The sequence below is a fragment of the Chenopodium album genome, chromosome 9 (assembly GCF_948465745.1).
Source record: "Chenopodium album chromosome 9, dcCheAlbu1.1, whole genome shotgun sequence".
Classification (NCBI taxonomy): domain Eukaryota; kingdom Viridiplantae; phylum Streptophyta; class Magnoliopsida; order Caryophyllales; family Amaranthaceae; genus Chenopodium; species Chenopodium album.
The window spans coordinates 23,796,480-23,913,411 of record NC_137842.1 but is presented as its reverse complement, the minus strand read 5'-3'; the positions used below and the strand labels follow the sequence as shown (position 1 = coordinate 23,913,411).

Genomic DNA, 116,932 nt, shown 5'->3' with positions numbered 1-116,932 from the left:
TTTGTATGGAATGTTCATACAAACATATTTTATTGGATTGGTTTGTTAACCACATTTGGATTATTAAAGGATTGGAATTGAATGGTTTAAGTGGAATGAATTTATTAATTATTCCACAAGGTTATTATTTATTTATTTATTACTCAATCATGATTTGTTAGTATGTTGAGTAAAGGTGGATTAAGCCGAAATGGCTAGGTGGGTTGACTATGTTCAACAATTTTGAATAATTTGGAAGTTTAATGGAATTAAAGGTCAACTTGTGATGTGATCACCATTGTCCTAAATAAGATTAAAAGTGAATTGATGTATGATTGTTATGTATGGTCTTCTTGATTGAGTCGGCTATTAATTAAAATTGTAATCACGTAAAGTGAAACATGGATGAGCAATAAAACTCTAGAAAGCGTGCACTTCTAGAGTATTGACAATTATGGGTTGGGGTACACGGTGGTAGCCCGTGGCTTTCCGAGGCTTGTTTGATCAACATGTCCTCTTTTCTTTTGGTATTTACATTTTATTTTATAATGAAAGTTAGATGGGATCCTAGACTAACTTTGTGAGAATGGAGTCGCGCCCATTCTTGCATCGCGCTAAACTTTTATTTTAAATGGTCATTTGGGACCAAAATGATTTGGTGGATTGGACAACCTTGTCTATTGCTTACTCCAACTAAATTAATTAAATTAAATATAAAGAGTCAAGTGTTTGGGATTGATTAGCAAGTATGTTGAGTCGATTGAATTGTTTAAGTGTGGAGTCTTGATTAATGAATTTGTGTTGTAGGTTTATTTACCTTAATTAGTTGAGCATGCTAGGCTTGGTACGTTGTAGCTTGTATGTACTCAGCTTTGCTGATTGCGTGCTTTTGTGTGTTTTCTTTTGGTCATGGCCTTCGCCTTTCAATGACCCTGTGATGATCCAATTATTACACTTGTATTATTGGGGAGCAGTATTGCACAGGTTAGCTTGATGATGTGAAGTTCGGGGATTTGACATACGCATTGTCAAGGGATTGGTGTGATTGAGAGTATTCGTTCTTTGTGTTGAACTTATTTATGTTTTACTATTTTAATTATGTTTTGGGATTTGAATATTGGTTTGGTTTTAAATAAGGGCCTTTATGGTTCCAATTTGTAAGCTTTGACTTATTGGTTTTCTAAATTATATTATTTTAATATTTAAGTTGGATTTCCGCTGCAATACTTTGATAAAGCCTTAACGTTTTAACACGTGGCGGTAACATGCCAATAGTTCTCCTCTATTTTTATTTAAAGTAAGTGGTTTGGAAAAGGGAGAATTATTGGGGTGTTACACTACCGGCTCTTTCAATTTTCTTTTTAATGTCGTCTAAGATAAGCTTGTTGAAGGCTTCAACTTGGTCGTTTGCTTGGGGTCGGCCGACTGATGCAAAACAATGTGAGATTCCCTGATCTCCTAACCAAGTCTTAAGGTGAGGCGTTTAAAACTGAGGGCCATTGTCGAACACCATAGACATAGGTACCCCAAACCGGGTGATGATGTTCTTCCAAATGAAGGAGATGACATCCTTTGTCTTGATGTTCTTGACAGGATTAGCATCTACTCATTTGGTGAAGTAATCCACAGCCACCAAAATATAACGCTTTTCGCCTGGTGCAGGCGTATAAGGACCTAAGATATCCATGCCCTACTTAGCAAACGGGACTGGGCTGTGGATTGTCGTCAAATCAGTAGCCGGACGGTGTATAAGCTTGCCAAACCTCTGGCATTTGTCACACCTCTTCACCAACTCTTTAGCATCTGCTTTAAAAGTAGGCCAAAAATAGTGCCGCCTGGCTCTGACGGCTAGGGACCTTCCGCCTATATGAGAGGCGCAGTATCCCGCATGCAATTCTTCGAGAACTTCTTTACCCTTTTCTGGGGTAACACACTTCAATAGAGGTTTAAGGAAACCCGCCTTGAAGAGCTCTCCATTTCTCATCTCAAAATTTGCTGCTTGTTTCTTCATAACGACTGCCTCCTGTGGTGAGTCAGGAAGCGTGCCGTCTGTTAAATATGCCCGGATGCCATCCATCCAGGTAGAGCTTCGGTACAGGATTCCAATGGGTTCTTCATATATACTTCTTTTTTCCAGAACTTCCCAAAAGACTGACCGAGGCGTATCACAACAGGCGGAGGATGCCAGTTTGGACAATGCATCCGCCTGGTTGTTATCTGACCTGGGCACTTGACTCAAACGAAATTCTTCAATTGCCCCAGCCTCTTCTTTGACTGCCTGAAGATACTTGATCATAGCCGGATGAGTTGCGTTATATTTTCCCTCATACTAGCTTACGACCAACTGTGAATCAGAGTAGGCGTCAATCTTTGTTTCCCCTGCTGCCTTACACATGCGAATTTCGGCTAGCAGGGCTTCGTATTCCGCCTCGTTATTCGAGGCCTGGAACTTAAACCGCAGTGCATATTCAAATCTGTCCCCCTTAGGGGACTCATATATAATTCCTGCATCGCAGCCGTTCTTCGTCGAGCTCCCGTCTACATACACTTTCCAAACCTGATCAATGTTATCCGGTGGTACCTGTCGTGTCATTTCAACAATGAAGTCGGCAAACGCCTGACCCTTCACTGCCTTTCTAGGTTCAAAAGTGATTTCAAGACTTTGCATTTCAATAGCCCATTTTAACATTCTGCCGGATGACTCCAAGGTAGACATTGGCCGCTTGAGGGGCTGATCGGTGTAAATTACAACCGGATGTGCCAGAAAGTACGGCTTCAATTTCTTGAATGTCGTATATAGAGCAAGGCCAAAATTTTCAACCATAGGGTACCGGAGTTTAGCATTTTTTAGCACATGGCTAATGAAATAGACCGGGAGCTGGATGCCGTCTCTCTCAGCAAGGAGAACAGCACTGAGGGCATGGTCTGAGATGGCTAGGTACATGTATAACGTCTCTTTGGGCAGAGGGCTAACAAGCCTTGGCAAAGAGTGCAAGTGTTCTTTCAGCTTTTGAAAGGCCGCCTCAACATCATCCCCCCATTCAAATCTGGTCTTCTTCCTGATTGCTTGGAAGAAGTAAAGGCATTTGTCACCTGACCGGTTGAGGAACCTCCCTAGTGCCGCCAGGCAACCAGTTAGTCTCTGTACTTCCTTAACAGTGCGGGGTGACTTCATGTCAATTACCGCTTGTATCTTCTTAGGGTTAGCCTATATCCCCCTTTGATCAATCAGGAATCCGAGAAACTTCCCAGACTCAACACCAAAGACGCATTTCTTAGGATTTAACATGACCTTATGCCACCTAAGTGTGGTGAAATTTTCTCAGAGATCAGCAAGGTGATCCGCCTGCTGCTTGGATTTGACTATCATGTCATCCATGTACGCCTCCACATTCCTCCCAATTTGATTAATGAAGACCGTATTAATCATCCGTTGGAATGTAGTCGACACATTTTTCAAGCCAAACGACATCACAGTGTAACAGAATAAACCCTGATCAGTGACGAAGGCCGTCTTCTCTTGATCTTTTTTCCACAGGGGTATCTGATGGAACTCGGAGTAGGCATCCATAAAACTCATCAATGCATGCCCGGCTGTAGAATCGACCAGAATGTCGATCTTTGGAAGCGGATAACTGTCCTTTGAACATGCCTTGTTGAGGTCTGTGTAATCAACACAGGTACGCCAGGTACCATTCGGCTTCTTTACAAGCACAACATTTGCCACCCAGTCGGGGAAATTACATGGCCGAATGAACCCAGCATCCAGCAGCTTTTTTACTTCTGCAGCTGCCGCCTGACTTCTTTCCTCGCCGTGATTTCTTTTCTTTTTCCAGATGGGATTCTTTTTTGGATCCATGGCGAGTTTATGGACAGTAAGATCCGGGCTAACGACTGACATCTCCTCCACTTCAAAGGCAAAAATGTCTTTGAATTCTTTTAGCAATAGGTGCAGGTTTGCACCCAGCTTAGCATAAGCAGCCGTCCCAACCTTAATAGTACGCTCTGGACGGCTGTCGTCCAGAGGTATACCAATGTGTTCTCCAGCCGGTTGGGGACGGAGCTCATCTGATCGTTCCCCAGTTAGTGATTGCTATTTTTTCTCTTTCTTCACCTCCACCAGCTGAGGAGCCGGTGCTTTTCTTTTTTTCCCGGCTGCGAGTGGAACTGGGCCGGCGTCCTTGACATTGTCAAGGTCTATTGGTTCCTGCCCTTGGCCATCTAGGGCCACAGTATCCTTAACGGCTGAGAGGTAGCACTCTCGGGCTGTCTTTTGGTCCTCATTCAAGGAACCAACAGAGTCATCATCTCTCTCATACTTAATGAGCATGAGAGAAGGGATGATTACAACCTTGGCTTCATTGAGGGTTGGACGGCCTAAGATGATGTTATAGGCGGTCAGTTCCTCAACGACCAAGAATTTGACGACCAGGTGTCGTCCTTTTCCTTTTTCACCCAGCCGGATAGGTAAGTCGATCCTACCGACTGGGTAAACCATTTCACCCCCAAAACCAACCAAGGGGTGGGTAACTGGATGCATGTTGCTGAGGTTGTATTTCAGCTTTTGCAGGCACCGGAGACTGATGATGTCCGACGAGCTGCCGATGGTTAATAAGGATTCGACCAACCAGCTGGTTAGCGACCTTACATTTAATGACGACCGGATCGTCATGCGGACAACGGACAGTGCCCCTGTCCTTCTCAGTGATCAGAACGTCTGGGAAGGAGGAGCTAGCTGCCGCCTAATCATCATCATCATTGGTGTAGACCGACTCCTTATCGATGTCCGAACTACTAGCAGGCTGGGGTGTCTTAGATGACTGCCCCGGGTTCTTCTTATTAGTCCCTTTGGACTTAGAAATGTAGGACTTTAACATCCCCTTGTCATCCAGACGGTCCAACGCACGTTGAAGGCTGAAGCAGTCATTGGTGTCATGGCCAACTTCCTCATGGTACTGACAAAATTTATTTTTGTTCCTTGATTGAATGGAACTTTTTATTGGATTCGGCTTCTCTAGAGACAGTCGGTCCTTGATCTCCATGAGGCCGGATGGAGTTGCATTCCTTGTTAAACTCGTACCTGGGGACGTACGGTTTAAATTATTTCTTTTTCTTCTGGGACGGTTAGTCAGAATCACTCACCGCCCATACTTCTTTTCTCTTTTTGCTCTCATCTTTTTTCTTGGCCGACTGTCTTTTTGCCTGTCAGACTTCTTGGAGTCCAACTGGCTACCAAGCGAGCAGAGGTTGGTTGCTTGAATATAGCTTTCCGCCTCCCTCAGGGCCGCCTGCAAAGTAAAAGCCCCTTTTCTGACAAGGTCGAACTTAAAGGTCAACCCGTCTCTTAGACCCTTAAAGAAGTCTGTAAAAGCTACCTCGTCAGACAGTCCTTAAATCTAAATTCTGGTCAGATTGAACCGTCTGACGTAGGAGCGCAATCCTTCTCTCCCTCCCTGCTTAATGGTGCTCAAGTCAAGACTTGTTTTCTTCGCAGGGATGTTCATTGAGAAGTTGGAAGCAAACAAGAAGGCAAGCTTCTTGAAACTATCGATGGAGTCGGCTGGCAGGTTGCCAAACCATTGTTGGGCAATGCCCTTCAAAGTAGCCAGAAAGCATCGACACCAAGTGTCATCATCCAACCCCTGTAAATACATGAGGTTGGTGTAAGCCATGAGGTAATCTTCCTGGTTAGAGAGACCATCATAAGTACCCACCAACACATTTTTAACCTTCGCCGGTTGTGCCGCCTCGGTTATTTCCCGGGTGAACGCAGAAGGTTGTTCACCCAGGAGGAGCAAACGAAGCTGCCAGTCCAGTGGCTGGACATTGCTGAATGCCACCTGACCTCCGAAGAGGGTCGGCTGCATGTAATGAGGAAAATACGGACCGTAGACAAAAGGTGGTACATACGGTGCATTCCCAATCATCTGAGGGCTAAAATGGACGATATTACCGCCTGTATGGCTCTCATGCAAGGATTGCACATTCCCTGCAGATGTATTCTTAAAGCTGTTTGGAAAGCTTGATGTAGAAGCTGACTCAGACAACTGTTGATTCCTCTTGCGGGTGATGATCTCCCGGGCATCAAGAGGTGATTTTTTGTTCCCCAGCGGCTGTTCACTCCGGCGGGTATTGTTGGTATTCCTCTTAGGCAGAAGAATCTTAGACCAATCAATGGTCCCGGCTGCCTTCTCCTTTGGATGCGGAGTTGGCTGCCTATCTCTGACTGACTTCCCCTTCTCCAGAGGAGTCTTCCTTGCCAACTGACCCCTGCTTGGGCCAGCCCGACTCTTGGTGATCAGATCCTTAATTTCACCCTTGAAACTAGTCATGAATTTCATGAGTTCGTCTCGAGTGACGGGAGCAAATCCACTGGCCGTATGGGTTTCCCCTTTCGGTTGTCCAGGGGGTCGGTTTGTACCTGCTTGGCTGGAAGCTCGCTCCAGAGTATCCCTGGGCCGGATGCTCTTGGTTATCAAAGAGCCATCACTGGCTATAATCATCGTCCTCTTGGTCAGTAAAGACTTTCGGTTGGTCTACCGGACGCTCAGGAGGTGGTACAGACTCTTGAACCATCCTTGAGGTACTCTCCCCACAGACGGCGCCAAATGTTTTGGGTGTTTTTGTCCCTCGGGAGAGTTACGTCACAAAGATTGGTCCAGCTGACTGTACCTGCAAAAACAACGGAGACTCCGGGTAGTGGGAGCTCCGCCTCCGAAGATCAAGTTAGTAACTTGAAAGAGAATAAAGAGTGCGGAAATTTAGGTGGGGATCTGCTTGGATTCCAATCTCAGGTGTTTCTCTGATGAGAGAGAAAGTAGGTGTAATAAATGATTAAATGTGTCCCCAAAATGGGGAAATATCTCCTATTTATAGGGTCATTTGGTAGGTGTGCCCCTATCTAGGTCACTTGACCTAGATTTTAGTGGGCTGCGCCGAATTATGGCATTTTCTTGGGATTTGGGCCCTTGAAGGCCGCAATTTCAGAATCTATTTGAAGGAGCCACGTGTCAGATGGCTAGGGTGCCACTTGGGTCAGCCTGGTCTTGACACGTGGCCTTATCTTATTGGGACACTTGTCTAGGGTAATTTTTACCCTAAACAATATGTGAAAATTTGAATTTGGTTGAGTATTATAATGATTATGAAACTATATTATGTATAAAAAATTTTCGAACTAAAATTATATATTTTACGGGATAGAGTTGGAATTACTCAATTTATCTGATTTTGGGAGTTCTCTCTCTTTTCTTGTTTCTGATTTATTTTGCAGGTTGGTAAGAGGGTACTCAGTTACGTGTGAGGAGACGTTAGAATAATCACGTAGCTAAGACAATCTAGTAATTTCTGAGTTCAATTATTTCCTTTTAACTATTGTTTTCAAATAATTGCAGTTTTGATGTAATGACTATTTTATTTTGCCACCACTTAGACCACGTAGTTTATTATTTATTATTTCATTTTTTTGCTTTGCATTTATTTTCTACGGAAAATAAGTGCAGCAGTAACACTCTCAGAGTTCGATGGTTGGATTTTTAAAGTGAAAAAGGTTACTCTCATTGTTTTAAAAGACTCGAATTTTGGGGGTGTTACATAACCCAACCCGAATTCAACCCGACCTGTTCCTAACCCGACCCGAATTTAACCTGATCTGCTACAAACCCGACCCGAATTTCAACTCGACCTGTTCCAAAGCCGACCCGAATCAACCCGACTTGTTATTGACCCGACCCAAATTCAACCCGACTTGTTATTGAATCAATATGTATAGGTCGTTATCTCATGTTGGTATTGGAACGGAAATTGAATCCTAACTCTATTCCTTCAATATTTCACTTTGAATTTTAAGAGGTTAGTTTCACAACATGTTTTTTGGGACGAATTTTAGGGACGAAACATGTTTTGCGCAAATTATTGACTTGAACCAAACCCGACTCGAAAACGAGAATGACCCGATTTGAAAAACCCGACTTGATTATAACCCGCAAATTATTGACTTGAATCGAACCCGAGTTGAACCCAAGTATGACCCGACCTGATTATAACCCGTAAATAAATGACTTGAACCGAGCCCGACTTGAACCCGAGAACGACCCTAACTTGTTTGAACCCGTAAAGACCCGAATTTAACCCGAACTATTTTTCACCTAACCGGACCCACACCCGATAAGATGTATGACCCGACGTGACCCGACTCAAGCATGACTTAAGCCGAACCCGACCCGCATATTTTATGACATTAACCCGTAATGACCCGACCCGAGGTGACCCGACTCACACTAACTCGACTCAAACCTGACCCGTTTACCCGAATTGACAGATTTAGTTAAAACTATCCATAACTTAAAGTTATTCAAAGATTATATTTCGTTCATGGGTAATTTTTAGTTTACTACGAGTGCATTAAGAAAAACGGAGAGAGTATTGTTGAATACTAGGTTAGTCTCGTGCGATGCACGATTTAATATTTGTTTTTCTTATTTATTTGTATGTAATACTGTAGGGAATATTTCAAGCATTATCCCTAGCTTGAACCCCACTGTGATCATATACTAAAGTACGGTGGCGTCCAAAGGGAAAGAAGATAGAGCAAAAGAGTCGCCAACAAGTTTTAGGAACTTGTAAACCGTTCACAGGGTGAAGGTTACACCCCTTAACGATCCAAGAGATCGTCAACTCCATAAGGTCTTGAACCATGACTGGTAGTTCGGGGATGAAGGTACAAATCCAACCTAAAAGAGATCGAACCTGCCCTAATAATAGGCCTCTACTTCATTATGATCGTATTCATGTGCGCTTTTTGACTAACATGCAATCAATAGGTTTAACCCTAAACCTGTTTATCTATGTTGGTTGAATATTAATGCACAAATAAATCTATTATTGGCGATCACTTGAATTATAATCAAATTAACCCTAAACAAGATTATTAATTATCTTATTAAGCGTGATTACAAGTACCAATTCCCTTTAAACATGCATAAAAGGCGTGATCAAGCAATAAAAATAATAAAATATATATCAAGCAACATAATAATAATCAAAATAATTATAAAAATAATTATAATAATTGAAATAAACATGTTCATGTTAAAGCATAATAATAGCAAGATCCTAGGCATGATACTAACAAGATTAATAACAAACCCTAGCATGTTACTAAATATCAAAGATCAAATATTTAACCCTAACATGATACTAACATGCTATTAGGAAAGAATATAGGAAGCATCACAAATGTCATATTTGATATTAAAGGTACCCTAAACATGATACTAGGAAGAACAAAACACCCTAACATGACGCTAGGAATCATAATAACAACCTAAGCATGATTTCTACATCATAATATTAATTAAAAACCATTAAATCACTTACTTGGATGCCTCGTACCTCTTTCTAATAACAAAATACACACGTTAGTAACTTCAAGGAAAATAATAAACTAACAATTAAATTAAACAATTGAAATAAAGATTAGGGACCCAACCCTCAGAAATTAAAACCTTTCACATCTAGGGCGAAGGCAACTTCGAATGATGCTAGGTGTTTCTTGGTTTTGTGAATGCGGAATTTTGTATAAAATTAGAGAGAAAAGAATTCTTAAAAACTAGAGAACAAGAAAACTAGAGAATATCAGAGAATTAGAGAGAATTGATGATTATTAATGATTGTAGATGATGAAAAACGGAGATTTTAGGAGGCTATTTATAGATAAAATCAGCCAAAAAGATAGAAAAACAAATCAGAGTTTCGACGAGGAAAAAACAAGTTAGCGCCAGGCGCTGACCATTAGCGCCAGGCGCCAGGTGCTAATGTCTGGCGTTAGGCGCTAATTAATTTTTTCACGCGTTTTCTAAATTCAGATAAAACTTGGCCGTACAGAAGGACAAAATCGTATTTTCCTTAAAAACACTTTTTTATTCTGATTAAAACTCCAAAAAGTCAACAAAAGTCAATTTATCAATGCTAATTGAATTAGGAATAACAAGAACCTTCTAGAAGAATCTAGAAGACTAAAACCATTCCTAATTGCATTAGGAAGGATAAATCCATATTAGGCCATCCTCTAGATTATTGGGCCGCATATAAGGCTCAAACCGGGCTCAGTTTAGTAATTTGGCCATAACTTCCTCATTATTCATTGGAATTAGGCTTATAATATATCATTGGAAAGCTCTTTTGAAGCCCCATCCAACTACACCATTATTGGACCCATACTATGGACCAAACAAACTGGATTGGCTGTTTTCTTAAAATAGGTTTTCAAAAACAGAGAGAAAAGAAAAGAAATTAAAACTATCCGCAACACTAGACTTTCCACACTTTCACTTCATTCGATTATGATTCGACGTGAAAGGTACTCATCAACGGGTTTGGTTTTGGGGAGACACAAATGGGTGTCTACAAATACATATTTAAGAAAAACACTCATGAATTGTGTGTCTTCTTATTAGATGAAATTGAGCTTTAACGAAAGATATGATCTTAAATATAGAGTATTATAATCACATATTATACTATATGCTTCGTAATTCAAATAAAATTTAAAACTTATTTATAAGATGTTAGCATTAATTCGTTGGTTTATCTTTCATTAACTTTTTATTTTTTTTAAGAACTAGTAAGGAATAGAAACACCAAAAATAACACTATAAATGTATAAAGTAGGAGGAGATAAAATGTTTCTAGAAAAATGAAATATTCCAGCCACTAACTTTTAATCTAATCCATGGAAAAATTGTGTAGTTATTCAATTTTAGCATAAAAAGTTTTAGGAAATGTGCAATTAATTTATTAATTCCAAAAAAAAAATTTATTTTGAAAAAAAAAAAGAAGATAATGTTACCAAAATTTTGGGGCAAAAATTTTGTATGAGAAGTTGACACTTGTAAATGATGATGTCAGCGGTTATTTCATTAGTTATATTTATTTACTAGTTTTGTGCCCGTGCGATGCCCGGGTATTTATTAAATTTTAAGATATATTTTAATCTATATGTCAAATTTTAAAATATATCATTGATATAAAATTAGTTAGCAATTGACGTATTTTTGTAACGATTTAAACTTGTAGACATGTAATGACTAATAATAATAATATTGGTGAAAAACATTTCTTGACCCTGTTTGAAATGACTCGTGACCCGACCTGATTAACAGGTCTACACACAATAAAAAAATTATATTAGATTGTGAAGTATATTATTTCAATTGATTAGAATATATTATAACCCATGGATGTGGTACATTTTGAACTAATTCCTTCGCTCTAAAAAAATATTATGATATAAAAAATAAATTTATATGATAATTTATGAGAGTTATAATCTAATTATTTTTTGAATAAAATTATAATTCAATTTGTACATATGAAATATTAGTACTTTATCAAAAATAAAACTCTAAATTAACAATTTTATCCTAAAATTATATCCAAAATTGATTGAAAATAAAATTCTAAACTAACTTTTTTATCATACAAATTGAATTTTATATAACTCTATCCTACGTGGCACGACACTGGACAAAAAGTTGGACACCAAATGTGGCTGTGTCGTCACCTGGCTAAAAGTTTAGCTTTATATTAGTTATATATGATTTATTTTTATTATTTTGATGTTCAATTTAAGCTTATACTGTCGAGTAAGACTTGTATAATCCAGTTGACCTCCTCCATTCTTTCCTCTTCTCTCTCCCATACTCTGGACACCTACACAAACAACAACCCAACGCAAACCAGGAACATCCACTCCCACCAGCTAAACAAAACATCACCTTGGTTTTAAGATTCTTCATAATTTCACCAAATTATCCCACACTTTAATCATTTTTCCTTTAGTTTACAGTTCACCCTCAACCTACCGGTGAAGTTTCCTCTTCTTGTCGGATCATTTGTTTAATAATCCTTTAATTAATATATTAAATTAATTCATAGCTGATTGCTGAAATTCGTTAGTTGAGCTCTCGAAATCGCACGTCTTTTTTCTATGGTTTCGGTTAGTTGACTCCATTTTTAAGCAATATTATTCATTTTGCTTTATGAGTTGTTCTCCGTTTTGCTTTATTTTTTGTAATCAGCAGCCGAGTTGGGGAGTCGGAATCGTTCCGATTTTCCGATTCTGAGGACCAATTTCATGGCGGAATGCTTGAATTTCGAATTGGGTATGTTGGGTTTTCGAAAAAAGTGGAAATTAGGGTTTGTTGCCAAAGTTTTATTGGGATTATTGGTGGTTTTTTCGCTTTTTGGACCGGCTACGAGTTTGAGACCCTTGAGAGAACGAGCCAGGTCTTGGGGAGATGAGGTTAGTCTTATATAGTTCAGTTTTTGAATTTCATAGAAGTACTTGTTTGAAATTATGTGAATGTTATTGTCATATCAAATATATCATATGTTATTTTCAGTGAAAGTAAGCAAATTTGCTTAAATTTTCATTGTGTTTATAACTTTATAAGCAAATTAGTATGTGTTATGGTGTTAAACCGACGCTTATTATGTTATGGACTAATGATGATTTAGTCTTACTTCCTGACTAAACTTCAAGTTGGTTGCCATTGCAATATACTTGTATGTTATGAATGGGGGTGTGTCTAAGTATATCTGAGGAAAACTTATTTTCGCATTTCTCTATTACATATACTAGTAATATGATGAATATGGTTTGTAGTAATCTGCATATTGTGTACAATGGATTACATACCATACACCCTCTGTTCTTTTCTATGTTCTACTTAATTATTGTATATGCACATTATATGAAAATATTGAAGAAAGAGTGAGTGAGTGTAAAATGAAGTAGGATAATGTGATAGAGAGAATGTAAAAGGTGGGGTGGGTGGGCGTAAGAAAAAGATGAATAAAGTAAGAGAGACTTTGTGAAAAAAAGTGATTATTGTGGGGCAATGGAGGTAAGATGGATAAGGGGTAAGTGGGTTGAACAAAATGAATAGAGACTACAATTCAAAGTGAGTAGAAACAACAATATAGGATGAGTATGTATCAAGATGAATATTGTATATTAAATAATTCGTGCATTGCTGTCAAAATCGCATCTTGACAAATCTTTTTCATTGAAATGTGTGTCATTCTAATGGCTGTTTTCCTTTTTTACTTTTTGATAAAAAATGATTTATTTTAAGTTTTGGAATTAGATGTATCTTAGTTATACATTAGAAATTTCCCACTATGAACAATCAAATTTTTTTGGTGGAAATTAAGCCTTTGAATGCACTTAAGGCATCTTCGATGGTTAGGTATAACCATGTGTAGCTTGACTTGTCACATCAACATTTCCAGTCACGCCATTTTTGGCCATCATATTCTCTAATGGTGAGTCACAAAACATGTAACATGAATGACTGCTTTTGTCAAACAAGCTCTTGCATTTACCTATATTTCTTAATTTGAGGTAAACCGAGAACTTCTATATTCTTTGATGTTCAGACAAGCTCTTCCATCTACTAAAGCCTTGGCGAAAAGCACTAGAGTGAGGTGCAGCGTGTTTGAAGTAAAGAGCACTTTCTAGAAAATAATAATAATAATAATTTGTGAGGTAAAACCTAGTTGCAGACATGAATCAAATGATATTAATGCGGTATGCAGCCACTCGTCTTCATGTGCCTCAGCTTGCCATACAGTGCCCATTGCACCATCAAATCTCAGTTCGCATCATTAAATATGTCTCACCTAAGACTTTCTAATGACTTTAGCAGCAGTGCCTTCACACATCTAAGCTTGACTTTCATAAGTCGGGTAAAGTGGATTACTAGTTCGTGTTATTTGGTTATATGAGGAATTATATGGCTTGCAAGTGTTAGAAAAATTGACAAACTTTGGCCAACTTAAAGTCTAAGAAGGTACTTTCATTCTGGAAGGGGTTTAGAGAGTAGAAATAGATATGATCTATTTAGGGAAGATAATACATTTGATTGGAGTTCCCATAATAATAACATGGTCTATTTATGTTAATCTTCAGGTGAGGAATCTGTGATATAGGGATGTTCCATTTGTTTGAATTGTGTTAGGGAGATAAAACACTTAATTAGAGTTCCTATGATAAATAAGTTGTCTATTATTGTAACTCTTCAGCGGGGGGATAATCCATTTGTTTGAGTGTGTACAATTTAATCTATCCAATAAATAAGGCGGGTTAGAGCTCAGGACACACAGTAAGATCATGCCTTGGGCAATAATTATTGACTATTAAGATACTTTGCTACATTTGATGCAATTGAGATTTGGATTTATCCAGAGGAATAAATGTTTAGTAACACTTAGTTTCAAATTGTACCAGGCGTAAAGGATTCTAGGAGCCTAGGGCCCTAGGTTTAAGGCGCAAGGTGACCTTTTGTATATGAGGTGCATTTTAATCTCCGTTAAAGAAACATCAAAATATTTTTGTAAAGATAGTAATATTAGAATAAATGTAAGTTTTAATAAGAAGGGCTTGGTTTTTGTATAGTTTTTAGAGATCAATTACTGGTATTGGCTATGCTGCCTTCGATTTTTAATCTGCTACTCTAGTAAAAGTTATAGAAAGCAAGCTAGCTAGCTTCTGTACACTTTATTGCTTACTGTAGTTTGCTTGTGTGCAGACAATTTATGCTTATGCGGCTTTATACCTTATCATTTCTGACTAGAAAGTTCTGCTGCACTACTCTAATTAAAATCTTAGAAAGTAGCTAATGCTTTTGTAAATTTTATTGGTTACTGTAGTTTGTTTACGTGCTGCCAATTTATGCTTATGCAGCCTCACACGGTCACACCTTTACATTCCTAATTAGAAAGTTCTGCTGTGCGTCTCTAATCATGTGTTTAACTATTGATTGTCGATGTTACTTTTTCAGTGGCTCTTTGTCAAAAAAGAAGACAGCAATAAGGCACCCTTTTCTAGCTGGAACATTAGTGGAACCTACAAAGGTTTGTAATATTCCACTCAAATACGAGTCAAGTGTTTTTTAATTGTATTCCCTTGTCTAATAAGCAATTTCCTCTTATGCATACTTGTATTTTTAGTACTTGTTTTATATATACCAACGTAACTTGGAATGTGGCTCAGATCCTTGAATTGCGACCCATTTCTTTCATCCCCATTTGTGGAATGTTTCCCTTTCCGATCGCTTCCTTTTTGTGAAAGCCCCACTTAGTTGGACTTAATTTCAAATTTAGTGTTTAGCAACATAAATTCATCATTAAGCTCCATCTTGCATATTCTGTCTTTGGTAGTCTTAGGCCCTTTTCACTTCACCTTAAAAAAATAATATTAACATAGTATTCACTAAAATTAATTTCAGTTCAGCAAAAATAATTTCAGTTCAGTAAAAATAATTTCAGTAAACTTAAAGAAGAAATATAATAGAAAATCAGTAAAATTAATTTCAATTTAGCAAAAATAATTTCAGTTCAGTAAAATTAATTTCACTTTAGCAAAAATAATTTCAGTTCAGCAAAAATAAGATGAAGTGAATAGGGCCTTATTTTCCAATGGTTAAGTTTTAGTATACTTGAATTTTTGGATATAAACTTTGTTTTGGAATTAAAAATTTTCAGATCTGAGCTATTCAATGCTTCAATTTAATTGTTTACATTTCAAATTACAATCATTAATGCTAGCCTCCCGCCTCCTTCCCCCAGTATATTCTACTGAATTCCCTAGAGACAGCGTTCTGCATGCTGCATTTTGTATCAGCTTTTTTATTGAAATAAATTGCCAACTGCTATGTTGTTTGAAATTACACATGGGGATTGGGACACTCGGTGGATTAGGTAGCTTGGAAATTAAATGTAAAGATAGAATTTATATATGTTCATTATTTTAATGTTGGGATTACAAGAAAGTAGTACAGTGTTTTCTGAAAAAAGCATATCGGACATTACTTTCTACAAGAGTATCAGTTATGATGTGACTAGCCCTTGTGCACACTAAACAATTGGATTTTTCATCATTCTTTTTCCTTCTTCCCCCTTTTTTTTTTAATTTTTTTTTTGAAAATAACACCACAAATTTTACAAAAAACGGATTATAACACCACAATTTTTCGAATTTGTATCATAACACCACAAAAAAAATCAAAAAAATGATTTCACCACCATCTAACTGATTTTTGGATGGAATCCGTTAAAGGGACCCACGATGGACACGTGTCGATAAGACATTGGTTTAAAAAAAAAAGAAATTTTTTTTTAAAAAAAATCCCTAAACTAAACCCAGCCAACCCCACCACCAGCACCACCTTCTCTAGCCGCGCCAACGCCAAACCCAAGCCGACGGCGTCACCTGTACCCCTGAAACCCGGCGAAATTCCCCTTCCCTTCTTCCCCCTCCCCGAAAACCACCCCAACCTGCTTAATCGCCACAAATCACCGCATACCCACCGCAATTAACCACGTACCAAAGCAAACACCAACCACGAAAACCCTTACCTTTCACCCTCAAAACGACCGAAATCTACCATGACAGCCCTCGATAGGTCGATTTCGGCCGCCGATTTCGCAAAACTAGGGAAATGGGTGTGGATTTTGCGGCAGATCGGGAAATGGGGGTGGATTTTGCGGCGGTTAGGGATGGTTTTTGCGGTGGTTTGGAGGGCTTAAGGTGGTTTTCGGGGAGGGAGAGGGGGCGAAGTGTTTGATCGGCGGTCAAAGGCTTCGGTTTTGTCGGATTTTGTTGGGGTAGTGGATACCGGCGGCGGTTGGCGGTTGAGGCAGGTGGTGCAGAGGTGGTGGGATGGCTAGGTTAGGTTTTTTTTTAATATTTATTTAAACCACTAGCCACTTGACACGTGTCTTGTACGGACCCCACTAACGGATTCCATCCAAGAATCCGTTACATGGTGGTGAAATCCAATTTTTGGATTTTTTTGTGGTGTTATGATACAAATTCGAAAAATTGTGGTGTTAAAATCCGTTTTTTGTAAAATTTGTGGTGTTATTTTCAAAAAAATCCTTTTTTTTTTGGTCTGTTTGACATATGTTATGCTCTTCTGGCATTCAGGTAGTTGGAATTTTTTGGAGTCTGCAAATTTCTCATCTAGATTTCCAGATTTTAAGAGATCGGATGGAAACTCTGTAATTGAATTGATGAGTACCCCAACAAAAATAACTGGTGTACATTATGTTCAGGTAAAAAATCTGACCATTTTTTTTAACTTCCCTGTGCTTTTAATCTTGTAACATGTTTCTTTTATAGAAGTCTAGTATTTGTTGCTAATATTTCTTTCTTTGTGTATGATTACCCTATACCTCTCTCTTACTTTCATTAGTGCAGGTTCATTTCTTTCTCTCTATCTCTTTCCTCATCACATGGATTCCTAAAATTCCGCGCATCCCCTAGGTGATGCACATGAGTAATAATTAAAAGAATTGAGGAAGTATTTGATGAGCAAGTTTAAAAGCTATATGGCTGTGGTCAAATTAACAACTCAAGTTTCCAAAACTACAATCAATGAAGCTTAGGACTCATTGCCCTATGACATCAGTCCTATCTACACTAAAAATTACATCGATGAAATAAACCACTCCTTTAACTGTAACTTTCCTTGGCATTATTAAGTTGTAACAAGTATAGTTGTATATTTTGTTCAATGTAGGTACTTTATGGCTCCAAAGACCACCATTACTTGCTTGCCATATGTAATCAGGTGTTGCAATTTGCAACTGAGAAGCTTCTTCTTTTACTTTCTTTTCATTGTTTCTGAATTTACCTCAAGATTCTAAGAAAAAGTGCTACAGCTTGAATAACTGTTCATGCCAATGTACAAATAGGCTTTCCTAGGCGCTAGACGGTCAAGGCTATGCACCTCTTCAAGTGTAGGTGTGGTGAATTTGATGAGGTGTGTCCGAGGCTTAGCTAGAGACGTGCAAATGATTTTCCATAATTACTTTAATTGATAATTAAGTGATCCTAGATTCAAGTGCATTAGGCACACTTAGGCACGCCAAGGGTGCAGGGAAATCCCTATTGCCTTTGATGCTCCTTAAGCCATTTTTTTGTTATATTGGTCCATCTTTCGACTTCGTATATTAAGCTTAAGTTTCTTTAAAGGCTTTAATGGCGAGACATTTTGTGTGAACACTCACTTTCAGAGGTAGGATCCACACGAATGATATACTGTATAAGTAGAGGCTAGGGTTGGTTTTCTTATACTTCCTCCGTTTCTGTATACTTGCAACACTTCCCTAAAATGGAAATGTCATAATGCTTGCAACACACTAAAATTAGAAAGTTGTTTTTGTTAAAAGTTGTACTATTTCCTTTATTTTAATCTCATGGCCCACTAAATTATTCTCATAACCATCTTTCACCCTCATTTTAATTGAATTAAATCATATGAGCCCCACTTTTCTTAAATACCATGAAAAAGTGTGTGTTGCAAGTATAAAGAAACAGAGGAAGTATTAGTTGGTTTGAGCAATCTTTGAAAGAAATCTCTTTTTTTTTGCATATGGAGAAATTGGATTTTTCTTATATTATTATAGAATGACCACAAGTTTTGTTTGTGGGAATTGGAACTTATAAGGGAGAAAGAGAACAAATTGCTATGGAGGTATGATGGCATTTCTGTGGAGTATTTGGCCGGAGAGGAATGGTCATAATTTTTTTAAGGGAGTAGCTGCATATCCTGAGATTTTGTGGTTAGGGTGATTTTGTTGGCATCTTTATGGGCTAAGAGGTGACAGGTGCTTTCCTTTTTAATCGATAGGAGAGATACAAAGGAATTGTTTACTCTAGAAAGATACAAAAAATTACCAGGCTGAAAGAATTAGAGTAGCATTCACAGAAATGATAGAACAAGTTATGGTGGCCTGATGGGTCTCCTCCACCCTTCCCTAAATTAGATATTTTCTCAGGACATATTCCATTTTGTGCAGTCTGACTGTAGGCAGCAAGGCCATTAACCAACCAGAAAAACCTGTTCTGGTACAAAAATTATACTACAAATTCATCTGCTCATGCAACTTTCTGCTTCTCGGTTCCTTCCCTATCATTTTCAGGTACCCTCTAAATGTCAATTGTTACCTTGTTATTGACTTATTGTCATAGAGTAACTTCAAGTTGAACGTGCCTTTAGTTATATGCAAATTCGTCTTGGATCAACAACTACTCCCTCCATCTGAATTTAATCTTTACACTAATCTCTGCGCGGTGTAATATTGTGAGATTTCGTGTACTGTCAAATCCAAGATCCATGGGGTGTGAGACCCTAACTTTTGGTAGTGGGTGCAAAGAGGTAATAAAATAGTAATTGGTATGAAATAAAATTGGGACAGATGTAACAGGGGAGGGTGAAGAAAGTAGGACTGAGGGAGTATCAGCTTTAGGTTGAAAGTTTGATACTTCCACTACTTCTCTTTAATGACACCTGTTTTGGGTGTTTTTTGTCCCTCGGGAGAGTTACAACACGAAGTCTGATCCGGCCGAGCTGTACCTGCAAAATAACGGAGACTCCGGGTGGTTGGAGCTCCGCCTCCGACGGTCAAGTTAGTAACTTGAAAAGGAATAAAGAGGACGGAAGTTTAGGTGGGTATCTGCTCGGATTCCAAGCTCGTGATGTGAGAGAATGCAAGTGTAATAAATGGTAAAACGTGTCCTCAGAATGAGGGACATCTCCCTATTTATAGGGTCTTTGGGATTTGTGCCCCTGATTAGGTCACTGAACCCTAATCATTGGTGGGCCGCGCCGTTTTGCGGCTTTCTCGGGATTTGGGCCTGAAGGCCGCCTTTTTCCCTTAATTTCTGGAGTGACACGTGTCAAGCAGGGATTGGTCCACTTTGGGCCATCCTGACCTCCGATTGGACCACGTGGCGGGGTAAAATTACCCTAAACATTTGTCCCTCACAGATGTGACGTGGCACGCCACGTGGCATCTGTGACACATGTCACGCTCCGGTGGGCGGTAATTTTACCGTTTAAAGAGTAACCGTTCACCTTCTGAGTAAATTACGGAAATGCCCCCGTATTTACCCTTTATATATAGCCATTTAACCTCATAATTTTGTACGTTTACAAAAACTTTCTAGAGAGAAAACTTTGAGAGAGCAGAAGTCATCCGTCTGAGTCAGGCGCAAGCAAGAGAGCTCGTTTAAGATTTCATTTCAAAAGGTACCGTCTCTGCCTCTCTCAGCTCTTTTTCTTTTTTCACCGCTTGTATGTATTTCTTGCAATAAATGGATGCATCACCAACACACACGGCACAGCCTAGGTTAGAATCCAGCCGGTCACCAGGGACGGCTGAGTCTAGGACTGGGAGTGCCGTCTCGGGGTGTTGGGACCACCCTTTGCCTTGGATTCCGACCAGTTATGTGTCTGTGCAGGACACCATGGCTCGGACAATGCAGACGGCGATTGATCCAAATTACAAGAGCGAAGGCTCAGGCGGCGAGGGAGAAACGTCCGGTCAGGGTGACCAGACGTCTCTGGAGAGATCCCCTCCGCGCGCCCCTTCAACCCCTGCTGACTCTTTTTTGGAAGAGTGCGACCAAGGCGGCGACGAGGTCGTCTCTGCCCCCTTGGGTCAAAGTGAGGAGGAGACGGAGAGCGACAGCTCCGCCTCTACCTCTAAGAGTAGTGACGATTTACCCCTGCTTCTGGATAGCGAGGAGGAAGAAAGGAAAAAGTGGAACGAGAAGGATGATCCCTTCAACATCCACGTCTCCTCCAAGGACCAGATCCAAATGGAGGAGAACTTGAAGAATTTCACTAAAATGCACCCGCTTGGAGACGGGTATAGGATCCGGGTGCCGCCTGAGAATGGCACCGTCGCCTGGTAGGACGATCAGGAGAACGCCAACAGCTATTTCGGCTGTTATGAGGCGGCGTTCAAGGCTGGTCTCCGCTTTCCCCTTCACCAGGCGGTGAAGGCAATTTTGAGAGGCTACGGCCTCAGAGTCTTGCAACTTACCCCCAACTCTTGGACAAACATTCTGGGGTATGTTGCCGCCTGCGAGTTTCAAGGGCTTAACCCCGGTTGGGAGGCTTTTGCTAGCATGCATTATCTTAGCAGAATCCCTGGCGGCTGGAGGGCGTGGTACACTCTAACCACGCAGCCCCAATATATGATGACCTTGGACAAGGTCTCGAAATTCGATGGCTGGAAGCACAGGTTCTACCTGATGTCAGCTCTCAACCAGACGGAAGAATTCCGTCTGTACAATAAGAAGCCCGACTTGCTGGCCGGAAGTGCGCTCTTCCTCGGATCCCAGAGAAAGACTTTGACAAGATTATTAAGGCAGACTTTTTTGGCCTCACAGACGCGACCTTGTCAACCGGGGAAACAATAAAGGTCCCCAAGAACTGGATCCCCAAGAGCGCCTGGTTTGGGGACGAGTGCTTCCTAGCCGCCTGCGGGCTAGGGCACATGTTTACCAAACGTATGCGCCTGAGTTTATATCCGTCTGTAGTATTTTTCTATCGAAATTGTTTTATGATATTGACCGACTTCCTTCTTTTTGCAGAGGAAGCATTAAACATGTTGCAGACAGAGAAAACCCCAAAGCGATCCTCTGCTGTCATCCGTAAGGCGCTTGCGGAAAAGGCTGCGGCTGAGGTCAAAGCCAAGGTAACAAACGCCTGACCCTTTCATAAGTTGATCTTTTAAAATCATTTTTCCCGGATGCTAACCTTAACTTTGGTTATTTTTGCTGGGAGGAGAGGTTGGAAAGTCGTTTGAGAAACAACTCAAACGGGCTAGGGAGGAGACCCCTGCCGTTCTCAACAAAATCAAAAAATCCACCTCTGCGTCAATTCCTGGCGCCTCAGCCGGTCATCAGCAGATGCGGATAGCGGGGCGTAACGAGAAGGTAGGCGGCAGCCTGGGCCTCAACCTCGTTAACCCCGTAACAGCGACCGGGGGGTTCTCCACGCCTGCAAGCGGTTCCCGCTTGGCCGAAGGTAAGAACCCTTTTGAATCCCCGCTTGAGCTGGGGTGGCCTTTGCGGGTGAAATCCCACTCTCAACAGACGTCATCTTCAGACGGCCGGCAACAAATAGGTGCTCAAAATGGTAAAACGTGTCCTCAAAATGAGGGACATCTCCCTATTTATAGGGTCTTTGGGATTTGTGCCCCTGATTAGGTCACTGAACCCTAATCATTGGTGGGCCGCGCCGTTTTGCGGCTTTCTCGGGATTTGGGCCTGAAGGCCGCCTTTTTCCCTTAATTTCTGGAGTGACACGTGTCAAGCAGGGATTGGTCCACTTTGGGCCATCTTGAGGCTGACACGTGTCATCCTCTGATTGGACCACGTGGCGGGGTAAAATTACCCTAAACAACACCATTGTCATCATCGATAAAATTGATGAATTTATGTATAAATTATTTTTTCAGTATCATGGTGAATTAAACCAGTAGATGGTACATTTTTCATGGTATAGCATGGCCATCCTCGAACTCGTCCTCAAATTGCGATGATCTTTACCAATTGCTTTATCACATACTTCAGCACTTGGATGCAGTTTTAGTATTCTTGCACTTATTTGTTGATAAAATCGAATGTTTTACCTAATGAAGCTGACATTTTTGTAAACGTGTTTGTAAATGTACACCTGATGAACACGTTTGATTCATCTAATGGACCTCATGAACATGTGAGCCTGTGAAATTGAAAAATTAAATCTGCATACTTCAATTAGTGATTATGTGCATATGGGATACAAATCTAAATAACTTTGTGAATAGTTAACAGGTGAATGATGACAGGAAAAATAATGATATTTTTTCCTCCTTGCTCTATATATCATTACAGTGTAACTGTTGTTGGGGTTTTTTAAAGAAATGTGCACAATTTTTGAAGTTCTGGCTCTTTCCTTGTGAAGTGAGAAATCGCTCTCGCTTTCATCTGTTATTCCTTTTCTGTTACTTATTCTGGAGACTTGTACAGGCAATAAACTACTGGATTTCATAGGCGCCAGCCATTTGTTATGGATTTAAGTGTGAGTTAGTGAAACTCAAAGCTTTAATGCTGATTTTAAACCCAGCTAACTTGTAATTTTTCTTACTTTGCTGATGTAATGCATAAATAGTAGATTGCTTGCTGATGCTTTAGGGTTTATGTGCCTATTCCAATGGTTGATTCCTTTATGCTAAAAGAAGGGGGGGGGGGGGGGACTTTTTTCTCAATCTTTCATTTTATTTATCTCTTTTTCCCACACCTACTATCATTAACTTTTATGACAAGATTGTTATATTTCTTGGCCATTATCAGGCATTTAGGAGGCAGGCATATGGTTGAGATAAAAAAAATTGGGCCCTAGTTGACAAATATAAAAAATTAAATTGCAATGAATATATGTATTTAAAGTAATTTTTCCGTTCTCTATTGTTCTACATTTCTACTCAATTTCCGTTTTGGTCCATTTCTTTTTTGCTCTAAACACTTTGCTTACTCTATTTAGGGTTATCCCTTTTATTGTTTTACTACTTTTACCCCTTACACCTCACAATAATTACACTTTTCCACACTCTTTATTATTTAGGGTTATCCTAATTTACGTTAAGTGAGTAGAACGTAAAAGGATGGAGTGATTATATTGTTTTCTTCAAAATGGTTCTTCTATTTATGTTTAACAAAAGATCAATTAAACGCATCAAGTTCCTCATTAACCAATTCACAAAGCTTCAAACCCTAAATCGAAATTCCGCCATTGTCAAGCTAAAAACAGAGAAAAAAAGAAAAAAAAAAAGAAACCTTATGGATTTGAATCAGCCCTAATGATGTCTTCAGTGCTCAAATTGGCTAATTGGTCCATCGACTCCTCCCGGAAGTTACTATCTTTCGACATCACCGCTGCTGACGTCAATGCCATTGAAGATAGGAGAAGTTACTGATGAGCAGTAGGAGAATGATGCAGCGGAGAGAGAGAGAGAGAGAGAGAGATTGGCTAGTGGAGAGAAGGGGCGACAGCAAGGGTGGAAAAGGGGTGTCGGCCGGCAAGGGAGGCTGGGTTAGGCGCCAACAAGGGTGGCTGGTTGGTGGGGGAGGGGGTTTAACGCAATGTTATTAACTCCTTGTTGTCAGAGGTTTTACTTCCTTGGTATGTTAACTGGGTACTTGATAGTGGCTGTTTTACTTGAATTGTTGGAGGTCTTGTTCCTTACTATTTCTACAAATTTTATTCACAATTTTTATTTGATGTTCAAAGAAAAATTATAACCTCTTCCTTGCACATTTAGCTACAACAGTGAAATAAAAAGCTCACGCACTTTTAGTCAAAATGTTGCAACAAAAAGTGAACGGAGGAAGTATATTAGTGCTGCACTTTTTTTTTTCTTTACATGTTTAGTTCCCCCTTACTGAAATGCATTTAACCATAAGCTATAGAAAACAGTAGGAGCTGATCAATCAAGTTCTGGATATGAAATGGTATAATGATTTTTTGTGAATGTTTTTACAGTCTTCTACTTGTCATCATTTTGCTGATTACTCAAGCGTTAACTCTATTTGCAGGGAGTTATTATATTTCATGATGCTTTTGATGATGATCATGAAGGAGGTGGTGCTCAAATTCGGGTAGAAGGTGTATATATCTGGCCATTTAGGCAACTAAGAATGGTGGAAAACAGGTATCTATCTATGCTGTTACTGGATCTGTATATTCTATGTGAATGGACTTCAGAGATCAATTTAGACATGCTTTTCTCTCAGCTCCACTACTGATATATGTTGTGGATGTATAACTGTAAAAAGAATAGAATCCCATGGGTAATATGTCTTGTAACCTTAAAAAAAATTCTAACGATTTCTTGTGCAGTGGAAAAGATGGTGAGTTTGGCCCAGAAGAAGACTACCTGTTATCTAATCCATATCATTTGGTACCTTCATATCCTTTCTCTAAATTTACAATCTCATTGTTTTTGTTTCATATTTTTATTTGGGATGAGTGGCTAGATGTTGATTGTCAGATATGGCCTTTTTAGGGATCTTGCCTTTATTTCCCTCAAAAAAATAATAAAAAAAAGGGATCTTGCCTTTGCTTTTGTCGGGAGTTTCATATTCTTAAAGCTGAAAGGTGGATCTAATCTAGGCTCATTTATCTTGTGGGAGTATTTATATGATGGAAGGGATAAATTTCTGATTCAGGAGTTTCTGAAATTTAAATTTGATGTACAAAATTCTTTGCAAACTTGAATATCTAAAAACTTTGCCATAAAGTGTGCAACTGTGTTTTTTGCTTGTGTATAAAAAATTATATTATTTTTTGTCCTCCTTGGTGGAGTTTTTAACTTAGGGCTAGTTCTCTCACCTCATTCAATATCATATTCTGTAAAAATAATTTAAGTTCAGTAAAAATAAATCAAATTCAGCAAAAGTAAGTTCAGTTTAGTAAAAATATGTTTTCATCTGTATAAATCAGTAACTTTAAAGAACAAATATAATCAAGAATCATTAAAAATAAGTTTTAATCAGTAAAAATAATATGAAATATAAATTCAGTAAAAGTAGTTTAATTTTAGTAAAAATAATTTTAGCTCAGCAATTATAAGGTGAAGTGAACAAAACCTTATTTTCCAAAGGGCTTTTAGATTTACCAAGTGAGAACCCTATGTTGGAGTTATTGCGTTTGGTAATGGATGACTAGAATTGTTAATAACATAATTAATGTTGAGTGGCAATTGTTGTTGTTGCCACTGCTGCTATTGATTGCTGTCTATTGGGGTAAGATTGTTTTTATCAGAACTGAAATTTTTTTTGTTTGTTTAAATGTTGAGCAGCTTGGAGTTTTCTCCTCACAAGTATTTCAAGATTCACCACGTGATAAAATTTGGAGAAGAAAAAAATGTAATTAGCCTTTCTCTTATTTATCACTTGTGTTGCGTATGGCTGTATGCATACTGACACTTGTTGATATTTTGATTGTGTATGTTCATTTCCTTTTTGCAGCTCAAGTTCATGACATAGAGAAACACTGCAACATTGAAATTGCAGCTCAAGTTTCACGTGTTGCTGCCTTGCAAAATGGTATCTGATTTATTTTAGACATCTTTCTTTTCAATATTTGTTTACCTTTCTTTATTCTTCTGCCCTTTTCCATTTAATGTGGAAATCACTTAGCTGTGTTCTTTCTCTTATAGGTTCACCAGTAGCGATTGTTTATTGTTATTGCTATTTCGCCAAATAATTAGATTTTTCAACCACCATAATTAAGATGACATGTACATATATTCCTCAGTATTGGAACCCTTGTAATACTCATGATAGTTTTTGTACGTGAATAAAGCAAAAACTATTAAGAAGTATCATATGAAATTAGGAGCTTTGGATCTAAACAACCTTAAGTTATTTAACATCATTTGACTTCATGTAAGATAATTCAGATGTAGGCTAAAATGTTGAGGCCATATAGTGAATTCTAAACGTATGAGCATTTATATTCAAGTTCTATTCGCATTGATGCCCTGATGTTTCATTAGTGTCACCAACTTCCTCTGTTTTCCTTTATTTGCAACAGTGCAACACACCTTCATTGCATGCACTTTGAGGAAGAGATTAGGTAATGTAAATAATTTATACACGTAGTTCCTAACCCTTCTCTATTCTCAATGTTAAAATATTATGATAAAGTCACTTATTTACATACTTTAATCATCTCCTAAAAAAGTATGCCCAATGGTTGTGTTGCAAATAAAAGAAACAAAGGAAGTAAATTTTTATGATTAATTAACCAAACAAAAAAGTTTTTTGTTTTTTTTTTCCTCTTTTGTTTAAATTTAAAAACTTTTGGTTCTAGGATTTTATTTTTATTTTCTATTTTTTAATAATATATAAGGATTTAAGTGATATCTTCTCTCTCTCCTCTCTCTCTAAGCTTTTTGTTGATTTTCCATTGGTGTTATGTTATGTGCTCTACTTTTGTCCGTTCCTTTTGCTGGTTACACTTTTGCTTTGTTTTGTTTAGGAAAACTTTTTCTTACACAAATCTCACATCCTACATGATTTCTTATAAAATCTTACTTAAAACACTCTTTCTTACTTTTTCTTTTCAAACCCTACTTTGGAACACTCTATTTTGGAGAAAGAAGCTATGTGGAACGAATATTGCCTTGCCCTAGATATGTTGTAACAGTGGCGGATCTAGGATCTGGGGAATGAGGGTACAAAATTAAGTTTGATAATAAAGAAATAATAAAATAAAATTACAAAATAAATTATGGAGTGCATACAATAATTTTTTCGTAACTAAATTTTGAGATAATATACCATTTCAATCTGCAATGCCTATAAATTATAATTGAGTACTAAATGTGTTCGTTGGTATAAAAAAAGAGACTACGTAAGAGACCAGTTATTTGTGAAAACAGCTGTCTTTGATCGAAAAGTACTAACCTGACGTGTAAAAATTAAAAATAAAACCTAAGAGATCATTTTCTTAAACATGCGGTCTCTTTGGATTAAACACAAATAAGGCAAGGTTGATTTGTTGCTTTAGCCAATTACTTAACAATACCTAAGAGACCCAATGTTGTAGACAGGCCGTCTCTTTTGTTATTAGTTTTTTTTTTTTTTTTTTTTTTTTTTTTTTCCGGAATGGGGGTACAACTGTACCTCTATGTATTCCCCGGATCCGCCAATGCCAAGTAATGTTTTCCTTTATTTTGTTTTGGGATGAATTTCAAGTTTGTGAAGGTGGACGACCATAAAAATATTTAGGCAATTTAGCAGTCCCCAATACGTCCTCACACTCGTTGCGTACACCCAATTTTTTGCAAGAAATGTTGGATAAAATTTTTTTTGGTTGTACTCATACCCACTTTCTCTCACAATCTGTTTCTGAATTTTTTGGGGACGGAGGGAGTTAGATGAAACCTGATTGATAATTACTTGAAAAAAAGATTTTGTGTTAGGTTGTGTGTAAGTGCGTAAGTCGTGGTAGGCTTGGGAATATATTTGTCAAAAAAAATTATAATAAAAAAAATAACATTTCCAAAATGTTTGGAATAAAATGCAAGTGTTAGAAACAACTCTATAAAATGGAAATTTTGTCTATAAAAACCTTTTAAAGCAATATTTTTATCAGAAAAAACTTTAATTTTTTTTGGCAAGGTAATTGCCGATTCAAAATTTATTTTGTTGAAGACAACCAACCCCAACTTTTCGACATTTACTTGCTTAAATCCTGCGATAACTCCCCATGTGCAGGACACATGCCATTTTTTCTTCTTATTCTCAACCCCCTTTTTTTTTTCCCTAATCCCCACCTTTTCCCTATTACTCTTTCTCATCTGCAGCCTACTCTACCATGGTGTATTACTCTTTCTCATCTGCAGCCTACTCTACCATGGTGCCATGGGTAGTCCTCTCAGGATCACCGCAACTCACATCTCAAATACTTAAATGGAACCACGATTGTTGCATGATTCACAAAATCAATTGTCATTATCGCATTTTTTTTTATTATTATAAAAAAAAAGGTGGTAAGAGACCCAAATTTTTGAAAACATTAAACTCAATGAACTATGCATATATTACACTAGACATTAACAATCACTTTGGTCGAATTCAATGATGAAAGACTTTAATTTTAAAAAAAATAAAATAAAGGAACTTAATTGCTCGAAATCAATGACACTTTGAATGAGAGATGATGGATATTTGATGAAATGGTGACGAGTTCAAATGAGTGGGAGGAATAGAGTAGAGAGGGGGGGGGGAATAAGAAACAAAAATTGGGGTTGGTTAACACCAGAAATGGTGAGTCAACGCAACAAAGACACAGTTAACGTTGGAAAGCTGGGGCTGGTGGTCTTTATCAAAAAAAAATTGGAATCAGGTTTTAGCTTGTCAAAAACATTTAAAAGGTTTTTTTGACAAAAAAGTTGCTTAAGGATTTTTCTGACAAAATTTCCTTAAGAAATAGACGAAAGTGGAGACCGGAGAGTGTTAACATCTTAATGAAATGGTGGTATTATTTGATTTATCTGATTCATTTATTGACGTTTTTTCACAATGTAAAGCTCAAAGTATGATGATGTCTGAAATATAAATCTAATAGTTTGAATCAAGATGTGCATCTTTGTAAAAATTCAAATTGGTGTTTCTTCCACTCTTCCTACTATTTGTTGTTAAACTTCTTCTACTCTAAATAATTGTATCACCATGTTGATTGTTTTTATTTTTATACCAGACGAATGAGCTTTCTACTGTCCTGCAAATGCATGTGTATTGGCCCTCATTATTATGATTTTGTTTTGCATGTCATCTTAACTTTCTTTCCCTCTCTAGTTCTTCAGTTGTTAACGGTGTCCACTAGGGGTTATTTATTTTCCTTCCTTCCTTCGAGGGTAAGGGCATGTCCAGGTGGATATGCGTACAGTTTAGATATTGTTGATGTCACTTTTATGGAGCTTCCGAATTGTTTGGTGTCTACTTGTAGATGGAGATCATGATCGGTATCATATAGAGGGATTAATGGAATCTCCATCAGCAGACGAAGATGGAGACTGCTTTTCTCCATTATTGCTGAATGCTACCTCTGTCAATATAGAGGTCTATTACAACAAAGCTGTCAACTATACACTGATGGTTACCTTTGTATCCTTGTTTAATTTGATTTTCTTGTCATCTGTCTGTGCCCTGCATCTATTATTTTCACTTGTATGGTTTGGTTCCCTTGACTATATCATGCGTCAGGTGTCTTTTCTCCAAGTTCTTTTACTGATTAGACAAATGGAGCATAGCAATACCCAATCTGTAAGATCAATTTATTTATTATTATTATTATTATTATTATTATTATTATTATTATTATTATTATTTTTTTTTTTTTTTTTATTTATTTATTTATTTTTTTTTTAATTTTACTTTCGCAACTGTGAGTTGATGTGTGCTAGCTCTTTGAGTATAATGTCATAATTGATCTTGTCAGGGAGCTGCCAAAGTTTCTATATTAATGATTGGTCAACAGGCTATTATGGATGCTTATTTCTGTCTTCTACATCTGACAGCTGGAATACTAGTAGGTAAGTTAATTTCCACTTAATCATAGCAGTGCTTAATGAGGTGCTTGTGATTTCTGGAATGTGGAGGACTGTAGAGTAAAAGGATTTTTTATTTATTCGTTTGAGTCATTTACCTGTTCTTATAAGCTTAAACAAATATGGAGCTGCAGTAGTCTGTTAGGTATTCTGAAAGTGTGTTATTTTCACCTTGAAAATAGCTCATCCGGGATTTCTGGAATGTGGAGGACTGTAGAGTAAAAGAATTTTTTTATTTATTTGTTTGATTCATTTTCCTGTTCTTCTAAGCTTAAACAAATAGGGAGCTGTAGTAGTGTGTTAGGTATTCTGAAAGTGTATTGTTTTCAACTTGAAAATAGCTCATCCGATAAAGAATCAGGTGCAGCCATGCTAAGTTTAGATTAGCTCAGGGTATGTGAAACTTATATCAACCAATAGGGGATACTGGGATAGTAGAGGCATGACATACAGATTATCATCTATTGTACAAACAACTAGAAGTCAAACAAATTATCTAATAATTATTCTAACAAGTTTAATACGGATTGAAAATGAAGACTATAGAGGAACTCACTAGATTTTATTTGAATTACGATTAAGAAATTGAAGGGGTGAAATTTTGTTTATATAAAAATTTCACCTCTTCCCCCATCCCACCACTCTTCCTCTATTTTTTTTTTTTTTTTTTGGGGGGGGGGGGGGGGATTTCACCTCCAATGAAGGTAATTTTGAGCTGTCCTTCCATTGATTGGCAGTGGGGTGGTTTCGGGGAGAAGGGACAAGGGAGGGGTGGTTTGAGGGGTGCCAGGGGGTGATGGAAATAAAGGGATGTGTTTTGTCGTTTTAGGGGTGGGGGAAAGGGTTTGGGGTGGTTTCTGGGTTGGGGAAGGGGGTAGTTTCTGGAGGGAAAGGGCTTTGGGGTGGTTTCGGGGGTGGCGGTAGGCAGCCATGACTGCCATGGAAGGGAAGGAGAGAGAGGTGACCATGGCTGCCATGAGGAAGGGGAGCAGAGGAAAAACAAACAATTAGACCAACTATAAAGCGACACGTGGCAAGGTAGCCCATTAAACCGACCATCAATTTGTCAAACCCCAAACAAAGCAAACCTTTAAATGTTTGCATTATTAGATAATAATGTAAAATTGGATTATTAAAAATAAATTGGGCAAAATTGGGATTTTTTGTAATAAATTTTTATAAAAATTTACTAGGTTTTCCTCGTGCGATTAGAATTAATATTTCTTGTTATATAAGTTATTTTGCATTACAATGTATATGAAGATTAGAATTGGATATAAAAATAATTTACACTAAAGAAAAAAAAAATTTGAATCCCGGTTGAAACATCAAACAAATTGATTATGTGAAACTATAATTTAGGAGAGAAACTTGGTTAATTATTTTTACATAGACACTTATGCATTGAAGTCAGAAGTGTAGATTAAAAATTAAATTAAAAAAAAGCATTAATTATTGATGACATCACACATAGAATTGGAGTGAATATTGTTAATGTGAGAATGACACGTAGGATAGTTTGAGGGTTATGATGTCAGCAATGTTTTGTTTTAGTTATAGTTGATAGGTATATTTGGAAATTAAAATTCAAGACAAATCTAAGTAGATCCCACGTGATTACTCTTTAAAGTATATGGAGTAGAAAAATCATTAAAATTATTTATTTCCATTTGCATTGTTAAGATTCTGAATGAGAAAAGAAAAAGGGGAGGGGGGATTACTAAAGAAGTTTTCATTAATCTTATGGTATTCAAAAGTAGCCTTATTTAATTTCGTTTCTCTAACTTCTCTTCTTTTTCTGATTGAAAGCATTAATCCCATAAGTGGGGTCGGGTACATGAGGTCTTTCAAGAGGTCATTTGATAGCAATAGAATAATCAAGTCTGATTTTGCACAGCAAAATGGAGACTTGGCAATTATACCAGAAAACCAGCCAAAAGAATCAGGGCGGTTTTGGTGGAAATAATTGATTGAACACCAATAGAGAGTTTTGAGAGAGAGTAGTCATAGAAAAGAGGAGAGGATTTCATTCATTCATTAAGCATGACTAATTCTTACAATAGTTTTGGCTTATATAGCCTTGAGGACTACTGCTGAGCACAGCTTACAAAAGACAAATTAACATAACGACTAGAAAATAGAATAATTTAGCTAAATTACAGCTTTCAATATTATCCTCAGGATTATTCTCCTCTATTTCAGTGCTTATCCCCTTCTCTTGGACAGCTGCCAGTCCTTTTCTTCCCTCTTTTTTAGCTGCTCCCTTGCCATTACTTTCCAGCTCATTCTGCTCCACCTCAGCTACTCTCTTGTTAACTTCTTGCAGCTCAGAATCAATGCCTGTAATTGCATCAATACTCCCCCCATCAAGAGATCCTTGACCCCAAGGATCAAAATCTGGATACTGCTCCTCTATCCAAGCAGCATCTTCTCAAGTAGCTTCTTCTATTGGCAGCTGATCCCACTAGATTAACCATTGAACTACTGCATGGTTGCGTTTCTTCACAGTGCGTTTGTCTAACATAGCAATAGGGACCTTTTTGGGGGGTTGTGTTTGTGGCAAATTGGGAATGGGTGGGTACATAGGGTTGTCCCATAGTGTTTCTTAAGCAGAGAGACATGGAAGGTTGGATGGATTCTGGAAGTAGGTGGTAGCTGTAAGGTGTAAGCAACCTGTCCTATCTTTTTAATGATTAGATAGGGACCATAGAACCTTGGAGGAGCTATTGCTCCTCTGTTGCACTGTAGTCTGTCTATAGGGTTGTAGCTTAAGATAGACCCAGTCTCCTACTTCAAAGCTCCTCTCTGTGCTTATCAGCTAACTGTTGTGCCTTGTGTAAGCTCTCTTTCAGCATTCTCAGAGTTGTATCCCTTTGTTGTAGACTTTTCCAGTGTCCACCATACATGACCCTGCAAGATATGGTCTATGCAAGGGTGGGGCAGTGTTGTACAGAATTTCAAAAGGGGTCTTCTTACTTGCAGTATGGTAATTAGTGTTGTACCAGAATTCAGCTAGGGACAACCACTTTGACCACTCATGAGGCTTTTCGAAGCACATGCATCTTAGATAGGTTTCCAGGCATCTATTAAGAACCTCATCTGTGGTTGACCTGTGCTGCACACCCTGTAACTGCATGAACTCAGACCAGAATAGGCTTATAAAAACTTTATCCCTGTCAGAAATGATGGATTTAGGGAACCCATGGAGCTTAAAAATGTTGTCTAGGTATGCTTGGGCTACTATCATGCCAGAAAAAGGGTGTGAAAGTGCCACAAAGTGAGCATATTTACTCAATCTATCAATGACAACCATAATCACTTCTTTGCCAAATGAATTGGCAGACCCTCTATGAAATCCATTGTTACATCCTCCCATATGGCCTCACTTGAGGATCATATTTACATCTTTGACACACTGCGCACCTTCTCACATAAGACCTGACATCTCCCTTCATACCGTTCCAGTAAAACAAGCTTTTGACCCTCTGATAGGTAGCTTCTATCCCAAAATGCCCACCTTGGGGTGAATCATGCAACCAGTTCTGGGGAGTCACCTTCCACCAGCTTGCCTTTTTTCCTAAGACATTGATTATCCCAAGAGAAGTGCTTGTGAGAATTAACATTTTGTTGCAATTCTAAAATGATTGTCTGTTAGCTCTCTTCCTTCTCCCAACATTGTCTTAACAGAGTGCACACTAGATACAACCACGACATTCGGTTGATACCTAGGGATCCTGGATAGAGCATCAGCTGCCTGTTCTCGGCACCGGATTTATACTCAACAGTGTAATCACAACAAATCTTGTGAGTTTAGACAACCACTTTTGTTGGAAAGGAGTTGCCAATTTGTGCTCTAGCAGATATTTAAGACTTTGTTGATCTGTTCTAGTTATGAAAGGTTGGGATAACAAATAATGTTGCCACTTCCTCACTGCAAACACCACACCCAGGAGCTCTCTCTTATATGCTGATAATTGCATATTTATCTGGCATTGCAAGGACTGGGGGGGGGGGGGTGGTGGTGATGACTGTCTTGAGCTGGTTGAAAGAGTTTTCAGCTTCTTCAGTCCAAGTGAAATTATCCTTTTCCAAGAGTAAAGTGAGAGGTCTACAAATTGTGCCATAATCTTTTATGATTGGCATGTAGGTGGTTGTCTCTCATTATTTCTAGGACAGCTTCCAAGTCCTTGAGATGATCATCCCAGGTTGGACTAAAGACCAAGATGTCATAAAAAAAACACAAGGACACACTTTCTTTAAAGTGGTTTAAAGAGCTGATTCATAGGTAGAGGGAGCATTGGTTAGGCCAAATGGCATTACCAAGTACTCAAAGTGACCAGAGTGAGTCTTAAAAGCAGTCTTTTGTATGTCACTTGGGTTCATTCTAATCTGATGATAACCAGACTTGAGATCAATTTTGGAGAATAATTTGGTGCCTTGCAATTCATCCAATAATTCCTCGATAAGAGGGATAGGGAATCTATCCTTTATAGTGGCCTTCTTGAGGTGTCTATAATCCACACACATCCTCCACTCTCCATCCTTCTTCACCAAAACTATTGGGGCAACAAATGGATTGTTGCTAGGTCTGATGACACCTTGCTCCAGTAGCTCCTGCACCATTTCCTCAATCACATTCTTTTGCATAGCTGGATACCTATAAGCTTTCAAGTTGATCTGTCCCCTCCTTCAATGGGATAACATGGTCAAATCCTTCTCTTGATGGTGGTAACCCCTCAAAGGGTTGAAAAACCACTCCTAACTGGTCCCAAAGAGATAGGAGCATGGGATCTAAATTGGTGCTCTGGCCATGAGCTTCTGCAGTTCTGATGCTGGACAATTTTCCAGCTTTTTGGGTGGTGATCCCCTGAGTTTCTCCTTCTTGCCACCATATTTAAACTCCATGGTGAGCTTACCAAAATCCTAGAGCACAGGGCCTAAATGAGAAAACCATTGAATGTCAAGCACGAAGTCACTACCACTTAAGGGTAGCAAGAAAACATAAGAATTCAATTCCTTGCATCCTCCATGTGAATCCATGAATTATCTGCTCACATTTGATTTGGTTGCCAGAGGGGTGTGATATTCTCCACCTTGCAGTCAAGTTTTAATGCTTTATTAGCATCTATAAAGTTGTGTGTGCTCCCACTGTCTAATAGAATTCACATCTTTTTTCCATGATGTCCCTCCATCCTCATAGTTTGGAAGGAGGTAACCCCATCCATAGCGTGGATAGAGATGCGAGCACACTTGTACCTCAACCACTTCATCATCTTCCTCCAACTCCTCTATTTCGATATGGTATGGCTGTGGCTTCTTGCCACTTCATCATCTTCCTCCAACTCCTCTACTTCAATATGGTATAGCTGTGGCTTCTTTCCCTTGCACTTGTGTCCTGGTTCATATTTCTCATCACACCAGAAACACTGGTTTTTGGCTCTCTTATCATTAAACTCTGGGTAAGGGTTCTCCTGTTTGTGTTTGGTGTTCTTGAAGTAGTGGCTGGGTTTGTGAAGGTTTTAGGTGTATAAGGGGGAATCTGGCTAAGTGGTTTGAATGCTGGTGTGGCTGATTTCAATGTGTAGGGTGGAGTTGGTAAGGAGGGGTGGTTGTTTTTGAGGTGGGGTAGGTAGTTTGGGTTTCTTAGCTTTACTAGCAGCCTCCTGCAACTTAGCCAAACATAGAGCTTGTTGAAGGGTGGTGGGGTTGAACATTCTTACAGCAAGTTGAATGTCATCTTCCAGCCTAGCTAGGTAACAACTAAGTAAATAAGGCTAAGATAACTCTATTCTACTAGCTAATAGGAATCATGATATTCATGTACACTGCCATATTGTTTTAGAGCCTTAAGGTCTGCCATAGGGTCATCAACTCATCATAGAGATCCCCAAACCTAGCTGTTATGTCCTTCACATAATCTTCCCATTTGAGCAAGATTTGGTTTTTTCTCTGGATGTAAGTTTGATGCCAGAGCAATGCTTTATCCTCAAGGTGAATAGCAGCAAGTTGGTTACACTTAAAAATCCATGACTTCAGATCTGAGCCATTGAACTTGGGAGACTCTACCTTAGTTAACAGAGTAATGAGAGTGTTTGGGAGGGGTTTCAGAATCCTGATCATTGATTAATATAGTTTCAGGGCCAGATTTATGAGTATTATCGGAGACTAATTTTGTTATTTTCACAGATAATCCCAACAGTAAGTCATTTAGCTCAGAAATAGACTTACAATTTTTATCAATATTTATACTGTTTTGTTTGCAGGCATTATCCAGTTTCTTACCCTGGTCCTGCAGCAGAGTCTTCATAGTCTGCTCTAGCTTCTTCATTTCAACATTTCCAGATTAGCAGAATCAGATGATGATCTTGTCATAGGCATAGTGAAGGATAGGCTGAGGAAAGGACTGCTCTGATACCAATGATAGCAATAGAATAATCAAGTCTGATTTTGCACAGCAAAGTGGAGACTTGGCAATGATACCAGAAAACCAGCCAAAAGAAAGCAGAGCGGTTTTGGTGGAAATAATTGATTGAACACCAATAGAGAGTTTTGAGAGAGAGAATAGTTAGAGAAAAGAGGAGAGGATTTCATTCATTCATTAAGCATGACTAACTCTTACAATAGTTTTGGCTTATATAGCCTTGAGGACTACTGCTGAGCTCAGCTTACAAAAGACAAATTAACATAACGACTAGAAAATAGAATAATTTAGCTAGCAAACAAATTACAGCTTTCAATATTATCCTTAGAATTATTCTTCAGTGCTTATCCCCTTCTCTCCGACAGCTGCCAGTCCTTTTCTTCTTTCTTTTTCAGCTGCTCCCTTGCCATTACTTTCCAGCTCATTCTGCTCCACCTCAGTTGCTCTCTTGTTAAATTCTTGCAGCTCAGAATCAATGCCTGTAATTGCATCATCACCAATCCTAGTAATACTCTCAATTATTGTGGCTCATGTCAAGCGATGTGGCAAAATTAATCTGACAAATAATAATGATCCAAAAAACTTTATGACAAGGGAAGTCATAAGGTTTAAGTAGTATCTTGTAAAGAAAGTTTGTATGAACAGAGGGTAGGTTTTACCGAATTTAGGGTTAAAATCTAGTGAACCATGGGTTTGTTCGTTCAAAAGTTTTTGTGTGTAATAGGTGTACAATAACTTTATTGTAGTGTACATTGAACAATTTTAAGGTAAAAGTTAAACAAACTTAGGGTAATGTTTATAAAAATTTAGGGTAACATTAATCGTGATAATTTAAATTTAAATAGACCGCGGGATAAGTATTACTCCCTCCGTTACGAATTACTCGCAACAATTATTAAAAATGGCCGGTACACATTACTTGCAACAAACTTTTTTCTTTCCTTTTTTGGTAAGTTGTTTTGTGTAAATTGACCAAATGTGCCTTAATTTTTTTTTTAAACATCCTAATTAAACTACTGATTTTATCTTATTACCTTAAACCTAATCATTGATTAACTTAATCATTTCCACCAAAATCATTCATCCTCCATCTATATTCATCATCATCCAAAGTTCCCAACCACCTTCATCGTTAAATTTCATCATCATCATCATTAAATTTATTCATCTTCTTCCTCATCCCCATTATTTTTTTCTCTCCTCCTCTAACTCTATTCTCCTAGTTTTCCGGGGGTTCGTTGGCTTCGTGGGTTCGCTGGTTCGTTGGTTAGGGTTAGGGTTTGTAGGTTGTGGGTTTTTGGTTATGGGTTTGTGGGTTTGAATCTGGGTTTGTGGGTGGTGGGTATTAGGTTATGGGTGTGTGGGCTTGAATCTGGGTTCGTGGGTTGTGGTTTGTAGTGTTTTGGGTTCGTGGGTGGTGGTTAGTGGGTTCGAATCTGGTGGTGGTGGTTAGTGGGTTCGAATCTGGTGGTGGTGGATTGTGGTTTGAATCTGGTGGTGGTGGATTGTGGTTCGAATCTTGTGGTGGTGGGTTCAAATCTATCTTGTGGTGGCTTCGAATCTTGTGATGGTGGGTTCGCGCTGCTGGGTGGTTTCGTGCTGCTAGGTGGTGGTGATAGGTGGTGGTAATAGTGGTGGTAGTTCGTGAATTCATGGTGCTTGACGGTTGTGGGGGTGTGAATTTTGAATTTTATTTTTATTTATATTTTTTTTTTTTTTTTTTTGGGTTGGATTAATGCTTAAGTATATCAAAAACTTTTGTATACATCCGGTTTACACTAATATTAGTGTACATCGAGCTGTATAAGGGTAACTTTTAGCTAATTTTAGGGTAACTTTTTGACTGTTTTTGGGTAACTTTAAACATAATACAATTTTTATATATATAGACAACAAGAAAAGTTTTATAAAGGTAATTTAATTACATTCAATCATTAATAATTGATTTTTAGTCATTTAAAATGTGATTCTTTACTAATAAAGTGTTGATAATTTTTATTTGAATTGGGTTACTTTTACGCATATTGGGGTAATTTTTATTCATTTCAGAGGTAACTTTTAATCACTTTAAGCTATCTTTATAATGGATGTACAATAATTATTGTACACCCGATTTTTTTTTAAAAGTTTAGCTAAGTATATGCCCTTATTTTTCATTAACTATGTTTAACATCTTTTGAATCGGGAACCGCAAAAGTGTCCTTTGTTGCGAGTAACTCATAACGGAGGGAGTATAAGGATGATATACTAACACTAACATTAACACACTCGGATTTATTTTTTCTCCTGTAAAGAGGGAAACTTGATCAATAAAAATTTAGGTATCTCTTATGAATATTTGGGTAACTTTTGATCATATTAGGGTAACTTTACAATTAATTGACAATAAAACATTGTACATCCGGCTAATTTTAAATTTTATTTGGGTTTGGTTGATTAGGCAAAACCCCCAAATTCCAAGGCTTTAAAGAAGTGTGCTTGAATCAAGGGCTGGTTTGGACGAATTTTTAACTAGTTTGGGCGAACCTAATTTGGGATCTGGCTCTTTGGTTCTTGTGAAATGAGTGTGGGAACATTTATGAGTGGTTTGGGCAAACTTTGTTACCCCCCCCCCCCAAAAAAAAAAAATATATATATAATAATTGATAAGGCGAATAAGTGTGAAGTCGACACAACTTTTCTTCCATGGCTACTAGTTACAGCTGCTGATTGTTGATCATTTGCATCTGATTTCCCAGTGTATAAAAAGGTGCGCCTAGGCACTGAGGAGCTAGGCGGTTAGGGTAGAGCGCCCTTTTTTGCTCTAGGCGAGGCACATATAAGGAGGTGCACCTGAGTCACACATATGCAAATTTCCTTAAATGTGTTACATGGTGCACCTCACTTCAAATAGGCGCATCAGGAGCTTCATCACCTCATTGCGCCTTGAGCCTTTTTAATTTTTTATACATTGGATTCCCATTGCTTTCCTTCCTCTACTTTCTTGGCTGCCCCAACTATTTTCATGTTGGAGTGGGATTCATGCTTGTGTTGGCTAGAAATTCAAATCATTATTTGACTACATTAAAAATCATGAAAAGTTAAAATACTTCATTTAATTATCTGGATGTATTATGCTGAACTGTGTCCCATGTCAGCAGGATGTTGTCAAAGCAGCTAACACTTTTCCAGTCATGGTTTTAGATTGCATTCTTTATGACATTGTTCTCTTTTCAAGAGGAGTATACAATGATGGAAGGCATAAATTGTGAATCATGTGATTGGTGTTAGTCTTTATATGCTTAATTCAATGTATGCTTTTCATATAACACTGAATTAAGCATATAAAGACTAACAGCAATCACATGATTCACGATTTATGCCTTCCAGTATACTGTTCTTGAAAAGAGGACAATGTCATAAATAATGCAATCTTTTGGTATGCTATCAACCTAAAATTCATGTGATGGAATCTCGTTGTATACTCCTCTTGTATGCTGTTAGTCTTTATATCTTAATTCAATGTTATAAAGCGATTGTGATTGTTATTTTGTATTTTATTCTTTTGCGATTTTGTGGTATGCTATCAACCTAAAATTCATCACGAGTGTTGTTAATATTTTTCGTTGTGTTTAAGATTTTAACTCTGTTTTCCTTGTGCACTCAGAATCCCTGTTTAATGCTTTTGCAACTGCTGCCTTCTTCAAGTTTGTTGTGTTCTCTATATTTGAGATGCGTTATCTCTTGGCAATATGGAAGGCAAGTAGACCGGCAAACAGTGGCGAAGGCTGGGAAGCCATGAGACGTGAGCTATCACTACTATACAGCCGATTTTGTGAGTGTCTTTTTTCATACTGTACATTGTTGAGTTTTTCCTTTTTTTTTAAAAATAATAAATATTTTTATTGTTATTTTATTTAAAAGAAACTTATTCTTGAGAAATAAGCTTAAAAAGGTTGATTTTTTGCATTGCTTTGCTTTTGACCCTGACCTTGTTCATCTTTGAAGTGTGAATACTATGTGCTATCTTGCTTTTTCTAATTTCCAGCAGCTTCTGTTGCTTTCTATCCTTTCCCTTAATTTGCTTCCACTTTTGGCAAATGATGTTCTCCAAGTTTCTGATATAGGGCTTTTACAGTTTCCCTTTAGTTGGTCTTGTATCTTTACCTTTATTCTGCCGTAGCTAGTACGGTGTTAACTATCTGTTCTATTTCTGTCAGGCATGCCTAAATTTGGCTTCAGATTGTCCTGAAGTATCTGTTTATCCTGCGTTTCTATTTGATCCAGACATAGGTTTTTTTTTGTGTGTGTGCTTGTATGTGTATTTTTATCCCCTTTTTTGCATGCCTGTAACTAGTATGGTGTTCACTTTCAGTTTTATTTCCAGAATTTATTTTGTAGTAGTTATTGTGGGGTATAGCTGTGTGTGTAATTCGTAATGGCTTGCACCCGAGAATGTTAATCTTCTAATTCCCTTTTATAGTTATACCTTGCATGTATCCTAATATTTACTCCCTCTGTCCCTTGTTTTTTGCCCCATATGACTCATAAAGCTCTCACAAACAAGTGGTCCATGGAGCAAACAAAAAGGGACTGAGGGAGTAATATTTTATTGCTACTACTACTACTATTCTCTCTCTCTCTCTCTCTCTTGGTGATAGGGAGAGGGGGAGGGGAATTGTATGAATATGTTGTCGATGTTGGTCAGCTTTTGATGGCTAATTCAACTTTCATACATTGTTTGCAGATGGTATATTGTTGGGAGGCATTCTGATTATGTACGAATTCCATAATTTTCTGCGAGTTATCCTTCTGCTTATGTATTCTTTTTGGATACCTCAAATTGTTACCAACGTCATTCGTGATTCAAGAAAACCACTTCACCCACATTACATCTTAGGCATGACCATTACTCGATTAGCAATTCCATTGTATGTATTTGGCTGCCCTAACAACTTTATGCGAATTGGGCCTGATAAGAACTGGTGTATATGCTTGTGCTCATTCATGGGGCTTCAGGCTCTGGTCCTTCTACTTCAACACTACCTTGGTTCACGATGTTTTATACCCCGTCAGGTTTGATACACATCTATTTTTTATGTGGTGATTTCTGCGAGTCCTTTTGTACATATATGTTAGGTGACATTCCTTTCTGTAGATCAAGATAGCCCAAAGAATACCTATCAATTTCAACTCTTCCCTTTCCCAATAGCAAAGGAGTATAATGAAAGAAAAACCAACTGTTAACAGGGAGCAGGCAGTATCTTAGGCTGCATTTCTGATTCAATTCAATGATAATTTCCATTTTTAAGCTGGATTAGTACTTATAGTAATTGGTTCTGCTGAATTCTGATTTAGCTTTGGCCTGGAAATTCCTACGTTTACAATCTCTGTGTCAAATTATTAGATATAAATAATATACTACCTAGTTGAGTCATTTGACTTCTATGTGCTCAAAAACTTGAAATATATATTGTTCTTTTGTTACAAAATTATTGTTTTTGATGAATTGTGCTAGCATATGTTTCCCTTTATCTTGATTAATCTAATAATAGACTAGGCCCAGAATATGTTGTGGTGCATTATGAACCATTTTATGCATTTGATCCGACTCTTGTTTTCGCTGTTTTTGTTGTGAATGAGGAGCAAAGCCTTCTTCAATAATCTTTGCTAGTTCAGGAGTAGAACCTCAGCACAAAAGTGTTTGCCGATGAGGATAGTGAATTCTCTGTTGCACAACTCTTTTTTTCTAGCCAACCAATCATCAGCTTTGTTGGCTTCTCAGAAAGATTGTTTTGTCAAGATAGTCCATTCTTCCCTTCTCAGCAATGGTTTTCCATGATTCATAATCTAATTGCATTGTCCCTATCCATCTTAACTATACCTATTTAAAACCAAGCTGCCACACTAGATCTAAAACTCTTGCAAGTGCAATTATCTCAAGGCAAAGAGCCAAACAAAAACCAAAATTTGATATGAATACTTTATCCGCCATCACCCTCTAGTCCTAGACTTTGCTTACCAGACTCTTTAGAGGTACAACCCTACAAACACATGTATGAAATTTTGTTCTGTTTGACTGATTTAGTGACTGCTGTAGAACCAAATTTTCCTTGCATTTCTGAATTGAATTGCAGAGATCCTATAACATATATTTTGGAATTTTAGCAGCTCTCTATAAGGCAACACGATAAGTCACCTCTAAAGCCACCATAGGTCAAGCAATAGAAAGATTATTACTTTCAGCAAAGTGCCAATCTACAATCTTCTGTTTGACGTTGGTAAATTAGAACTGATTCTTCAGTACATTGCAAATTAACCTGCCATGTTGTAAAGGGAAAGTTTCTGTGTTGTCTACCCAAAAGAATGCAATATTTCATTGGAGGTCATTTTTAGGACCATTGCAATAACAATTTTCTAGTTCAATTTTTATTTTTTTTTCTTACTTTAGAAACTGGACTATTTGTTTAGGTCCCTAAATTAAGAAATTAGCTTATTATTTTGGGAATAAATGTGGTTTTATTTACAAAAAAAAAAAAAAAAAAAAAAAAAACAGTGGAGTGTCAAATGTTCCACAAATAATTTTCATATAGCTCACATCTCCTACTTTCTGCAGCTCCATGGAGTGAACATGTCTTTGAAAATATTATCATAGTGAGGATGGAGATTGGTACTGGACATTTGATGATTTAGATTTTGTACATCTTGAAATTAGTTTCTAATTTGGGTTTTATTATTTTGTCTTTATAATTATTTGTAATTCATGCTTACTAGTTTGATCAGAATACTTTCTATGTGACGACAGATCCTACCTGAGAAGTACAGTTACTATAGACGGTTCAGTCAAGATACAAATCGTACCACTGATTGTGTCATTTGCATGACTGCCATTGATCTCTCTGAGCACTCTAATGACTGCATGGTAAAGTTTATGTTCAGTTGAGTCAAGGTGTTTACATATTTATGAATGGGCATAACAAAAGAAGGATTTTCGTTTTGCAGGTGACCCCTTGTGATCATTTCTTCCATTCTGGATGTTTACAGAGGTGGATGGACATAAAAATGGAATGTCCAACATGTCGTCGATCCTTACCGCCTGCTTAAAAACATAATTCCACTTAGTTGTAGAACAGACCCAAGTAATTTGCCATGGTAAGCTTGGTAAAATAATTTGTGTGCGAAATTTGTTATTTTTATTTCTCCAGATGTTTTGTGAACAAGACATGCATGTATGAAATGTTTGACATGAGTCTGTCCATATCAAGCAGCATCTTATGTCCACAAATACCACAATCTAGTATATTCATTAGTCTATACAGTCTTAACATTTCAACCTAGTCTGCATGGAGAATCTTGCACAGATACATTTCCTAGATTCGTTGACTGATAATATTATTATACTTATTTTTTTGTTTTTGTTTTTGTTGTTTGTTGTTTGTTTTTGTTTTTTTGTTTTTGTTTTTTTGTTTTGTTTTTTTTTTTTTTTTTTTTCGGGTATTACCTAGTGTCCTTGAGTGATAGGAAAATTCATTTGGTGACCCTACTGTTTTGGTAATCCAAAGTCCTATTATTATTTTTGCTGTGTTTAGGTCTGATAATTTACTAAGGTCCCTGTGGCTTCATGTGCCTCACCAGGTACCTTCAGCTTTCATTGGATTGAAAGAGCTTGTATATATTATTCCTTAGCTGTTGTGTACCTGGTGAAGTGTTAAATTGTACAAGTCCTTAAGGATACAAACTGTAAGTTAACCCAATTTGAGACTTACAGTGTACCCCAGTCATATTTCTGTGCTTAAAATTAGTAGCATACTAGTTGAATTTTGAATTATGCTTTGACTTCAAACATTTGCAAGTTAATTTTTTCCTTTAGGTCACTCAAAATGGCCTGTTGTCCATTTTTCAGCTATTTCCATTGTTTCTGTTCTTGCTGTTTCTGTATGTTGTATCCCGTATCTGTATCATTCCTACGTTACCTTGACTGACTAGGTATAAGACTACGTACATCTTCACGCCTCTCCTCGTCATCATGTTTATAATGTCTCGCTATTAACACATTTTTTTTGTGGAACTACAGGGCTTTACAGAAACAAAGCAATTCATGTTTCCAGATGTGTTGGGGGTGACAACTTTATTTTTTAAGTCGACCTGACAAAAGGATGGTGAGAGAAACAATTGTCATTTAACAGTAATAGAGCAGGGCTTATAGCCCAAGTATTATTCATGTATATTAATTTTTGTATATTATTTACACTACAGGTTTTCGGAAAAATAGAATACATGTTAAATGTAGTTTTGTTAATGAATGAAACTAATGATAGATGTGTATAAATTTTGCAAAATAATTTGCAGTATTATATTATTCTTGGTATCCCCTCAAATCCCAATGGTTATGAGTAGTCGACTACATTTAAGCTATAGTTGATTACCTTCACAAATAAAATCTTGATCGTTGATATGTGATTGATAAATCGAAGTCCTGGAACACATTTTAATTTGAAAAATACATTAAGGACTTGTTTGGTTGACTTTTTTAAAAAAACAAAAGAAAATTTAAACATTATAAAATTTAACTTTAATTAGCTACCATCTCCACATAATTATTCTTTAACATTCATAATTGTACAACCTAGCCACTGTTGTTAAACTTAACCTTTAAATTATACTTCCTTCGTGTTTAATATATGAAATGTTTTTCTTTTTGGTCGTGTTTAAATAAAGAAAATATTTTATTTTATTAACTTTTTACTATATTTTACTCTCTTTGTCCCTAAATAAGTTTTCGTTTGACTTTTCACATTCTCCAAGATGTGTCTTAAAATGTTTTTATCTCTATTTTTATACACGTAAATATTATAAAAACTTGATAATTAAATATACAATTTGATAAACACCAAAAACAAGATTGCATAGAAACATATATCTTTTATAAACTTACGAAAATTAATAATCAAAGTTTATAAAGTTTTACCCCCAAATAAGTCAAATAGGAACTATATTTAAGGACATACGAAGTAATATGATTTTCTCTATTTTTTTTTTCTTAATAATATCCTAATAACCAATGGTCCTAATCCCTTTACTCTATTTTGTTTCCTCAAACTAATTTCTAGGTTGTTAAAACTGAAACGACACACAATAACCCGACACGAAATAAGCGGGTTTGTGTAAAAAATTCTCGGACTCGTTTACATAATGGGATAGACACAAACTTGACATGACATTAAACGGGCAACCCGAAATTGACATGCTTAACCCGATTGTATTAATTGGTAGGACGACAACCCGTTAACCCGAACCTGATACGCTTAACCTATTAATAATTCAGCACAATATTTTTTTTTATGTGGCTGGCCACACCGTGTGTTGGGGTCACTTATTCAAAGGTTACTTGTTTGGTCAGGGTTACTTATTTTAAGGTTACTTATTCAAGAGTTACTCGGTCGATCAAGAGTTACTATCACACAAAAAACGCACTAATTGACTGAGTAAATTTGGAATAAGTAACCCCTGACCGACTAAGTAACCCTGGCAAAAACACATTAATCGACTGAGTAATGCTTGACCGAATGAGTAACCCCTAAATAACTCATGAATAGGTAACCCCTACCACACGGCGTGGCCAGCCATGCAGAAAAAGCATTGTTAATTAAGTAGTAAAAGATGAATATATTTATTAAAAACGTGTAATTTTGTAAATTGCCTTGGCACCATTAATACATAATGGTAATTTTTTGCGGTAACATTGGAGAAAAAATTAATATTTTTAATCTTTGTAAATTAAAAGTTGGCGGTTAATTTGGAACAATTCTCATGCATAGTTGTGTTGCTACAACTACTAGCTTTAAACTCTTGTAGTATCTTTTGCTAAACAAATAACTTTAAACTATTGTAGTGTTGATTTTAGTGAATTTATGATGTATGTCTTTTTAATTTTTAAACTGATTATTAATTAGTTTGTTAAGTACTATGTGGGTAAAAGGATAACTGGGTAACTGTAGACACCCAATTGTGTCTTCCCAAAAACCAAATCCAGTGATGAATAAGTTTCACGTCATTTGATTATCGAATGAGGTGAAGTGTGAAAAGTCTAGTGATGTGGCTGAATTTATTAAAGTATCTCTCTTTCGGTTTTCGAAAATATTTCTTTTCTTACTCTATTATGAAAACGTCTATTTCAGTTTAGTTCAGCCATGATAATAGTCCAATAATGGTGTAGTTGGATGGGGCTTGAAAAGACCTTCCCTACGATATATTATAAGCCCAATTCCAGTGAATAATGAGGAAGTTATGGCCAAAATACTAAACTGGCCCCAAACCGGATTTTACCTACGACCCAATGATCATGTGGAGGGTCCAAAAGTTTAATCTCATTCCTAACCTAATTAGGATTAATTCGAGTTTTATTTTTCATTTGGCGTTGGTTTCGTCCAAGTTGAAGTCACATATAAAAGGTTATGACTAAAATACTACAACATGTCTAGTTTAGTGCGCATACGTGAAGTGTTAACTGAGTCTTTGTTTCAGTTTAGTCACATAGTCTAGTCCCATGGTCATGACACGAGTCTTGAACATATCACCTACACTCACAAGTATTCACACACTTTGTACGTCTTAATTATGTCTTAGGTTCATGCATGATTCGTTCTTTCCGTCATTTGAATTAGGGGTGATAAAGGAATAATCGCGTCGTTAGACAACTACGCCTAAATCAAATAAAATTTATAACACTCGACTTATCCTAATACAAGTATATGGCAAGAAGAGGGGTCGAACCACAGGGAGAAGCACATAAACACCACATTCATCACTAGACTTTAAGCTATCTCAAGACAAAGGATAGGAATGACTAAGAGATTAAACTAAAGATAAAACGAGTTAAAATCAATATAACTAAACACCAAGGGAAATGGGTAGATGTAGGTGCCGCTTGATCATGCAATAACATAAAAGCAAATTAATAGTGAACTAAACATGCATGAATATCAAAATAAGGTCCAATCTAACCGCCTTCCGGGGTTAATCGGTTTCTCCTAACATAGCCTCTATGTTTCCACACTAGAACCATATATTGGGAGGTGCAATCAAAGAACAATCGATAGTGATGAACCTTAACTAAGTCAACTTCCGTTCCTTGTTAGCAAAGATTCACCTTTAATCAACCAACAATGTGCACTTGCAGGAAGATCAAAGAATATCAAGCATGCAAAGATTTTAATCACAATTAACTTAATCCCAATATTATAAGCATGAAAAATTAGCAACTACACCATCCCCACACCCTTGGCTAAGTGACTACTCACAAATCATGTTGAAAACAATATCAATCACCAAATCAATAAGCATCAACATGATTAATAAGCAAGAAGGAAAATCAAAGTAAACAAAAAAAATTAAATGCAAAAGTAAAGAGGAAGAGTAAGAGATTGCTCATTAATTGAAGTTGAAGATCTACAAAAGATTAAACAAACTTCTTCTTCAAAATCCAAGTTCATCAATGAAGAAATCCACACTTTCTCTCTCTACAAATGAAGACTAATAGTGTTTCTCTCTCTAGATTAAGCTAAAAAATGCAGAAAATTAAAACTAAGTTAATCTAATTACATCAAAACGTTCTAAAGTGGGACTTATATAGTCCGTACACAGCCAGCTGAAATAGAGGAGTGGTCCGACCGAACACTGGGAAGGTTCGACCGGACTACAGGGTAGGTTCGACCGAACTATGGGTAGGTTCGGTCAAACCTCCCTGATCCTGGTCTGGTCGAACTTTTGAGGTTCGGCCACTCCTGCAAATTCGCCAAAATGCCACTTGAAACTGCCAAAACTTTTCGGCCGGACCATTGAGCATGTTCGACCACACCTTTAGGGGGTTCGACCGAACCTCTCTTGAATCTTGCTTCCTTCAGCTTTCCTTGAGCTTAGCTTCCTCCTCTTGAAGACCTCGGTGGTTCCTACAAAGCATAAGCATGGAGATCAAAGTAAAGAGTAAGAAGAGGGGCAAAATCTAGGAAAGAAGATGCATAAAGGGAAAGGGAACTAAGTGCAAAGAAAAGGATGCAAACAAACCGCAAATATGGGAAAATGACCATCAAAATGAACCTTAATCGTGGCATAAATGCCACTCATCAACTTCCCCCACACTTGCCTCTTGCTAGTCCTCAAGTAAGGAATGCCAAAACAAAGAGAAAGTCACAACAAACATAACATGACAAGGGTTAAGGAAAACCACTTAAGCACTTAGGTAGAAAATTCTCCATTTGAACTCAAACGAAAAGACATGCACCAAAGAATACTCACCTTTCTCAATTTAATGAGGGACACACGTTATAAGATGCTCGTTGTTGAAAGAGACAAACCTAAGCTAAGCATAGAGAACTAATGATCTCACTCTCCGCCCTAGCCCCAACCAAGACGGTCCAAGTTCTCTCCACTAGTTTCAATTCATCCCCTAGTTAGCTCCTCATGATTCTTCGAGGGAACCGGAAAAAGATATTTCTATGTGGAATCATAAGGTCATCCCGACATCTCAACTATGCATACTCTCTCCATAGAGTTGAAATCTATCTCCCTCCAGCGTTCTTTGACCATGCTCCTCCAAGTCCAAGGGTCTTAACTAGGGTTGTAATGTCATGGCTAGGGGTTAAGGTTGGGAATCAATTTGAAAATTTTGGTGGCAAATCCTAAGTGAAGCAAAATTAAAGAGTGGCCATCTCTCAAGAACAACTTAAGAATGGAATCTAACCTCAAATTACAACCTTCAATACAAACCTCACAACATTGCTTCATCCCTTTTCATTTCTTTCATCTTTTTTTTTTCATCATTTTTTTCTTTTCATTTCATTTTTTCATCATTTTTTTCTTTTTCAACTTCACTTGGTTGTCATGTGTTGCAACCTTCTTCACAAACTTTTTTCATATTCTTTTCATAACCAACTTTCATAACCTTACTTGAACCGATTTACACAACTTTCTTGCTCAAAACCAACACTCTCAAACTCGAACCTCACAAGCCAATGCTTCACTAACTACAAGGGTCGGTAGAACATAGGCCGATAGGTTTTTAATATGGCTAAGTCAAGAAAGGGAAATAAGGCTCAAATTGGTTAGAAAGTAGGTGGATGCAAAAATGAAAACCAAATTTGTAACAAAACACAAAGAAAACAAAGAAAAATGAGAAATGCCCTTTTCCTCCTCTAGAGTTGTTTGTTCACGATCTCGGGAGCTAGATACCAACACTAAGATTAAGACATGCATAGTTAAGGATCCAAAATGCCGCTGACAAGAATGATGAAGGCTAGAACAAATGACGCTCACATGGGATAAGAAATAAGCAAATACTAACTAGAGGGAATCCTATCCACTATAGAGAGCAACTCCATCTTACCACTTTCCTGTGAACTAGGGGTTCAAATGTCCTCAAAAGTTCTAAAACGGGCTACCTTAGCTTACAATGTTTCTAACTCAACCCTAAGCATTCTCAAACCGTGTAAACCCTCATCAATTAGGAAGATAAGCATTCAAAGATGCAACATCATAAAAGGCATACACAACCAAATGAATGAGCAAATTCTACATCAAAAATCATTTCAACTTGTCATAGTCATGTTTGTCACAAAAAAGAAGAAAAACAAAACAAAAGAAAGAGGAAGAAATTAAAAAGATTCACAAACGAGGCATGTAATCCAAGTAGATCCCAATCGTTATACAAGTGATCGTTCGATAACAACATCAACGATCCCAGGTTCCATAGAACCAAAAGCAAACATCCTCGAACCATTTAACTTCTCCCTAAGCTAAACCTAGACTAAACACTCAAAGAAAGAGAAAATAAAAGAGAGGAAAGGTCTCACCAAACGCCGCTTGAAATGGAAGACAAGATAATTCATACAATCTCACTAAGGGAGCTCGTGTTGCTCCTTAACTTCCTTCGTCCCCGCTTTCAAGCTTCAAGAAAAGTGAGACAAAACAAAACAAACTATGACAAAACAAGAAAAATTTAGAAACCAAAGAAAAAGACTAAAGTTATAAATAAAAAGAAAAATAAATAAAAAGTTATCTACAAAGTTTGGATTAAGGGAATTTGGATTGTCGGGAATTTTGGATTTTTCTTTGGGCGCATCTTCACCTACACAAAACTCAAGAATCATAAAAAATCATCAAAAATCAACAAAAATCATCATACAAACATCATCAAAACATCACCATAATCACCATCACATCATCATCACAACATCATCAACTACAACAAGGCCACTATCCTCAATAGTCCTCCGCATGTACAAGCCACTACCCTACCACACTACCCTCCTATGTACATTTCAACCAACCAAGAGAAACATCCTCCCCCACACTAGTCTTTTGCACGTCTCGAGCAAAAGTTTAAAGTTAGAAGTTCCGGGGGTAGGAAGGGAACCCTCATCATGGGTTCCTATCTCCTTGCCCTCTAGGTTGAGGGGGGTTTTCAAAATCAAACCCGGGAGTATCCATAAATGGGTGGAAGGGTTGGTTGAAATGCTCATAGGGCCACCCATGGCCACCCCAACCACCATCGAAAGGATTTGGGGTTGATGTGGAAGCCAGATCATAAGCCGGATCACACCTACCCGAGCGATATGGGTTGTATGGTGGGGTTCCAATACGTTGGGTAGGGTCGATGTTATCCTCCCAATAGGGGTAGTCATTGGGGGTGGGGTTGTTGGGGTCATAGGGCCCCCAATGGTTTACCGGACCCTCTTGAGGAGGGTGGTAGGGATAGTTAACAAAAGGCGCTTGGATGCCGCTTGTACAAGATTATCATAATTTATCCTCCCGTAATACCCCCATTGTTCAATGGAAGCTTGGTTATCACGGCGAATATACTCGAGGGTACTACGAAGGGCATTCATATCAAAAGGGGGAAAGGAAAAAGAGGAAGATGCCTCACCTCCCCCGCTAAGGGAGGGGAACGGTTTGCTCCGGGCGGTGGACCGGTGGGGGATGAGGAACTGCACCCCGGGCTCGGGTTCTTCTCAATTCATTGGGGAAGTGCTGCTGGGGGATCTTCCATTTAAGAGGAGTGGAGTGGTCCACCGTAGTGAAAGAGGGGTCCGGAAGGACACACCATTCTACCTCTTTATCTACTAAGAGGATAAATTTGCGCTTGCTTGTGGAGTAGCTAATAAAGCGGTTGTGACGGAGAGCACTAAGGGAGAGAGAATAGGGAGGAAACTCGTCGGTGACTTCCTCTCGGGTTTGGTGCACAAAGGGGAGCATTTCTATTTGTTCCTTGTAAGCTCCATTCTTCAAGGAAAGGGCAATGATAGTAATCATGCCCCCCATAAAAATGTTGTCACTAAGACGGTTGTCCCGAGTATCCAAAAGCCTTTAGATGAAGGTGGAGGAGCATTGGAGCTTGAGGCGCTGAGGGTTGTCGGCCAAAAATAGGCAAGCTACCTCATCCTTAACCATTGAGCCGAAGTTTGCTTTGAAGAACACGGCATATTGGAGAAGCCGAGCAAAGTATCTCATGGCTATGTGGATGATGTTGTTGACCTTAGAGACGTTAGTTTGGAAACTATCCCTGGAGGATATGCTCCTCCACCACTCTTGCTCGTTGTAGGGGATGCGGTGAGTGGAAGTCATCTCGCAAGGATAATCTAGCCCGGTCGCATGCCAATGGAAGATCTCGTTTAGATCACTCCCGGTGAGGGAGTGATCCTCATTGAACATGCAAAAATGTATCACAAGTTGAGGTTCCCCATCGTTAAATTCCGGATCTATGACTTCCAATGTCACTCGCTCATAGGTGTGAGCGTGTAGATGAAGTCACCCCATCCAAAATTTTATGCTAGCCGGACTACCTCCTCCAAGATACCGAACTTTTGCAACGTTGTAGGACAAAAGAACCTTGTTGAACGGATGGGACGGTTGATGAGGGTTTTGTAGGCGTCCCAAAAGTGCTCATTCGGAGCAATTATGCTATGATCATTTATGCCGGGAGGGGGCGGGAAACTCGTTGATGAAGATTCACCCACTCTCTTCCTCTTTGACTTTCTCTTGCCAAATACCATGATTCTACAAAATTACCAAGAGCTATTATTAGGACGATTTGATAAGAGATGACATAAGAAGCTAGCCACGGTAAAAGTGTATGCATGAAAGTAGTTGCCTTGAGTTGTGAAATAGATGTAGAGGATAACAACGATACAATTCAAGGCATAAATGGACACATTTAAACCAAGGCATGGGCAAGAAATCCTATGACATTCATATGTAAATCCTAACAAAGTCTAGGTGAATTTTGGCATGATGTCCCCCTAATTACGTGATAATCATTCACCAAAACATCAAAATCAAACCAAAAACAACGAGAATCAATCTCCAACGACATCCAACTCATGAATTTCTCAATCATCAAATGGTAGCATGAACACCCTAGCATGAAATCAATATTTTTAAGCAAAGACATTGAGATCAAATAAAACCAAGGTATACATGCATAATCATGATAACAACATGTTCTACTATCAATTACCAATCAATTGCAACAAGTAAATCCAAAGAACCACAAGAATCAAATAAGCTATTACCAACAATTTCAAGAATACCACAATTCATATTTAAACATGAAAAACATGGTAAAACTATGAGAAATTGAAGAAATTAACTTGCAAAAGGTAGGAAAACCATACCACAATTGATTGTAAGTAAGTAGAGACCCAAAAACACCAAAGCACTCAAACCCTAGAAATTAGGGAAAAATGAAAAGATGGGATTTTTGTGTGGAATTTTTGGTGGAGATTGTAGAAATTGAGTAGAGGATGGAAAATAAGTGAGAAAAAGAGAAAATTGGAGTGATTTTGATGGAGGTTTGAGGTTGTAAGAGAGGATGACAATGGGGTTTAGATTGAGAAGGAGGAGAATAGAAAGAGGGAGTGTCGAAATGGGGTGAGCAAACTCGTGAAAATAGTAGCAATAACATAGCAGCAGCAATTCTTTTTTTTTTTTTTTTTAAAAAAAAAACGGCAAACGGTTCGGTCGAACCATGGGTAAGTTCGGTCGAACCATTTAAATAGTTCGGCCGAACTTGCTCAAGGTTCGGTCGAACCTGCTCTTTAACGCTGAATTCACAAAATGGGCAGAAACTTTCCAGCTTTTAATTTCAGAGGAGGTGTGACCGAACTCAACAATGTTTGGGCGAACTGAGGTTTGGTCGAACCCCCTATGTGTTCGGTCGAACCTACTCTGAATCCTTAATTTCTGCAATTTTAGCAGAAAGTTTTCAAATTTAGCTTCCAGAGGAGGTGCGACCGAACTCAAGAAAGTTCGGGTGGACCTTTCATAAAGTTCGACCGAACCTTCAAGGAGTTCGGCCGAACCACCTAATTTTTATAAAAAAGCTCATTTTGCAACAAAATATACACAAACACCCCTCTTCAAAACACACACTAAACACCATACCATCATGCTAAGGAAAAGCATACCAAAAATTCCAACACAATCAAAACTCAAAAATCCAACAATCCAAAATTGTAGATAGAAAAATAATAAAGCATCAAGAAAAGAAGAGAGTAGAAAAGGGTTAGAGACTCGGGTTGCCTCCCGGAAGTGCTTTTGGTTTACGTCGTTAGCTTGACATTCCTTGAACTAATCAAGGAGGGTCAAATTGATGATGCATATCAAGAAGAGTCACAGAAATTGGTTCATCACTTGGAAATCCTTCGTAGTAGGGCTTGAGCCGGTGACCGTTCACTTTGAATGGAGTATGCCCGTCTTGGGAAATCTCATAAGCGCCATATGGGAACACCTCTGTGATAATGTACAGCCCACTCCACCTTGACCTAAGCTTGCCCGGGAAAAGTTTCAAGCGGGAGTTGAATAGGAGGAATTTTTGGCCTTTGACCAATTCCTTCTTGACAATTTGAGCATCGTGCCAAGTGTAGGCGTCGTTCGAAGTGCGCCTACGTTAGAGCATGTTGTGAATATGATTGACACTCTTAGGAAGTGGGAATTGACATAATACGATTAGGGACAAATAAAGTAGGGAGCCGCCAACAAGTTTTTAAGGAACTTGTAAACCGTTCACGGATCATAAAAAGGCAACCACGAATAAGGGACAACAAAGGCAACAACGATTGACCCGTGAAGGTTACACCCCATTCATAATCCATGAGATTACTAACTTGCAACACCCTAGAAATTCCTTTCCTTTAAATACACACTTTACTCTTTTTAAAATACGTTTTAGGAATATCTAAGACATTACCGCCACCGTGAAAACGGCTAAGGCAACTATCAAAGATACACAGTGGAAGACTTGAAAACCAAAACTATTTAAATAACACAATTTAAAAGCCAAACCAACGAATGTAAAGTTGAAAATCAACAAAACCAAAGTCAAATAAAATCCACTACAACTTGGAACCATTTAAGGCCCTTATTCAAAACCGAAACAACCAAACTTTTGTGTTAGTCCATAAAGTAATATAATAAAATATTCAATGCATAAAACACATTATATCCTAATGGAATCTAGCATGATTCTCTCTTCACTCATGCCCAGTCATGAACATGCTTCAATACTTGAAAAGTGTATCTCTACTTGCCCCCACTACTCTCCATTAAAATGGATCATCGTAGGGCCAAGATAAAGACATGGCCAGACACAAACAACACACACAATCAGCAAAGCTGAGTACATAAGCGTAATTAAACACACTAACATGCATTCTCCTATCATCACACACACTTACCTCATTGCACCTGTTTATAAGCACACACAACAATAAACAAGACACTTTAACTAGACACTAAATAATTCATTTAGCGTTGATTACGCATCGAACGGGTTTCCAACTATACCTACCCCAATAAATTGAGGTTAACTGACACGGGAGCTAACCGTGCCAGCAACAAACCTGTGCCACACATAGGTGGCGGAATTCCAGCGCATAATAATAATAAAAAGGAATATACATCGTCCTGTACTCCGTTAGAAGTTATGATCAAATATAAAGTCACATAACTCCCCCCATATGTTCATACTCAAGGTATATACGTTCCAAGAGTTTTGGTGCGTAATCTCTTTCACTTTACGTTATTTACATATCATTAGACTTGGTGATGACCCTCAAAGCATAACAATTCAATCATCAATAATAATTCAATCACTCAAACATACCAATTTAATTATTGAATATTTAGTGACCACATAATATTTAATGTTGAATCCTTTTTAATTTTACCTCAGTGTCAAAGACACCTTAAACGCATAAAGCACCAAAAATCCTATCCCTCGGTGTTAAAAACACCTTAAGTGCACAAAGGCACCAACATACAATTTATTCCTTGTGTACATAGACACTTATATAGCTCCTTTCTCATGGTTAAAGCATCAATAAAAATTATTTGAACCATAATAAAATTCCTTTTCAATATTCCTAACATAATTAAACATGTAGTTTAATTAATCATGCATTCTAACATGTCATAAATAAAAGTGTGGTTCAAACACAACATGCCCAAAATAAAATTTTCCAATCCAAAAACCATCACAAATAATTCATGCTTCACAATTCAATCACCAACACCATTAATTCACAATTCCATACATAAACCTTTGCATGATACTAATTGTAATTGATTGAAATCAAGCCTAGCATGATTCTACATCATCAAAATATGCTAAGTACGCGAACGTACCTTGAATACGATCTTAAAATCGCCACGACTAGTAAAAATTGCTCACTTCGAAGTCTCCTACACATTAAAATTATAATAGAGCATTAAAACCCACTCTAAACAAATTTCCAGCAATATATACTATTCTAAAACCCCTCTTAAAATAATTAGAATAAGCTGAAATTATATTTAAAACACCATAATTAAGTCCCACTTAATGGGTAATTTAAATTTCCTTCAAAAACATAGTATTAAGTGCTCAACATAAAATTCCAGGACTTTATTTCTAATTAAAACTTGCTGTAATTTAGTCTTAAAACACTTAAATTGAAGATCTAAACATTAATACCTCATATACTTTCATAATTTTCATAAATCAAGAACCTAGGGTTTCAAAAATTGGGGCTTTTTAAGTTAAAACCAAAGCTGAAAATTTATTAGCATAATTACAACAATCAAACATCAAAATTAAATCCAAAAACTCATAAATTATAATTAGATCTAAGCATAGATTAAATTAAAATAAGAAAGCTAAGGTTTATATATATATATATATATATATATATATATATATATATATATATATATATATATATATATATATATATATATATATATATATATATATATATATATATATATATATATATATATATATATATATATATATATATATATATATATATATATATATATATATATATATATATATATATAGTTCGAAAAAGAAAGGGGGAAAAAGAGGAGGAAGAACGGCAGCCACCACCGGCTGCCGGCTGTTGGCGGCGGCGGCTTGCGCTGCTGGCAGGGGCGGCCACCAGCTGCCGGTGGCTGGCAGCGGTGGTGAGGGAGAAGGGCAGCCGAAAAAATAAGGGGAAGGGGAAAAAGATAAAGAAAGAAAAATAAGGAGAAGAGAGAGAGAAGTTTACCTTGGGTTTTCTCCACTCTGGGCAAAGTTTGATTTGCCTCATAAGTGGGATATTTATACCCCTTCTCTACTAACCCTCTTCCCTAAACTTTCCTCTTTTAGGTTTTCCTAATTCCTTCCCTAATAAAACTTGTTGAAAATTAAACTTTCCTAAAATAAAACCCCAACTTTTAAAAAAAATAATTAAATAAACTTTCCTTTAATAATAATATTAATTAAAATACTTTAATTAAAATAATTACAACTATTTAAATACTTTATAAAATACATACTTTAAATAAAATACGTATAAAAATACGGGGTATTACATAACTCCATATGGTTTGGAACCACGAAAGGAGGATCGGGGATGATAGTACGAAGTGAGTCATGGAGTCACATTCGCCTGTATTGGCCTCTACTCGATTCTTATAGTGAAAAATGATTCCTGCGATCTCAAAGGCATACAAACAAAATATTCAATTTGCTCCAAACTATTATTAGGCTAAATTGGTTGAATATTAATGCAACATATAATTCTAAAATATTTGTGATCACTTGAATTAAGCAACAAGATTAAAAGGAACCTAAATCGGTTGTCCAAATTATCTTTTTAGTCGTGATTTTCAATTACATATTCCCTTTAAACATGCAATATGGTGATCATAAAAATAATAGAATAAACATTAATATTGGAAGCAATTTAACAATAATATCATTATTCAAATCGAATAATAAATAAACCTAATCATGATACTAGCAATATAAAAATAATAAGTAATTAAATTAATTAATTACTCACATTCCGCGCGTTCCTTTTAATTGCTACATCATGAATAAATTGTTAGTAACTTCAATAAAAATATAAATCAAATGGAAATTAAATTAAATAAATATAGATTTAATTTGGTCCAAACCCTCAGTCAATTATACCTTTCACGCCTTGGTTTAATTATAGAACTTTGGGTATTATATGAACTCCTTGGAGTGCTTAATTAGGGGATGTATTTTGAGAAAATAGGATGGCTAGTATTTAGGCTAAAGAGGGAGAAGAGAATTACTTTATGATCAAGATTGTTGATGATTGAAAAAGGGGAGATATGACCTCTATTTATAGAGAAAAAAAAGGGTTGAAGAATCAAGAAAAGATAAGAATTCGAATCGGATAAAACTCTTGCGATAGACAACAGTTTTTGCGGTTTTTGTTTTTATCATATCTTTTGATCCAGAAATATGAATAAGATGAATAAGATATAGTTGGACAGATATTGAAGTCTAATTTCTAAAAAAATTAGAATCAGATTAAAATATTTTGTAAAACAAAAGATATAGCCGAAATAGTGAGACGGTGTCAGTTTTGGATAGAGTTTGACATTTTATTCATATCTTTTCCGTTATAGCTCGGAATTGATATTATAATATATCATTGGAAAGATAGTTTCAAGGGCTATCCAACCATATAAAATTTGGATAAAAACTATGAGGCACTAAAATCATATCTGTCTATCTTTGAATGTCTTTCAATTCGGATAGAAAATAGGACTTTCAAAAAGAAAAGTTTTATTCAATTTCAAACTCTTTAATCTTATCTTTTCAAAAAGGATAATTAAGAACTTTTAGAAACTTATAGAAGATTCTATTAATCCTAATTGGTTTAGGAATTGGATTAAATCATTTGGACCCTCCACATGATCATTAGGTCGTAGGTAAGGTGGGCTTAGGTTCGGTTTGGGCTCAATTTAATATTTTGGCCATAACTTATTCGTTTTAACTCGGATTTGGGCTTATAATAAATCGTTGAAAAGATCTTTTAAATAACCATCCAACTATTCAATTATTAGACCTAGATTATGGACCAAAATAAACTGAAATAAACATTTTTATAAAAAGGACACGAAATGAATGATTTTAAAGGACACGAAATGAATTATTTTGGGTTTAAAGGCACGAAAAGAGGAAAATAAGTTATGGTTTGGGGAAATGGGATAGAAATTGGGTTGGTTTATGAAATGGAAATATGGATTTAAGCACTCCAAGATTAAATACTCAACCCGACCAATAATGGCGGTGAAAGGTTGTTCATCATCGGGTTTGGTTTTGGGGAGACATTTTTAGGTGTCTACACCAAGCCTTAGTCCGTGCCTTGTACATGCTTGCACTATCGTAAGCATTCATCCTCAACTCCTTTAACTCATGTAGCTCGAGAAGCCTTTGTTCACCCGCACTATGGAGGTCAAATTTGATTTGCTTGATCGCCCAATGGGTTCGATGCTCCATCTCTACGGGAAAGTGACAATTTTTCCCATAAACAAGCTTATAGGGAGTGGTCCCTATTGGAGTTTTGAAGGCGGTTCTATACGCCCATAGAGAGTCGATGAGTTTAGAAGACCAATCCTTTCTTGTTCTAGCAACCGTCTTCTCCAAGATCACCTTGAGCTCCTTATTGGTGATCTCCGCTTGACCACTCGTTTGAGGGTGGTAAGCAAGCCCCCGCTTATGAGACACTCCATATCTATCAAGAAGTCAAACGAAGGTGTGGTGATTGAAATGTGACCCCCCATCGCTAATTGTGGCTCTTGGAACACCAAATCTTGGGAAAATCACTTTCTTGAAAATATTAACCACTACCTTAGAATCATTCGCAGGTGAAGCCACGGCCTCCGCCCACTTAGAGACATAGTCAACGGCAACCAAAATATACTTGTTCCCATGTGAAGAAATAAAAGGGCCCATAAAATATATAGCCCACACATCAAAAACTTCAAGCTCAAGGATGGGGTTTTGCGGCATTTCACCCCTCCTAGAAATATTCCCCATCCGTTGACATCTATCACAAGTCTTAACAAAAATCCAAGCATCCTTGAATAGAGAAGGCCAAAAGAGCATATATTGTAGAACCTTTGAGGCGATCTTTTGAGCTTTCATATGCCCACCACAAGGAGAAGAGTGGCGCATATGGAGAACACTTTGAACCTCGTCATTGGGGGCACATATCCTCAACAAACCATCGACCCCTCTCTTTAACAAAATCGGATCATCCCAAATGTATCTCTTTGCCTCATGCTTGAGTCTTCGACGTTGTTGTGAAGTGAAATCCGGAGGTATGGCACCACAAGCCAAATAATTCACAATATCCGCATACCATGGCTCTGACTTCACCTCAAGGACATATATCACATCATCCCTTAGAGCATCTTCTATTGGCAAACCATCATCTTGAAACCTTGCACCGCCCAACCTTGAAAGGTGATCCGCCACCACATTCTCGGCTCCCTTCTTGTCTCTTATCTCATAGCCAAAGTCTTGGAGAACTAAAACCCATCTCAACAACCTCGGTTTAGCTTCCTTCTTTCCTATCAATTATTTGAGAGCCGAGTGGTCGGTATACACAATTGTCCTAGAACCAATGAGGTAGGTTATAAACTTCTCAAATGAGTGAATAACCGCTAGGAAATCCTTCTCGGTAGTTGTGTAGTTTCGTTGGGCATCATTGAGAGTTTTAGACAAATAATGTATGACATGAAGTTTCCCATCCTTTTGTTTCCCAAGAACCGATCCAATAGCCTCGTCACTTGCATCGCACATAAGCTCAAATGGAAGAGACCAATCCGGACCTTGGACAATAGGAGCGGTGCAAAGGGCTTCTTTCAACCTACAAAAAGACTCTTGACAAGCATCATCAAACACAAACTCCTTATCTTGTTGCAATAGGGATGTGAGAGGCTTAGCAATCAATGAAAAATCTTTTATAAAACGCCGATAGAACCCGGCATGGCCAAGAAAGGATCTCACTTCCCTCACGTTGGTGGGAGGAGGATGTTTCTCAATGACCTTTACCTTGTCTCTATCTACCTCAATGGCGGCATGGGAAATTTTGTGCCCAAGAACAATCCCACTTTCCACCATAAAGTGGCACTTTTCCCAATTCAACACGAGGTTGGCCCTCTCATATCTTTCTAAGCAACGAGATAAATTGGATAGACAATCTTCATAGGTGGCTCCTCCAACGGAAAATTCATCCATGAAGACTTCTATCTCATCCTCAATCATATCACTAAAAATTGACATTATGCAACGTTGGAATGTTGCGGGGGCATTACAAAGCCCGAAAGGCATCCTACGATGCGCATAAGTACCGTAGGGGCATGTGAAGGCCGTCTTCTCTTGATCCTTGGGGTCAATCGGGATTTGGAAAAATCCCGAGTAATCATCAAGGAACAATAGAATGAATGCTTTGTAAGACTTTCCAACATTTGATCAATGAACGGTAGTGGAAAATGATCTTTACATGTACTTGTGTTAAGTTGGCGATAGTCAATACACATGCGCCAACCGGTAACAAGCCTAGTGGGCACTAGTTGATCATGATCATTTTTCACTACCGTCATGCCCCCTTTCTTAGGCATAACTTGTACGGGAGATACCCAATCACTATGAGCAATTGGTTAGATAATTCCCGCATCAAGAAGCTTAGCCACTTCCTTCCGCACAACCTCTTGCATGGAAGGGTTAAGCTTTCTTTATCTTTGTCTAACGGGTTTGGTATCTCCCTCTAGATCAATTTTGTGCATGCATAAAGATGGACTTATAACTTTGATATCATCAATGATATAACCCAAAGCTTTCTTGTGTTTTCTCAAAACATTGATCAAGAGGGAGGTTTGCTCCTCCGTTAGGTTAGAATTGACAATCACGGGGAAAGACTCATCGGAACCAAGAAATGCATACCTCAAGCCCAAAGGTAGAGGTTTCAAGTCTACCTTTGGTGCTCCCTTACCATTGGGGCTCTCTTCTCTTTCTTTAACTTGAAAGAGGTCATGAATGTAAGGAGCCTCCTCTTCCATGCTCGCATCCTTGCACTCCCTCTTGCTTTCCGCAAGAAAATCCTCATAGAATTGTATGTCTTCTTTGTGAGTACCTATCTTGGATTCATTCAACAACACACTTTCAAGAGGATCATTAGTAGCATGCAAGTGGGAGAGAGAAAATTCATTAAGCACGGTATCAAGAATATCTACCCTAAAGCATTCACCACTTGAGGAGGGTTGTTGCATGACACTATTCAAATCAAATTCAATGGAATCATTGTCAATTTTCAAGGATATATTACCCTCCTTCACATCGATGATAGCTCTAGAAGTAGCTAGAAATGGTCTACCCAAAATTATAGGAATCCTCTCGTCCTCATCCATCTCTAGCACATAGAAATGCACGGGGAGTGTGAACTTTCCTACCCTGAGGGGAATGTCCTCAACCTTGACCATGGGGAACTTAATGGAACGGTCCGCTAGTTGGAGAGTTATATTAGTAGGGGAGAGGGTTCCTACACTAAGATTTTGGTAGACGGAATAGGGAATGAGACTCACACTTGCTCCTAAATCACACAAGACTTTATCAAACTCAATGGTGTCAATAGAACAAGGGATGGAGAAGTTACCCGGATCTTTTAATTTGGTAGGAAATTTATTGGAAAGAATTGCGCTACAATTGGCAGTCAAGCTCACCATTTCACACTCCCTTCTCCCACTCAAAAGGTCTTTCAAGAATTTGGAATAGTGGGGCATTTGCTTCATAGCATCAACAAAAGGAATGGAAACATGCAAATTCTTAATGACTTCCAAAAACTTCCCAAATTGGGCATCAAGTTTAGCTCTCACGAATCGTTGTGGAAAGGGTAGCTTCTCCTGTCTAGGTTGGCGATTTAGGAGCAAGGGGGTGGCTTATTTTTCCCTTGGCACCTCAATATCTTTTTCCTTTTCAACACTTAATGGCTCATTGGTTCTCTCACCCTCATTCTCTAACTCCACCTCCTCTTGGGGTTCTTCCTCAACTAAAGGGTCACTCCCTACTACCTTCCCACTCCTAGTTGTCACGACATACAAAAGTTTTGGGTTGACTCCTTGACTTGGAATGTGAGAAGAAGAATAAGAATAAGAAGAAGAAGAAGAAGAAGAAGAAGAAGAAGAAGAAGAAGAAGGGGATGAATTAGATTCAAGTTGAGCAATTTGGGTCTCAAGCATTTTGATATGAGCATTTGTTCACTTTTTATCCTCCTCATATCTCCTTTATTCCTCCTCATGCCTCTTTTGATCCTCCTCACGCATTTTCAATAGAGCATCTAACTTAGCCATCATGGGATCATTTGGAGGGGCTTCAAGTTGAAGAGGTTGTTGAGGTGGAGGAAGTTAGGGTTCATGGAAACCCGAAGGCCTATTAGTTTGGGTATAGTTAGAAACATATTGACCCCTATTGCCTCCGATGCCTTGGTTAGGAACATTGCTTTGTTGATTGTTTCCCATGTTACCTTGATCACTAAAATTTTGATTTTGATGGTAATGGTATCGGGAATTAGGTTGTTGGTTTTGATTACCATGCCCCCTTTGGTTAGAGTAGCCTCTTCCATTGAAATTGGAAGGGCCTCCCCCACCATGGTATTGGTTACCATAACCACCACCACTTTGATTCCAACCACGGTTTCCACCTTGATTCCAATTCCCCATTTGATTGGAGTTTGGCCTCAAGTTCCCTACATTCCCCATTCTAGGAGCAAAATTCATAGCATTGACATTTTCTATATTATCATCATGTTCATGGGGAAGGGGTTGAACTTCACAAGCATATACACAATGAGAGGTATCATGATCATAGGTTTCACAATTAGAACAAAACATGCATCCTTGGGGCATTGTATTGTAAGAAGAGGGGGAGGAAGTATCCATACCATTGCCCCTCTTGGTTGAAAGGGAGGTATTACCATGAGGATTGGACCTTTCTTTCATCAATTCATCCATTTGCTTGGTCATTTTGGATATTTGGGTAGAGAGGTTGTTGATTGCGTTGGCTTGCTCCAATGCATAAACACCCTTACTAGAAGTAACATCCCTTTCTCCTTCATACCAATAATCATAGTTCTTTGCGGCCTCCTCTATAATACACTCCACTTCATCCTCTCCTTTGTTCATGATTGGACCGCCGGCCGCGGCGTCTAGGCTTGTTCTTCCTTGAGGTGTGAGACCTCCATAGAAAGTGTGAATGAGTTGATACTTGGTTATCCCATGGTGTGGGCATTGACGTTGAAGTTCTTTGTATCGTTCCCATGCTGCACTTAGAGACTCACCACTCTTTTGCCGAAAACCTTGGATTGAAGACCGAGCCTCGGCGGTCTTATTTTGGTTATACAACCTCCTCAAGAAAGTCGTAGTGACTTGGTCCCATGTTGTGAGGGAATTAGGGGGCACCTCCTTCTCTAGCCACTCTAGTCTTCTCCCAATTAGAGAAAATGGAAACATCTTGAGGCGAATATATTCTTGAGTCACTCCATTGACCTTTACTGTGTCACAATATTTCTCGAACTCTTCTAAGTGTTCATGGGGACTCCCAAATTTCCCACCCGAGAATTGTTTCCTCTCTATCAAAGCAATCAAATTGGGCTTGCTTTCGAAATTGTTGGCTTGAGTAGTAGGAGTTAAGATCCCACTTTGTGCTCTAAAGGCTTCGGGAGCCCCAAGACGACTCAAAGGTGTATTCTCTCCCATTTTAGGACCATCTTCACTCTCAAACTTATAGGTTGAGAAAGGGTTGATTTCCGGACTCGATGCTGAGTTAGGGCTATCTATCTAATTTTTCACTTGAGGGTGAAGAGGGTGGAGTATCTTCTAATTCTCTTACTCCTCTCGTCAGGGTGTGAGAATTTCTACTCCTTGCTCTCGCTTCTCTTCAAAGTAGGGACAAAGACCTCTCTAGCTCTTGATTGATGGGAATCAAAGACCTTGAGCGGGTTCGTCCTCTGTTCATACAACAAAGCAAAGAAGAAAGTAAGCACCGACAAGTAACAAAAGTAGCAAACACTAACAAATAAAAGGTGAGATAGTCTCAAACAAGCAATGAAATAGCAATGAAAGTCGTCTCCCCGGCAATGGCGCCAATTTGATAAAGGAATAATCGCGTATTTAGACAACTACACCTAAATCAAATACAATTTATAACACTCGACTTATCCTAATACAAGTATATGGCAAGAAGAGGGGTCGAACCATAGGGAGAAGCACATAAACACCGCATTCATCACTAGACTTTAAGCTATCTCGGGACAAAGGATATGAATGACTAAGAGATTAAAATAAAGATAAAACGAGTTAAAATCAATATAACTAAACACCAAGGGAAATGGGTAGATGTAGGTGTTGCTTGATCATGCAATAACATAAAAGCAAATTAATACTACAACATAAATGAGCAAAAGCAACGGTCAAATGCAACGGTTAAATCTTACATAACGGTCTAATGCAACGGATAAAGCTAATGCAACGAATATTTGCCTATCATAACGGTTTTAAAATAACCATTGCAGTAGCCTTCATATGCAACGTATTTTCGGCCTATTGCAATGACTTTATAATGAACGTTGCATTAGTTACTCCGTATAACTCATTAGCATGTGCCACGTCTTTGTATTCTCTCTCTCCTTTCTCATCTCTCCTCTCTCATCTAATCTATCTCCTTCAGTCTTGCCTTATCTTTCTCACATATAGATCTCTATATCATTCTCTACTATACCGTCGCCGCATCCACCTCTGCCCCACTCTCTTTTTCATTCTTCTCTAGATCTTTCTTTAATTTTTTTTAACTCTCTCTTTGCAGTAGTACGTGGGGAATCTACAATGACAACAACCATCGCTACCCTCCTACAACCAGCATCAATTCGAACTGAGGACAACCATCATCACCGCCGCCGTATATGTCTTTAATCTACAAAAATGAAGGTAGGGTTTCTGGGTGCGTTTAATCGATTCATTTCGATGTGTGTGCGTCTTCAACAACAACAAATTCAAATCTATTTGAACCAAAAACAAGAAATTTGAGGTTAGGTATCTGATTTATTTAGCTTTGTGTCAATTACTTCTAGAATTTTATTGCTTAATTACTTCTAGAATTGGTTAATTTTACACGAGAATCGTTTTTCAATTAATTCAAGTTTTTGTAGGGTTTTGGATTTCACTTTTTGATGGTTAATTTTTTGGTTGTATAATAATAGGTATAAAATTGAATTTTCTGAATAACATGAAGTTGGTATTTGGGAATTTCCATGGAGCTATTTTGATTGAGATTGAAAAATCCCAGAATTTGCACTAGCTATAAGAAATTAGGGTAAAGTTATACTTATGCAGTTTAATTTGTGTTGTAATATTGTGGTAATTTCGCTTTAATTTGTCAGCAATTTCGAAATTATTCTTGTTTTAGTTCTGCAAATTTGAAGGGTTAAGTAATGCCATGAGTTCGATATTAGTAGAAAGATGGAATCCTTGTTATAGCTCTGCATTTTTGAGGGGTAAAATAATGGTTGTTATAGCTTTGCAAATTTGTTGATTTTTTAATTTTAATGTTCTTATTTTGTTTGATTATAAGGTCTTTAATTTTTGTATGATTGTGATGTATGCTTGAATTTGGATTCTTTTTTGCATGCTAGTATTGTGCTTAACTTTTAATTTTCACGAAATCTTGTGTAAGACATTATGATGGGTTTTAAAAGGAATGTGATTGAATCATTGAGTAATTTTAATTTTTAAGGTTTCTATCTTTCAGTTACTTTTCTGATTTTTAAGGTTTTGTTATGGTTTCTAGTTGGGTGTACGTGCTTGAATTTTATCTTTCAATCTTTAATTGTTTGTGTGCACCATTGTCAAATCTTTATGACGAGTTACTATTTTAGAGACTTAGAGTTAGACAATAGTTAATCTTCCTTGTTCTACATCCGTATTTTCAAATATCTCTACATATCACGTTGTGTTTTTAGTCAAGGGTACGTTGCAACAGCTTACTGGAACCAATTGGCCTAAGTTTATTGGCTTTAAACTTTTCTTATTTCTATTTAATTTAATAATTGTAAGGTGAAAAGAACAGAAATGCTTCTAATTTTATCTAAACTTGTTAAAACTTATTTGAACTTATTGTAGTTGTGATTTGAATTTATAAGATTTCTTATTTTCATGTTAGCCAACCCCACTTTTGGGATTAAGGCTTTGATTGATTGATTATTTTTTAATAAGGTACTTATTGGAACTAATTAGCCCTTATATAAATTTATTAGTTATTACTTATTAGTGGCTTTGATCTTTTCTTTTTTTAGATTTTTATAAGGTGAATGAACATAACTGTATGGTTTGATGAGCGATGTTCCATATCCATTCTATTTAATGTACACCTTATATACCTTTCTTTGGCTAGTGTTCATACTTGATGACTTGTTTTGGTTAGAATGAGAATGAACACTAGTAGAAAAATCATGGTTTCATTTTCTTCTTTCTCTAGTATTAGCAGGTACCTGGCTCTAGAGTATGCAAATTCAATTAAGTTATCCTACAATCTGTCTCCCATTTGGCTCCAGGGAGATTTTTGAGTGATGGAGTGTGTTGGAACAAAAGAATTATTTATATATACTACATACATGGTTTAGTCATATTCTGGAAATTATGGAATTTGTTTGAGCTAAATGGGAGGGGGCATTATGTAAGCACTGTTAGTAGTTTCTTTCTTTCCTCCACTTTGCAGACTATTTCATGCATCTTTATGCACCTTGCCTATGCTGTCTTAGTTGCTGTTTTGGATGGTTTGATGAAATTAAATTATGCAAATTTGCTGTTTTTTTTACTCTTTTAATGATCATGCATGCATAATTTTTTTTTTTGATTTAGTAATAGATCTCACATTAAAAATTGGTGATAATGTATTGTAGTATATAGTGATTTTTCCTTTTTGAGTTTTGATTGAATTTGGTAATATTTTGATTAAAGGTTCACTTTTGTTGTAATTGTTGACGTTATTTCTCAAAAAAAAAATAAAAAAATAAAAAAATAAATTGTGATTTCTATTTTGGTATAGAAGGTCTTTATATTGCTAATTACTTCTTATTCTGTGCTAATACCTTTAGTTGTGATTTTTTTGGTAAAATTTGGTTTCTGGATTTGTCGATCATTTGATATGCTGTCTAATAACTCGTTAACTCATTAAATGTCTCAATGTATGTACTTTTGTACCATGAAATCTTCATCTGAATTCTTTTTTTTTTGGTAGTTTCCGATACTTAAAGTAACATTTGAGTGACATGTATATGCAGCCAAGAAGACTTACACACCAACATTCTCAGCAGGATCAACTACAGATCAGCTCAAGCCACGATCCTCCCCTTTGCGAACATCCCAAATTTCATGTCCCTTAACCAGCAGGAAAGGCAAGCATTTGAGACTATCCAACTGCTGCAGTTAAAACTAGGTGAACAAGAAGCACACCAATTCATGAGCTCCTCAATCTTCTACCTTTCCTTGGGCACGGATGACTACATCAACTTCCTCTTTGGGTACTCATCGTTTTCCTCAAGTTACAATAATGGTGACGAGTTGACCAATGCCTTGAGAAACATGTATGATGCTGTAGGGAATAATTTCAAGCGTTAATCCCCTAGCTCGAACCCCACTGTGATCATACACTAAAGTACGGTGGCGTCCAAAAGGGAAGAAGATAGAGCAAAAGAGTCGCCAACAAGTTTTTTAGGAACTTGTAAACCGTTCACGAGGTGAAGGTTACACCCCTTAACGATCCAAGAGATCGTCAACTCCATAAGGTCTTGAACCAAATAGGGTTCGGGGATGAAGGTACAAATCTAACCTAAAAGAGATTGAACCTGCCCTAATAATAGGCCTCTACTTTATTCTGATCGTATTCATATGCGCTTTCTGACTAACTTACAATCAATAGGATTAACCCTAAACTTGTTTATCTATGTTGGTTGAATATTAATGCACAAATAAATCTATTATTGGCGATCACTTGAATTATAATCAAATTAACCCTAACAAGATTATTAATTATCTTATTAAGCGTGATTACAAGTACCAATTCCCTTTAACATGCATAAAAGGTGATCAAGCAATAACAATATATATCAAGCAACATAATAATAATAAAAAATAATAAAATTATAATCATAACAATCATAATTAAAAATAATCATCATAAAAATAATTATAACAATTATAATCATAAATCATAAAAAATAATCATAATAATGTTAAAGCATAATAATAGCAAGATCTTAGGCATGATACTAACAAGATTAATAACAAACCCTAGCATGTCACTAAGCATATAAAAATCAAATCTTTAATCCTAACATGATACTAACAATCATAATTATTAGGAAGAACATAGGAAGCATCATACTTTTAATCATATTTGATATTAAAGTTACCCTAGACATGATACTAGGAATTTATTGTTGTCACCCTAAACATCAAATTAAGGAAAATATCCTAACATGATACTAGGAATCAAAATAACAATCTAAGCATGATTTCTATATCATAATATCAATAAAAACCATTAAAGCACTTACTTTGATGCCTCGTACCTCTTTCTAATAACAAAATACACACGTTAGTAACTTCAAGGAAAATAATAATCAACAATAATTAAATAATTGAAATAGAGATTTGGGACCAAACCTTCCGAAATTAAACCTTTTACGTCTAGGGCGAAGGCAACTTCGAACAATGCTAGGTATGTCTAGTGCTAATGTATGCGGAATTTTTATATTTGAGAGAAGCTAGTTTAGAAGAGAGAGAGAGAGAGAGAGAGAGAGAGTAATCAAGAAAATCTTTATGAGATTTGGTAGATTGTAGATGAAAACTGGTTATCGAAAACGGAGTTTTTAGCACGTTATTTATAGAAAAATCAGCCAAAAAGATAAAAATATCAAAACAGAGTCTGGCGCACATAAAACCAGATTGGCGCCAACGCTGGCAATTGGCGCTAGGCGCCAACGTTAGCACCCGGAGCCAATGCTGGCGCCAGGCGCCAAGCGCCAAGTGTAGCGCTAGGCGCTACAGCTGGCGTTTGGCACTGATCTGGAAATTCACGCGTTTTCTTAAAATCAGATAAAAATTGCCGTACAGGAGGATAAAATCGTATCTTTCCTCAAAAAATGTTCTTTGATTTTAATTAAAACTCTGAAAAGTCAACAAAAGTCAATTTATCGATGCTTATTGAATTAGGAATGAAAAGAACCTTCTAAAAGAATCTAGAAGAATAAAACCATTCCTAATTGCATTAGGAATGATAAATCTATATTAGGCCCTCCTCTAGATCATTGGGCCGCATATAAGGCTCAAACCGGGCCCAGTTCAGTAAATTGGCCATAACTTCCTCAATATTCATCGGAATTGGGCTTATAATATATCGTTGGAAAGCTCTTGTCAAGCCCCATACAACTACACTACTATTGGACCCATATCATGGACCAAACAAACTGGATTTGCTGTTTTCTTAAAATAAGTTTTCAAAAACAAAGAGAAGAGAAAAGAAATTAAAACTATCCGCAACACTAAACTTTCCACACTTTCACTTCATTCGATTATGATTCGACGCGAAAGGTACTCATCACTGGGTTTGGTTTTGGGGAGAGACAAATGGGTGTCTACAGAAGCCCCCACTTTGACTGAGTTTGGAGAAACGCAAGTTTCGAAAACAAAAGTCAAAGTATCGATAGGGACGGAGAATGATTCAGAACGCTCTGCGATCCTAAACATGCATGAATATCGAAATAAGGTCCAATCTAACCGCCTTCCGGGGTTAATCGGTTTCTCCTAACATAGCCTCTATGTTTCCACACTAGAATCATATATTGGGAGGTGCAATCAAAGAACAATCGATAGTGATGAACCTTAACTAAGTCAACTTCCGTTCCTTGTTAGCAAAGATTCACCTTTAATCAACCAACAATGTGCATTTGCAAGAAGATCAAAGAATATCAAGCATGCAAAGATTTTAATCACAATTAACTTAATCCCAATATTATAAGCATGAACAATTAGGAACTACACCATCCCCACACCCTTGGCTAAGTGACTACTCACAAATCATGTTGAAAACAATATCAATCACCAAATCAATAAGCATCAACATGATTAATAAGCAAGAAGGAAAATCAAAATAAACAAAAAAAATTAAATGCAAAAGTAAAGAGAAAGAGTAAGAGATTGCTCATTAATTGAAGTTGAAGATCTACAAAAGATTAAACAAGCTTCTTCTTCAAAATCCAAGTTCATCAATGAAGAAATCCACACTTTCTCTCTCTACAAATGAAGACTAATAGTGTTTCTCTCTCTAGATTAAGCTAAAAAATGCAGAAAATTAAAACTAAGTTAATCTAATTACATTAAAACGTTCTAAAGTGGGACTTATATAGTCCGTACACAGCCAGCTGAAATAGAGGTCGGACTACAGGGTAGGTTCGGTCGGACTACAGGGTAGGTTCGGCCGAATCATGGGTAGGTTCGGTCGAACCTCCCTAATCCTGGTCTGGTCGAACTTTTGAGGTTTGGCCACTCCTGCAAATTCGCCAAAATGCCACTTGAAACTGCCAAAACTTTTCAGCCGGACCACTGAGCATGTTCGACCACACCTTTAGAGGGTTTGACCGAACCTCTCCTGAATCTTTCTTTCTTCAGCTTTCCTTGAGCTTAGCTTCCTCCTCTTGAAGACCTCGGTGGTTCCTACAAAGCATAAGCATGGAGATCAAAGTAAAGAGTAAGAAGAGGGGAAAAATCTAGGAAAGAAGATGCATAAAGGGAAAGGGAACTAAGTGCAAGGAAAAGGATGCAAACAAGCCGCAAATGTGAGAAAATGACCATCAAACTGAACCTTAATCATGGCATAAATGCCACTCATCAAGGGGTCCACTCTATTCCTAATTTTTCCATATATCTCCATCTACTTTACCTTTCCATACATATCTCATACTTTCCTTATTAAACACTTTCTACATTGACATTCCTTCATCTTACATGCTTCCTTCATACATCATTTACCTCACTACACACTATTCCCATCCATGCATGTTGAATCGAATTTGAGTCATGTGATTGACAAACAAATTAAAAAAGGCAGTGATGAAACGAAGGTATAAGACAAGCTTTCACCAAGATTTCATGATTTCTTCTTCTTTTTTCAAACCCTTCCTCAATAAGTCTAGCATAGGTACCCTTCATCCACCTTAGCTTTATTTCTTAGTGTTTGATTTTTACCTTTCACTTTTTTTTTTTTTTTTAATAAAATGAGCATTTATTTCCTTGCATATGATCATTGCATTACATTCATTAAAATAAAAGAAAATCCATGTCGAACTAAGCACAAGGTATACCAATGATTCGAGGCACCCTTGTAGCTCATCATATCACCTTCACCTTCTGAATATATAGACCCTTTCTTGGAAAGCAACTTTGAGCCTCTTCTAACGATAAACCTTTCGTTCTTCAACCCACATCTATCTTACCCTAGGATGGGATAGTGTGCAACTTATGCAAATTCTAAATACAAAAGCTTGAGTGATTTTACATAGAACTCAAAAATTAAAAAAAAAAACCAAAAGTAATAAAAGTGTGCAATAGGGCAAGTGTTCCAATATCTTTGACATGAACATGTCTTTGATATGAACACGTCTCAAATTGCATCTTTTATCGAGTGCTCGGTACTGTGCCTGAGAAACATGAATGCCAAGTGTGTGATAGACCGCATGATCGGGATTGCCCACACTTATTAAAAAAAATGATAAAGCAAAAAAAAAAAAAAAAAAAAAAAAAACGAAAAAAAGAGTTCGAAGTGAGGAAATCTCAAGCATACAAAACACGAAGTTTGAAAAGCAAGGTTGCACACCTTGGGGGCTTATCTAGGGTCTTGAGCCTTTATCTCATTCTTCTTCAACCTTTATCCTAACCATGTTATAAAACTTTAAAGACCTCTTTGAGTATACATATACTTGTGCAAGGTTCGGCTAGAGCTACGTTCGGCCTTATTCCAAATGGATACGTAGGCAACCTCACATCGAGGTGCGGTCGTATTTAAATGCATTCATTCATATAAACATTCATGCATGATCATATGAAGGGATCTCCTACTCTCATCATATCCATTTAGAGCAAGACTTGGGGGCTTGATCTCTACATTATTAGCTTACCTAGTCTAAGAGTCACCATTATTTGACTCTTTTTAAAAAATATATTTTTCCATACACTTAGGCCTTGCATCCTAGATTTAGTGTCACTTGCACACACATCACAGATACATTGACAAATAATCTTCCCCTGAGGAAACTTTTGTCATGAAATCTCAACACAACGTTGAAGCATGCCTCGTCATCTTAGAGTCATTCATTACTCATCATCACAAACATTATCACAATGCAAAGTATGAAGTGCTTAGCCTCCGTGGCTAAGTTACCTAAATACTTGCATCATTGAGTCAACAATCGAGATAGTCTAGGATGTTATAATCCTTGCACCATGAGATGCAACATCGACATACATTTGACTAATCTCAATCAACATGCACCATCCAACACTCACTTCGATTCTTTTTTGCGTCTTTCTTTTTCGGGAGAAAGTCGGTGCCCTCCACAAAAATAACAAAAAACTTTTGTTTTTCAGCATTTTGAGTCAAGTACATCACAATAAAATGCACACACGAGTCAAGTCATGCACATTGAGTCATGTCGTGTCATATTACATCGAGTTGAGTCTAACACACGTGTCAATCACCTTGAGTCTAACCTCAAGTCAAAGCAATCATAATGTCAAGCACAATAAACCTTAGGTCAACCCTATGGAAAACATAAGCAAAGTCTTGTAGTCCAAAACATATATGCAGGTGCACTAAATCCCAGACGGACAAGTGACCTTTACAAAGATCTAAGACAGAAGGCACAAGTTTTCAAAGACATGCAAAGCTATCACTTCCAAGGCAAGGATATGAGAAAATTTGAATAAGATGGCTCAAGGCGTAGTAGTCTTTGACGACATTCCCTAAGATGCGAAAGTAGTCACCCTATTTGAGAAGATAGCTCAAGGCGAAGCAATCTTAGACGGTGCTCCCCAAGATGTAGAGGTTGTCAAATAAAACTACTTTGATTCAACAAAACATGATTATGTACTAAAGCACGGATGGCTTGCACAGCAAGTTTCTCAAGACGAAGAGACCAATAATTTTTGGACAAGTTTTCCCAAGACGGAGAAAAATTGTCGATTAATGCAAACTTCCCGAGGCGTAGAAGTTGGCGATTGCATCCCAGGGAGTGGGTACTTAGCGGAAATTCACTCAAGAGCTACTCAAGGCGTAGGAGCTCACGACAGGATTCTCAAGGCGTGGAAACTGTTATACTATTAGACTTCCCAAGGCGAGGAAAATTATCATTCGGAAGATTGCTCAAGACGAAGGACTCTACGACATTTTACCCGAGGCGAGGAAATTTGTCATTTGTGAGTTGCTCAAGGCGCAGAAGCACATGATAAAAATCCCCAAGGTGTGGAAGACAGTTATTTAGTGAATCGCTCAAGCATGGTCGTTTCCTGTAGAATTCCCAAGGCGTGGAAGATTGTCGTTCAATGGATCACTCGAGGCGTGGTGGTTCACGATAGAATTCTCAAGACGAGGAAGGACGTCACAACAGCAGTGAAGATGAATACAGGCGGAGTTATCTTCGATCATATTCCCTAGGATGTGGAAGATGGTCATAAAACAGCAGAAATTGAAGGCAGCTACAAGCGGAGCAGTTTTCAGGCGATATCCCCTAGCTTGAGGAAGATCGTCAAACAAAAATTGGTTATTCAAGAGATGTGTGCTCGACGGTGCAAGATACGCATTTCTTAACTCTATTATCTGTTTAACTAACGCCAGTTTGCAGGTACCGGCGTTACAAGAATGTTTAGGGTCGTAGAACGTTCAGAATCATTGTCCGTCCCTATCGTTACTTTGACTTTTGTTTTCGAAACTTGCGTTTCTCTTAACTAAGTCAAAGTGGGGGCTTTTGTAGACACCCAATTATGTCTCCCTAAAAACCAAACCCAATAATGATACATTTCACGTCATTTAATTATCAAACGAGGTGAAATGTGAAAAGTCTAATGATGTGTTTGTTTTTATTTAAATATCTCTCTTTCTGTTTTGAAAAATATTTCTTTTCTTAATCTATTTATGTAAACGTCTATTCGAGTTTATTTTTAGTCCATGATAAGGGTCCAATAATGGTGTACTTGGATGGGTCTTGAAAAAACCTTTCCAACGATATATTATAATCCCAATTCCGATGAATAATGAGGAAGTTATGGCAAAAATACTAAACTGGACCCAAACCGGATTTTACCTACGACCCAATGATCATGTGGAGGGTCCAAAGGTTTAATCTCATTCCTAAACTAATAAGGATTAATTCCATGAGTTTCTTAAAGATCTTAATTATTCTTTTTGAAAAGATAAAATTAAAGAATTTGAAATTGAATAAAAACTTTTCTTTTTAAAAAAACTTTCCTTTTTTAAGTCCTAATCTATTCGAATTTAAAAATGTTCAAAGACAGTCAAATATTATTTTTGTGCCTTATAATTTTTATCCAATTCTTATATCATTGGATTGATCTTTAAATTATCTCGAATGATATATTATAATATTGATTCCGAGCTATAACGAAAAAGATATGAAAGAAATATGAAACTCTATCCAAAACTGACACCTTTCCAATATTTTGGCCATATCTTTTTATCTACAACATATTTTTATATGATTCTAATTGGATTTGAAAGTAGACTTCAAAATCTTTCCAACGACATATTATATGACATATTTGGACTTTTGGGTCAAAAGATATGATAAAAAAAAAAATCCGCAAAAACTGTCCCAGCGCCAAACGACAGGTATGTCGCCTGGAACTAATACCTGTCGCCTGGCGCTAAGCCTGTTGTCAGGCGCTAACTCTTGCCATTGGCGACAGGAGGTCTTTTATTCCGAATGGTACTTGAACTCTTTTCTATCGTTTCCGGACTATGTTTTTATTAATAGGGGTCGTATCTCCCCGTTTTTATTTATCAACAATCATCTAGTTCTATTCTCTCCTCTTTTAAGATAGAAGCTTATTCTTTCTCTCTATTCTTTTTCTAAACCTTCCCTCTTACAAAATTCTGCATACATTAGTTCTAGACACACCTAGCTAAGTTCAAAGTTGCCTTCGCCCTGGACGTGAAAGGTTGATAATTTCTAATGGTTTATTGGTCCTAAATCCCTATTTCAATTATTTAATTTAATTGTTTAATTTAATATTTTTCTTGAAGTTACTAACGAGTGTATTTTGTTATTAGAAAGAGATACGAGGAATCCAAGTAAGTGATTTAATTGCTTTAATTATTGATCTTTTGATATAGAAATCATGCTTAGATTATTTTGTTGATTCTTAGTATCATGTTAGGATGTTTTATCGCTTCCTAGTATCATGTTTAGGGTTAACTAATATATCTGATATTATTATGATGCTTCCTATTTCTTTTCTAATATCTTGTTAGTATCATGTTAGGGCTAAAGCTTTTATCTTTAATGTTTAGTGATATGCTAGGGTTTGTTGTTAATCATGTTAGTATCATGCCTAGGATCTTGCTATTATTATTAAGCTTTGATGAGATTATTATGACGATGGTTGTGATTATTATGTTGCTTGATATATGTTACTCGTTGTTGTTTCTTGATCACCCCTTTTATGCATGTTTAAAGGGAATTTGTACTAGTAATCACGCTTAATAAGATAATTAATTAATCTTGTTTAAGCTAATATGATTATAATCCAAGTGATCACCAATAATAGTTTTGCTTGCGCATTAATATTCAACCAACATAGATTAAACAAGTTTAGGATTAACCTATTGATTGTGTGTTAGTCAGGAAGCGCACATGAATATGAGAAGAATAAAGTAGAGGCCTATTATTAGGGCAGGTTCAATCTCTTTTAGGTTGGATTTGTATTTTTATCCCCAAATATCCAGTAATGGTTCCAGACCACTATGGAGTTAGCGATCTCATGGATCTTGAAGTGGTGTAACCTTCACCCTGTAAACGGTTTACAAGTTCCTAAAACTTGTTGGTGACTCTTTTACTCTAGCTTCCTACCCTTTGGACCTCACCATGCTTAAGTTTATGGTCACAGTGGGGCTCAAGTGTGGGATGCTTGAAATATTCCCTACAGTAACCCATTTAATAAACATGTTATGTTTGGGTCAAGGGCTTTCAACCAGTTTAATAAATGGGTTAGGTTTGGGTCAAGTGTTTTTCAGCCTATTTAACACTATCCCCTAACATGATCTATTTTACAACCCAAATTATACCCCCTACCTTTTAATTTAATTAATTCAACCAACCTTCCTAAAACTTTGTGAAACTCAAAATGTTTCAGTTATTTGTAAACACAGAGGGAGTAAGTTGTTAAATGATTGGAAAATTCTCATTGGTACACCTTTGCAACATGTTTGGTTAGTGTATATTTTGGGTTGGAAACAGATTGGGTTAAACCATTACCGTTACCAAATGTTTATTGGTTAGAAGGTTTGGTAATTATTACCTTTAGCTAAGGGTGAGAGATTCCACCTATTCGTTACCTCTCTAACACCTAAGGTAACAATAACCCTTACCCTCCTCAAACAGAAAGTGATTCCTATCCATAGTTAAACCAAACAAATGAAAAGGTAATAGTTAAAAGATTCCTTTCTCCCCTCTTATCTGTTTCCTTTTCACTTTGTTTTCATTGTTCAAACCAAACACCCCCTTAGAATTAACTTTTCTTATTGGTACACTGTTAATTTTTTTCCCTTCCAAACGGTATACCTCTACTTTATGTTTCTTCCCATTGGTATACCTCTATGTTAATTTTTGTTAAATTTGAGTTCAATTTGGGCCCATTAAGTTAACTAATTAGTAACAAGACTAAACTACCCTTTTAAACATATATGATTTGATTTGTGCGATAAGAATTGTTCTGTTAAGGTTTTGCGGATCAAATTAATCCTTAAGGGGTCCAAATTGAGTTTAAACACCACTTCAAAAAAAATTACATGACTACCTTGTTTTGTGTGTCAAGAGATATCTTAGTTTGCATGTCTTTAATTTTTTTCGTGCTAAGAACTGTTCAAGTCAGGTTTTGAGGTAATTGATCCTTAATGGTTCCAAATTGAGCTTGAATTTAAAATAAATGTGTAGTAGTGTGAAGAAACATGAAGTAAAGGTGTACAAGTCGGAAGACAAAAAGTTTATAGTGTACCAAAGATAAAAGCCAATTTTAAAGGTGTACCAATGCGAATTTCCCTAAATTTTTTCCTCAATCTTTATCCAACTCGAAAAATCTATACAGTAATTATTTTCACTGAAAACCTGTAAATTAAATCACTAATGGTGGACATTAATGTATAAATTATTTACTATAAAAAATTGATATTGTTTGTTATTACAAGAAAGATAGTCATAATGCTATCTAAATAACTTTTAAATTTGTTGTAATAATCTGAATTTTAGGAGGTGTTGTTTTTTATAAGAGGAATTTAGAGGTATTTTGCTTTTATTTGATCCAACCGAATCAACCAACCTGTTATATATAATAGGTTCTTGGACATATAAAAACACGTGATTGGTAAAATAATAATTAAAAAACAAACTTAGCCATCTTCCTTCCCCATAACCACAACTGAACCCCACCCCAATCACCACCGAAACCATGCCCTTCTCCTTCCCCGGATCCTGACATTACGATTTTTAATATGTGAGATGGCATATGAAGATGAAGAAAGAATTCCATTTTTTAGTAATAAAACTAAGATTGATGCTACGGTTGTAGATGATGATCTTCTAATAAAGAAGAAGATTCCAAATTCAGATATTGATAAAACAACTCTTAGTGAAGAAAGCTTAATAGTGCGCAGTGATGATGCCAAATATGAATCCTTGGTGCCAATTCCTCGACCAAAATGGACTAAGAAAAAAATATGAAGTAAGAAGGTTTGAACAAGTTAGTATATATAGTCATTAAACTAAGATTGATGCTACGGTTTTAGATGATGATCTTCCTTGTCCCTAGCCTCGAAACCACGTCATCCCTTACCCCCAGCCCAAAACCACTCCCACTTTTTTTCCCCTTAAACCACACCCTCTCTTAATTAACCTTGATGTTTTGATGATGTTGGCTCAAGACAAGCTATGTAATGATACTAACACTATGTTTGGATAAAGGGGAATGGAGGAAAAGGAAAGAAAAAGAAAGGGAGGGATTCAGGGTCCCTTGGTTGGGTATCACATAGAGGGAGACAAAGGGAGAGAAATGAAATTGAATGATTGATTTTTTCTCCTTCTTCAACGAACCAAATCCTTCCCAATTTGAAAAGATTAGGGGAAAATGTAACATTACTTTCTCCGTCCCTTCCCTCTTCTTTCCTCCCGTCCCTTTTCCTCCACCATTGCTACCCAAGCACAGTGTAAAAGTTTAAAGTTGTTTTAGAATACTATGAATGCAGAACAAGACAAATATCCCTATAAATATGAATTTGTAAGAAAGACACGGAAAGGAATTAAAAAAACAATGAAGAACTTACTAAGTAAACACATTGGAAGTGTTCCTCGTAAAGAACTTGTGCTTCAGAGTACAATTTGAGAACAGAGAAGTTCCTTGAAGAAAAAAAGCAAGCCTATAGTCTAAGTATTATTAGATTTAAGGATTTGTTTAAATCTAACAGAAAATTCAAGTTTATCAAGATGATAAACATTCGATGTATCATAAAAGGGGTAATTTTGTTATTTGTAGTCCGTAAGTTGAGAAATTTTGTTATTTTCAGTCAATAGGATATGTTAAAGACTCTAATGTAATGTGTCATTTTGAGAAATTTTATTTGGATATCATTTGTTTTGATAGTGGGAGTGAGAATGGTTATTTGAGAAAAATATTTTTGAATATATATATATTTTTTTTGTTAAGTGTAATGAAATATCTTTTAATTGATCTTCCTGTTCTATGACCCAAACTATTATTGAATTGGTCTTGCCATTCCATGGAAAGGTGCTTCAAGTAGTTGCAACATACATGTCTTGGCTTTGAGTGCTTGCAGGTGTAGTGGTGTGCCTTTGCAGCAAAATGCAAAAAAGTCACAACGTTTTACTACAAAAATATAGAGACAGTACCATCAAACTAACGATTACATTAAAGTATATATTGGTTTTTCAAATATGGAGCACCTTCCTCTATGTTGTTCCTACATGTATCATTGATATCCCATTTTTTTTTTTTGGAAAGATTAATATCCTACTTAACGTACATATTTTATTTATAAACATCGACAATGTATGTTAAGATTTGACAATTAATTAGTTAAAAATTTCTATGAATAGCTCCGGGTCAACCAAACATAAACTTGTATCACTCCCTTTATTGTGATATGAACACTTATTAAAAGACACATGAGATATATAAGATTACAATAGATAGACAGACAGACAGATAGATAGATAGATACTTGTTAGTATAATCGTATCAATACGAAGTTTCTAACTATCCTCTTATTATAATTTATGTTTTTTTTTTATAATAACATATATTATTATCAAAGTCATGCATTAGTAAATATATAGGCCAAAGTGACGTTTATTTTTAATAGGGCAAGTACTTCCCCCAATTATTGATGAGTTAAGTATAAATTTGGGTACTTACCTTTTCATTTTTGAACCTTTTGGGCACTCTCACTTTTTTTTTTCACTATTTGGGACCTCTAGAATACACTTAAAATGGTCCAAATTTTATCCAGGTATTTAAGAAAAGTGGAACTCACATGATATAATACACTTAAAATGGGGTTAAGAGTTTGCTAGGTTAATAATCAAGTGGGTCATGAGTTTTAAATAAAGGTAATAGTACAATTTTCACCATAAAAACCTTTATTTTATAGTGTGTTACAACTATTGTACCATTTCTATTTTAGAGAAGTGTTGCAACTATAAATAAACCGAGGAAGTATATTTTATCAATAATCAATCAATCAATCAAAGCCTTAATCTCATAAGTGGGGTCGGCTACTTGAACCAAAAGTGATTATTCCGTGTAGTTATTGATAAATGTGTTCCTCATCCATCCTTTATTAACAAATGCCATATATTATCAACCATGAGTGTAAACATTCAAAAATTGAATAAAAATATGGCTCAAAATCCCATCATTAGGGCATCACCCGGACACAAAACTAGTGATAATGAATACACTTAGAGCCTGTTCTCTTCAGCTTATTTTCAGTTCAGTTCAGTTAAGTTCTATTCAACTCCAATAAGTTCACTTCAGTTCAGCTCTAATAAGTTTAGTTCAGTTCAATTCAGTCAATTAAAACAAGCCCTTAAGCAAACATATCATTGTGTTTATGTTTAGTAGTATGATATACATCTAATCTGAGCCAGTCTCAGCTCAGCAATTTACTAGGGTAAAAATTCCCAGCACGGGGGTGTTTTGGAATTTTCGCATGGCCGTCAATTTAAGTTGCATGTATTGGTACTGTTCTGTATGTATAAACATACTAATATATAATATGCCTCCCCTTTTTTTTTTGGATCCCGTTGCTTCAATTCTCGCTTATCCTTTCCTCTCCTCTCTCCCTTCTTTGAAGTTGTTCATATTCTCATCTCTATCTCTCTGAAGATTGTTGACAAATTGAATCCTAAGCTATTCATATTCCTGCTTGACCAATTATTTATGCTCGTTTATTGACGGGAAAAGAGAGTCTTGATCAAAAGTTGTTCCAAGTGAGATAATTTCAGAGAATTTCGTGCGCAATTGACCGACGAAAATGAAGTGTCGAGGTGAGTCTCTGAATCTCTATGTAATTATTGTTACAATTGCATGTCACTTATTTGGTTAGCAAATATCATGTTAATACGTTTTTGAAATTTCAAAATTTAGGTTGTTGTAAGTTTGTAGGTTTTATTTTTGTTGATAATTTTGCAGTTGGAACCTAAGTTTGTGTTAAATTTTGGTTTTTTTTACAACAAATTTAGTTTCTTTTTAGTTGAAATTTCGATTAAAACTTAGGTTTTGTGATAATTTGTGAGTTAGGTTTTGTGATAATTTGTGAATTAGTAATATATATTTTAATACGACTTTTTTTTAAAAATATAAATGACAAGAATTCTAATAGTAAGTAATATAGATTTTAATACGACTTTTTTTTTTAAAATATAATTGACAAGAATTCTAATAGTAAGTAATATAGATTTTAATATTGGTTGTAATATGACTATATTAAAAATATAAATGACAAGAAATTCTAATAGGAAGTAATCTGGGTTTTAATATGGCATTTTAAAGGTTTGATGAGTTTGAAATTAGGCTTATAACTTTTGGTCAATTCTTGTTTCACGCATTTCATGCCTCATCATTCAGATTAAGCCACCGATATTGTTGTTTTTGGTGTTTAAGCATGCCTTGAAGTAGTCAATGTTCTTATTGTATATGTTATTGTTGTTTATAATGTTTAAGCATTCCTTGAGGTTGGGTTTGGTTCTTTATGTGGTTCTTTTAGAATGTCAACATCCCTCTAACAAATGTAAAGCTAATAACTAAGGTTGTAGTGATTATCATTATGTATGTGCACCTGGTATTTGTTGCTATATCTGATTGCTTGTGTTGCTTTTTGTTGAAAAGTATAATTCTGTTAGGCTTTCAGCAATGGTTGAGATCAAAGTAATGCCAACTTTAGTTTTTGAAGTAAATTTTCTGATGTGCCAATAGGTTTTTGAATGAATGCTAAATACCTTTTGGATAATGTAAAGGTTTTTGGATCTAAGTAATGCTTATTGCTCCATATTTTTTTTATTTTTTTGCCGATAACATTTAAATCAAAGTAATAAGGTTCATGTTTGAATGGTGTGTTTGGTTTGAACCTTAATTAGAGGCTAACTAAGAGCAAAACCCGTAAGATTAATCTGCTTCTATAACTTGGTTTTTGGAAAATGTAGGTGTTTTAGTCAAAATTAGTATTCATTCTGTTTGTTGTGAAATTAATTGTGAAATTTGAAATGGTTTTAGAATGTTGCTTCTTGTTGTTAGTTGTTATAGGTGGGAGAGGTGGGAAAGGTGTAACAGGTGGTAGTGTTGTTAGAGGTGGTAGAGGCTGGGGTGGTGCTAGGATAAGAGGTGTGAGAGATGGGAGTAGGGGAAGAGGTGGTGATGATACACCTTTTCATCCTAATTTAGAAGAGGAGACTTCATCTGAATCGTATTCTACAGATGATACTGAAGAAGAAGAATGTTCAAGAAGTACACATCAGAGAGTGGTAAAGTTGCTTTTACCTTTGTAGACTAGACTAACTTAACTGTTAATTTTCCAATGATTATCTATATTTGTTTTGTTTACCAATCTAGGTGAAAGACAAGGGGAAGGAAAAGTTGGTGAAGCCGAAGAGCATGATAAAAAAACATTAATTCGATTGTTTACACGGTATTTTTATGAGTTGCTTTCTATGTGGTTTTATTTTGTTCAGTTTAATCGATATTAGTTATATAATGTATTCTAATGATCGTTTCTTATTATTTTTTGATGGCAAAAGGATAATTCAAAAAGTGTAGGCGGTAGGCTGAAGGAGGCTGGGAAAGTTATCGAAATGTCCAACAATACGAGAAGATTGTATGTTTGTTGAGAACTTTGCTGTTTTGTTTTGAAGCATGTATTTGAGACATTTATTAATTCTATAATTCTGCCTTTATTTTGCATTCAATGAATGTGAATTTCCCTCTTGAGACATTTGGTAGGGTATTAGGAAAATTTGATGAAACAAAGACTTGAATAGTCATAGATATGGGTTTTAGAACATTATCTTATGCTGTTAGGAAGAGGTTACCTCGACAGTTGGCATAGTTGTGTACGCGGGTAGATGCTGATAAGAAGTGCCTTCGCACGACAGATGGGATGCTTTTCCCTTTTTCTTCTATTCAGGTGCACTGGGTTCTGGGTCTTCCTCACGAACGGTGACCGGTACCAACGAAGGTAGTTGATTAGGAGGTAGAAGACAGTTTGTGGATAAAGTACCACACCATTTACAATTCTGGGATAGAAGGAATAACAAGTAAGACTTTGATTGAAGCTTTGGAGGCTCTATGTACTGATGAGGACGATTTTCAGCAGCTTTTTGTGTTGCTAATGTTGAATACACTCTATTCAACAACTTATCATCGCCTGAGGAAGAAACATCTGCATGCGTCTTGTAGACACCTAATTGTGTCCCCCAAAAACTAAACCAACTAATTAATACCTTTTGCATCATTTGATTATCGAACAAAGTGAAAGTTTGAAAAGTCTTGTGATGCGGTTGTTTTTAATAAAAATAACTCTTCTTTTTGTTTTTAAAAATTGAACTCTATTTATGAATATATCCAGTCCAATTTAGTTTGATCCATAATAAGGGTCGAATAATAGTGTAGTTGAATTAGGCTCGAAAAGAGCTTTCCAATGATATATTATAGGCCCAATTATGATAAATAATGAGGAAGTTATGGCTAAAATACTAAATTGGGACTAAAATGGTTTTATGGCCCAATGATTTAGTGGAGGGCCCATTAATAAATATGCCTAAAGTTATTAGGATTAATTTTAATCTTCTAGAATAATCTAGAAGGTTGTTTTGAGTTCTAATGGGATTAGGAATGATAATTATATCTTTTATGAAAACAAAGAATTCTATTTTGATTAAAACGGGTGTTATATATATTAAAGAGATTAAATTTGATTTTCAAAGATAAGTAGGGGCGTTGTTAATCGATTTAAATTAGATAAAGGATTTCATACGGGTTTTTAGAAAACGCGTGAATCAGCGCGGAAAAACAAAGTTGGCGCTGAACGACAAGCCTGTCGCACAGCGAAAGGACTATCCTGTTGCGCTGACCTTGTCGTTCTGCGATAGGGGCAGTTTTATTCATAATAGGATTCTGTCTTTTTCTGATCGTTTCTGGGCTAATATTTCTATAAATAGGGTCGTATTTCCCCGTTGTTAAGAGCCGACAATCATCTAAATCTATTCTCTTTTCTCTTTAAGCAATAGCTTATTATTTCTCCTTCTTTCTAAGACTAGCCTTTTTCAAACACAATACCGCATTCACGAGTTCTGAACACACCTAGTCAAGCTCGAATTTTCCTTTGCCCTAGACGTGAAAGGTTGACAATTTATGAGGTTTTTGTCCCAAATATCTATTTCAATTATTTAATTATTTGTTTGATTTAATATTTTCGTTGAAGTTACAAACGTGTGTATTGTTTTGATAGAAAGAGATACGAGGCAACAGAGTAAGTTGTTTTAATTCCTCTATATTTCTGTAGAAAGCATGTTTATATTCCTAGTATCATGTTAGGATATTTTTATTGCTTTCTAGTATCATGCTTAGGTTGCTTCCTATTTCTTCTATCATGTTAGGGATAAAACTTTGATCTTTATTGTTTAGTGACATGCTAGGATTTGTTATTAATCTTGTTAGTATCATGCCAAGGATCTTGCTAATATTATTATGCCTTATTGAGATTATGATGATGATGATATTATTATTGTTGCTTGATATTATTATTGTTATTGCTTGATCACGCCACCTCTTTTAGGATTAAAGGGAATTTATATTTATAATCATGCTTAATAAGATAATTAATAATCTTGTGTAGGCTAATGTTATTTTAATTCATGTGATCGCTAATAGTAGATTTGTTTGTGTATTAATATTCAACTAACATAGATTAAACAGGTTTAGGATTATTATATTGATTGTATGTTTGTCAGAAAGCGCACATGAATATGAGAATAATAAAGTAGAGGCCTATTTTTAGGGCAGGTTCAAGCTCTTTTAGGTTGGATTTGTACCTTCATCCCCGAATATCCAATCATGGTTCCAGACCACTATGGAGTTAGCGATATCATGGATCGTGAAGGGGTGTAACCTTCACCCTGTGAATGGTTTACAAGTTCCTAAAACTTGTCGATGACTCTTTTGCTCTAGCTTCCTTCCCTTTGGACGCCACCATACATAAGTGTATGATCACATTGGGGATCAAGTGTGGGATTCATGAAATATTCCCTACACACCTGCCGTTGCAAGCAGTGATAAAATGTATAACTGGTGCTCTCTTATTTTGGATGAGTTATTACATGCAATGGGAAGCTTTACTAAAAGGTTTTATAACAATGGGTTTGCCCGTGGAAGTGGTGGGTGTACTTTATCCCATTGGTCCAACCAAGACCCTTTACCCAAGAAACGGTCTCCCAATTGGGATCCCAATTCTTATTGCAAATATCATAGAGGCCATGGTTACACCATTGAAGAGTGTTTCACCCTCAAAGACCGAATTCAATACCGTCTTGATTCGAACCGCCTTTGCATTTCTCTAAGTGACAAGAAGGTCAAAATCAATAATAATGATGGCAAGATCAGTAGAAAGAACGACAATATTTCTTCCATTTCTTCCTATCAGAATGGAAGTTGCATGATTAACCAAAGACCTAAAAACCACCTAAAGAAAGAGTTCACCCCTATCAAGATAAACTATGACACTGCTTTTGATCGACTCCATTCCAAAGGACTCATCACTCCTATCGGACCTCTTCAAGATCCTGCGCCGGAAAATAGATCACCCAAATGGGATTCTAACGCTCACTAAAAGTACCATCAAGGTAGAGGGCATACTACTAAGGGCTGTTGGAAGCTAAAAGAGGCCATCCAATATTTGATAGATAATAACAAGCTTCCCATACCTCCAGCTGGTAAGAAGACCGAGTGATGATAAAGCACAAGACACAAGGAGGAATTCAACGACAAGATTTCGTGATCTCTTTTTTCTATTTCTTTGATTTCTCCTTCCTTCAATAAGTCTAGCATAGGAACCTTCATATTTTCCATAGATTTATTTTGTAGGTTTTTTTCTCTTAACAAAATGAGAATTTCTTTTCTTTCATATGATCATCACATTGTATTACAAAAAAAAAAAAAAAAAAAAAAAAAATTCCATGCCGAACTAAGCACAAGGTATACTTATGATTTGAGGCACCCCTTGTAGCCATAACATATCATCTTCACCTTTCTCATATAAATCCTTTCCTGATAAAACACTTTAAGCCTCGTCTAACGATAAACCTTTCTTTTTTCAACCCACATCTACCTAAGCTTAGGATAGGATAGTGTGCAACTTATGCAAATTCTAAATACAAAAGCTTGAGTAATTTTGCCTAGATCTCAAAAATTCAAAAAAATAATAAAAGTGTGCAAAAGGGAAAGTGTTCCAATGTCATTGATATGATTATATCTTTGATAAGAACATGTCTCATATTGTGTCTCTTACCAAGTGCTCGGTACTATGCCTGAGAAACATGAATGCCAAGTGAGTGATAGACCGCATGATCAGCATTTCCCATACTTATAAAAAAAGATCCAAATAAAAAATATTATGATGAAGCAAAAAAGAGAGAGAAAAAATATAAACAAAAGAGATTTCAAAAGTGAGAAACCTCAAACATAAAAATATAAAGATTCAAAAGCAAGGTTGCACACCTTGGGGGCTTATATAGGGTCTTGATCCTTTATCCCCTTCTTCTTCTTCTTCTTCTTCTTCTTCTTCTTCTTCTTCTTCTTCTTCTTCTTCTTCTTCTTCTTCTTCTTCTTCTTCTTCTTCAACCTTTAGCTTAACCACATTACAACCCTTAAAAGACCTCTTTGAGGTATACACATACTTGGGCAAGGTTTGGCTAGAGCTACGTTCGGCTTGATTCCTAACGGATACGTAGGCAACCTCACATTGGGGTGCAGCCATACTAAAAATGCATTCATTGACATTCACATTCATACATGATCATATCAAGGGATCTCCAATGTTCATGCGTATCCACTTAGAGCCAGACTTAGGGGCTTGATCCTTACATTATTAGCCTACCCATCCTAAGAGTCACCATTATTTGACTCTTTTCAATATATTTCCACACCGTTAGCTTGTGCAGCCTAACTTTAGTGTCACTTTCACACACATCACATATACATGACCAAATAATACTTCCCATAGGAACCTTTTGTCATAAAATCTTAACACAACGTTGAAGCACGCTTTATCATATTAAGATCACTCATCATCATGATCATCATTGCATCACAAAGTATGAAGTACTTAGCCTCCGTGCCTAAGTTACCCAAATACTTTCATCATCAAGTCATCAACTAGATTAGTCTAGGATGTAATAATCCTTGCACCATGAGATACACCATTAATGCATACATTTTACTAAGCTCATTCAACATGCACCACAAACACTCAATCACTCACTTCGATTCTTTTTCGTGTCTTTCTTTTTTTTAGGAGAAAGTCGATACCCTCCACAAAAATGACGGTTTTTTTTTGCTTTTTTGCATCTCGAGTCAAGCACAATCACAATAAAATGCACACAAGATTTAAACACTAAACCTAGAGTTAACCTCAAGTTAAAGCAATCATAATGTCAAACACATCAAGCCTTAGGTCAGCCCTAAGAAAAACACCAACAAAGTCTTTATGAAATCTTTTTGTTTTACAAGATACAACCATTCAGCAAAGCCCCTGTTCGCAGCCAACCGAATAATCTCAACAAACATTCAAAGATCTTTTGCTCAGAGACACGTAGGCATAGCATTCAAAGCATTTTAGCTCAGAGACGCGTAGGCATAGCATTCAAAGCTCTTTTATTCAGAGACGTGTGGACATCTCCCTTAAGCTCCTTTATTTGAAGACGAGTGAACATCCCTCATCAAGCTCTTTTGTTCAGAGACGCATGAAAATATCATTCAAAGCTCCATTTTTTAGAGACAAGTGAACATCAATAGCAAACGCATAGCACGACACAACAAGCATTACAGCCAAGCACCGACAAACTGAGGATCAACAAGCAGTGATCTTCGATAACTTCACGTAAAATTAAGGGTCGGTACAAGGAGAATGATCTTTAACGACGTTTCCTAGCATGTGGAGAGTTGTCCCAAACAAGTGAAGATGACTACAAGCAGATTCGCCTTCGACGACATAAGTTGTCATAAAAGCGGAAGATGGCTACAAGCAGAGTTATCTTTGACTATGTTCCCTAGATTGTGGAAGATGGTCACAAAACAGCAAAAGATCGCTACAAATAGAGTAATCTTCGGTTACCCCAAAGGCGTGTGCTCGTTGGTGCAAGATATGCGTTTCTTAACTCTTTTATCTGTTTAATTAACGCTAATTTGCAAGTATCGGCGTTAAAAGAATGATTTAGGATTGCAAAACGTTTTGAATCCTTCTCCGTCCATATCGATACTTTGACTTTTGTTTTTTGAAACATACGTTTTTCCAAACTCAGTCAAAGTGGAGGCTTCTGTAGACACCTAATCGTGTCTCCCAAAAACAAAACCCAGTGATGAATACCTTTCGCGTCATTTAATTATCGAATGAAGTGCAACTTTAAAAAGTCTTGTGATGCGATTGTTTTAATAAAACTAAATCTTCTTTCTCTTTTCAAAAAATGAACTTTATTTATGTAAATGTCCTGTCCAATTTAGTTTGGTGTATAATAAGGGTCCAATAATAGTGTATTTGGATTGGGCTCGAAAAGAACTTTCAAATGATATATTATAAGCCCAATTCCGACGAATAATGAGGAAGTTGTGACTAAAATACTAAATTGGGTCTGAAATGGTTTTATGGCCCAATTATTTAGTGGACGGCCCATTAATTAATATTACTAAACTTATAAGGATTGCTTTTAATCTTCTAGAATAACTTAGAAGGTTATTTTGAGTTCTAATTGGATTAGGAATGATAATTATGTCGTTTATGAAAATAAAGAATTCTATTTGGATTAAAACAAGTGTTTTTAAAGAAATTAAATCTGATTTTCAAAGATAAGTACGGGCGTTGTTAATCGAATTAAATTAGATTAAGGATTTCGTATAGGTTTTTAGAAAACGCGTGAAATCAGCGCGGAACGACAAAGCTGGCGTTGAACGACAAGCCTGTAACATAGCGACTGGGTTGTCGCGTCGCGTTGGACTTCATCGTTTTGTGACAGGGGCAGTTTTATTCCTAATAGGATTCAGTCTATTTGTGATTGTTTCTGGGCTATTTTCTCTATAAATAGGGTCGTATTTCCACGTTTTTAAGAACCGACAATCATCTAATTTTATTTTTTTCACATTTAAAGCAATAGCTTATTCTTTATCCCTCTTTCTAAGCCTAGCCTTTTTCAAACACAATACCACATTCATGAGATCTAGACCCACCAAGCCAAGCTTGAAGTTGCCTTCGCCATAGACATAAAAGGTTGATAATTTCTAGGGGTTTGGTAAAAAATGTCTATTTCAATTATTTTATTAATTGTTTGATTTAATATTTTCTTTGAAGTTACTAACGTGTGTATTATTTTGATAGAAAGAGATACGAGGCAACAAATTAAGTTGTTTTAATTTCTCTATATTTTTGTGGAAAGCATTTTTATATTACTAGTATCACGTTAGGATGTTTTTTTTTTTGCTTTTTAGTATCATGCTTAGGTTGCTTCCTATTTCTGTTATCATGTTATATCATGTTAGGGATAAAACTTTGATTTTTTTTTGTTTAGTGACATGCTTGAATTTGTTATTAATCTTGTTAGTATCATGCCTAGGATCTTGCTAATATTATTATGCTTTATAATATTATTATGATTTATTAAGATTATGATGATGAAGGTTTTTATTATTATTGTGGCTTGATATTATTATTGTTATTGCTTGATCACGCCCTCTTTTAAAGGATTAGAGGGGAATTTGTATTTGTAATCACGTTTAATAAGATAATTAATAATCTTGTTTAGGCTAATGTGACTTTAATTCAAGTGATCGCCAATAGTAGATTTGTTTGTGCATTAGTATTCAACCATCATAGACTAAACAAGTTTAGGATTAATATACTTATTGTATGTTAGTCAGAAAGTGCACATGAATATGAGAAGAATAAAGTAGAGACCTATTTTTAGGGTAGATTCAATCTCTTTTAGGTTGGATTTGTTCCTTTATCCCCGAATATCTAGTCATGGTTCAAGACCACTACGGAGTTAGCAATCTAATGGACCATGAAGGGGTGTAACCTTTACCCTGTGAATGGTTTACAAGTTACTAAAACTTGTTAGCGACTCTTTTGCTCTAGCTTACTTCCCATTGGACGCCACCGTACTTAAGTGTATGAACACAGTGTGGCTCAAGTGTGGGATGCTTGAAATATTCCGTACACAGCTGCAGTTCCAAGTAGTGGTAAACTCTACAACTGGTGCTCTCTCATTTTGGATGAGTTATTACATGCAATGGGAAGCTTTGCTAAAAGGTTTTATAACAATGGGTTTGCCCATGGAATTGGTGGGTTTAATTTATTTTTTTCGGTAAGCTGACTACTCAAAAGATCTGAATGTAAACCATTGGTCATTTCACTTAGAAGTCATAAACCTGATGTTGATGTTTTGGTTATGTACAATGCAGTTGTTGTATCTTGATAGACTGAACAGAATTCCACTTGAGTGGAATGAGTTTCCGAGGTTAAAAGTATGGACTATGAAAGAAATGAGCAAAGCTTGTAAATAAGATCGGTTCCCCACGGGTGACTTTGGAGAGAAAGGGTAATTGGAATTTTTGTTTTGTTAAATAGCTTGTTATATCTATTTATACATTCTTATAGTTGTATAATATATTATATATATATATATATATATATGTATATATATATATATATATATATGTAATATATATGTGTATATATATATATATATATATGTACATATACATATATATGTACATATACATATATATGTACATATACATATATATGTACATATACATATATATGTACATATACATATATACATATATATATATATATATACATATATATATATATATATACATATATATATATATATATATATATATATTGCTTTGGATAGTGTCCGGACGTTTCGTATGGTGGGGATGTATGTCACCTGTTGAAGGCAAAGGACTGTTTTCCAGCTAAAAGTAAAAGGGAGGAGGCCGATGAAGGAATATCTGATATTGATGATGAGGATTTGGCATGGCTTACCATAGATGTGAAAAACAGAACAACTATGGTTAAATAAGAGTATGCCTTTAGGAAGAAAAAGAAGGTAGGAGGTAATTACATAAATTTTTTGTGTTATTGGTGTTATTAAACGGTTCGGTTCATAGTTAGTTATATAATTGTTTCATTTTTTGGTTGCATAAAAGTACTTAATAAGGTGTATCCTAAAGAAGAAGGGAAGAAGAAAAGGAAGAATAAGAAAAAGAATGAACAAGATGAGGTGAGTGAGAATAAAAAGAAGATGAAGGAGAATTCAGAACAAAATGAGGTGACTGAGAGGAAGAAGAAGAACGAGAACAAGAAGAACAAGAAGAACAAGAAGGACAACAACAACAATAAGTCAGCTGGTGAATAGATAAATATATTCTTATAATATTGCAACAATTTATTGTCATTTGTTAGTTTACATTGTCATTTGATTAAAAATTTAACTATTTCAGTAGAAGAAACTAAAACTGGGGTCAGTAAGGAGAAGGAGAGCAAGAAAAAGAAGTCAGAAGGTAATGTCAATTATGAGTGTAATTTATGGCACTCATTTGTTCTCTTTTAGGGTGATTTTAGATTGCTTTTATAGCTCTTTTCTTTCCTTTTTTCTTAGTTTTGCTCTTTATTTCTTTAGTTTGCACTTTACTTAGTTGATTTTCTAGTTTCATGCATTTCTTGGTTTATTTTGTCTTTTTCCTTTTTATTTGCCTGTTTTATTCATTTTTCAGGTTAGGATCGTTGTCTAAGGATTCCCGAGGTGTCTTCCCGAGTTTTGCATTGATTAGGATGCTTAGTGTTCTCCATTTGAAGCTCAAGTTTGGAGATGTTCAAGTTCCAACTGACCTTAGGCTGTGCATTCAAGCCGTTGGGGCACCAATTCAAGTATTGAACCCACCGTCGAGGTGTTTTTAGGTCTTCCATGCTTCGTGTTCATCAAGCACACCAAGTGGAGCGCACGAGTAACATCAAGATGAAGAGGGAAAGAGACTGCCTTGTTCCCAAGCATGGGTGCACGTGACTTAGGCGCGGTCGTACATGCTACTCCCCTTATTCGGTAACCATTTTTGTGCGGCCGCGCATCCTCTTGACGTGGCCTGTACGGGTCTATTTTAGACGATATAACTAACTTCTCTTTGTTAGGTTTACTATATATAGAATTTTCTTTTGTTTTTAGAGGGAGAATGATTGTTTTTAGAATCAATTGGTAGAAGTTTAAAGAGAGAAACACTTATTCTTAGATTTTAGAGAGAGATGATGATTGATGACTCTAAGCACAATTTCCTTTGATGTCACCAAAGTTTGTAAGGATTTCTTTTACTTTAATTCAATCTTAAGCTTTTGATTTCAATTGTTGATTGTTCAAATTTGTTGATTAGTTGATTGAATTTGTTTTGATTGAAATGATGATGATGAATTTGTTGATTAGCCTAGTTTTGATTTTGATTTATTCCATGGATTGTAAGTAGTTTACTTTCTAGGGATGTGGTGAAGAATGTTTGAGTGACAGATCATAACTAATTGGGAGTTTTTGATTGATTTAGCATTGTGATTAAATTGGTTAATTGATTTTGTGGATGTGTGTAATTAGTTAAAGAGTAACTAACTTTAATTGTCATGCTAGATTGCATTGTGTACCTCCATTGATACGGACCATTGATTTGTAGCTCACATTTATCGATTGAGCTTGGTTTGTGATGTGCCTAGTAGAGTCTTTTGTAGTTGGCGCTAGTTAGACCCCTAGGAGATAACTTGTTGAGCTCTTTTGATTGCATTATCTATCTAACCTCGCAATACTCGAATTGATCAATCTCTAACCCGATTAGTGTGTGTCCATTGCAAGAATATGTGGATTCTTAATCCCTAGTGTTTGATATATTGATTTACTTTGGGTTTGTTTAGTTGGTTTAGTTGAACTTAGATAACCTACATTCCCTTTTACGCTTCGAAATAGTTTGACTTTGACAATAGCTAACTTCCCCACATTCCTTTGGGTTTGACCCTTGACTTGCCTCTATACTTGTATTTAGGTTTGTTAAGTGTTTACAAATTTAGTTAGATTTGAGGAATTTTTGTTTCAACCACCTAGAATCACTTCTCATAAAAATATGGCGCCATTTCCGTGGAATGGCGTAGTTGTTTGCTATTGTTGTTGAGTTTATTTCATTTTATTTCAAAAACACAAAAAGATTTTTCTCTTTAAGCTACACTTGTAGCCGTGCTACTAATTGTTTCTTTGAGATTGTATGCATAGGACAAGAGGAAGGACTTTAGTACCTTTTAATCAAGATATTGTGAGAACAATCGCAGGGATAAGAGTAGCTAGATGATCCTTAAGTTCTAGCTCTTTAAGTTCAGAAGATTTTCAAGAAGAAGAACAAAGAAGCATGGGTGAAGTACTAAGAGTTGCTTTGAAGGAGTTGGGAACTCTCGGTGCTTATAGATTCGAGAGTGGCATTGTTCCACCAACAACACCGACTAATGACTTTGAGATAAGGCCGACAATGATAACAGTGATTGAACGAAGGCAGTTTAGTGGTGCCAAGCACAAAAGCCCCCTAAATCATCTCAAAGAGTTCGAGAAGTATTGATATAAAATCAAGGTCAAAGGGGTTTCTCAAGAATTCATAAGGCTCAAGCTATTCTCGTTCTCTCTAATTAGAAGAGCTTTGAAGTGGCTATATAAGGAAGTGAAGCCTATTTCTTGAGAACTTGGGATGAGGTCACTAAAGAGTTTCCTTATCGTTTTTACCCTTAAAAGAAGACCGCCGAGGCAAGAACTCTAATCCAAAGTTTCAAGCAAAATCCTAGTGAGAGTTTGTATGAGGCTTGGGAAAGATACAAGGAGTATCAACGAGAATGTCCACACCATGGAATCCTGACCTACCAAATCATTCAAATCTTCTATGGAGGATTGAGTCCCAAAGGGAAGTCATGTCTTGATTCCAGAGCCAGAGGCCCTATTATGAACAAGAAAGAGGAGGAAGTTGTTGATATAAGATAGGATTTAGTTCGTCACTACATAGATCGGAAAGAGGGAGAGAGAGAGTCTATAAGAAAAAAGTGGCTCTATGGTCTACTCTGTTGATTATCTCAATGCAATCAATAACTTGTCTTCCCAAATCTCAAACTTGGGGAAGGAGAGTGACATTGATCAAGGCCAAGCTAGAGAGTTCCTCTTCAATTGCACCAAGTCTTCCCTCCCACATTAAGGGGAGAGGTACATCTGCTAACTCTACTCCTCCTTCTACTTCAAGTAATATGCAAAGTGGTTGTGTCTTTTGTGATGTTTGTCTGTCATATGACCATGACTCCTCTATTTTTCCACATGCTTTTGAGAATTCTGATGATGTTGAAAACAATGATTGTGAGAAAGCTAACTTTGTTTCCAACAATAACAATGGAAAAAGATTTGATGGTCCAAGGAATTTTGGGACTAGGAATGCTCACCAACAAGGTGGTTTTGATAATTACAACAATGGTGGTTATATAGGAACCAAGGAAATCAAGGTTTCCGAGGTAACATAACAATCAATGTTATAGTAACCAAACCAAGGCTAAGGGTATGGAAATAAAGGCTAATCTCATGGCTTTGGTGGCTAACACCAAAATTTTGGCAACAATCAAAGCTGAGGTAATTGGACCATTCAAAATAGGGGCAATTTTCAAAACGACAACCAAAGGGGACCCCCACCCGGATTTTCTCCAAGACCTCAAGGCAATGGTGATAAATCCTATGCTTAACCCCCATCTTCCAAGACTACTTTAGAGGAGATCATTGAAAATCAATCAAAGATTTTGAACAGCTACACGTCAGTAAATGATAAGAATTTTAATGAAATGATGGCACATAATAAGATTTTTGAGATCCAAATCACGCAACTAGCCAATACCTTGAAAGAGTGTGCTAGCCCTTCTTTATTACCTTCTCAAGGAGTTGATCCTAAGAAACCTGTTTATTCCATCACCACAAGGAGTGGGAGAGTGCTTGAAGAGAGAGTTTCTAGGAAGAGTAAGGAGGATGAGAAGAGGAGTGACTCAAGTGAGGAAAATGAGAACAAGGTGTCAAGGAGTGTGAGCAAGGAGGAAGTTCAAGAGAAAAATAAGAGCGATGAGTCTAGCAAGATGAGTGAGAGTTTCAATGAGAAAAGTGTTGAGAAAGAGAGGAAGCAAGATGAGGATTTCAAACCGAGACTTCCATATCCCCAAAAGTTCAATAAGTACAAGTTGGATGAACAATTCGGGAAATTTATCGAGATGCTTAGGAAGATACATCTTTTTATTCCTTTTATCGATGTTTTGGGGAAAATGCCTAACAATTATGAATTTCTAAAGGAAATCTTGAGCGGTAAGAGAGATTGCAATGTGGTTGAACCGGTGAGTTTGGGGGAGTGTTGTAGTGCCTTTATCCTTAATGACTTACCCTAAAAGATGAAAGACCCTGAAAGTTTCTCTATTCCTTGCAATATTAATGGGAAGTTGTTTTAAAATGTCCTTTGTGATCTCGTTGCTAGTGTTAGCATCATGTCTTACTCCGTTTTCAAGAAACTTAATTTAAGTGAGCTCCTTTTAACCAACATGACCCTTCAATTAGCCGATCGTTGTATTAAGTTCCAAAAGGGTAGAATTGAAGATGTTCCCCTCAAGATAGGAGAGTTCACTATTCCTGTAGATTTCATTGTGCTAGAGATTACGGAAGATGACAACATTCCTGTCATCCTAGGGAGGCCATTTTTAGAAACTTCAGGTGCTTTAATAGATGTGAAAGGTGGCATGATTACTTTGTGTGTCGGTAATAGTGAGGCAATTTTAAGCTCAAGTCGATGCATGAGTCTCTATCCTATGTGCAAGGAATTATGTGCATAAACTCATTGCCTTCAAGTGCTAATGATTCCATGTTTGTGTCTTCTACTAACGATTTGCTTGTAGCTTGTGATGATGTTTCTAAAAGTGTTGAAAGCAAGGTTGTTAGTGAAGAAGATAAGGATCCCTCAAAGCTTGAGGATGAGTTTGAAATGCCTTCTTGGTTTGAGGTTTCTTTGAAGGAGGGTGAGAATAGTTTTTCAAGTGGTGAACATGAGGATCTCAAATACCCAAAGAAGAAGAGATTAAGGATGAGAAAGATAGTTTCAAATTGATATAAGAGGAAGTTGAAGTCTAAAGAGTTTGATTCTGTTTCTATGATTCATGATGACATGGTTCATGATTTGATTTTTCAAAGCCTTGCAATGATTTTATTCTCTCCACCACTTTGGATAAGGTGGTGCTCTTTGACCCTCCGTGATTTGGAGGAAGGGTCGAGCTTAGGACCTTAAGCAAGCGCTTGCCGTGAGGCTACCCGGATTTCTAACCCTTTTTCTTTTGATTTCTATTTTTCTTAATTTTCTTTCTTTTGATTTTCTTTTCCTTCACTTGTTTTCTATTTGAATTGATAGGTAAAATTCCTTAGATATGGATTATTTCGAGCAAGCATGAGAAATGGAAAGGTTTCGTGTTTTTTATGAGAATATATTCGATTTTATCAAATTTTGAGGTAAAAGGGTAAGGTAATGTAGTGAGGTAAGTTAGGGAAATTTGTGCTAAAGTTTAAAGTAAAATTGAACTTGGCGGGCTCATTGTGGTGCTCTCATTACTAGTGGATGTTTAACCCACTGTAATCATTTTTTGAAACTTCCATATTTGGTGGGTTCAATAATCCCGGGATGATATTGGAAAATGAGCCCACAGTAGAATGCACCGGGCAAAAATTTCAAGAAGGAAGCCAAGAGGCGCGGGCGTGCCAAGCATGGGTATGTGTGCGCGGGCGTGCAGCCAGGTCGCGCGGCCGCACACCTTGTCAGCCAAGCCCCCTTATTTTCTTTCTTTCCCTAATTTCCCCTTCACCCTCAACCTAGCACGAACTACTCCCTTTCTCACTCAAGAAAAACCGAAAACCCTAGCCTTGCTCAATTAAATTTGCATCATAAAATCATCAAAAATCCATCACAAATTATCAAATTCCTTCTACAAAATCATCCTTAACAACAAAAATCATACTACTTTCTTCAATTATCAACCTCCTATCTCTTTCCTCCATTTGAAGACCAATTTGGGGTTTTTCAACTTGGTTGGAATTGGTAGCTAGTTCTTGATCAATCTTGCTTTAAGTGTGGTCTAATCTTCTTCTTTGACACTATTTTACATAATTTTATCATATTGTTGCAAGATTTTGATAGTTCATGTTTGTGAATAGTAGTAGTATGTGTTTTGGTGATTTTTATGATTGAATATGATTTTTGGTTGATTTTTTGTGATTGTTGTTGATTTATTTTGCTTAACATTGTATTGTTGTCTGTTTGTGTAGCAAAATTGGTTAATTTGGTGGTGATTGCAAGAAGTTGGAAATTTGGATTTTTGGTAGTGAGTTGTTGCTTATGTGATTTGTGTCATTGATCTAGGAGTTGTGATTTTGGTGTTTGGAAGTGTTTTGTGGTGTTTGTGGAGTTGGTTTATTGGATTTTGAATTGGTTAATTTGGAGGAATCACCATGTCAAAATATATTCAAGGCCTTACCTCTAAAAAACGAAAGACCACCATCACTATTGAAGAACCCTCTTCAAAACCATCTACTTCTCAAATACAAAAGCCTACTCCTCTACCAAAAACAAAAATTTGTGACCCAATTCAAAAAGACGATATGCCAAGCTCAAAAACTACCGTTCCCTCAAACCTTCTCGTCACTACTTTCAACCAGATATGGTCAATGGGGATTGATGAGGATTAAGGGAGTTGTTCAACAATCTTCGAATGGGGAGCACCTTCGTGTACACATGTTACCGCACTTACTTCAAGCCAACTTTGGAGTTCTTGGCTACTGTAAAATATGATGCGGAAGAAGGTGGCAACTATTGGGTCACTTTTCAGTTCTTCAACATTCACTGTGATATTTCTCTCGCCGAGTTGAATGCGGTGCTTAATCTTAATCCGGGGGTGGATGTCTTGGACCTCGAGTTCTTCTTCGATCAATATGACCAAAACTCATGGTGGGATGATATTTCGAGAGAAGGTGACTTTATTATTCGGTATGTCGCGATAAGCAAAGTCTTCCAACCATGTCTTCAGATTCTCCATCCGCTTTTGGGATATTCGATAATCCCAAAGCAAGAATTGGGAAAATTGAGTCAATTAGAGCTCCGGATTCTTTGGTTGTCTACTAGGGAGGAGAATCGAGGTCGTTTGAACTTAGGGTTTATGTTTGAGAGATATTGCAAGAAGTTGCAAATTAAGGAGTCCAGAGAGATCCCTTGTGGTAGCATATATAGTTACGAGGCTTGTGACCAACCTTTACCTTGGCCACTATTTGCCCTTTGTACTTTGGTACGAAGTCCGAGCACCCTCTACCTTTGACAAGGGGAAAACTAGGTCGTTATCTAATCTTCCCTCGGTCAAACTAAATTTATAAACACTTAACAAACCTAAATACGAGTATAGAGGCAAGTCAAGGGTTGAACCCAAAGGAACGGTAATGTTCAAGCACTTTCAATTGTGCGCCTAAGCTAGGTCGAAGACGAAGGTAAGAGAGAATACTAATAACTAACAAAACAAGTAACTAAGGAAATAAAAGACTAGGAACGAGGATCAACAAGAAATCATGTCAATTGCAACAACTTGGGAAGAGCATGCCAATCAAAGGTTGTGAATACTAATGATAAGAGCAATCAATTGGAATCAAAGATCTATCTCCTAATTGTAATGCTAGGGTTCACTACGAATAACAAAACAAGAGAATCACAATCAAAACCAATTGATAATTGCAATTCCTAAATCAATTGTTCGTGTCATTAGCAATTACAATGCAATCTAGCATAATTCTCAAGGCCTAATCGAATTACACACATGCAAACCTTCATTAATCACTTTAATCTCAACAATCAATCAACACAATTCCCAAATTAATCACAATCAATCAATCATACAAGTTTCACCCAATTCCTAGCCAACAACTACTCAAATATCATCATCTATCAACTAACAACTATGGAAATAAAAAATAAAAAATATATCAAGAACAACTACACTAATCAAGCATCAAACATCAAAATCAATCCAAACAAACATGACATTAAACAAAGCAATAAGGTGAGATAGAGTTAAGAATGCTCATTGATAATAAAGAAGATCTTGAACACAATTGTCACACTTGTATCTTCAATCTCTCAATCACCATTGAAATCTTTCACTTACTCTCTCTAAAACTACTCCTAATCTAGAGAGAGGAACTCCTAATCTAAGCTAATTCTCCTTAGAGGAGAGAAAAACTATCCTAAACTAAAGTATTTAATGTATGAAGAAAAAAGAAGGCCGTACACTATATATACAAAAGGAGGAAATAAATGAAATCGCAAGTAAAACCCAGAAAGCCGCGCCCGCGGCCATCCCTCTCCAAGTTCCTGGTCGAAAATTGTGACACGGCAAACTATACCGTGTCATGGCACGCTGCCGTGACGCGGTGACCATTTCCAGGGTTTTTTTTTTTTTTTTTTTTTTTTTTTTTTTTTTTTTTTGTGCTAATTACTATGTGAGTACGGTCCATAGGCAATCATTAGTCATAAAATAATCCACCATAGACAAAGAAAGATCGTTAAGGTTAGGATCAAAACGACCAAAAATAAAACACGTAGGCATAATGATGCAAAGAATAGTTCGCAACATAAGGTCAAGTTCTATGTTCGACTATGGTAAGGTTTATTTGGTGTCAATAAGGTACCATGGTTAAGAGTTTGGACGCGTTAGCAAGGCAGCTGATCGAGGTTAAGTAGGTCGTTGGTTCTACCGACCCTAATCAAATTAACAATTTATAATGCCTAAACTTACACTAAACTAGTTAGTGGCAAGTAAAGGGTCGAACCACTAAGGAAGCTCACTCGTCCAACATCAATATCACTAATGCAAGAGTCAAGAGGGGAAATTTTTTTGTTGATATATTGGATAAAAAGCACTAAAACTACGAATAAGCAAAGATAAAGATGAATAAAATCAATAGAAAATTACGCTAGGGATTCGGGGGTGTCAAACATGACTAGAAAGAGGAGAATAACGGTGATTATCATGAAACATATGCCAAAGAACACAAGGTCCTACCTAAACAATTCATTCTCATGCAATAGTCTAGGCAAATCAATGAAAGAAGTCCATGCTAGTTAGGATCATTCTCATGCATCCTATTAGACACAAGCAAATCAAGAGAATAAAGAAACACAATTCATAAAACTCAATTTTAACAACTCATTCTCATGCAATCATTAAAATAGAGGTGATCTTAATCTAGTTCAAATCACTTTCATGCATTTAAACTAGAGGGAAATCAAATAAAGTGTAACAATAATCTCAAGCCATCAAAAATCATATCTTTCATCAATTTAAGGCATGTATTCAATCCAACCATAATCATTAATCCAACATTCAACACATATTTTCCACCCCCTTCCCCTAGCTAAGAAATTAGCCTAGAGAAGAGAGATTAAACATAATAGCAAAACCAAAAATAAATTCAAGAAACACAAAACAAAACATGATTAAGAACAATGAAAACAATAATAAATAGATAAACTAAAAGAATAACAAAAATAAGCAACAATAAAGCAAATAAATAAAGCTAAAGGAAAGGATTAGAGATTACTAGAGAGAGGATTAATGAAAGATGAAAACTTGAAGGAATTGCTTGATTGGAAATTAAACTTGACCAAAATTGATTACTTGGAAGAAAATTGAGCAATAATCTACTTTATCTCTCTAAAAATTATCTAATCTAACCCTAAGAGAGAGAAGCTCTCCTAAACTAACTAAGAAAAAATAGGAAAATCGATTCCCTCTAATTACCCCAAAAATGGGTATTTATACAAAGCTCATAAAACTAAGAAAAATAAAAGAAATAAAAGAATGAGAAAAATAAGGAAAGACAAAAGAAAAATAAAAGAGTAAGGAAATAAGAAAAGGAAAAGGAAAATATAAAAAGAATTAAGAAAATAAAATAAAGTAAAAGAAAAAGAAATTAAAATAAACCCACAAATCCCCCAAAACCTCGGACCCGATTTCCCCTTCTCTTCTTCCTTAAATTCCCTACTCTTGATTTCATCATCAACATCACCACCACGCATTATCAACGGCTCAAATCGAAACACCATCATCACCGACATCTTCATCAACCAGCAATCAATCAAGGCCGTTAAATTTTCATTAAAACTCGCGTGAGAAGCTCGTGATTGACCCATAATTTGCGCGCCCGCACAGACATCGCACAAACTTACTGCCTCGACTCTGAATTTGGACTCCAATTGTGTGCACCTTCTGACAGGGCTGCGCGGCCGCGGAGGAGGCTTGAGATGTTATGAGTTGCGCGGCTATGAGGTGAGTAATTTGGTGGTGATTTGGGTGGTTGTTGTTGATTGGAGGTGGTAATTGTTGGCAGTTTGGTGGCGAAATGGGAGGTGACGGTGGTGTTGGTGGTTTAATTGGGAGGCGTAGCAGGTGTTGCGGGCTGGTCGTTGTTGTGGGGTTGCACGATGGCTGTGGTGTTGGTTGCGGTGATGCTGGGCTGTGAGAACGGCTGATGGTTGGATTGGGGTGATCGGCGGTGGTTGAAATTGGTGCTGTTGGAGTTGTTATTGCAGATTGTTGTTGCAGATGGTGTTGGTGTTTGTTGTAGTCGCTGTTGGTGTTGCGTGGTGGTGTGTTGCTGGTGGGAGCAGGGGAAGTGCAGGGGAGGTTGTGTGTTGTTGTTGTTGTGTTGTGGTGTAGGGTAAGGTGATTGTGTGGTGAAGGATAACAGGGCAGTAGCTAGGGTGTTGCTTGGAAGCTTGTGAATTGTGCTCGAACCTTGGACCCCGAACACAAACTTGACTTTGAAACCCGGAACACCTACAACCAAAAACAACACGAGGGGAAATCGGAAGATAAAATAAAATAAAATAAAATAAGATAAATAAAGTAAAATAAAATAAAATAAAATGCTAAAACTAAAGAAATAATAAAATAAAATAAAATAAAATAAACTAGAAACTAGAAACTAAAAGAAAATAAATAAAATGAGAGAAGCGGGAAATTATTAACTAAAACTACAAAAATAAACTAAAAACTAATAAAAAGGGCAAAAATACACAAAATAAAGATAAAAGACGAGAATAAGAAAATAATAGAAATAAAGGATAAAATGGTGAAATTATTAGAAAATAAGCCGGAATACGACTCAATAAACACCCTAAAAGTGACATAAAAGTCACTTATCAGCAGCCTCCCTTTAGGGTGTATGCCAACGGGCGGCTCCGCGAGTTCGTGCTGAAATCGAACTCAACTCCATGGTTTGGGTGGATTTAATAATTCGGATGAACCCTTATTGCCATGAGCGTTTTTGGGTTGATAGAGCTTAAATCCCCCGGGGCTAAGACGTATGTAGAACACACACGTTTTTTCAGAAAAATCGAAGGAAGTTGACTGTGAGAAGAGAAAACAAGCCACCAGACTGATTTTAGGACTGTCGTGACACGACAGATAGCACCGTGCCACGGTGCTGCACACCATCAGACGGTGTACTGCACCGTGACACAACAGATTATGCCATGGCACGACACTCAGAAAATCTGACTGGTGCCCCGTTTTCCTTCGTACGCAATCAAGTTATTCAAATTTTTCCTACGGTACAGACCTAAATGCGACGTTAAAACGTCTATGCTTATGCAACAATACCAAATTAATCACAGGAATATTTTTTAAGAATTTTTCAAGTCTCATCCACTCATCTTTATTAAATACCGATCACTCAAATCGATAAATAATCAAGAATCCTCCCAATGGAGTCGCCAAATTGTAGGCGTCGCTCGAAGTGCGCCTACGTTAAGCATGTTGTGAATATGCTTGGCACTCATAGGAAGTGGAAATTGACATAATACGATTAGGGACAAAGCAAAGTAGGGAGCCGCCAACAAGTTTTTTAGGAACATAGGTTTGAGGCTTAGAATATGATAGAACGAGAAGAGAATGATTTTTGGTGTAAATGAGAGAAAGAAAGCAGGATTTGATGCCCCGAACTGGAGAAAGGGGGGTCCTATTTATAGGGAAAATGAGCAGAGGGAACACACGGAACCCTAAAGAGATAAAATCCCTAAAAATAACACCGCGAAACGGCAGAGAACACCGTGACATGGTGCCAGACGCCGTCAGACGGGAGAAAATCCCGTGGCACGGGGGATAACTAAGTGACGAGGGAAATAATTAGGTTACGAGAAGTGAAAACGCGTTTAGGGATTACGCGGAGAAAACACGGAGCTATCCCGTGTCACGGGAAGACATGTCGTAACATGGTGGATTTTTTACGTCCAGATTCTTAAGCACGTGGGAAAGAAACGCGGAAAAGACACGGGAAAGCACCGTGACATGGTGAAAAATCCCCTGTCACGGTACCATACCCCGTGCCACGTAATCATCTCCTGTGACGCGGCGAATTTTCGCGTGAAAAGTGCAAGCATGAGAATTCCCTTGTCACGACACCAGGCACCGTGACACGTTTAGAATTCCTGTGTCACGGTACCAGGCCCCGTGCCACGTCACTTTGCGCCGTGACACTGTGGTTTTGATGCTTGCGCGACAATTCTAGTTTTTTACGCGTTTTAATAATTGCGATAATTTTTGATCCGTAACTCGGAAAAAGGCATATAATATATCATTGGAAAGCTTATTAAGTCTACTTTCCAACCCAATTATAATCAGGTCAAAATACTGTGTAGATTTTATGATATGGCCGTTTTAGTGGAAGGGTGTCGGTTTTGGGGCGAGTTTAGTTTTTTGCTTATAGCTCGGAATTGGGCTTATGATATATGGTTGGAAAGCTTATTTCAAGGCCTATTCAACAAAATAATAATTGGATCAAAATTATATATCCATAAAATCAGTTTCTCTCGGTTTTGCGATGTGGACACGAAAAGTGGAAAATAGGTTATGGTTTTAGGGAAATAAGTTAGAAATTGGATTGGTTCATGAAATATATTGGATAGAACATGGATTTAAGCACTCCAAAAATTAAATACTCAACCCGACCAATAATGGGGTGAAAGGTGTTCAACATCGGGTTTTGTTTTGGGGAGACATTTTTAGGTGTCTACAACCCCCAAGCTTATTCAAAGCTATAACCACAATCATATATACAAAAAGCGTAAATGTTTATCCCCCAAGTTTAAAGGAAGCATTGTCCTCAATGCTTGAAAAGGGGAAAAGAATCACATCAAAATATTGTTGATTTTTCTTATTTTCCTTTTTTTTTTGTTAAAAAATTCATTTCTTTCAAAGCAATTGTCCATGCCTCTTTAACATTTGACGACTTTTACAATTTTGAACTTGCTTTGTCCTTGCCTTTTTTTAACTTTGGACGGCTTTTACATTTATTCATTTGACATTATTTGCACAAAAATCACAATACAAACTTGCTTCTAATAGAACCATATATCCAAACTCCTCCACCACAAACTCCAATAAGAATGATCAATTGCTTCACAAAAACCAAGAATGGAAACAAAAATGAAACAAAAGGCTCAAGATCTAAAGATGTGGCTTGAAAAGAAGGGAAAATGCTCAAATGGTTAGCAAGATGGCAAATATAGACCCAATCAACTAAAAAGAAAGAGAAATCCTAGAAATGAAAAATTACCATCCCGAAAAATTACCTTTGTCCTCCCTAGATGGTTCGGTCTCGAATTTGAGAATTATGAGTCAAGATTCTAGATTAGGTCTGCAATAGTCAAGGATGCATGCCACTCTTGCAAATATATGTTGAAGGCTTGAAAAATAATGAACCTCACATGGATGTAGCAAAAACTCACTATTGGTGTCAATTCGACTATAGGAAGCAACTACCATCATGCCACAAACAAGTAGAATCTGGTTTCATGGTCCCACTAGTTCTAACCAAATACCTTAGCATGCTTTATCCTATAATCAACCAAGAGTACTCTCAAACCGTGCACACCGTTACCATTTAAGAAAAAAAGCATTCAACTATACAAGTCCAAAAGTATTTGTCCAAAGCAAGAACAAAACAAAACACAATGCAATTTTTCCTTGATAGCAACAAAAATCTTTTTTGGATTTTTCAACATAAATAACATGGAAACGCATATACAAATGTGCATGACATATATGAATGAAACAACATGCTCAAACATAAAACAAATATTCCACGGGAGAGGAAAAATAAGGAGATTAATCCAATAAAACCAACATATGTCCAACAAGTTATCATCCACTTGAGAAAGAGCAAGGAAGGATATTACCGGATATTAGGTGGGTGTAAATACTCGCAAATGACCCAATGAAACCTTTCAAAACTAATTTCCTCAAGAATTGAACCTTGCTTTCCATATGCTAGCGAAATAGGAGTCAATCTTCCTTGATTCTTGATTCAAACCAATGCACCAAAGTATATTATCAAGTCCTGTACCTAGCAAAAGGCACACAAACATTTCCATGAGAGAAAACCTATTCTAAAAAGAAAAGAAAATGAAAGCAATAAAACACGGGTTACTTCCCGAGAAAGGCTTGCTTAAGGTCCAAGCTTGACCGCTCTAGTAAAATAGTATTGCAACGAACGCAATAGCTTGTAAAATGCACTACTAATCATTTCATAAGATAAACGGTAGGCAAATGACGGGATAAGAATGTGCAACAAGATTATTGCACGCAGGTGAGAAGGGAGATGCCAAAAGAAAGAAGAAGAGGGATCAAAAGGAAAATGAAGAAAATAAGAAGAAGAAGGGGGAATAAAAGAATGGAAAGAAAAAGAAAAAGGCAAATCCTCCTCACTAAAATATTTTTGGGTGGCAACATCACCCTTTTCCTCAATTGAGGACAAATGAGCCACATACAAATCATCATAGACAAAGGGGTCCCCAATAGGCTCATTGACAAAGGAAGAGAGGGGTATAAGAGTGTAGGGAATATGGTTAAAATTGCTTGAAAAAGGGACATGAGAGGAGAGAATAGGGGCTATGAACTTACAAATGAACTCTTCCTCACCACCATGCCTCAAATCACCAGTAAGAGCATGAAAATTAATCATAGAATCCTCAAAAGAAGAACACTCATGATCATCATCTCCCTCAAACATCCAACTTCCAAGAGGAACTACATATTCCTCTTCACTACAACCATGAACAACAACTCCCTCAACTTCCTTAAAGCCTTAAGTCTCAAAGCTATGCATGAATGGATGTATACTCATTTCAAACTCATCTCTCTCCCATAAAGCATTCTTAATGAACTCACTCAAATTGCTATGTGTTTTCATTTGACACTCAATAAACACATTAGTAATAACCTCAAATGAATCAAAATACTCATGGATAAAAGGATCACAATCATGCACTTGAGACTCATCAAGATGGGAAAGAGGATTAGGATTTTCAATATCAACACTCTCTTCATTGTCAACTCCTTCACCATCACTCAAATGCTCACCAATAGGATCCTTACACTTTCTTGGTTGCTCAAAATCATCATCATCATCCTCACCACACTCATTAAATTGGGATTTTTCACAAACAAGCATCAAGGATGACAATTGGCTTTCTAACACCTCTCCTCTTCTCTTTTCCTCCTCAATACGCTCCTCATTCTTTTTCATTATCTCTAATTGACCTCTCATAGAATTAAGAATCATCTCCTTACTAGGCCCAAGCTCATTATCAAGCACAATGCACCTAATTTGAGACTCAAATATATCAACAAGAGAATCAAAAGATGTAGAAGGTTAAGGCTCAACAAGAGAAGAAGAAGAAGTACAACCAAGATTGAAAGAATCTAAATTAAGAACATGAGCATATGCATCACATTGGGTAGTGGGGGCACAATTAAACACATGAGATTTATCATCAAGGGAATGAAGCACATCACAAGAAGGCATGGTAAATAATGAAAAATATTGAAATACACCATTAGCATCAACTTGAGCATGCACTTCATCATCATGAACAAAAGGGGAAATAAAGTTGAAATCATGTGTTCTAGGTTCACTTAAGGGATCATGTAACAAATCATTGGAATTCATGCTAACATTAGAATAATCAACACATTGCATATCAATATTAGAATCATGATTATCCCTATCATAAACATCCCTAGCAAACCAAACATAAAAATCCCAAGCATCATTAATTGACAATGCTCTAAATTCACCATTATGTATGCATTCAACTTCATTTCTATTTTGTTCATTTAAACCAAAATAACAAATCTCACAAACCTCCCAAAGACTACAACAATGATAGTTAAGAAATCCCTCAAGTCTATGGAAATATTCACAAAAAGGCTCATTATCATATTGAGGAAAAGATTGACATGCCATTTTTTACAAAGCAAACAAAAATCAAATAAAATTGAATTATATTCAAAGACCTAGACTCAAGCAATAAAAAACACTCAAACATACACACCGTTCCCCGGCAACGGCGCCATTTTGACGAGTGGGAAACTAGGTAGTTATCTAATCTTCCCTAGGTCAAACTAAAGTTATAAACACTTAACAAACCTAAATACAAATATAGAGGCAAGTCAAGGGTCGAACCCAAAGGAGTGAGTAGGTACTAAATATAGTCTAAATCAAGCTACTTCGAAGATTGTAGTGAGAAAATGTTTGGTACTATGGTAACAAAGCTAGATTGATTAAGTAATTCAAAATGCTAAACACTAGCGATATAGGTTCCACATGCAAGTTCAATAATCATGCTAATTGATAGTTCATTCAATTGATTCAAGCATTGGAAAGGAAAAACAATAGTAGCAATCAAAAAAATCAAAAATCTATCTCCTATAGGCCAAGCTAGCAGTCACTATGAATGGCAAATTATGGAAAATCACAATCAAACTCAATCAATTAAAGCAATTCTTAAATTGATGGTTCATGTCATTAAGAATTGCAATGCAATCTAGATTAATCTTATAGGTTGATCACTCCTAATCAAATTAATCACATCAAAACTATGTCAACCAATTTAATTGCAAAAATTCAATCAATCAATGATCATCGACTAGCACAAATTATCAATCAAGCATGCTTCCCCTTCTCCCTAGAAACTAATCTACTCACTAATCATGGTGTAACTCAAGAACAAATCACTAGAAATTGCATTCATCATGATTCTAAATCAAAATCAAGAAAAAACAATATAAACTACAATATCAAATTCAAATCCAAGGAAATCAAACAATTAATCATGAATCTAAGACAAACAAGTACAGAGATGAACCAAAAGAAGAGATTCTCACTAATATTAATGATTGAAGATGAAGAAATCCAAACTTGATTGAACCAATGTTGAAATACAAATCCAAATCCAAGAACTTCTCTCTAACTTCTCTCTCTAAAACTATGCTAATGAAAATTATCTAAAAGTTTGTTTTCAAAAAGGAATTACAAGTGTATTTATAAGCAAAGAAGGAAAACGGGTTCACCGTGCCCTCTCTAAGAGATCCCGCGCCCGCGGAGAAATGGGTACGGAACCCATAAAAAACTTCGCGGGCTATCTGAGCAATACCCGTGCCCACGGGTCTTTTAGCCCGCACCCGCGGCGAGGACGCGGCAAATGCCCTGCTCCCAAAGAGTAATCAGAGGCCCGCTGTCTCTCTAATCTCAATCGTCCTCTCCAATCTACCCGCGCACGCGGGGAGCCCTCGGGGCAACTGCGGGGAGTTCCTGGTCAATTTTTGCTGTTTTGGTGCAACAAAACCCGCGCCCGTGGCATCTTGGCAAAAGTTGACGCCCTCTCCAAGCCCTCTCTGAGCAGATTGCTTCCTCCTTGCTTAGTCAATATAGCTCATCTTGATCCCTTTGCAAAGACAACTCCTAGGTACCTACAAAAGCAAACAAAGGAAAGAAATAAAAGGGAAGAAGAGCCAAATAAAAGGAAAACACGAAGAAAACACAAAGAAAAAATTAACAAGATGAACTAAAGGAAAAAGGACCAAAAATAAGAGAAGAAAGCATGAAAAAGGGATGAAATCATCCTAAAAGACTACTCTATGAGTGCCATAAATGACACTCATCAACCTTGATGTTGCGCTATTGAAGCAAGTGCAATTTTTGGCAAAGAATGATGATGATGAGGTGTTTGAGTGGATTAGGGAGAACAACATCGTCAACAACAACTCCAAAAACGACAACCGCAACAACAACATCAAAAGCAACATTAATAAAAAATTTCTAACCCCGATATTGATGATCTTACTGCGCAAATGAAGGGGATGCAAATTCGTTTGGAAGGCATGTACGATCAAGATTTTGAAGCAATGTACAATCAAATGAGAGGCATTTTGGAGATGCAACAAGGTATGTTTCTCCAATAACAACATTTGTATGATGCTAGTGTTAACCGTGTGGAGATCTCCCCCGCGGTTAACTATCCTTACTTTCCACCCCAACTTGGTCCTATTTCATCAAGTGGGTATCCTTATTGGCAAGGACCTCCGGGGTCCAACACCGAGACTCGCTCATTCCCCGATGAGCACGGTAACTACAATTACCGTGTTCCCGGTGGGAGCGATTAAAGGGGTGATCCTGAATACCCCTACGTCCACTCCGATCATCCACTACTGCTCGCTTTGCCCGAGCAATATTCTCCCTTGGCCCCTTGGTAACAAGATAAATCTAGGGGCCACTATGTTTGGCCAGCCGGTTATACCGAAGGATGAAGTCCTTATGGTCCCCCATCCGGGTTTTCCTATGATGGGGATGACAATGTTAATGCCGGGCTGAGGGGTCGTTAGTTCTCCTACTTTGTGCATTTTTCCTCCATCCCTTATTTTATGTGTTGTTTGCTTTGTATTGATGGGATGTTGAGATGTATTCATGTTTAGCTTGGGGGAATTTTATCTTCTTAGGGGTTTGTCTCGGTGGCCATTATTGTTCTTGGAAATTGCCTTGTCTACTTTTTGCCTCGATGATTGATAGTTGCATGCATTGGTCTCTTCTTCATGGTTTTGGTTGTTGCTTCTTTGAGCTTTCTATGTCTATTCTTTCTATCCTATTGATGTTGTTGTTGTGTTGATTTTTATGATGATGATGCATGATGTTTGCTCCCGTGAATCCAAATACCTAATATCCAAAACCCTTCAATCCAAATCCATTCAATCCAAATCTTGTAGCTTAGGTGATTAGTTGCTAGTTTAGTATATAGTTCCTTTAGTATTATTTTCTTATTCTTACTTTCTTTTTGGTAGTTTAACTTGATTTTTGCTTTGTAGTTTCTTTTTGTTTAAGTTTTGCTTTCTTTAACTTTGTTTTGAAGATACTAACCGTTTTCTTTATTTATAGCTCTATTTTCTAATTTTCTTCTCACTTGGCTTTGACGATGATGCTATTGATTCTTGCATCTTAATGAAGGTGGTTGATCTTTCCCCTTATTTTTTTTATTAGCATTATTGCTTGGAAGCCTGGTGAGATCCTTCTTATTTTCTTTCTTTTATTTCTTTCCTTTTCATGGATGCATAGATTAGGATTAGTTTTAGTAAAAGTAGAATGGTTCGAGGATGTATGATTGTAACACCTTAGAGTGTTTGGGGTCATTGACGTTGTCGTCAAATGACCACTTGTTTGCCGATTGGGAATTACGTGTTATACTTGCATAATTTATTTCTTTATTTTTCTACTATTCCTTTAATTTTGTTTTCCTATTTTCTTTATTTTTCTTTCCTTTTCTTTCTTTTATTTTTTTTTGTTCTTGGTTTGAATAAAGTTTTTGAGGCTTTATTTTTATTTTTGTTGTCTTTCTTATGAATTGGACTATATACCAACGAAATTTTGCTTTTGAATGAACATCTTCCTAATTGGTAGTGGTGTGCACGGTTTGAGAATATGCTTGGTTTATTCTAGGATGACGTATGCTAAGATAGCGTGTCTAAGAACTAAAAGGATCATGAAACCCGATTCTACTTGTTTGTGGTATGCTTGGTAGTTGCTTCCTATATTCAATTTGACACATATAGTGAGTTTTTGCTGCATCCATGTGAGGTTTACAATTTTTAGCCTTCTACAATTACTTGAATGAGCGGCATGGATCCTTGACTATTGCAGACCTAATCTTGAATCTTGACTCATAATTCTCAAACACAAGACCGCACCATATAGGGAGGATAAAGGCATCTTTTTAGGGTGGTAATTTTTCTTTTCTAGGATAATCTTCTTTATTTTTAGTTCTTGGGTTTACATTTGCCTACTTGCTAACCATTTGAGCCTTTTCCCTTCTTTTCAAGCCACATCTTATAAAACTTTAAGCCTTTTGTTTCTATTTGTTCCATTTTTGGTTTTTGTGAAGCAAATGATCATGTTCTTGGAGATTATGGTATATGACTTTGGATATTGGTTCTTATTTGTAAGTAAGCTTGTATTTTGTATTTCTTGTGAATATTGACAAGTGAATAAATGAAAAAGCTGTTCAAAGTTAAAAAAGGCAAGGACATTCAAATGCAAAATTGAAAAACCTGTCTATAGTTAAAAGAGGCGAGGACAATGAATAAAGTGAAAACATGAAAAATGAGAAAAAAGCAAAGCTCATTCATACGCTTTGGCAAAAATTGATAAAAAATGAGAAATTTTCAAAAATATTTTGATGTTATTCTTTTCTCCTTTTCAAGCATTGAGGACAATGCTTCCTTTAAGTTTGGAGGAGAAGCGTTTACGGTTTTTATATATATGATTGTGGATATGGCTTTAAATAAGCTTTAGGTGTGTTAGTTTGTTTTTGTTTGGTGATTACTTTGTTATGAGGAGAAGGTTTGATCACCCTTTTGCTTCACTAATTAGGAATACCACCGAATTCTATATTTTAAGCCTACCATCACCCTTTTGCCCTTACGTTACAACCTTTGGGAAAGCTCTTTTGACCTAGAGGTAGAGTCACATATTGGGGGAGAGCATTATGAGTTAAATTCTATGGAGAAAATCAAGAAGCAATTCTGCAGGAGTGGTCGAACCACAAAAGTTCGACCAGACCAGGATCAGGGAGGTTCGACCGAACCTACCCATGGTTCGGCTGAACCTACCTTGTAGTCCGGCCGAACCTTCCCATTGTTCGGTCGGACCAGTCCTCTTTTTCAGATGGGTCTGTACGGACTATATAAGTCCCATCTTAGAATGTTTTGATGTAATTTTTAGATTAACTTAGTACTAATTCCAGAGAACATTAGCCTAATCTAGAGAGAGAAAATAGATTGTTTTTCAAGCATCCTTTATTGTATTCAACTTTGCTCAAGTTTTTATCTTCCATCAATCAAGCAAGAATCCAAGTTTTCATCTTTCATTAATCCTTTCTTTATTATTCTCTTCTCCTTTCCTTTAATATTATTTATTTGTTTTATTGTTACTTATTCTTGTCAATCTTATTAGCTTATCTAGTTGTTATTGATTTCATTGATTTTAATCATGTTTTGTTTTGAGTTTCTTGAGTTTATTTCTAGTTTTGATATTATGTTTAATCTCCCTTCTATAGGCTAAACTTTTAGCTAGGGGAAGGGGGTGGAAGATATGATTTGGTATTGGATGAATGATGATGGTTGGATTGAACTTATGCCATATATTGATGAAAGACATGATTTTTATTAGCTTGGGATTATTGTTGCACTCTATTTGATGTTTTCTAGTTTAAATGCATGAAAGTGATTTGAACTAGATTAGGATCATCTCTATTTTAATGATTGCATGAGAATGAGTTATTAAAGTGGAGTTTTTATGGATTGTGCTTCTTTATTCTCTTGATTTGATTGTAACTAATAGGATGCATGAGAATGATCCTTATTAGTGTAGACCTCTTTCATTGATTTGCTTAGACTTTTGCATGAGAATTAATTGTTTAGGTAGAATCTTGTGTTCTTTGGCATATGTTTCATAATAATCACCATTATTCTCCTCTTTCTAATCATATTGGACACCCCCGTATCCCTAGCGTCATTTTCTATTGATTTTAATCATCTTTTTCTTGCTTATTTGTAGTTTTAGTGTTCTTACTCAACAAAACCAACAAAAACAATCCCCTTTTCACTCTTGCATTAGTGATATTTGATGTTGAATTAGCGTGCTTCCCTAGTGGTTCGACCATTTACTTTCTACTAACTAGTTTAGTGTAGGTTTAGGTATTATAAATGATTAATTTGGTTAGGGTAGCAGCTTAACAACCTATTTAACCCGCGATGAAATTTTGGCGCCGTTGCCGGGGAAGCGGCTTGTTTAGCGTCTATTATTGCTTTTGTTAGAGTCATTTTACTTTCTTTTCTCTTTTTTTGTTTTATCATCCTTGTCATTGCTAATTGTTTGCTTAGCTTTGGTGAATGCTTAGGAGGTCTCAAGGAGCACCCTCACATCAAATTGACCACGAAATCAACCGAACCTTGAGACAAGTCCGTAGGCTTTATCAAGACGAGGGAAGAGGTTTTGGTGATATAGTTGATAGTGAGAGTGATACTTACTCTTCAAGTTCACCACGCAGATCAATGACTGGACAAGAGAATGATGTTTTGTTTCGTGAGTTCGGAAATCCGGAGGATTATGAGCTCACGGGAGGGATTTTGCTACCCGTCACGGAAACCAACTTCTCAATCCATCCACAATATACTCGAATGGTCCAATCGGAGCAATTTTTCGGAAGTGCAAGTGAGGACCCTATTGAACATTTTGACCAATACCTTGAATTGTGCGCAATGATGCAAATAAATGAAGTGAGTCAAGACTACATTCGTATGCACCTTTTCCGGCAATCTCCCACGGGACGAGCAAAAAAATGGGTAAAGCAAGTAAAGCCTAACACTCTCACAACATGGAGGGAGGTTGTAAAGGCGTTCTCTAAGCGCTTTATCTCCGAGGAGAAGACCGCCGAAATGAGAAGGAAAATTGCATCATTTGAGCAAGATGCCGATGAAAGTCTTGGTGAAGCATGGGATAGATTCAAGGAGTTGGTACAAGCATGTCCCCACCATGAGTACAATCAAGGGTTGCTTATGCGGTTTTTCTACGACGGATTGAAGCCCATGTCAAGAGCCAATTTGGATGCGGGGGCGGGTGGTCAATTAATCAAGATCCCTCAAAATCAAGTTGAAGCCACAATAGAAGAGGTAGCAAAGAATTACTCTTGGGGGGGGGGGGCGAAGAAGAAACGCTCCAAAGAGAGGTGGTATTTATGAATTGGAGAAAGTTGATCAATTACAACATCAAATTGATCAACTAACAAAAGGGCTTTCCAAATTGAACACGAGTGTGAATGCAAGTTCAAGTGGTGGAGCAAGCTCTTCTCAAGTTAACTCTTTTTCTTGTCAAAATTGTGGAGGAACGAACCATGATACATCCTATTGTGGAGGTTTAAGCCCCGAACATGTAGCGACATACAACACAAGGCAAGAGGGATTTAGAGGAAGCGGCGGTGGAGTAGCTTGGAGACAACCACCACCCGGGTTTGTACCTCAACCTAAACAATGGAACCAACAAGCTCAACCTTCCTATAACTCTAACCCTCAATATCAAAATCCACCTCCATCTCAACCCCAAAAACAAAGAGGAAGCTTTCCAAGGAACAACCAATAAAACAATTAAACACAAGCACCTTAAAGAAATCATCAAGAACAAGCACCTCAAGCGGAGCTAACTCAAACTCAACTCCTCCAAGCCATGCATGTGCAAATGCAATCTTTTGGGCAACAAATGCAAGAGATAAGAGCTCACAACAAGATGGTTGATTCACAACTAGCTCAATTGGCCGAGAGAACTCCTTTCAATTCACCATCCACTCTACCCGGACAACAACAACCTAACCCATCTCACAATCTGAAACCCGATACATGCAAGGCGATCACATTGAGGTCGGGAACTTCCTATTAAGGGCCAAATGAAGGGAATAGTCAGGAAAAGAAGGGAGGAGAGGAGAGTGTGAATGAAAACAAGGGAGGTGAGAAAGAAAAAGGTGATGAGATAGAAGGAGGTTTGGAGAAGAAGAAGCTTGACAATCAGAAGACAACTTCAATTCCTAGTGAGGCTAGGAATCTTGATGGACCGGCTCCTTTTCCCGGTCGGCTTGCAGAGAGGAAGTTGAATGACAAGTTCACAAAATTTCTTAGTGTCATGAAGAATTTGCATATCAACCTCCCTTTTCTTGAAGTTGTGACACAAATGCCATCTTACTCCAAGTTCCTCAAAGATATTCTCACCAACAAGAGGAAGCTCAATGATGAGCTTATCACCCTTCCACATCTAGTGCTGTTGTCCAACATAAGATGCCCAAGAAGGAAAAAGACACGGGAAGTTTCACTTTGCCGGTGAAAATTGGGAACATGCAAGCTAGGGGCGCCTTAGCCGATCTTGGAGCAAGTGTTAGTTTAATCCCTCTATCCATTGCTCAAAAACTCAATATAGAGATGATCCTTACAAGAAAGACAATTCAATTGGCCGATCGATCGGTGAAATTACCTAGTAGAGAGCTTGAGGATATTCCAATTCAAGTGGGACACATCTACGTGCCTTGTTACTTTGTAGTGATGGATATGGAGGAAGATGTTAACACTCCTTTGATTTTGGGACGTGAAGCTCTTAAAACTTTGGGGGCGGTCATAAATTGGAAGAACAACACCATCACATGTGAAGTGGTCGATGAAAAGATTGTCTTTGAGTTTTCTAAGTTGCTTAAGACCCCCATGGTTGAAAAATGCTATAGAGTTGATGTTGGAATTGAAGAGCTAGATCGCTTGGGGAGGGTCGTGATGAGGCCTCAAGATCCAATGATAGATCCCTTACATGCAAAGAAGAGTACCACTCTCAAGAGGCTAAAGAATTTGTCATGGCAATGGAGGAATCCTCAAATGAGGAAGTTGAACAACAAGTTGAGATCGAGCTTGAGTTCAAGGAGGAGAAATTTGAGGAGAGTTCTAAGCCTGCAACTAAGGTAAAACATAAGCCCCTTCCCCCTTCTTTGAAATATGCTTTTCTTGATAAGGAGGGAAAATACCCTATTATTGTCAATGCTACCCTAGATGGTCTTAATTTGGAAAAACTTCTTGATGTTTTAAGAAAATATAGGGATGTGATA

At 36.9% G+C, this 116,932-nt stretch overlaps 1 protein-coding gene, 3 long non-coding RNA genes and 3 other non-coding genes across 10 annotated transcripts; 5 read left to right on the top strand and 2 right to left on the bottom strand.

The window, feature by feature from the left end:
* Positions 1-11,624: 11,624 nt before the first annotated feature.
* LOC145558476 (transmembrane E3 ubiquitin-protein ligase FLY1-like) lies at positions 11,625-44,802 on the top strand. Of its 4 annotated transcripts, XR_014092493.1 has the most exons (17): positions 11,625-12,283; positions 14,826-14,898; positions 16,973-17,100; positions 24,422-24,537; positions 24,726-24,786; positions 25,687-25,753; positions 25,856-25,933; positions 26,424-26,465; positions 29,346-29,503; positions 29,603-29,662; positions 29,838-29,931; positions 40,014-40,181; positions 41,094-41,422; positions 43,152-43,268; positions 43,349-43,498; positions 44,421-44,505; positions 44,603-44,802. XR_014092493.1 is itself a non-coding variant. In XM_081619730.1 (16 exons), the coding sequence occupies exons 1-15, from the start codon at positions 12,116-12,118 to the stop codon at positions 43,448-43,450; spliced, it is 1,761 nt and encodes a 586-aa protein (XP_081475856.1). In that variant the 5' UTR covers positions 11,625-12,115; the 3' UTR covers positions 43,451-43,498; positions 44,421-44,802. The 4 variants fall into 4 exon arrangements, 3 of the variants coding, with proteins under 3 accessions (XP_081475856.1, XP_081475857.1, XP_081475858.1); XM_081619730.1 differs by having other exon boundaries at positions 44,421-44,802; XM_081619731.1 differs by lacking the exon at positions 26,424-26,465 and having other exon boundaries at positions 44,421-44,802.
* Positions 44,803-63,959: 19,157 nt separating this feature from the next.
* LOC145561066 (small nucleolar RNA R71) lies at positions 63,960-64,065 on the top strand. The gene has a single exon (XR_014093650.1). It is a non-coding gene; the product is annotated as a small nucleolar RNA R71 (small nucleolar RNA).
* Positions 64,066-65,390: 1,325 nt separating this feature from the next.
* LOC145558475 (uncharacterized) lies at positions 65,391-79,662 on the top strand. The gene is made up of 2 exons (XR_014092492.1): positions 65,391-65,771; positions 68,023-79,662. It is a non-coding gene; the product is annotated as an uncharacterized LOC145558475 (long non-coding RNA).
* Positions 79,663-82,054: 2,392 nt separating this feature from the next.
* On the top strand, positions 82,055-83,502 carry LOC145559672 (uncharacterized). The gene is made up of 3 exons (XR_014092858.1): positions 82,055-83,061; positions 83,150-83,225; positions 83,335-83,502. It is a non-coding gene; the product is annotated as an uncharacterized LOC145559672 (long non-coding RNA).
* Positions 83,503-91,724: 8,222 nt separating this feature from the next.
* On the top strand, positions 91,725-93,204 carry LOC145559671 (uncharacterized). The gene is made up of 4 exons (XR_014092857.1): positions 91,725-91,924; positions 92,018-92,218; positions 92,312-92,371; positions 92,585-93,204. It is a non-coding gene; the product is annotated as an uncharacterized LOC145559671 (long non-coding RNA).
* Positions 93,205-94,624: 1,420 nt separating this feature from the next.
* LOC145561124 (small nucleolar RNA R71) lies at positions 94,625-94,730 on the bottom strand. The gene has a single exon (XR_014093704.1). It is a non-coding gene; the product is annotated as a small nucleolar RNA R71 (small nucleolar RNA).
* A 20,004-nt stretch (positions 94,731-114,734) lies between these two features.
* Positions 114,735-114,842, bottom strand: LOC145560962 (small nucleolar RNA R71). The gene has a single exon (XR_014093551.1). It is a non-coding gene; the product is annotated as a small nucleolar RNA R71 (small nucleolar RNA).
* Between the last annotated feature and the right edge of the window lie 2,090 nt (positions 114,843-116,932).

Coding starts and splice junctions, on each gene's coding strand:
- LOC145558476 (XM_081619730.1), top strand. CDS start 12,116: ATGGCGGAATGCTTGAATTTCGAATTGGGTATGTTGGGTTTTCGAAAA. Junction 24,787..25,686: donor TATCTAATCCATATCATTTG/GTACCTTCATAT, acceptor AATGTTGAGCAG/CTTGGAGTTTTCTCCTCACA. Junction 25,754..25,855: donor AATTTGGAGAAGAAAAAAAT/GTAATTAGCCTT, acceptor TCCTTTTTGCAG/CTCAAGTTCATGACATAGAG.